We start from the raw sequence: 144,179 nt of genomic DNA on the forward strand, positions 1-144,179 counted from the left end.
ATTTTGAAAATACTTTGACTTCAAAATTTGGATCTAAGAGTATGATGCTTTGGGAAAGTTCTCCTTTTGTTTTCACAGAGGATGAGACCCTGTGGATTGCTTCTATCCCAATATGGTATGATGGACCACGCCCTCCTGAAAGGTTGCTGTGAACGCCTTCAAAAAATTACTTCACTCAACTGCTGACTGAGATGAATATAGCACACAGGTTATACCATGAAAGACCTGAATAACAGCGCCCACATTCAGCAAAAAGCAGATTGGAGAGAAATAACTGTGCCCATATTCCCAAATATTGTTTATAAATGTTCTTTTACATTTAAGGGGGGATATGATATAGATATGGATAATTTACATTGGTTTTGCTTTATTGATATAAATTTAAGATCAATCTTGTTATATGTATATGTATTTCTGATATTAAGGTATATTGATTGTGTTGTTCTTGTAAAAATGTAATGTATATAGGTTGTGAATGGATAATCATTGATAATAGTCAAGCTTGTAGTTATTTTAGTTAGATTTTCTAGATGTGCATAGATATATTTCAGATAGGCATTCTTCATATCTTTCAAAGACTACAGAATATGGCATTTAATGTTTTAATAATTTAGGGCTTTTCATAACAATGAGACACATCTGCTCCTGGCAGCATCAACCTACTTCAAGAGGAAGATGGGCACTGAAGACGCTCCTTATGGAGTTGTTTAGCCATTTGGGCAAGAAACTGCTCTTGCCTAGACTGCTGCATAAACTGGACACAAAGAACCCACAGAGAGAGGACTACTGAACTTGCCTAAGGTGAGATGATCTTTGGGGTTCCTGACTCATGAAAGAGTCTGTGAGACATTCTGCAGGACATAGCAGATAGTGACTGAACTGTCTTTGAAATTTACTGCTTTATGGAAATGTCTGCTGGATACTATGGGCCTGTAGGCTGAAGATGGATGCTCCAATGGTACAGAGGAACTTTGGGTGACTGTCCAGGCAGCGAGATGTCTCTGTCATTTCTAGAGTTTGAAAGTTGCTTTTTTCTTGTTTGCTTAGGTAATATATCTTTCTGGAGTCTTTGATGGAGTTAAAGAATATAGTTTTCCTTTGCCTTCCTATGATAAAAGATAAAATAGATATAAACATTGTAACTGTAATTCTTGCTTGATAACTGTTTTATGTAATTTTACTATGTTAAAGTGAATGCCTTGTTTAAACAGAAAAAGGGGAAATGATGTAGGAAGGTCATCTATGTTAATTTCATTGGTTAATAAAGAAACTGCTTTGGTCTTTAGATAGGCTAGCCCTTAGGTGGGTGGAGTAAACAGAACAGAATTCTGGGAGAAGGCAATGAGGCAGTTGCCATGATTCTCCGACCCAAGAGGGACGTAGGCTAGAATCTTTTCCAGTAAGCCATCATCTTGTGGTGCTACACACATTATTAGAAATGGGTTAATCAAGATATGAGAGTTAGCCAAGAAGAGGCTAGATATAATGGGCCAGGCAGTGTTTAAAAGAATAGTTTCCGTGTCATTATTTCCAGAGCTAAGGTGGCTATGCGGAGCCAGGTGGAATGAAAAGCAGGCCTGCCTGCAGCTCCTTCTACAAAGTATAACAGCTTTAACAATTATTTTTAAGGAACAGTACTTTCGGAAAGGTTTATGATTAAACTATGGACATATATGTTTATGGCTATATGTGCATGCATACAGAGGAAGAGGCTCTATCAATTGCTTGGCTGCCATGAGCAGGCCACAGGTGCTGGAGTCAAATCTGGGTCCTCTGCAAGAGCAGTGCCTTTAGCCACGGAGTCCTCTCTTCAGCCCTTACTTTGCCTTGCTGACCTGTGTTCAACCTTACCGGTTCACCTGTCACTTTATTATTCTAAAGCCTTACTTCTGCCAATGGAAACACATTACTCTTCTTACCAAGTACCTTGACCAGCTAACTACAGTTCACCAGAAACTGTTCTCCCTAAATTCCTGTTCTGTTTTGTGTATATGTGTGTGTGTGTGTGGGGGGGGGGGTGGTCCTGGAAATCACTACTTTGATAGGTTTTAACTAATCAAAAGAAATACAGAGGAACACATGTATACTTGTCAGAAGTGGACTGTCAAGATTTTTAACCAACAAAAAAATTCCAGGAATCTCAATTATCAGAAGAAAACAAAAAGCAAAAAAACCTTTCAACATAAGAATTTATTGTATAAGTTTTATTTTTCTCATTTACTATTTTTACATTTTATGCACAAATATTTTTATCTGAGTAAAAATAGAAAATAACTGCTTTATGTAAAATTACAAAAAAACCAAAGAAATACATAATTGTTATTATGATAGTATAAGTGTCTTTATTTAAAGAGTAAAAATGTATGCAAAAATTCTCCTCCCTTCTACAAAAGACAGAATATTATTTTCTTGGGAATAAGTGATGTATTGAAATATCAACATTTTTATAGCCTTTAGATTGAGGACATTAAGTCAGACACAGGTTTGTTTTGCAGTTACAAACTTTTAAAACATTTTTGTGCTATCTCAAGGATACACTAGGTTCTTTATAAAAGGCAGTAGCATAAATGGCAAATGCAGAAAACGACAGAACTTGCCAAAAATATTTGGAGGTACACTCCTTAAAAGAAATAACCACACTCAAGTATCATCTTTTATCTGGGAAAAAAATTAAATATTTTTTCCTAATTTATTTACATGGATTGACACCAAAATGAATGTAATCAGTCAATTCACCGTGTGGAGATCAAGCACACACAGCAATTCTGTCTAGCTAGCTGGACTTTTCCAATGCCAGCACAAATGTTCAGACTTCAGGCTAGCACATGTATAAAATGATCTCAATGTAAACATCAAATTGAAAATTATTTTAAAACAAAAACATTTCATTATTCTTGAACTTACAAGGTACAAAAGATGATCAAACCATCTTTAAAAAATGGTTCTTTTAGTTTGACTATCTTAAATCCTATGAAAAATGTGTAACAAAATTGAGCAAATACCACAAATTAGTATTTTCTTTCACAAGATGAGTTGTTTTTAATAAAGACTAGCAAACCGTGACCTCATAAGGACAACAAATATTCTCTGACTACATGAAGCTTGAGTAAAGGAGAGACCCTCTCATTTCCAGAGTGAAAGTGCATAGGAGAGAGGGGGAAATGAGCATCTTACGACTGAGAACTCTGCTCAAATCACCACCAAAACAAAATCTACCAAACAAGAAAATCTACAGAATGTAGCTTGTTTTTTATTGAAAAGCACTTGAAAATGCTTAATTAGATTTTAGGGACCTAGAAATACAGATGTTCCTTTACTTAAAAACATACATTTATACAAATAAAACATTAACACCTATCCTTAACATCCCGTCTCTGAAACATTTTAACTGTAAGATTCTCAAACTCTCAGTGTTCTATGGAAATAGCCTGTTTTGAAACAGTGACTTCTGGCTCCCCAGGCTTTAAAAAGATGGGAAAAGCCTTCTTTACAGCTGCTAATTTGTTATCTGAAGTAAGGATCTTGAGATAATTTTTATACTCAAGATATTCTTAAAATCATGGGGATCAAGTAGTGCTGATATTTGTCAGCTTACTGTTTATTAAAAACAAAAATAAAAAAACACAATTTGTTTTTAAGTACTTACTGTAGAATCTTAAAAGACTTAATATAAGCAAACAATACTTGCTGAAGTCTGACAGCACAGCAGTGGAAATTAAGATGTAGGAGGTAAATGATCCTTCTTTCTTGTCCCTTATACTCCAAGTCACTGCTTAGTCTCAGCAATACCATCAGGCTGCAATCACAGGTGCTTTACCTACTAGCCAACATCAAATGAGTTCTTCTAAAGTCATTTCAGGGCATGAATCGAAAGAATAAAATGAGAGGTGTATAAGGCAGCCTTTATACTGTTCTGAGGAACACCTTTCTGCTATTTGCTAGTCTCTCATATCATGATTTATGTACAGAACTTTAAAACAAAAGATTTTTCTAGCATTTTCTTCTTAGTGTTAGCAAGCAGTAAGGCATCTCATATAAGATTTATTTAAAGATTTTAGAAATAATAGTATCCCTTTTGAATATCTTTATGTCTTCATCCATGCAGAAAGTGATTAGCTGGCCATATATATAATATTTTAGAGACACATATGAAATATTCAAAAGGAAAACAAATCAAACAAGTGGGGAAGTTTATTTAAAGATCTCCTACAGCGCCAAGCCAAATCCATTTATAACTATTCACAAGTAATTTACTAACATTTTCAAAGTTAAGTACTTTTGTCTGATCTAAAGTCTTCATTTTATCAGAAACACAGAAACGAATACATAAATGGTGTTGCACAATAATCTGATACTATAGATTAGGTTAAAAAAAAAGAAGTTTAAACCAAATTTTTATTTTCTTACTGAGGTATACTTTTTAAAATCCAAAGAATGGTATTATTTTGGAATTTTTTTGCAATAGCTGGTTTATTAAAATTAAATGCCTTTCTCGAAATAATTTAAGTCCTTGGCCTGACATAATAAACTATACAGAGAACCATTAGTAAAGGCTTCAGTTAAGCCGGCTTTAAACCGGTCTCATCTAACACGCTCTTCTGCCAGTTAACTTATTCTTTACTTGTAAATATATAAATTAATAACCTGATAGTTCAGTAATTATCAATATAATTTTATTCTGTATGAACACTTAGCTCTGCTTGATTAGATGAAACAGGCACACATGCTTTAGCTGAGAACTTCCTTTTGGCAGCTCTATGTAAAGCAGCAGAGGGGAAACAGCTTCACTCTGGCAATGGTTACACCAGGCTGTTTCCTAGAGACACTTCCTTACTGTCATCTTCAGACGCTACTGGCTGTTTTTGGTAGGGCTAGACATTAATACTGACCAGTTTAGCTTTCCTGACTGTTAGCAAACTACCCCACGATGAACCTGCTCTCAGACTTCAGGCATCGTGGAGATCCTTTAACACATTTTCTAAAATATATGCTCAAAGTAAAAAGATCCAAATTCACAAGAGTATGAAATATTTATAAAAAAAATCATGCATCAGATTGTACAGTCTAGAAATAAGATTCAAATTCAGTAATAAATGTTAGAGCAAAGCTTGCTCTAAATATTTAAGAAAAGCCTTAGATTCCTAGGAGGTCCTAGATCTCAATTGTCCTTTTCTGTTTGTAGAGAGGCAGCAGCCAGGGCTACGGCTGTGACTGGTTGGGCGATTCCATGGAGCTGCATCTTTGCAAGTTTCTTCTGTTCACATTCTGTGACTAAGCGGTTCAGTTCTGCTGCACTGTATCCAATAAGAGTCTTCAAGTCACAAACAAATTTGTATACAAATCTCTTGCCTTGAACTTTACAAATCATGTCCCCATCATAATAATACCTTTAAAAGGAGAAACCACATAAGGACATTGTGAAAATGAAGTTTATAAGTCTCATATTTTAGACTTTTCTACAAATAGAAGCCTACAGAGTTCTGTGCCCACCACAACAGTTAATAACATGAAACTTTAAAACACGATTTTAATGACTGTGTTACACATTGATTTAGAAACCACCATAATTATTAAAGAGAAGACAAAAACAAACAAAAAAACAAGTTTTGGAAATGGCAAAAGAATCTAACCAAGGGCTTTTAAGCCCGAAACCATGTTGCAAAGCCTCGCACCTGGACCTGCTGCCTCTGTGACCACAGGAACATCCTATTTCCTTTAATCCTTCATTCTTCATCTATAAAATGAAGTTAAAACAGTACTTACCCTCACCACATTGCTGAGTAAAGGAATGATCTTTATAAAGTGCTTAGCACACAATGACTACCACAGCTAACTCTTAATAAAAGTTATGCTAGTAAGAATCCAGAAAACAAATTTACAGGTTGAAAAATCCACTTTTCTTTTATGGGCGTAGGAGGTCCTTCTGTCTTTGTGTTGCTTTTATTGGTTAATAAAGAAACTGCTTTGGGCCTGTTGATAGGGCAGAACTTAGGCAGGGAAAATTAAATGGAATGCTGGAAGGCAGAATCAGGGAGACGCCATGGACCCACCGCCGGAGAAAGATGTGTTAAGACTTTGCTGGTAGACCACGACCTCGTGGTGATATACAGATTAATAGAAATGGGTTAAATTGATATGTAAGAATTAGCCAGTAAGAAGTTAGAGCTAATGGGCCAAGTAGTGATTCAATTAACACAGTTTCTGTGTGGTTATTTCAGGGCTAAGCTAGCCAGGTGGCTGGGACGAATAAGCAGCCCCTCCTTGCAACAGTTTTATATAAAATCTAATATATCTAACATAATACAGATATGAACTTTCATTCATTCATACATAAAGAGTCCCCAAAGATAGTGGCACTATTAGGAGATGTGGCTTTGTTGGAGTAGGTGTGGTCTTATTGAATGAACAGTGTCACTGTGGGGGTGGGTTTTGAGATCTCATATATGCTCAAGATGCCACTCAATATTTGAGACTACTTTCTGTTGCCTACAAGATGTAGGAGTCTCAGCTCCCTCTCTAGCACCATGTCTGTCTGCACGATGCCATTTCTCACCATGATGATAATGGGCTGAATCCTGAACTCTAAGTTAGCCACCCCAATTAAATGCTTTCCTGTATAAAAATTGCCGTGGTCCTTTTGGGAACCTGTTCCTCATACTAGACTACCTCACCCAGCCTTGATGCAGAGGGAGGACCAAGATCAACTTGATGTGCCATGCTTTTGTTCAAGCCCATGCATGAGTGAAAGAGTGGATGGGGTGGGGTCGGGGTGGGAGTGGGGCAGGGTGGGTAGGGGATTGGGAATGGGGAGGGGAGAAGGAATGGGAGCGGAGAGGGGAGGGGGGACTGGGAGCGGAGAGGGAGAAGAGGGAGGGGAAATGGTCAGCATGTAAAACAAATGAAAAAAAATGTTAATTAGTTAAAATAGAATTTAAAAAATTGCCATGGTCACCATGTTCCTTCACAGTAACAGAAACCTTAACAATTGTAGAACAGGCCTGAGTCCACTCTAGTAGGCTGGTTTACTATACTTTCTATGGAGACAGAAGCACCTGAGTTTATAGCTAATTTGTACAGCAGAGTTTACATCAACAAAGAATTTGAGTCTCAGCTTATAAACTGCCAAATTGCTTGTCATGCAGTTTAAAAATACAGGTTTATGACAGATACTTGGGAAAAGGAAAAAATAAAGCGGTTCCCTCCTTCTAGAATGTAATTAGAATGGGTACAATCATCGTTTCGTGTTAAAAGAAAAAAATGGACACGTGAGCCTATATTGCATCTAATAATCTAGTGTATCATCACAAGGCACCGTATGTCAGCATGTGCTGCATCTGTTCTCTCCCTACTCATGGCTTCATAGCTATCCCCCTTACCTTCGTGAAACCAGTTTTTATATCTTAAATCTCACATGAAAGAGACAACACAGAAGTGATTAGAAAAGTATCACTCAGGTCTAATAATAGAGTCTGTCAATACCTAGAGCCTCCTCTGTTCCTTCCCAACCATCCATGTTCTAAAGATTAACCTCAAGCTTGCTCCAAGACACTAATTCCATTGCTCTGCTTTGTATTTTGTTTCTGAAAAGCAGATTCATAAATGCTGTGTTTGCTTTTCCTAGATTATCAAATTATATTAAGTGAATGCACGCACACTTGCGCGCATGCACGCACACATACATACACACACACACACACACATACATGTATATTTTCCATATGGTCCTTTGGACCCAGACCCCTTCCTGAACATCCGGGTATCACCATTTGTGGCAGCCATTCATCTTTAATACTCGAATGTATCACAACTAGCTTACTCATTCTTCTGCTGGTGGATACATGGGTGAATTCTGACTTAGAATATTAGAGTATGTGTGTGAACATTCAGACATTTCTGTTTGTCATCTACTAAGAAAAGTTACTTAGTAACTTAACAGGGCACATCTCTGGCCAAGGGTGGAAGCACTCCCATAATCTCACTAACTCAAGGTAGTTGAGGTCTTTCCATTTAGAGTATTCATAGTATTTAAGGAAAATAATTCCAATTTTCACTTTGAGATATTCAGATTTATGCAGATGTAAAAGGATAAAACTGCATATAACAGAAGATAGTATTCATATATTTGATACAATACACACTCAATTTAGTATGTAAATAGTATCTCTGTAGTACAAAGTATAAAAATATTATAGATTAATAAGCAGGTTAGTTTTGAACTATATGCTTTGAAATTACATAAAACAAATTATCTTATAATTTTTAAAAAAATCTTTATGTGCCTCAAAATTACCAGTAAACTCTTTAAAAAGTAATTTTTAACATAATGCATAAAAATTCTAGTTTTAAAAAATTGAGATAGCTCCCAGATGCTGCAGATGCAGAGATGCCTTAGAATCAAACAACTAATCCTCCCACCTGGGGACAGCTTAAGAACTTGTGTGACGAAAGAGAGGTGATACTTGGCATGATCACAAGCCTCTAAATTCTACAAGCTTATATTTCTTGCCATGCTTTCCATGGTAACAGTGCAGGTAAAAGGGATGGATCATAATTACTGGGCCTATATCCCCAATCCTCCAATTAACTTAGCAGTGAGTTGGGGAGATAATGGATATTCCTCTAGTGGTTAATGAATCTTCTTGGCAACCTGATCCTTATGACAACTGAGGTCCTGCTCAGCCAATGGAAAAGAGAAGAATGATTAACAATTATATTGTGGTAGTACAAGGAATTCTACTTGCATGGGAAACAGAATTCAATGCCTATTAAATATAATCTCTCAAGTACGGCTATTCATAGTCAATACTACCCAAAATTACTGTAACAAGTTGTATATGCTTCAAGGATCTGGTTTTATAGGACAGGATATTAATACCACTGTTCTGTGATATGTGGGTTACCAACAAGGAATCAGACTAAGTACATTGACAACAATGTCTGAGTGAGACCTCGACTGCTAATTAGTATCTTCCAAGGAGACACCTGCGACAATTCTATATTCACATGTGTATGAGTGTCAGAAGCTGGCTCTTTTCTCCTACTGTATAAATCCAGAGGGAACTTGGCTGCGCAGGCTTGTGGTGAACACCTTTATCCACAGAGCTATCCGTTAACCAACCAAGCACGCATGCACCCCCCCCCCCTTTCTTTTTGGTTTTTTAAGAAGTGTTTCTATGTGTAGTCTTGGCTGTCCTGGAACTCTGAAGACTGGGCTGGCCTTGAATTCACAGATGAACCTACTTCTGCCTTCCAAGAGCTGGGACTAAAGGCGTGCACCACCACTGCTTGGTTCAAATCCACTATCTTAAGAAAAAGGATTTTATTTTTATTACTTAACAGGTTTTATATCAAGAACAAGAAGCTCCATTTTAGGTGAGTCTGCTACTGGGGGAAAACAAATAACATAAATGCTTACCGTAACGCACGGCTGAGTTTCTCATAGTTCATTGTAGGCTTGTTTTTACGCTGTCCCCATTTTTGCGCAACCAATTCAGGTTGATTTAGCTTAAATTCGCCTTCATCACCAACCCAAGAAATACAGTCTCGAGCATCCTTGTCAGTGAGAAGTTCTAACAAAAACTGCCACAGTTGGATCTGACCATTGTTTCCTAAATCCATAAGCATAAACACAGGTCATCACGTTAGAATCTACCACAAGTTAGAGGAAGTACACAAGTCCTCCGGTTCAATCTGAGCCAAGGCAAAAACAAACTTCTCATTTTAGAACTATTAACTACATACACACTTGCCAGAGAGATAGTCCATATTTACACTTTTATATGTCTACTTTGACAAGTTTTATAATTTCAATCCATGCAAAAATACCTGTTCTATTTCCAGGTGAGCTTCTATCTTCTCCCGAAATCCTTGGGGACCTCTGCACTTTGGCTGCCTTTGCACTGCTGTTTATAACTTTGATTGTAGTTGGTGTAGCAGACTGCATTGATGCTGGGATAATTTGCACAGCTAAAAGGAAAACATATTTTCATTCTATTGTAGGAAATAAAAGTAATTGCAATCAATAAAACTAATGTCCCTCTAATTATGTCAAGAAAAGACTTCAGACATAGGCAGAAAATAAAGTCATACGGTCTCCACTGCAGGAATCTTAACTTAGGAACAACTAGTCTTCCTTGATCCAAAATAACAACTTAAAATGGCAAAATCATTCTCAAAGTCATAATACATTTGTTTATAAAAATGGTTTCAGGGCTAGAGAGATGGCTCAGAGGTTAAGAGCACTAGCTATTTTTCCAGAGGTCATGAGTTCAATTCCCAACAACCACATGGTGCCTCCCAGGTACCTATAATGAGATCTGTTGCCCTCTTCTGACATACAGAACGTTGTATACATAATAAATAAATAAATCTTTTTAAAAAATGGTTTCAAAGATGGTGTAAATGGAGACTACTGAAAATTCACATTAATCTATGAGAAGACTATAAATTAACAAGCATGTGAGAAAAGTTGGCACTCATTGGGACTGAAAAGGTAGAAATAGAAGCTGCTGATTTTTCTTAAACTTACTAATCTGGTAACATTTGTGGCATTTTAGATATGCTATTCAGCACTGAAAATGAATGAAACAAGTATCAACAAAGCAAGTATCACAATGTCAAACAGTAACTCAGCTTATCAAAGACCCACAAGCCCCAAGAATGCACAGAAGATTTAGGGTAGCATAGATGGTATAAAGGGAAACCTCTGAAAGTGTAGCTGTGAGTAATCAGTTCTCATTTAGAGAGGGAACAACAGGACCTCTAGTAAGCAAACCCAACACCCAGGTCTATTCCTGGTCTACTTGAACTCATGGCTGTAACCAAAGTCTTACATTGAAAAGTGGTGGCACACGCCTTTAATCCCAGCACTTGGGAGGCAGAGGCAGGCGGATCTCTGTGAGTTCGAGACCAGCTTGGTCTACAAGAGCTAGTTCCGGGACAGGCTCCAAAACCACAGAGAAACCTTGTCTCGAAAAAGCAAAAAAAAAAAAAAAAAAAAAAAAGCAGTATTTTAAACATGGTTAATTCGTAGCACTTGGGAACTAAGGTTTTACTGAAAATTTAACTATTATAAATTTAAGTTAGGTTTATTCAAAAGTGAATTTATAACTGAAAGGTTAGCTATGGTGCTTTATTCCTCTGTGAACCTAAAGGTTGGTCAGAAAGCTATGTTGATATCTTTACCCTGAAGTTAGCTAATAAGGAAGCATTCTTACTGATAAGTGGGGAAATTGTATGGGAATGAGTACTCACGCTGGTCAATTGTAACTATCTCGTTCATCTGTTGTTCTTGGCTTGCCAAAACATCTGAAGAACACACAAAAGAAATTCATTTTCATTTAAAACCAAAAATATAATTCCCAATCCAGTAAAACTGAGTTTAGCAAACACAATTTTTTTTAAAAAAATCCCCATAATAAAACCAAAACCAGTAAGACAAAAAATCAAGATATATATTAAACAACTGAAACTTAGCAGGATAACAAACACCAAACTCTCGAGATGTTTTAATTATAACATTCACTTTTGAATAAACCTTCCTTAAATTTATAACATTCCTGAAGTTAAATTTTCAGTAAAACCTTAGTTGTCCTAAATGCTACAAATTAACCGTGAGTTCAGTTTATCAGTTCAGTTCCTTAGAGAATTCGAACTAACAGACCTGAACATAATACTCTACAAAACCATTCACTAATCTGTCACTCTTCCAAGATCAAATGCCATTCTTACCCTGTGATATAAGCACACATCCCAGTTTCCAGCACTTTAGACAACTATGCCGATCATAATTATGCCTGTCTGTTGAAACTGAACCTGTCAGTGATCATTATGAGACTGAGTGAGTTCTAAGATTGGGTCCCCAAGAAGATTCTAAAGGATGTACGGCCCGGGTAGAATCTGAGATACAAGAGCAGAGAAGGGCTGGGAGATTAAGACAAGGTCTGGAGCCTACTCACCAGGTGGAATTTTCTTTGGGACTCATAAGTTTCAGGGATTAATTATTTAGGACTAGCTTCAGAGAGACAGGGGTTTAGATCTTAGTAATCAACACTGCTTAGGTAACATTTTGACCCCGATATTCTTCCCAGCTAAGTGAGATCTCATACAGCACACAAGGCTGTAGTTAAAGAAAGCTTTTTAAGACGCACACTACAAAGTTAACTTTTTGGAAAATTGAGTATTATATTTTTTTTCAGACCTCTAGTTCTGAACATTCTACCTCAGAACTATTTATTCTCTCTTAAAAGCTTTGTGGTAGATTTTTCCTCAGTACTTTAAAAGATTCAATGAAGAAAAGTGCTATTAAAACTGAAATTATTTCATCTGTTACTAAATGAACAGAAGTGGCTCAGCCTTAAAGGAGACATCAGAAAGGAGCCATTAGACAGCCTGGAAACTTGCTTCCAAAACCTTCCTTCTCAGACTTGAGTTTGATATTGTTTTTAAGAGACTCTCAAGACAGAAAGCAGAATACACAAAGTGACAGGTTTTTGAATGCTTAATCTAATAAAATAAAGAAGTGTGAATACAATATTTCCTCTAAAGTTCCCCAAATCTTGGCCATGCATGAAGGAAACAGAATGTTTAGAAGCAAAGTCCTGGGGGTCATAGGCGGCTTATGAGGAAACATTAGACCCTAAGGGTACAAAGCTGAAGCAGTTCCTTTCCCTTAAGACCATAGTCTTTGGCGACAAGACAGATGTTCACATCAAAAGCATGCTGAAGAATTTGTATTCTGAAACATTTTTCTATCTTCACCAAATATAACAGAATCTGAAAGAAATTTTAACTTGGGAACTGCATTCAAGAGTGGTGTGACCAAGGTACAAAAGGAGTCCTCTCTCTTTAGACAGCGTCACAAGAGATCTCTAAGGCTGACGAGGCGGCAGGCTGCTCAGCAGCAATTCTGTCCCAGGAAACAGGTACCTTTCCGAATAAACTATAGGCCTTTCTTCTTTCTGCTCAGTTGGGAAGTAATCCAAGAACATTTAAAAACTACAGATAATCTGTCAGAAACAGCCTTATAGATCATTGTGCCCATTCTGTAAATAGGCCTTAGATTCAAAAACCAAATGCCATTTCCTTACAAGAGCAGAGCAAAGATCCATGCTGGACAAGCAAGCAATTCTATGAGATATTTATTGAGGCTGTACAACTCTAGTGCAGAGCTTCTCTGAGAAAACTCATTCTACTGTATGGAAAAAGATGGATAAAAAGACTCTTGCCTCCTAACTAGGAAAAGCAAGTTGAGTAATAACTTTTCAGTTTGAGAAACAGCAGGTGAATCAAAATGTGACAAGTACAAGAATGCTATCTGGGAGAGAATATGAAAACCACAACTTCAGAAGAGACTGCTTTAAGAATTCCAACAAGAAAATGTTTGAATGAACATGAGCCTGGTGAGACTATGAAAGCGCAACCAAGACATTCAACTTACTCATGTATGAGAACTGAAGCTGGTAATAACCCCATACACTCAATGGATATACAATCTCTCTCTCTCTTTTTTTTTTTTTTTTTTTTGGTTTTTCGAGACAGGGTTTCTCTGTGGCTTTGGAGCCTGTCCTGGAACTAGCTCTGTAGACCAGGCTGGTCTCGAACTCACAGAGATCTGCCTGCCTCTGCCTCCAGAGTGCTGGGATTAAAGGCGTGCGCCACCACCGCCCGGCAGATATACAATCTCTTAATAGCACTTAAAAAGCATCTACGAGATTTCACTTAAGAGGCAACAAGCAGAGGTTCTTTCCGGAGCTCATCTCTTACTCAATATCAGAGTGACCCTTGGGTGAAAACGCTAACCATCAAACTGTGGTGTAAGACTCTCTTTCCCTACCAGTATAGCAGAACAAAGTAGGAGTCATGGCATTCCCATCCTAATGTCAACAAAAAGAACAGCATCTATCCACTTAAAAATTGAAAACTAACAGCGGTCTGACTAACATTACTGATAGAAAAAACAGTGAGGGAGGTGGGCTGCTAAGATTGTTTTAAGAGATACCGTAAAAGTCATTAACGTATGGGATGGATTAAACACAAAGTTCACATTTATTTGAACTCTTTAGTCAGCCAGGCAGTTTCCAAGTTTTCCTCATAGTCCCTTAATCATAACCTCTGTGGGACACTGCAACAAGAGGTTCCTGCATTAGGGCTAGCCTAATAATTAGGGTTAGCACACAGTAACGCCTGTCTCAAAAAGAAAAACAAAAAGAGAGACCTTGGAATAAGGTATAAGCCTGAGTTAGAGTCTTAGTTTGGACAATCCCTAGAGGTTCAACACTCTGTAGGGATCTTACAGCCTCAGTCTCACACAGAAAAACTAAAAAAAATCAGGAAAGTAATACTTTATGGCGTTACTATAGGAATTGAGATAAAGAAACTCTTCACACTACTTGCAACAATAAATGTCAATTACTATAGCACATGTTTGCTAATTAACAATTAATAAAGTAAAAACATAGTTACAAAAAAATAAAATTAAGCTTTAGTTACAATGCAAATAGATAATAAGTCTAATTTTATACATTTTCGAAGAAGCTCCAGATGACTCCAGAGAATTTCTCCCCGAGGGACCCGCTGAAAAAAATCTTCTTGGTTGAGACTACATAATTCTCTTCCCGAAATGTTGAGTGTGGTGAGGTCTATATCAGTCATGCTGAACTCCTTCATTACCCAAACTACCCAATGCAGGACTTGGTCTGTGGACCACTGTATAGGATCTAGAAAGAAAAATATTACCTTTAGCCTAGTTCCATCTTAGATAAATTTACAGTTCATTTCTCAATACACATATATACACATATGAAATCCAGACAGATGTTTTTCCCAAGTGAAGCAAACTGATTCTATGAAGAACAACTTTTATGCTGATGCTGCATTTTCTCCTTAACTTTTTCCCAAGTTCTCAATCTGTTTCCAAAGGAGTCACTTGGTTCTGTATCAGTTAGTCTGGAATTTTATCACAAAAACCAAACTATAAAATTGTTCTCTGGTGGGCCAGATGACAACTGAAGTATATTATCTTGGAGATAATGGAGGGTACTGACCAAGCTCAAAATATTATTTTGTAGCACTATATAGTTTGGTGTCTTAAAAAAAAAAATTAAATGGGATCCTAAGGAGCTGTCGTCACTCTTCAAATTGCGCCCAATGCACCCCTTCTCCATCCCTTCCAATAAAAGATTAGCTACCTTGGTGGCACTTATGATATGATATTCTAACTACCTGTTCACTCAGTTGATTTCCCATTGGCAACAAGGCTGTAACTCCAAAGACTGTGTCTGGTAAATCTGACTTCACTGTCTATACAGTGCCTTGAATAGATATTTGTTGACTTTACACTTTACACAAAGAATACCCAAATTATTTCATCTTTTCTGCTACTTTTGTATTTATAAGCTAACTGAATTTACAAACAGAAGAAAAAGATTGCCAGTACATGCAAAGACTATGTCACTATATCTCTGGCACCTAATAGAAAATGTTATCTGTGGGAACTTGATGCTGAATTGATTTTGGCACTGGCATTCATGTTTGAAGATGACTATCTACTCAAATAACAGTGATAGCCCAATAAAAGTTATTCAGTAAGAAAATATATGAAGTAATGATAAGATTTTTTTCAAGGAACAATCTATAGTAAATATAAACACAGGATTGAAAGCAAGAAGAGAAGTATAGAAAGATGGGAATAAAGTTTGATTTCTCCGAATATACAAAGAAACACAGAAAGCAACTCAGGGTAAAACCAGAAGCCTATAAATAAATCCTCACAAAAACCAAACAGCAATACCCAGGAGACAAAATATCTACCACAAAGTCCATAATAAACACGGATGAAGACAAATCCATTTTTATAAGATACTGGTGTGGTGGAACACTCTTGTAAACCCAACTGTTACAGAGACTTGAGGGCAGCTGAGCCAACAGTCAGCTCTCATCTCAGGTTAAAAAAAATGCAGAAGAATGCAGAAAAAAATCATGGAAAAGAACGCAGAGGGAAGCAAAATGGCACGACTCATTCTGAGCACAGGAAGTCTGAATTCAGACAAGAAGCAGTCACTGGAGGCACAGTAGGCCAAAAAATAAAAAACAAAAACAAAGGCTAAAGAATAGTTTTCCGAATGCAGCACCAGCTGAATGCAGGGTCCAGGGAGGGAATGAGAACAAAAGTGAGAAGCACAGGGCCAGACAACAAGGAAATGCACAGAGAAGGCCCAGGTGAAAGGAGATTAGGAAGGAAGAAATAAAAGAGAAAAAAAAAAAAAAGAAGAACAAAACAGACAATGAGCGTGGTAGTGCAGACCTATAAACCTGGTTACCTGGGAGCTTGAGGCAGGAGGATCATTCACAGTTCAAGGCCAGCGTGGGCAATTTAAGGAAGACTGAGGACACAGCTCAATGGTAGAGTGCTTGTCAAGCATCCAGGAATCGATGAGTTCAAGCTCCATTATTGTCAAAAAAGAGAAGGGAAGGGAAGGAAAGAAAAAGGGAGGGAGCTGGGATGAGGGATGATGAAGGAATGGGATATATAAGGCAACAAACGAGCTGAGAGAGCAAATGTTCAGCCCTGGAATGTCACCTCAGAACAACATAAGATGGCGGAGTTAGCCAAGTTACCTTAACCATACATCCCTTTAAAATATTTAAGAAAGCAAGCTCATTTTATGTAAAATTTTACAGGAAACTATCAAGATAAGTAAGGCAAAGTAAACAGTTTCTCTTGTTTTCCTCAAACACTATCAGGACACCCAGTTTCATCTACTGAACTGGCTGTCTATTTGTCTTTTCTCTCAACGGTAACAGTGAAGTGAGAGAGAAGCCATTTTTAAAGATGCACAAGCACAGCAACCCAGACACAGAGCCAGAGAGTGGGAGGGAGGTGAGGTCTTAGACACAGTAAGCTGGGCAATAACCAACCCAGACACAGCCAGAGAGCGGGAGGGAGGTTAGGTCTTAGACACAGTAAGCTGGGCAATAACCAAACCAGACACAGAGCCAGAGAGAGGGAGGGAGGTTAGGTCTTAGACACAGTAAGCTGGGCAATAACCAACCCAGACACAGCCAGAGAGCGGGAGGGAGGTGAGGTCTTAGACACAGTAAGCTGGGCAATAACCAACCCAGACACAGCCAGAGAGCGGGAGGGAGGTGAGGTCTTAGACACAGTAAGCTGGGCAGTAACCAACCCAGACACAGTCAGAGAGTGGGAGGGAGGTGAGGTCTTAGACACAGTAAGCTGGGCAATAACCAACCCAGACACAGTCAGAGAGCGGGAGGGAGGTGAGGTCTTAGACACAGTAAGTTGGGCAATAACCAACCCAGACACAGAGCCAGAGAGCGGAAGGGAGGTGAGGTCTTAGACACAGTAAGCTGGGCAATAACCAACCCAGACACAGAGCCAGAGAGCGGGAGGGAGGTTAGGTCTTAGACACAGTAAGCTGGGCAATAACCAACCCAGACACAGCCAGAGAGAGGGAGGGAGGTTAGGTCTTAGACACAGTAAGCTGGGCAATAACCAACCCAGACACAGCCAGAGAGTGGGAGGGAGGTGAGGTCTTAAGACACAGTAAGCTGGGCAATAACCAACCCAGACACAGAGCCAGAGAGCGGGAGGGAGGTTAGGTCTTAGACACAGTAAGCTGGGCAATAACCAACCGACTCAGTATAGAGAAACTATGACCAAACATGGCTGCGCCAGGATAAAGTGAGAATTCCTCCCTTCAAAACTTGTACTGCTCAGGTTGTGCTAACTCCAGGCAGCAAGAAAGGCAGGACAGAGGGAACTCATTTAATGTATATGGTGGGATTATTCTTTTAAGAATATACATTACAACCCGGCAGTGGTGGTACACACCTTTAATCCCAGCACTTGGGAGGCAGAGACAGGTGGATCTTTGTGAGCTCGAGGCCAGCCTGGTCTACAAGAGCTAGTTCTAGGACAGGCTCCAAAGCTACAGAGAAACCCTGTAGAAAGAAAGAAAGAAAGAAAGAAAGAAAGAAAGAAAGAAAGAAAGAAAGAGACAGAAAACACGTTACAACGAATACATACTAATGCATACCACAATGAAAAAAAAGACTCTCACCATAATCAAACCAAGATAAAGACCAGACACAAAGAGCAGATAAAAAAGATACAATAATCAAGAACTTGAATTAAGGGGCCTCTAAATGCTTTATATGGCAACAATGACGGAATGAGGTCATCAAACACAAAAGTGAAATTGTCAACATTAATGTACTATACACTACCATAAGCAGATCTGAGTAAAATAAGAATTGTTTGAAAGTGTAAAGCCAAAAATCTTCTTCTTCTTCTTCTTTTTTTTCGAGACAGGGTTTCTCTGTGGTTTTGGAGCCTGTCCTGGAACTAGCTCTAGTAGACCAGGCTGGTCTCGAACTCACAGAGATCCACCTGCCTCTGCCTCCCAAGTGCTGGGATTAAAGGTGTGCACCACCACTGCCAAAAATCTTAAGGAACCCTTTCTAGAGAATCTATAAACAGAATGAAAGATGGGAGTAAAATACGCTGACGCTACAAAAACAGGAAATGGAGGACTCTGCACTACACTGGAAAAAGGCTAAGACAACAGCTCTGAAGATATAGAGACTGCTTCCAGACAGACATGAGAACGAGAACTAATGGCTAATCAAAATAGAGAAAGACTGTCTTGATATGTACACAAGCTTACGTAACTACAGACTTAAGAGGTTGAGCAGGAAGGCCACTTCAAGGACAAGGACAAGCTGGGCTAGGTGGTGAATTCTAGGATAGCCTGGGCTAGAATGAGACTGTCTTATAAACAAACAATCAATCCTGAACTTAGGAACCCTAAAAGCTGTCTAACAAGGTTCTACAACAAATGAGCAGTCCTAAGATAACTAGACTAACTTAGCCGAAAGTTACAAAGCAGTTTGTAAAAACAGAAAGTGAAGCCAAGTGCCTGAAATTCCAGTAAATGGATAGGCTTAGGCTGGATGACCACAAGCTGAAGTGCATATAGGCGACGTAGGAAGACTTTCTCTCAAAGAACACAATAAAGCAAACCATATACACACCACACACCAGCCAATTCACCAAAATGAAAGAGAGCAAACTCTGTTGTACACAGAATCCAGATAATTCTCATTCACTACAAGGTGCATTAGTGATGAAGAAAAACAGTAAAGTACAAAGCAGGATTGCTGACAGGAAGGCTGGACAGAACTGGCTTCTGAAAAGCTTTTCTTTCTATCTATCAGACCTGTGAGAGAAGTTAAACAAAGGAGTTTACCAATGTGGAGAAGACAGAGCTATGGAACTGGACAGCCAGCCAGAAGATAGTTGCTGTCAAAATAGAAAACTGCTTTATATTAATGTGAACTTTAAGGGATTTCCCAATGTGGGTCAGTAATTCAAAGAGATTTAAAATAGCTATAAATAGTTAATTATATCCCAGTGATGATTAGAATTAATAAATTTGTCAGGGAACTGCATGTAGATAAAGAAAGAGAAGTTTGAAATGATAGTTTTCTGAGAAAATGCTACTCATTTGTAAGATTGCTATGGTATTTTGAATGTAACTGAATGTGTGTATCTTTAATACTTTTCTTGTGTGAATATTATTTATATTCAAGAATTTACATATATGTTCTTGAATGTTAGTATCGGGCAAAAACATGACTTTTTAAAAATTACTTTAAAAAAAGAATACAAACCTAGCTATCATTTCAATATCCATTATTTCATAAAGGAAAAATACATATTTGACTGAATTTGTTTTTTGTTTTAATATTTTGTATAGCCCATCTCTGACAGATTTCTAACTTGTATACAATTATTAATTTCATCTTCAGATTAGCTTAATGGGCAATTCTAAAAAATATTCACATATACAACCACCTGAATGAAGATAGTTGCTGTCAAGATAGAAAACTGCTTTATATTAATGTGAACTTTAAGGGATTTCCCAATGTGGGTCAGTAATTCAAAGAGATTTAAAATAGCTATAAATAGTTAATTATATCCCAGTGATGATTAGAATTAATAAATTTGTCAGGGAACTGCATGTAGATAAAGAAAGAGAAGTTTGAAATGATAGTTTTCTGAGAAAATGCTACTCATTTGTAAGATTGCTATGGTATTTTGAATGTAACTGAATGTGTGTGTGTCAGCGGTATCCCTGAATGGAACAGAGAAGCCAGTACGTGAAGCTGTGAAGTTGAAGCCTGGGTTGCCGTGGACTGAACCTCTGAACTGTAACCTGCCACCTCAATTAAGTGTTTTCCTTTGTAGGAGTTGCCATGGTCGGGTGTCCCTTCACAGCAAAAGAAACCCTAAGACAGTTGCCTAGTAGGTAAAAATTTCATGACGAAGAATCTCATCAAAGATGATCTCAAGTATTTTAAATGTACTTTTAAGTAAATGATATTCTTGGTAGGACTTGCGCCACAGCAAATCAATCATCATGCTACCTATGGTCATCTTCATGTATTACTTCCCATAACTAAAGATGTCTTGTGGAAAATACAGCAAATGCTGCAAAAAAAACACTATTCAGAGTTTTTATGTCCCATTCTTCCCTTCTCAGCATTTCCTCTCAGGTGATTCCTAACTCGCTAGCAAAAAGGTCAGAAAAAAAAAAAAAATCCACACTAGCTTCCACATGCCAAAAGTAAATTTCTACATGTCACAGTAAGAAACTGCCTTCACTCCTCAGGGATACCAAATTCCCCAGACTCTAAGACCCCTACAAAAGAGTGCAGCATTTACTTATAAAGGATGTATACGAACACAGGTAACTTCAATCATGTCTAAATAAAATACCTAATGGAATGTGAATACTGTTAAGTTGTTCTATTGTTGAGGGAACAGTGGTAAGGGCACACTACCAACTCTCCAATTGTACTAACTGTATAATTTGCCTCCCCAATGTTTTTCTTCTATATTGCCTCAAAATAATTCTAATGAATGTTCTCTATTTCTCAGTTGTTGCCTATCTAACTTAAACCCATCTGAACAATAATTCTATGATTATCAAACTGATGCTACTCCATATTTTTGATTTTCTCAAAAGAATCTCAAGGGTCTTAACACCTAATAACTCTCCCTAAATAGCAGTGATATCATATAGTTATTTCCCTGTCTTCAGCTGTACATTGATAAGGGTTTATTTTGGAGACAGGATCTTGCTAGGCAGGCCTGGCTGGCCCAGAATTCAAAGAGATCTGCCTGCCTCTGCCACTGGAGTGCTAAGATTAAAGATGTGTGCCGTTGTACCTGGCATCATTAATGTTTTCTTGTTTCCCTTCTCCTTCCCCTGCACTACAGGTTGTCTTGAACCAATAATAATGTGTTCTTGTCCATACTGTTCCAAAGACTTTCATTTTTATGTTTTTAAAAACAAACCGATCCCGAGAGTTTGTGCTCTTAAAACTGTTAAGGCTACACTAAACTGATTACATACTTTATTTCAAAATCAAGTGCTATCAACACCCCCCACCCAAGACATCATTGTATCAGACATCTCTACTTCCTCCAAAAGACTTTCAAGGTATGCCTAGCTGTTAGGAATCTAGTTTAAATGTCAAGTGCTTGCCTAGCTAGAATAAGGCACTGAGGCTAGTCCTATACAGGGTTCGGGGTGTCAAAGGCATGCTCTGTTCTTGCATATCATCATTAGCCCAGAATTTACCACAGTGCCTGGTAAACATTATCATTCCATTGTAATGAAGATGTAACCAATTTGTATAAAAACTATCGCCCTAGTCATTCAAGCTCTCAAAGTTAGGTCAGTGCTTGAATATCCTCTCTCCATTTTTACACTCTGCCAACCTTATCATTGTTTTCACCCATCTCTTCCTTTTTACTACGAAAGAAACCACATAGTCTATGCTAATCTGAACCACATTACCACTGTACAAATGACAAAAATATGTTCTTGTTTTCTCTCAGTCACAATGTGCCTTATGGGACATCTAGGCAATATTTGTTTTTTTAGTTTTCCCTTTCACTGACCAAAACCAGTTCTACGATGTCAGAAATAACTCTCGATATGATATGGCCTAAGTACCCTTAGTTCATCCAAGTCTAAGCTTTGATTTGAATGTATCCTGTTTGTATAGTTTCTCAGAATACGCTCCCTCCCATTTTCTTCAGAGCACTCTGATCCCTGTGACATTCTTGTTTGCATTCTGAGAAAGGGCATGCTACGTAAGCCTAAGCTCGCCCTGAATCCGTGAACTGCTTCAACTCCACTTGTCATTCCTCCAAACGGCCAGGTTATCCCTTTGAGGCTCTAAACACACGTTGTGTTTCTATTAGTCACTGACAGGTTAAACTTCCTATGGCAGTCACCTTTTTAATTTATCTTCTTTCTCTTCACTACACTGTGAACATGCTATAGGCAGAATTTCTTCTAATAATTCTTTGTATTCCAAGCAATCAGCATACCATTTGTCTACCATGTGTTCAGTATGTTACAGTTCAAAACTAAATAGATACATAAAAATCAATAATCTTTCTAAAATATCTACATTACAGAATATTCTATCTTACCCAAGTGGCATTTTCTACATCTAACTGAACTGTTACCGCACCCAACCAACAGTTGTCTCATTACCATAGGGGATCCCGAGGCGTTCCTGCTCTTTTCTGTAGCCTTCCAGTGCAGCAGCCCATCTTGTCACTTGCTCCGAGGTTTCATCAGAAATAGTTGTGATATGCTTGGTGCCATCTAGAGTTATCACTTGAGCTTCTTCAACGAGATGTGCCTCTGCTTCTGCATGGTGGGCATCTGGATCAATGACCACTTCAACCGTTTCCGCAGTTTTAACAATTTCAAGAATGTTTAGCTTTGGCTCAATTCCTAACAGTGGATAGAAAAAAAATACAAATTTAAATAAAACCACAAGACACAAAGAGATAAAAGTAAAGTTTACTTTTCCAAATTAGAATAAAAATGATGTTCCTAAAATAATAAGAAACTGAAAAGATCCTTATTTCTAAATACAACTCAACAGAAACAGTACCATTTTAGTAATTATAATGTGATTACACAGAAGAATGCTTGAGCACTGTTTTACTGCCATGTTGGCGATCAAACACAGGGTCTCACACATAAGAGGGAAGTACTCTGACACTGAATTGTATCCCCAGTCTAGGATCAGAAGCTGATAATATATTTAGAGATCGAAAATAATCATGTCCAAAATTTATCCTGAAATGTTGAAAAATAAAAAAGTGTGCTTGAAGAAAAAAAAAAAGAGCACATGTAATAAAATTTAACATCTAGTGTTCTAAGGCTTAGCAATAATTCACACCTAAGCACACACACTTGTAAATGTTACCAACATACACCACATGGTGCCTCTTCTTACAAGAGTAATAAAGAAAAAAGACGAAGGTACTGACAAGAATTTTAAAAAAATAGAAACTAGAGAGTGCTAAGGAGGAGCTACATATTCTTCAAGATTTTACAAACTTTCTAAGAGAGTTAAAAATCAGAGACTCTGTCCTCTTTCTCTTAAACAAACAGGACCTCATGAAGCCCAGCCTAGCAACAAATTCACTACAAAGTTTAGGAGAAGTTCAAATTCCTATCCCCTGCTTCTGCCTTCCAAGTGTCTGGACGACAAATTGACTGTGCTTGGTCATCTGCCTTCTTTTGACTTTATTGCTCGTAGGGTTGTGTGTGTACAGGTGTGTAAGTACAGGTATGCGTATGCACATGAAAGGCAGCGTTGATGTGGGGCGTCTTCTATCTTTCTCCACCTTATTTTTTGAGTCAGGATATTTCAGTGAGCCTGATCCTCACCAATTCATTTTGACTGGAAAGTTAGCCAGCCGCAAAGGTTTTCTTTTTTCTGTTCCCCAACACTGCCATCACAGGTAAGAACTACTGTGTCCACTTTTACACAATGCTGGGATCTTGACTCAGTTCTTCATGCTCACTCACAAGCACTTTACAGACTGAGCCATCTCCTCAGCCCTTGTCTTTCATCCTAAACATCCTGCCGACTTTGTTCAATTAACTTCACATCAATTAACCCAAATCCTAAAGATATTCAAACCCTGTTATTATTAAGAACTGTAGTTCCTTTGGAAAGGACAGAAACAAAGTTGAAGTGATTATCACTATGGAGACTCCTCCAGTGGAGATTTACTCAGGCAAAAACTTAAAGCTATTTCAGAAATCAGAATTATGTTTAGAAATTATACCCTAAGAACAATGGTATACAACTAACTGTACGTGAGATAAATAGTATTTATTAAAAATAAAATGAAATGTTAAGGGCAGGAGTGGGGTGAATATGATAAAAATAAAATGAAATTCTCAAAGAGTAAAAATGTTAGTAGTCAGGAGGTGATGGCGCACGCCTTTAAGCCCAGCACTGGGGAGGCAGACAGATCTTTTATTAAGCCATCAGAGAAACATGAGCTCAATTTGTAAATACCTGCCAATAAAGTAACTCACCTTGGTAAGAAATTACCTGTACACTAAGCTGTACAGTTCCATCTGTTTTGACACCTTGGTCGAATAAACTTCGCTCTGGATCCAGCTAAACACGGATAAGAGAGTAAGCAAGATTATTTTAGCTTAATCATTAGATAAGTTACTATCTATGGTTTAGTATAAAGCAGTGTACCAAACAGAATAATTCCTGAGCATACTAATCCAATTATAAGAATGCATTTAATTATCAAAGATGCATACCATTTATTTGCTAAAACTAAAAATATTTTCACCTCTGAACAAGTGGAAGCCAGCAAAAACCCACCAAGTTAATTTTTCTATTCTGGTGGGGCTGAGGACTAACTAGTCAGGGAGGGCCTCATGTGCCAAGCAGACATTCTGCAGCCATTCCCTACTGCTGCAAAATTACTTTAAGTGGACGTTTTCTATGGGAGCTGCAATCTCAGCTGGGATCTTAAATAACACGACAGGCAATTCTTCATTCTGCAAATGCATTTAAAGTACAAGATAAGGCAATGTTTATCAGAAAAGGAAGGATGTTAATTAGTGGCTGACAATTATCTAAGTTTACTAACATATTCATGCCGTATCTACCTTGTAACCCATGCCACATATTAAAACTTAGGATTCACTCTGAAGTCTCTGACCACAAAGTTAATAAAATTAAAGGATTCACGACCGAATACTGGATCTACTTTGGTCATAATTCCTTATCCTTGGAACACTGGCACTCTTTTCCCTTCATATCGCCTTCTAATGAATGCATTTCCTTCCATGGCTTATTAAGAAAATAAAAATAATCTTGACCTCTGATATTGTATCACTATCTTGGAACAGACCTCCATTGTTAAGTACCTTATGTGTTTAGATGTGTCTGCACATACGTTGCTGAACACATCTAAGAGTAAAATTGTCCTTTTACTCTTAATATCAAGAATTCAGTCATGTTACAATCACAATTTCAATTATTTACAATATCTTATACATAAAACCTATAGTATTAAGTGGACTTTATATCCAATTTTAACAGGAACAACAAACATATAACACATTGGATTGGCTACATATGGCAGTTTCTACTCCTTAATGTAAATCTTTGCTAGACACTGAAGTCTTGTCTGGACATCAAGATTTTCCTCCAAGTCTAGAGGACACTAGCATTATCCCCTAGAAGCTATAGTCTATGTATCTTGAAGTTAGCTCTCAGGTCCAGAATATGGCAGCACACTAAGATAAGGACAAACAGGGACACAGCTCCAGTATGGTTGTTTGTGCAACATATTCTTCAAAGAAGTACGTCTCAGTGATTGCTCCTGTAACTTTTAAGTTGGCATTTATCTGACGACGCCAAGGCTTTCCCAGGAGTAGCATGTTTGCACTGAAGGGGAACAGAAGCTGCCAGGCTCACATTCTTTGTTCAGCTGAAGAAATGTGTTAGTAGGCTGTGAAAAGCTTATAGACCCAAGCAGCTCAAGTTAATGATATGATTCACACATCCATTTATCCAGAAAATGCTTATTGGGAAACTATGATAAAATAGGTACTTTGTAGGCCATATTTCATTATGAGGCCAAGTATTCTATCACTGCAGATATAACTAATAAAATGGTGATTTTTTAATGATAGTTGGGATCATTTGGAAGTGTTTTACAAGTGTTTAACTCAATGTGTTCTATCCTTATAGCTCTTGCTCAGACTTTTAGTGACTACTTTGAATTCTGAATTTATGTATTGAAAACTCTATTTTAAACATTTACTTTTATGATACTTATAAACACGCACTCATGCAGGTGAGCGTTATGTAGGAACAATTCCTTGAAATAGAACTGTTGGGCATTTCATACTTCTAATAAGATACTAAATGTCAATTGCTTTCAAAATACCATATTCATTTATCTTCTCATTACTAAGAAGAAAATTTAACATGTTCTTTTAAGTGCATACAACCATTGTCGCTAATTTTAGAAGAGCAATATCTAATTACCATTAACATTTACTATACACATATTAAAAGAAAAAGGTTAAAATATCGTTAATAGCAACTAGTGCATAAATTCTATTAACACATTTCAATTTACTTTATAACAGAATCTTGTTTAAAAGTAATTGCAGAGGACCTGAATTTTTAAAATATCAAGTCAAAGTTCTGAGATATATGGAAAAATGGTATTACAAGACAGGCATGATGATCACAAACAGTAAAGATTAAAGTGAAGCAAGCAATTCCAAAGAATGACAAAATATACATTTATGTTAATGTGAGAAAAGTGTACAGATGCTAGGAGTGAGTTTAAGAAAAGTCTTGAAAAACTATTTCCATAATCTTACTCAGGTTACTACTTCTTATACATTAAAGTAGTATCACCTGGGAAAAGGTGAAACAATCTGTGAGGATGATTGAAACATAATATAATTCTACAAGGGAAACATTTCAAACTTAGTACCAGAGCCAATGCAAACGCAGTTGATGTGGGATTCCCCTCTGTATGCTGTGAATACCATTGGTTAATAAAGGAACTGGCTTGGCCTGTTGATAGGGTAGAACAGAGCTAGGTGGGGAAACTAAACTGAATGGTGGGAAAAAGAAAGCAGAGTCAAGAGAAACCATGGAGTCCTGCTCGAGATAGATGCTGGAACTTTATCCCGTAAACCACAGCCTCATAAAAATACACAGATTAATGGAGAAAGGTTAATTTAAGATATGAGCTCGTCAGAGACACGCTTAAGTTACTGGCCAAACAGTATTGCAAATAATATGGTTTCTGTGTGATTATTTTGGGCTGAGCAGTCGGGAAACAAACAAGCGGCCTTCCTACTATAGGCAATACAAACAGTTTAGTCAATGGACCTCCTCCTATACAAGTCAAGTAAGCCAGCACAGACTGCAGTGCTTCCCATTACTCCATTTTTATATTGATTTTATTTCAGACTTAGGAAAGTAAAAAGGAACAAATGACTTATTATTCAATTTTATTACTCAATTCTTTAAATTTCAGATACAGGAAATTTTATGAAAGAAATTTTCATTTCTAAATGCTCAAAAATATAAAATCATAGATTTAGTCTACTTATCAATATCCATAGAGATGAACCTTACCTGAATATCTTGCAGGCAAATTTCATGAGCATCCAAAGAACACTGCAGTCTCGGTTCTAGTAGTTTCTTTAAATTGCCTATTGGTTCATTGATGTCTATGGCCTGGCTGATACATTCAGCTGGTGTGTAGGTTTGTTCCACAATGCTAAATATTAATGGAGATGAAGGTTAATAATTACATTATCCTGATGTAAAGGTAACACTATGCTCAAAACAAAATTAATACCAAAACACACACAGTCTTTGAAATTCTTGTCTATGTTCTGTACTAGTTTCTTCTTTGATGCTGTTAGACTAATGTTGTTGATGTGAACACTCATCTCATAGCTAATGAAACTTAAAGCACTCCTGAAGACATGCTTAGTCATGCATACAAATATGTGCCAGCACATAAGTATTAGGTGTATACTATCTATACGGAAGTGTGCACCTTTATATTACATCTCAAGTTATTTTCAAGATTTAAGGCCTAAAAACATGGTAATACACTATGCCCTTAAAATCTGTGAAGCTTATTGGGAAGGTGGCACTAGCCTGTAATCATAGCACTTAGGACAGTAGAGGCAAGAGAATCAGTTCACGGCCATTCTCCAGCCTTAGTTCTACAGAGAAATATAAACCAGCCTGGGCTATATGAGACCCTATGTCAAAAACCAAAACAAAATGAAACAACAATAAAATCAAAACTTTGTACATCATTTCTACTAATCAATTTCCTTCCTGATATAATCTAGTAAATATAAATTGTTAAGGTGTGACAATATAAATACTTCCAATTTGATTTGAATACCAGCTATTGGGTTTTTGAGACAGTTTCTCTTCATAGCCCTAGCGGTCCTGAACTCACTATATAGACCAAGCTGGCCTAGAATTCATGGAGACCTACCTGTCTCTCTGCCTCCTGAGTGCTTAGATTAAAGGCTTGCAATGCCACTGCCCAGATAGTCTTAGGAAATTATTGCTCCTTAAGCCTTACTTAGCTCTTTTGCCCTGTTATTTCACAATTCAAATAGGTTTAAAGCCTTGACAAGCAGTTGCACACCTCTTATAAATGCTTAGAGGGAAAAGAGAAGACTGAGAAAGTAGTATTTACTGAATTAAACTTCACAACATATTTGCTTTAAATATAATTTAAATAAAAATCTCTTTACAGTTATTAAAATATGTATCAAAAGTAAGTATGAAGCAGCAGCTGGACATGAGTTGGTTCTGAGCACCCACTTCAGGTAGCTCTCACCTCAATGTTGGCTAGCTGCATGGTCAGCTGATGCTTTTGCCTCTGCTGGTACCTGAATTCACCTACATATACTCACTAAGACACATAACTAAAACATACCTAATTAAAAATAAAAATAAAGCCAGGTGGTGTTGGCATACACCGTAAATCCGAGCACTCAGGAGGCAGAGACAGGTCTATCTCTATGAGTTCAAGGCCAGCCTGGTCTACAGAGTGAGTTCCAGGACAGGCTCTAAAGCCACATAGAAATCCTGTCTCGAAAAATCAAAAAATAAATAAAAAGGTAAAAATTTTTATTAAAATACAGGTGAATGACTAGGGATGACTCAATAGGCTAGCACTTGCTGTATAGGTCAAGGATCAGCGTTTGCATCCTCTGAACTCATGTAAAGCCAGACATGGTAGCCCACATCTCAGCAGTGCTCCTACAATAAGATGGGAGACAAGGCAGGAAAATCTTAGGCTCACAGGCCAGTTGGGTGAGACTAGGCAGCAGCAAACACAAGAGCTCTGTTTAAACACGCTGGATACTGAGGACCCACACCTGAGGCTGACCTCTGACTTCCACATGCATGCTGTGGCATGCAGGCATCCACATTCAAAACACAAACATGCATCAATGTGTGAGTGTACACACATACATACACAATTTATTATTTTATTTTTACTAATATTAGGATATACATACAAAGTAAATATATACATTTGTTCTTAAAATATTTAAAATTTACAAAACAGAACCATTCATGATTAAAAACAATATTATTTCAAAGTAACAGTATATTATTACTATTGGTCAATGTAATGAATGTTCTGTTGATTAAGAGAACACTTTGGGCATATTTTTTAGCTACTAAGCACAGAAACCTGTCCTTTTTAGTAACAATGATTTTTAAAAGATCCAAATGTTACTTTAAAACATTATAAAATTTCACTTTTATGAATACTGAGTATTAAGTTCTCCAAAGTTTCCTGTTGTAAAGTTACAAACCTTGGGAATCTAAAAATCTTAATATGTAGTTTCTTTTGAAGGAATGTGGTTGATCATACATTACTGTTTCTCAATTCCAGCAATGGCCTCCATGTTAGTTAGCCACATGGTAACAGCTAGTCTCCCACCCAGACACATGCAAAGGGCCTGTGATAAATACTACAGGCTCTATGAAGCATTTGGAGGTGTCTGAGTGCATAGAAAAAGACATGCTAGACTCCAATTTTGTAGCTCCGTCCACCTGAACAAGGGTTGAGCTGAGTGAGCAAACGCTACAAGGTTTCTTAGGCTGACTTATGGAAAAGGCACCATGGCTTCTACCTTGTCCCCTCAGTCTAGCTGAAAAGCCATAGAGAAAGCCTCACTGGACACACGGACATTTCCTTCCCACAATAGCAAGAGTGATCTTTGGCATATACTATAGCTTCAGATCACTCTCAGGTGACTGCAGACCACACTGACAAACGTAACTACTTGAGTCAAAGCCACCCAGCTAGGCTGATCCCCAGCTCCTGACTCTCTGAAACACTCATCAGTAATAAAATAAGAGAATCACTTATTCTGCTGCAGAAAGGACAAATAAATGGAATGCTCTTTTCAGCACTGATGTTTAAATGTTAGCTATCTTCCCAGCTCAGCACCCTCTAGATCTAAGTCATCACACCGGCCTTTTGCTACTCTCCAGAAGTCCACTAGGGCCTTTCAGTTCCACTGTCTTGTCTCCAGCTTTAGAGTAAAAGAGCACCTCAGCTACCACCTCCCACAACCTTCTTACGGACTCCAGTCTGTCTCTATCAGTCTCTCCCTTGACTCTCAATTCATCACAACCTCCTCTGTCATTCCAAGAAGCAGCATGTTTACTGTGCTGGACCAGTATGTCTCCTCAAATATTATGAGACTTTCATAAGGTCATTTCAATATGTCTTATTTTACTTATTTTATTCCTGACAGTTACCAATATACAGCAGTTATTCATAAATAACTATTATTAAATTCAGGTTGAATTAAACTGTCTTTGAAATAAAAGTGACCAGCGCTTAGTGAAAGAATTAAAGGAAAAAAAATCAAGGAAATGCCTTTTAGATGGGGGTGGGGCTGGTTTTTATAAATGTGTGATCATTAATTATCAACTAAGTTTATTATTGCTTCTATTTCAGAAATGCCTTTCTCCCTGAGCTACAAACCTATTAAGTCAGAGGAAAAACAAAAATAAACATATTGGCCTGCTCTTGAGGGTAACCATATACCAGTAGTAGTAACCTAATCAGTTCAGAAATGCCAACCTTTCTTCTGTGCACTCAGGTTTCTCAGTTCCATCAATCTCAATTTCTATCAGTTCTTCTGCTTCTCTCTTAGTCATGGCTGAAATATTTCAAATGTTCAGTCCTGGAAGAGTTAAAGTTTAAGAGATTTTTAAACATCTTGGCATAAACAAAAACGTTTTGCAAGAAAAAGACCAAATCTGAATGAAAGAGGAAGAAAACAGAAGTGCTCTTTATATATGTGAAAGCTCGCACACAGCATTTATAAACTGGCTTTTGTTTAAATTGCCGTTTATTAGCCTGCTTTGGTGATTTCATTATTTATTGGAACTTGTTGGCCCAGTCTAAGTCAGTAAATTAATTCAAGACACTACAAAAGCAAATGAAAATTATAGCAACTATATTAAAGCAACTTGGTTTTCAACCTGAAGCTTAACATGGAGATGGATTACAAATGTCTAGCTAAAAATCTGATTGTATAAGATTAAAAATGTTCAATGAGCAAGTTGCAGAACAGAAAAGATACCTACAACACATGAAAATAGCTATTACATGGAAGAGACCAAACCTTCAGTTAATTAATAACCAAAAAGAGAAAAAGTTGGGACAAACTACAAACACTGGCAAAGCAGAGCACAGAAACAGGAAATGCACAAAAAAGCAAACTAAACTCGGGGTGTGAAGAAATGCACAAGTACAGATCATCCCAAAATGAAATTTACATTATATCGTGCTTTTCCTAGAAAACGCAGGCAGCATTAGGAAAAAGTACAGCATGGACATCTGTGATGTGTGTGGAAAGAGCAAAAATCAATTCTGGCCGGGCGGTGGTGGCACACACCTTTAATCCCAGCAGTCGGGAGGCAGAGACAGGTGGATCTCTGTGAGTTCGAGGCCAGCCTGGTCTACAAGAGCTAGTTCCAAGACAGGCTCCAAAGCCACAGAGAAACCCTGTCTCGAAAAAACAAAAAACCAAAAAAAAAAAAAAAAAATCAAATCTGATTAGAAGTTAAAAACTGAAGATCTCCCTTCTGGTGAAGAGCACATGCATTTTCAAAACCACCCTTTTTCTTTCCAGTCCTATAGATTCAATGTTTTTTAGTTGCCAGAAGTATCTGGTGATCATGCTAATTCAGTACTTGGCTTCTGTCTGCTCTCCTGACTTTTTCAACTTAACATCTCAGGACTTAATTCACTACTTCACCCAAGATCCACTTCTGTACTTGTAGTACAGGTACAATGGACTTAGGCCCACCTGCGTACGCACGCAAAGAAGAAAAAAAAAGGTGCTAAAGAGGTGGCCAGTATCTTGTGGAGTTAAAGACTGTGTGGTACCTAAAAACAGAACGACGGTGAATCTGTTCAAATCCTTTGCTCTTGCCAGCACTCAGGCCTCTCGTTAGTCCAGACTCCCTATAGGTTTTTAAAACCTGCATTTACTTACTGCCAGGCGTGATGGTGCACTCCTTTAATGCGGGTGCTCAGAAAGCAGAGAGGCACACAGACCTCCGCATTCTAGGCCGGCCTAGACTAAATAGCAAGTCTCTGGTCAGCCAGGGCTAGACAGTGAGTTATGCTCGTGTGTCTGCCTGTGCGCACGTGTGGAGGTCAGAGGGCTGCTTGTGGCTGTCAGGTCTCTCCTGGCACTTCGGTTTCAGCGGCTGAGCACAGGCAGCAGTTGGATCTCACTGGCCTACCTATGGATTTTCAAATGACTACTCGTCCTCATGAAGCGAGGTATTGGCACCATTCTCTGTGCTGTTAACCCTAGGGTGGAATCCCTAGACTCCATCGTGTTCGCTGCACTACAGCAACGGTGGAAACGGTAGCTGGCAAGCTACTTAATTAACACTGACTGATCTCTTCGAAAACAGAAAGCATAAAGATCAGTGCGGTGGCACTGTTGCGACTTTGAGACAGTTCTAGAAGGAAAACTAGGGGTGGAATGCGGGAATCGCTGAGTCGGGTGACAGAGACCCGGGAGGGCCGCGACTACGTGGAGAGTCAGGGCGCCGGGCCCGGATCGCGCAGGGTGACGAGCGCGTCCTCAGCGTCCCGCCGCGCGGCCCCGGACCTGGCCGCTCCCCGCGCCCCTCCCCTCGGCTCCCCGCACAGCCTCTCCCGCCCCTCCCCACCCGACTCCCTCAAGTCTCCACGAACGGAAATGGGAGTCACAACGCCGGGGACCAGCGGAAACAAAACACAGAGGCGGCCGCGGGGGGGCCGCGGCGGGGGGGAAGAGCCCCGGAACCCGGCCGGCCGCGCGGGCCCGCGCTCCTCCGCCAGCCCGCGGCCGCACTCACCAGCTCCGGAATCCGCCCCGTGGCCCTCGGCCGCGCTCCAGAGCCGGCAGGGAACGGCGGCGGCGCGGGCTCCACGTGCAGCGCCTCTCCGGGTAAGCCGCACCGCGCCCGCGACTCGCAGAGTGAGGCCCCGGGGCCCTTCCCGCGGAATCGGCGCTAAGGAACCTCAGCCCCTCTCCCGCCTCCCAGGCACCCCTGGGCCTGGAACTACAACTCCCAGCAGGGTGCGCGACACGAACGCCCGCGGCAACGGAGGCTCACGAGGCACAAACGCCCCAGGCCGCTTGGTTTGACGCGCCCGCTTTACCCCCACACTGCATCTGCCTCCCCAACCCCAAGGAACAAGACGTTGACTCCGAAGGGAGCTTGAACTAGGAGAGAGAACAAAGTACGCATGCGTACAGGGCACTGTTTCCAAGAGGGAAAGAGAGGTGAAGTTAAGTGAAGGGAAGATGGCGGAGGCTTTGCTAGGGGACCCGGAAGCACTTACCCTCCACTTCCTCCTCCTGTTTGCCTTTTGTCTCACCTAGAGGCGTCCGGTCGCGGACTGTCTCCGAGGCGCTTCCTGTCCGGTGAGCGTCGAACGACTGAAGCGGTGGCCCATAATGCATTGCGATGGCGGGTAGGCGTGTGTAGGCGGAGCCAGGGCCGGAAGTAGAACGGTGGCGGCGGCGGTGACTCTGGCAGCTCGGGACTGAGTGCAAGGTGACTGGGAGGGTAAACTAGGCTAGTGCGGCCTCTGGGGACAGCGATTCTGGGTTTCTTCACAAGTCCAGGGATGCCCATCACCTCTGCTCTAGTAGGAGAGCGTAGCCCTGTGCCCTTGGCACCTTCACGGCCTGGCCTGAGGTCACAGGGTGACCTCGGCCCTGCTGGGTATTCAAGTTTGCCTTAGAAACAATAAGTACAACCATTAATACCCTTTTGGGAGCAGAACGGGCCAGCACGAAAGGCAGAAAGGCGGGGTGGTGGGTCTGCAGCCCGCCTGGGGCCACCCAAGGTCAGAAGAAGCTAGTGAATTAGACCCGAGCAGGTCGTGTCCCTTAAGGCGAGAAAGGGCACCAGTCATATCCCAGAAGTTTGCCTCTGGTCTAGAAACGTTGCTGCTAAAACAGCTTTGTGGATTGACTTCATGAGTAGATACTAACAGGCAGGAAACGGACTAGCCTTTGTCGGGCTGGTCGGTCATCGCTATAAATAGAAGAGCCATGCTCCTTCCCAACGCTACGCCTCTGGGTTTGAACTTCTTTTGATTTTTCCCCCCATTCCTTCCCCAGTATTTTAATATTAGAGCCCTAACAGCAGCTAGCTCCTGATAGTATATCAGTATAGAATTTGTCACAGATGATGCTTTACACTTACGGTGGCATTTGCCTTCTGTGGAATAGTGAACGGTCCATAGACACTGTTGAATCTGAAACAGTGGAAGGCAATAAAAAAGCAGCACCGAGTAGCTTTGGTAAGAGAGTATGTGCTCATGTTGTGGATGATTGTGTAGGATTTAGGAGGTGAATATATACATAAATCCTTGGTTGGGACTCAGGAAGCAGGTATATTAGAAGTGTGAGTTGAGAAACAGTACTTTGATGATGCATTATTGAGAAGGGAAGCTGTATTTTGCCTATTTTGTAGAAGAAGTGACAGTCTTTGTAGTCAGCTTGGGAGCAGGTTGGCTGTAGGATGTTTGGTAAACAGTAACCTTCTGTAGACATAATTTTTATCATCTGTAAGCAAGACTAGGAACACCTTGCCCTAATAACTCTTTAAAGGGTGTTTTCCTTCACTGAGCAATAGTTTCCAAATTTCCTAGGGCTAAACAAGTATTGTTGCCTTACTGATGTATGTTGTGTCTTCCTAAATTTCCAAAAAAAAAAAGAACAGACATTGAGTTGGGCGATATTTTCTTATTTTAAGGTCTTTTTGATTATTTATTGGCTTGTAGTCCTTTCACCTGTATAATTTTCTGGTAGATTATGAGTGACACAGTAATCAAGACTTTAATTCCTTCAAATGTTTTTATCCAGGCCTATGAATGATATTTCTCTTATCTGCTTATTTGATTTCTTTAAGGAGTACTAAATGTTATTCCAGGCATTCTTGAAGTTGGTATTATTGACACTTTGGACTGGATAACTCTTTGAAGTGAGGAGCGTGGGGAGGGTTATTTTTCATGTTGTAGGGAGCATAGACTTATGCCTGATCTCTACCCACTAGAGGCCACTTGCATCCACCCTATTCAGGACAACTAAAATTGTCTTCACACAACAAATACGCCCTGGGAGAAAAAAAATGCTGCTTTCACCTATGCTTAGTAACCACTGTGCCAGGCTGCTGGTTTACAGTTAATGTTTCTCAAATTTTCAGCGATAAAGGGGTACTTCAACCCCTCCATGCAGGTCTGTCTGTCTGTCTGTGTGCCTGTCTATGCATCTGTGTGTGTTTATTTAGGTGTATGTGGGCACATCTGCACGTGTTTCTCTACCAGCCAGAGGCCAACCTCAGCTGTTACTCTTCAGATACTATGCGTCGTGTTTTTTGAGACAGGGTCAGTCTAAGATCTAGCCGAGAAGACTGGGTTATCAACTGAGCCCCAAATATCTGCCTGTCTCTGCCTCCCCAGTGCTGGCAGTATAAGCTTACTGCCAATCCTGACTTTAAAAACAAACAAAACAAAGCAAAACTCACAGGTTCTGGGTATCTAATGCTGTCTCTCTACCACCACTTTTGGAATTGTTGTCATTACTAAATTCAAGAGTCAAATTAGTCAAATTGCTGTAAAGATTTTTAAATCCTTGATCTAGCTGCTCCATTAACATAAGCCAGTAGCAGTATGCCCACTGCTAGTGGTCCTCTCACAATTCAGTACGAGTCACGTTTCATCAGGCAGGTTCAGAAAAAATAAATCTAGGGGAGAGCAGGAGAAGCATGTTGGCATAGCAGGTTTTCCTCGGGGGTTTGAAGGGCCCTTTATCACTGACAGCTCGAGCGGCATTGACTGCGTGACAGCAGACTACGGCAAGATGTGAAGTGGCAGAGGGCTGGTTTTATTTCCCAGGGCACATTTATTGTAAAGAAATGTTAGGAAGATGTCCATTGAAGTGTGGATACTTTCTATTGCCATTTCATTATTGTTTGTTATAAGCTAAGTCTAGATCAGGAGAAATTTTTCTTCTACTAAGTTTCAGCCTCTCTGTCTTTTCCTTTTGGGCTTACTGCTTGAGTGTATTTGTTGTCATTTGGAATATTTTTACATTTGATCTTTAGATTGCTAAATCAGGTCTTAGGAATTATCCTGTCCTTTAATGTATCTAGCAACATTTTTACCTAGAAAATTAATTTGTTTTAGCTTTAGCAGGTCTAAGGACTTGAAAGGTTTTAAGCTCTGATTTTTAAACTTTTGACTTTGACCTCCTGCAAACTCTCTGATGAGTTTGTATCATCTAATCTCTGTTACCACAGGGCTTACTTGGTGTGGATGCTGTTTTTCTTTGCTGTTTCTTTTGGAAGTTGATTTGGTTGTTACAGTGTTAAGTGGCTAGGATCCTGCTGTTGTTAGCAGACAAAACTGTTTCCTTCCTGTGGTCCTGTGAAGTGGAAATTTTCAGCCTCTCATCCTGGCTAAGACAACTGTCTTTGCTCTCTTTGTCCAGCTCCCTCTTTGCCCTTTGCGGGGCCATGGAAACAGGCACATTATAAGCACATCGTCCTTTCTTCCTGGAGGCAAGCAGTGTTCTTGAACAGCCTCACCTCACTGTTTCCTCAGGTCCAAGATTAAGTTCATGGGTGACAAAGCACCACCCCGGATTTTGTGTTTTCTTTCTGCTTTAACCCTAGTAGACCTCTCAACTGTTCCTATGTCCTTGAGCTTTTCAGTAAAAAGCAGAAGGGTCATTCCATATAACTGTGACTGGCCAGTCACAGCCTGGGTCCAGTATACAGTAGTTCTATAACTTAATCCATAGAATTAGGTCTTGCCATGTGATGTAGTTCAGGTGATTTATGCAAAGTACATAATCTTCTGATGCTTGTCTAGTACCAGAGACTCACCATGATTCTTCAGAGGATCTTCAGGCTGTCCTCTCTCCTTCGGTCGGCAGTCTCTGTGAACTTGAGGAGGAACATTGGTGTTACAGCGGTGGCGTTTAATAAGGAACTTGATCCGGTACAGAAACTCTTCGTGGACAAGATAAGAGAGTACAAATCAAAGCGACAGTAAGTGGGCAGATTATGAAGCACATTCAAAGTATGTAAATATCAGGATGTAAGTCCTAACTGTATTGCCTTTATAAAGTCTCCAAGGACAGTTCTAGTAAGTCTGTTACCATTAGAAGTGTAGGCACAATAATGTCATTACAGTAAAATAAGTCAGGTCATAGAAGTCCACAGCATCCTGAAGTCATTTGTTAGCTATTTAAGAAAATTGGGTCCTGTAGACACTGATTACCTTAGCATCATAAAACTAAGAATGATTGGGCAAGACATACAATCAGAGCATTCCAACTGTCATGTTTGGCCTTTTCTATGATGTGATTTGGGGATGTACGTAAACAACATTTTCTCATTAAGGATGTTATATTGTTGATGTATCTCTGGAAATATCAACTGACAAAAGACTCAAAATGACATGAAGTAAGACCTGGAAAAATAGTATTTCAAACCCACATATGAGATGAATATCCAACTTATTCATCATTTGGTTCAACCTAAATCGTAGGAAAATGGTAAACAGGCGTGTATTTTTTTGGTCATCTATCATTTACAAAGAACATGAGGGCTAACTGATATGGGCTGTGTTGTTTTTACAAAATGCAGATTCTTTTTTTTAAATATCTATTTATTTATTTATTATGTACACAATATTCTGTCTGTGTGTATGCCTGCAGGCCAGAAGAGGGCACCAGACCTCATTACAGATGGTTGTGAGCCACCATGTGGTTGCTGGGAATTGAACTCAGGACCTTTGGAAGAGCAGGCAATGCTCTTACCTCTGAGCCATCTCTCCATCCCCAAAATGCAGATTCTTAAAACCTGATGGAAGTAGAAAGCTTATAAACAAGTAAATAGAATCAAATGGTTAGTTGCTAGCTGACATCTAATATTTGGAGATTAGAAAGGAAAAACCACTCTTCCTAACTGGAAGCATTTAGAAAGGCATCTTTGAGAAGTTCATGTTTGCCTTTGAAGGCAGTGCTTGGGGCCCTTTTACCCTTTTGATGTCTGTCTCCTGGGCAGCGGTAATCATCTTCCCATTGCAAAAAGGGAAAAAAGAAAGAATTTCCTCATGATTTTGCTTAGAGCTTGTTCTCAATCAACTAGAAGAAATACCTTTACTATACCAGGTTAAGAATAATAATTTTAAAGACTAGATAGGTAGGCCAGGCTGTGATGGAGCACACCTTTAATCCCAGCACTCGGGAGGCAGAGGCAGGCAAATCCTTGTGAGTTCAAGGCCAGCCTGGTCTACAAGAGTAGTTCCAGGACAGCTAGGACTGTTACACAGGGAAACCCTGTCTCAAAAAAAAGAGAGAAAGAAAGAAAGAAAGACAACAAAAAAAGACTAGATAGGTAATTGGGAATAGGAAGATTATATCTTTTAAGATGGAGAAATGATGTCAGATTAATGTGTGGAAACTAGAAAGTGTGAAGTTTGTTTGGAGAGTTATACACTTTTGATCCCAGAGGTATAGGGCATAGGAGTGTGCACAGTTTCAAGCTTCAGCTTTGTAAATGATTGTCGAGTTAGTGTACTGGTTGGTTTTATGTCACCTTAACATAAGCTAGAGTCATCAGAGAGGAGATTGAGAAAATGTCTCCCTGAGATAGGACCATTGGCAAGCTTATAGCACATTTTCTTAATTGGCGACTACACCACTGTGGGTGCAGCCAGCATGGGCTGGAAGTCCTGTGTTCTGTAAGAAAGCAGTCTGAGCAAGCCATGGGGAGTAAGCCAGTAAGCAGCTCTCCTTCATGCATAGCCTCTGTACCAGCTCCTTTCTCTTGGTTCCTGCCTACTTGAGTCCCTGTTCTCACTTTCTTGGAAGATGACCGTGATATGGAAGCATAAGTCACATAAACCTTACCTTGCCAAGGTGTTTTGGTTATGGTGTTTCATTATAACAGTAGTAAGCCTGACTAAGGCAATTAATTGTCAATGGTTGGACCCAATAAAAGTCTTGAGGACTGGGACGATGGTTCAGTTGGTAAAGTTCTAGCATAATAAAGAGGGACCAGAGTTTGCATCCCCAGCACCAGTAGTCACAGCACATTTGCCTTTAATCTGAGCATTAGTAGATAGAGGCAGGACATCCTTGGGGTCTTGCTGACCAGCCAGTTTAGCCAGTTTGGGAACTCAAGTTCAGTGGGACACCCTGTCTTCAAAAGGGAGATAGAGGAAGTCACTGGATGTCATCATTGACCTCTGGCTTCCATTCATGCATACAACATGCGGACCTTGGATATTTGAATGACTGTAATAACTACTCTTTTGTTGAGGTTGTTATTTTTTATTAGTGTGTATGAGTGTTTTGCATGTATTTATATGTGCACCACATATGAGCCTAGTACCATGTAGGTCAGAAGGGAGTGTTAATGGTGAACTGGCTAACTGGTGAACTACTGTTTAGGTGCTGGGAACTGAATCCGAGTCCTCTGCAAGTGTTCTAAGCTCTCAGCCATCTCTCCGGCTCCTTTATCATTTTATTATTCAGCAGCTGCCAGGCTTAACATTTCAGACCTCCAGTGTCTAGGTTTTGCTGGGGATTTGTTTTGTTTTGTTTTATTGGTTTGTGTTTCTTCTTTTTTTATCTGGATTACATCATATTCCATATACTGCAACTCAGATCCTAAGAGAGTCTGATTAGTAAGTATCTTTGAAGCTAACAGACCTTGAGTGTTAGAGATTTGTTTGAAGTTACCGTATCTCTGAAACCGATTCTAAAACAAATTTGAATTAAAATTCAGATACTAAAAAGGTTTTCTTTCCCTACCATATGTGTACCTTTAAAAATCTCTTTAAGGGCTGGAGAGATGGCTCAGAGGTTAAGAGCACTGGCTGCTCTTCCAGAGTTTCTGAGTTCAATTCCCAGCAACCACATGATGGCTCACAACCATCTGTAATGAGATCTGGTGCCCTCTTCTGGCATGAAGGTGTACATGCAGGAGGCACATTGTATACGTAATAAATAAATCAAAAAAAATAAATAAATAAATAAAAATCTCTTTAAGCGTGATGGTAAAGGGTAATTTCTGTTTTTTGTTTTTTTTTTTTTAAATTAGTGCATAAAATCAGTTTTCTTTGTTCACTGTACAATAGGACATCTGGAGGACCTGTTGATGCTGGCCCAGAGTATCAGCAAGATCTGGACAAAGAGCTTTTTAAGCTTAAACAAATGTTTGGTAAAGGAGATATGAATACGTTTCCTACCTTCAAATTTGAAGGTAAGTCTGATCCCAAATTAAGTATGGGGGATTATTGTAGATGGAGAATATTCATGTACATTTTTGGGGGGGGCGTTCATGCGAGGGTCCGGCCTAGGACCTTGCCTCTGTTATGCAAATGCTGGCACTGATGTATACTTCATTCTTGAGAGGTTTTTGGATTGTTTGGAAGTTAAATAACATTTACGTGGGAATTTCATACAGTCATGATGTGTTCACAAGGAAGCATTCACGCCACTGTTTTACTTCGATACAGGGCGGCACATGTGTAGGTGGAAGTTTCTGTCCCACCTGTTCCAGCGGCCATTCAGTCCCAAAAAAGCACACAGAGGCTTACATTAATTATAAACTGTTTTGCCTATTAGCTCAGGCTTATTTTTAACTACCTCTTACAACTTAAATTAACCCATAATTCTAGTCTATGTTTAGCCACATGGCTTGGTATCTTTTCTCACCTTGCTTCCTCTGAGTCTGGCTGGTTCCTTTCCTCTTCCCAGAATTCTCTTACTATTCTCTTACTCTGGTTGCCCCACCTATAATTCCTACCTGGCTACTGGCCAATTGGTGTTTTATTAAATCAGTACAAGTGACAAATCTCTACAGTATACAAGAGCATTATTCCACAGCACACATGAACTATGATACCTTTCTCATCTGATTGGTCTAGATACACAACACTGTTTTATTAATACACTAATAGCGAGCCCTGCCCTCAGAAGCTGTTGAAAGTTTGGTGGTTGTTATATTTCTCCATACATGTTTAAAAGCAGATGTTTTCTTAAAACTGGTAAACTTCAAGCACTGTAGCTAATCTTGTTATTGTAGTGTGTCTAAGCCTGAAACTTTTCCCTCTTTTTAGATCCCAAATTTGAAGTCTTCGACAAACCCCAGTCCTGAAGAATACTATAAAATCCATCTGGTAATTTAGTTGTACAACTAATTAAAAAAATTCAAATAAACTTTCATTTCACAGTTATCAAATGTCCTTTAAATTCTTTGACGATATGGAGGATGTGCCTGGCATTGATTTGTCTCTGCGTTGTTTCATTTTGTTAGAGTGAAGCAGATGGAGATTTTGGATAAATCGGGTAAAATTGCCTTGTCCCTATTAGACTCTTCCCATTGTCGGTGCTGTCCTCTTTAAAAGTGGAGACCATCCCCTAAGGGAATGTTTGCACTGGAGGGAAGGATGTTATAGTTACCTGTAGTATGATTAATAAAAACCCAGAGACAGAAATGGGGTTCAACCTGAAGACCCAAAAAACAAAGCAGACAGCCACTAGCTCTTACCTCTGCCTCAGGTTGAAATGACTGTCCTGCCTCCAGGAATCTCAGAATGAGACTGTGTGTGAGAGCTGTGTCCTCCTGTTTAATATTCCTCTTTAGTGCTGGGATTAAAGGCGTGCACCACTACCACTCTGTTTCTATAGCAGCTAGTGTGACTATTGGAATTAAAGGTGTGTGTCACCACTGCCTGGTTTGTAAGGCTGATCAGTGCAGCTCTTTTACTCTCTGAACTTCAGGTAAGCTTTATTTATTAAAATATAAATGAGATACCACTACATTTACCTTTGTGTGTATGGGAGAGGATTTCTGTATATACTTAGCTGCCCTGGGTCTCACTCTGTAAACCAGGCTGGCCTCAAACTCAAAATAAATTCACTTGCCTCTGCCTCCCAAATACTGAGATTAAAGGCATGTGCCACCACCACTCAGTTTATATGTACATTTTTGAAGGAGTGGTCCTATATCCTTTGTCATGGCTTTCTTAGGAAACTCTGTGTAACTTCCTATGTACAGAAATGTCTGTTGTGTCTTAACCACTATCTGCTCAAACTGATGTCCTCATTTTTGCCTGCAGGTTATAGTATGTAATGATTCAGGAGGGGACGGTAGCATCCAGCAAAAGGCTCTTCAAGATGTAATTGTATGTAATGTTCATTGGCCCAGCCATAAAAGAGCAAGCAGTTATTTCCTGGGGATGTTGCAGGTCAGGAACTTTATTTCCATCAAAGTTTCAGAAACTGTAGGTGGACCTAAAGGAAGTTAGCCTTTTAAAGGGAAATAGCCTTGTCATCTTACATTGACGGTATCTCTGACATGCCATTATATGGGTTCATTAAACCCTTAGCTACCTTGGGGGCAATTGGAGAATAAGATTGCTCTTAACTTTGATGGATACTGACCAAGTCATTCTCTGTCAGTTTTCTATGCCTATCTATCCTCATTCATTCTCCTCACTAATACATCCATACACAATTAGGCATACATAGACTATCTCAAGATGGCATTGTCTTCAAGTCAGTGCAATCATTTCCTGTAGGAAGTGCAACACTTGAGTCTGAGCAGCAGAGGAGCTCTGTTAGCACTGTTATATAAGTATGTCTTTATGAGAAAACCTTTATTCTCTCTGCATCTTCAGTTACTTCAGGGAATTCAATGGTAGTGGAATACTTTTTGGAAGGAAAAATCAGTTTACAAGTTAATAAAATTGGTATAATAAGGCCAGGTAGTGGTGGCACAGGTCTTTAATCCCAGCACTCGGGAGACAGAAACAAGTGGATCTCTGTGAGTTCGAGGCTAGCCTGGTCTACAAGAGCTAGGTTCAGCACAGCCAGGGCTGTTACACAGAGAAACCCTGTCTCCAAAAGCAAAAACAAAACCAAAAAAATGGGGATAAATACAATAATTGAGAAATGAAGACAGATTTGGAGTTCAAGGCCAGCCTGGCTTTACATACTGAGACCCTGTCTCAAAACAAAGAAATTGAGAGCAGTAGTTACTTTAAAAATCCATCTATGGATCATAGAAACATGCTCAATTTTGTGTATCTTTTAGAATGTTAATTAGAGGTAACATATTAAAAGCAGAAAATCGATCATAAAATGGATATCAGAAAGTATTTTAATCTTAAATGAGTCCTTTGTTGACAAACTGTTCATTATTTTGAGAGCATTTTCTTCATAGAAAGTAAAAAGACATAGTGAATCCTTGTATTTGAATTTGGTAAAGTAAAAATACAACACATTAAAAATTGGCACATAGGGGCTGGAGAGATGGCTCAGAGGTTAAGAGCATTGGCTGCTCTTCCAAAGGTCCTGAGTTCAACTCCCAGCAACCACATGGTGGCTCACAACCATCTATAATGAGGTCTGGTGCCCTCTTCTGGCCTGCAGGCATACACACAGACAGAATATTGTATACATAATAAATAAATAAATAAATAAATATTAAAAAAAATTGGCACATATTGGTACCAGCAAATCAAACATGATAGTTCACTTAGATTTTTTACTAGTTATTACTGCTAAAATATTCTGAATCTTACTGAATAAGAAACAAGAGGTGAAAAAGATTTAAGAATTGTGTATATAGGGCTGGAGGGATGCCTCCGTGGTTAAGATAGTTTTCTGCTTTTCCAGGGGACATGAGTTTTGATTTCCAGCACTCACATGGCAGCTTACAACCATCTCTAACTCCAGTTCTGGGTGCTCTGATTCCTTCTTCTGATGCCCAATGCCACTTGTGGTGCACAGACATACATGTAGGCAACTACTCACCTACATAAAAAGAGAATTGTGGAAACGCACCTAATTGCTTAAAAGGGAAACCTATTTTTTGTCCATCTGTAATTCATGTAGTAACAATTCATAGAAGACAAATTGAGTTGTATCAGAATATAATGTTTTATTAATACTCTAAGTAGATGCTTACATTTAATCATTCTTTGTGCTTCACATGTATTCAGCAGTTTGAGGAATTGTTTTCATGTTAGATACTATTAAATACCTTGGGTTTATGAAGACCTGGGTGTCAGACATGTCCATACCTACCTGTGCTATAACAGAGAAACAAATGAATATCACAAAAGAATCAAACACCTTGGGAATTCAGAGAAGAAACTTGCTAGAGTAGTTGAATTTGACTTGTCTGTTAGGAAGACATAGTATTTTCCATAGCTTGTGGAGGGCTAGCATTCCAGAAGAAGTATTGTAAATGACTGTATTTACAAGGGCAGAATAAATTGTAAAGACAAACAGTCCAGTTGATTGGTGAATAATGGTGCAGCCACTGAAGACAGGGATGTGGCTGATCAGGTGGGTTATATGAGCAAATGTGTAAGAGGACAGGAGGAGCCTTTTTCATCACCAGCTGTGGAATGTAGACTTGACTGACTAAAGAAAGAATGAAAGGTGTTCAGCCAGGGGAACAGAAGTGAGTTGTTATTGTTGACAGTACATAAGAAGGCTTTCAGAGGGGGTGAGGAGGGGATGCCTTAGAGCAGGAGCAGTTAGGTGACTGGAAGAGGTTCCTGAGAGCAGCCCCAGAAAGAAAAGGTGAAGTTACTGCAAGCCTGGGATTCCAGTTTTAATGGCACCATGGGTGGTTAAAGATGGAGAAAGCTAGGGATGGGTTGGTTGTGTAGCTAGAATTTACATGTAGCATTGTTTATAACTAACTTTAGCATTTAAAAACAAAAAGTTACAAGTTTTATTCATCCATGAAGTCAAATGAAATTGCCAGAAAATGGATGGCACTGGAAAGGATTGGACTCAAACACAATGTCATAGTTCTTGAGTGGGTTCTAGCTTCTTGCTGCTGAGTATGTTTATCTAGGTGGGAGGTAGGAGGAAGACAATAATACGCAGGGCCATAAGGGCCCTACATTAGGAAAGGGGGAAAGGAAATGGGGGTTGATAGTCAACCAAAATGAAATATGCTTGGAAATGTTACTTTATAAGAGACATTTAAAAATACCAGGTCGGAGATGTGGAAGCCAGAGTGGATAAACATGCCCACGATGACAGAATGGATAGAAAACAGATAGGTTTGAGGGCCACGGAGGGTTGGACAAGCCAGAGGTTACTGAGGATGAAGACAAAGTATAGGGAACTGGAGAATTTGAAATGAAGAAAAAGTGAGCTGTGAATCAGGTGGACATGTGTTCACAAAGAACCCAGCTCCAACAACAGCACTGAAACCCGAAATCACCAACTCTAAAACGACAGACTCCTCTTGATTCCTCTTAGAAGAGGAGTGAGACTTTGCACTTCCTTATCCCTGACCTTTGACATACATAAAGCATCCAGTAAGTTTTCCCTTTTTATTTTCTGACTTTAGGAGTTGGCAGGTGTCTAGCCTGAGCACTGAGATCATCTTTACTCTGCAGTGCTGCCTCACAGCTGCAGGTGGTAAGAGGGAGGGGTTTCCTGGGCTTTACTGAACAATAGGTGAGTGACTTCCCCTGCTAAAGTTTAGCTGCCTGTAGCTATTTTTGTAATGTGGACTTTAATCAAAAAGTGAGCCTTAGAATAAAGGAAGTTCTTTGTAAAGTTGTATTGAAAAATAAATACTCGGACTTAGTTAAGCTAACTCCCACCCTAACTAAAAATAAATTGGCTCTAGTTACAACAGCAACAATACTAAAATAAAAGTTGTTACTATGGTCTCTAGAGCCCCATTACAGGTTCACTGTAGAAAAACGAAATCAAAACACTCTATAAACTACAATTCAACTTTGATACACTGAGTCTCAGAAAAGAGCAAATGGACATGGCAGTTAGTGTTCGCAGTTACAGCCTTCGTGAAGATGACAGCTCTACAGTATTTTAGTTAATGCTGTGTAATAGATACTTGGCACAGACTTTATTAGGTTTTTTCATTGCATAAAAAGAATCTTCAGGCTTCAGTGTCTAAGTGAAGTTAAGGCACTACATAATTGTCCTCTCACACTGGATTTGTCATTGAAGTGAAGCAGTTGATCTTGTGATGGTGGTATATGGCCTAAGGGCATCCTTGAGAGTTCTATGTCTACTTGGCACTGCAGAGGACAGGATGCTTTCTACCAAAGCAAGTCTCTTAGTCAGGGCATAGGCAGCATTTACCCTGATTTCTTATACACCACACATTTTTGGTGTTTGCCATTTGCTACCAGGAATGAGATTGTACCTGTGGGCAAATCAAACCTATGGCACTGATTTTTTCAATTATGTTTTCTTGGAACAGCCACACGTACTTGTTCTCTACATCACGTGACAGAGCTGAGTGACCACAACAGGAACCACGGGGGTTAAAATGTCTACTGTCTTGTTCTTTGTAGAGTTTGCTGGCTCAACTAAGTGTGAATCTGACCTTGAGAGCAGAGCCACATTATAGAAGCTAGACCTTTAGGAAGGAGTCTACTGAGAAGGACTGAAGGCCACAAAGTTAAAGGCGAGCAGCACAACACTGGACAACTCCCCAGTGACCTGACCACTTTTAAGTACTCAGTGACCACCTACTCCATTGGTCAGTGAATCCTGAGAACCTGCTTTGCCTTTCAGGCAGAAAGAACAAATTCTTTGGAAGCCAACTTGACCATGTTCAAAGCTGACACAAGGAATAAAGAACCTTTTCACACTATTAACCAGAACTAGATATCTCTATTTACAGTTTGCTTTCAGCATGGACTGGTTTTACTATTGAGCCCTGGGAATTTTATATTTGGACATCAGCTGCTGGCCTTTGTGGTTAAACATCTCAGAAAGCATGAGACCCATGTCTCTTTTCAGCCATGGTTTCTCATGTGCCCTTGCTGTATCAAGCAAGCTGGGAGTCAAAATGAGCTCATTTGTTTACATTTTACAGGTACTCAAACACTTTTCTTCCCCATGTCCCTTTTTCATTATAAGCAGATTGACAACCCCTTATCTTCAGCAGTGGGGGACCTGCCCAGCTCTGAATTGCTCTTAGAGATAGGTATAAGATCACCTCGGGCAGCGCAAGGTGTCTGCGAAGTTGTGTAGGTTCTAATAGTGTGCTCTGATGTCCAGGTCACTGAGCCTCTCCAAAGGAGGTTCAGGAAATGGAAATAGCAGCAAGCAGCTCCATTCGTGTTGACTTTGGTTCTGAGAAGTGAAAGTAAGCACGCAGTGCAAATCCTTGGGCGTAGGCCCGAGCCCTGGGCTTCCCTTACGGATATCTTAGTGCAAAGGACCACAGGAATAAGGGGTATTTTGTGGTAAGAAGGTTCTGGTGGGAATTTTGAGATCAGAGTTTCCATTCTTTAGAGTATTTCCTGAACACACAAGCCACTCTTGCACAGAGAGCACATGCATTGTATACTTGCCTCTTAGGTTAGCTTCACAGTCCATGACATATTAAATTTTCTAAAACTTTGAAAATTCATTTGCATTTCACAAAACTCCGAATATTACCAGGTATTTCACTTCTCTTTAGTTCAGACACAGGATGCCAGTCTGTATTTTAAGTGGTGACAAGAACTATTTGCTTAAAATAACAATTTCAGGTAAACCAGAGGTCATAAAAATTATGTTGTCATTTCCTCATTCATCTCTTTGCAAATGTGAGACAAAGCAGGTTTTTATAATATTTTAATAACTTGTGTGACAACTTGTTTTGGCGCATCTTGAAAGTGGAATTCTTTTAAATTATAAAGGATTTTGTGTGCTTGAAATCCTAGGAAAGAAAGAAAAAAAATCCTAAATATAATGTACTACTTCATATATAAATGCATTCATATAAATCTTAAGAATATCACACTATAAGATTTTTAGAGTTACAGTCAGTATATATGTAACTAAATCTAATTTTATGGACAATTAAGCAAAAGCTAGAAGCGAAAAAGCTTGAACTTTGCTGAGAATAAAGAACTTGGGCAGGAGTTAGCACAAGAGGACCGCGGCTTGTTAGACATGTGACCAGGCACTGTTGCTGCTCATCCAATAGTGCACAAGGCAACACGGCAATGTGACCCAACACTGTGAGGTGGCAAACCCTGCTGCAGGCAAAACTCAACCGGAGACTTGTGGAGCTGATGAGGGTAACTGAGAGGAAGACCAGAGAGAGAAAGAGAGATCCTTTCCCTTTAATTTGGAGACGAAGTGCTTTTTATTGTTTGAAAGGATGAAAAAGGCTTTCACTGTAAATCATAGATGATGATAATAGGACATGGTATTTGTTCCCTAATTAAAGATTAGTGCAATAAACTACAAAATGTCACTTTTGTCGTAGCTCCTAAAGAAAGTAGATTTTAAAGAATTTTACAGGGAAAAAAAAAACTTTACAGAGCAATAAATGGGTGTTGTATACATCTTCTACAAGAACCTAAATGGTTAAGTTACTGATGCCTGAATTCTGCTGGAAGAAGTCTAGAATCCCTTCCCTAGAGTTCTGAAGGGTTCTGGGAATCCTCTTTTCTCAGGAAAGGGTTTAAGCTTCTGAGAATGTTGGGTTTCCCTCTCTTGTTAAATTACCAAGTAGTCTAGCAGGTTCCAATGATGTTCTCTAAGTGAATTCAGCTAGATGATTATTTCCTTTTACTGCAGTAGCAGATGCTGTTTTATATCCCTAACATTTCTAAATGCATGCAATAACCAAGTTCTAGAACTGTAGCATGGTAATAGCTGGGTAGACTTCAAAGACAGGGTACCTGGACTCCACCTCCACCAGTGTTAGCCTGTGAGAACTTGTACTCAGTTTCCTCATCTATCAAAACTGGCTGAAAATGCCAGACTCAGTCACATTAAGAAGGTAGACTGAGAGCTGAATGCCCCCAACAGAAATATGATGAAAATCACTTCCTGTAATTGCTCTGTAAGTGTCAAACATCTTTATCATGCCGACCCAGATGGAAAGGAAGTGAACATTTACTTAGATCCTTTAGTGTAGCAGTGGTAGACACAAACCTAAAGTATTAAGAATGTCATCACAATATCCATACATCTGCTTCATTTCCTTGCCATAGTCCCTAAATGCCTATTCTATAAACGTGCTTTATTAGTACTTACGTTTTCACTCATTGCCATGGCTTTAGATGCAGGACTGCCCTTCCTGTTTGTAGAACACAAAGACAGTATTTACTTTATTATTACTTCCAATCCTGGAACCCATCCTTATTCAGCAGAACTATCTTAGCCAGGCAGGAAGAAAAACCAGCAGCCCAGACTGGTTCCTGACATTTATAGACAGTACCCAGAGAAGCCATGTAATAAAGTACAGGTTTGTGTGAAATCACGAACAACAAAATGTAGCCTAAGTCTAACATGTTAAATTGTTTTTGTGGAATACACAAACAAGGGACTTACTTTCAACCTGATATAATACCATAAATATTTTAAAAGTTTGATTATTATAATCTGAAATTTTATTTGCCCGTGGAAAGTTTTACGTGTTGATTAGGGTTCTAGTAGAAGCTCGATGTGAAGACTACAGGTTTCATGAGTAGACATAAGGTGTAAGGAAATAAAATGTTCCTTCCTGGATTATGAAGATTCCTGCTTGATTTGACAGGGGCTCAAAGAAGGAAAGTATAACCCCGCCTTCTTTATTTAAGATTGCTTTTCACTCTGTTCAAAAAATGCTCCAATCATTTTGCATCATTAAATAAAAAATTTAAGTGCTCACAGTTGCCTGGGGCGGGGTTGGTGACTATATATCCAGGTTGTTCTGTTCTTCTGAATTTCCCCTTTGCTAATCCTGATATGTAGACTTTGACCTGACCTTTGACTTATTATATTGGAATGTCATGAGATTGAGACACCAGGGTTGTCTTCTGAATTTCCCCTTTGCTAATCCTGATATGTAGACTTTGACCTGACCTTTGACTTATTATATTGGAATGTCATGAGATTGAGACACCAGGGTTGATGCAGGCATGACAGGTGAGTCCTCAAAGGATTTAAGAGAAGCCATGCCAGCTGGGAAGAGGGACGAATGTACAGGGGATTTGCAATGCCCATATATAAAGAGAAGCCATGCCAGCTGGGAAGAGGGAAGAGTGTATAGGGATCTGCAATGCCCATATATAAAGAGAAGCCATGCCAGCTGGAAAGAGGGAAGAGGGTATAGGGATCTGCAATGCCTGTCTATAAAGGGTGGGCAGTTGCAGAGCAAGTGCCATGAAACTGGGACTTTGATGATCTTATCCATGTCTTAGGCGTTACTCCATTTTTTTCTCCCAGGGGTGGGAGAGATGTTTTGGTGGTTAAGAACACTTGCTAAAGCCAGGTGGTTGGTGGTGCATGCTTTTAACCCCAGCACTTGGGAGGCAGAGGTAGGTGGATCTCTGTGAGTTCGAGGCCAGCCTGGTCTACAAGTGCTAGTTCCAGGACAGGCCCGAAAACTACAGAGAAATCCTGTCTCAAAAGGGCAAAAACAAACAAACCAACAAAAAAGAACACTTGCTAATCTTGCAGAGAACTGGGCTCCCAGCACCTACATAGTGGCTCACAACCATCTGCAATTCCAACCCCTGGAGATCTGACACCCTCTTCTAGCCTCCATGGATACTGTATGCACTTGGTCATACAGTATACATTCAGGCAATACATACAGTCATACATTCAGGCAAAACACTCACACACATAAAAATAAACTAAAAAAGAAGATTTTCCCCCCAAACTCCACATTCATATATGTTCTGTTACTGATTATTTTTACTTAAGAGTTTAGTAAGCTTATAGAGTACTGAAAGTTCAAGCACTCTGGACCTTTCTCCCAAGGCCACACCCCCTGCAGTCTTCCAGGTTCAGTAAGTAGAGGATGTGTCCTTGTAACCCTGAAGCCACCTCCCACTTTCTGTTTTTCCTAACAGCCTGAATCGAGATCAGGTAATTTGTCAGAATATATCCACTATGCTATAAACCCTCCAGGACTCCAACACCCCCATGGATACTGTATGCACTTGGTACACAGTCATACATTCAGGCAAAACACTCAGACACATAAAAACAAACTACCATAAACTATGTTGTCTTGGTTAATATTTGTTTCTAATTGATCTACCTGCTTTCACCATTTCTTCCTTAAAGTTTATTCTTAACAGAGAAACCAAAATGAACATCAAAAAATTAAAATTTTTAAAGCTGCTTACAGCCCTTCGTGGACTTCCTATTTTACTTAGAACCAAAGCCAAATGTCTCAAAATCCTCAAACTTGCTTAGCAATCTCCAATACTCTCATGTGCTCGCTGCCTCTCTTCTCATACTGCTGGAAGCACAATGCTCATCTTCATATCTTCTGATACGAGCATCCTGACCTTGAGTACTTTTGGGTTATTTTTCCTCCCCCTTCTGCAAGAACACCAGTTGTGGATATCTGCTTGACTTGCTTTCATCCTCAGTCTTCACCAAACATCACCTATGTCCCTCCCTGCTAGGCCCTCTGTTTGAATGACAGTCTCCACTTCCACTCTCTGTAGCCTCTGCTTTCTTACTTGTTTTATTTTCCTCCATAGCTCTTGTCACACTCTGAAATGCTGGAGAGTGTACAGGTTTACTTATTTTCTGCTACTGGGATGTGAGCTCCATAATGATATTTATTTTGACACATGATTTCCAGTAGTGATTTTGTGGGTGTTTTGGCCTTTAAAAAACTGATAATGGGGGCTGGAGAGATGGCTCAGTGGTTAAGAGCAGTCAGTGCTCTTCCAGAGGTCCTGAGTTCAATTCCCAGCAACCACGTGGTGGCTCACAGCCATCTATAATGAGATCTGGTGCCCTCTTCTGGCATGTAAGCATACATGGAAGAAATGTTGTATACATAATAAATAAATAAATCTTAAAAAAAAAAACTGATAATGGCAGTGCCTGGAACAGTGTGGGGCACAAATCTGATTAAATTTCAACTAAGTGTAAAGATTACTAAGTGAAAGCTTATTTTAAAATGTTTAGTGAAACATAGAAACGTGTTTTTAAAGTTGTACTATGGAAATGTCTACAAAATTAGAGACCATGTTCTTCTCTTGCTGATTATAAGCAGGTGCAGAGGTAGTATGTATTTCTTGATGAAGGAAATTAACTTCTAACAGGATTAGTCTATACAAATAAACCACTTTTGACATTAAACAGATGATTGAAGAATAAAAGATATGAAGAAAAACGTGTTACCAAAGGATACTTACTGGAAGGAAGATTCTTCTGCAAAAGAACAAGTATAGATCATTAGTGCAAGAATTAATATGCAGATCTATCTATAGTGACTCTGGCTTGACTCCCTTTAAGTCTTAGCTGTAACATCTAAACCTTCTAAATGAAAATTTCTTATAAAATGATATGTACAACAGATGTTTGGGCTTTGAAGGCTCAGGGGTAAATTCAAGAATACTTTGGAATTATATAATCAAGAAGAAAATAAAGTTTCAAAAATGTTATTAAAATTTAAAGAAATAATAATTGTCACAATCGCTTATTAATTAAAGTAATAGGATTCTTTTGGGATAAGGCTAATATTTCTTTGAAATTGGTCCCAAGGTAGTGTTACTATTATTAAATAATTTGAAATTTGCATCTGTAAAATTTAGTTTACAGGCCCTAGAAAATGAGACAGGGAGCTGGGCCTGGTGGTGCAAACCTGTAATCACAGATACTTGGGAAACTAAGGCAGCAATAATAAATTCAAGGTCAGCAGGGCAGTTTAGTGTGGCCTGTGTCAAAGAAGCAAAAGGAAAGCTGGCCATGTAGCTCAGTAGTAGATCGGTTGTTTAGTGTGTACAAAGTCTTGGGTTCATTTTCCGGTTCCAGAAGACAAAAAGAAAGAAAAGAAAAACAGATATAAACTGGGCTTGGCCAGAGGTTAAAGTTTGCGGATGCGGATCCCAAAACACAAGTTTAAAAATACAGTTGCAGGCCAGGTGGTGGTGGTGCATGCCTTTAATCCCAGCACTTGGGAGGCAGAGGCAGGCGGATCTTTGTGAGTTCGAGGTCAGCCTAGTCTACAAGAGCTAGTTCCAGGACAGGCTCCAAAGCTACAGAGAAACCCTAGCTCAAAAAACCAAAAAACATGGTTCCCTTGGACAGGTTTTCTGCCATAGCAAAATGGAAGTAATAATTTTAGCTAATGAACTCTTAAGTCCCATGACAGTTCTCAGTATTTTAAGAAAAGTATCTTTACTGATTCCTCATTTAAAAGTCATCAGGGTTTTTTTTCTAAGTAGGTAGGAACTTTGTTTTTTTTTTTTAATTTATTTATTTATTAAAGATTTCTGTCTCTTCCCCGCCACCGCCTCCCATTTCCCTCCCCCTCCTCCAATCAAGTCCCCCTCCCTCGACAGCCCAAAGAGCAATCAGGGTTCCCTGCCCTGGGGAAGTCCAAGGACCACCCACCTCCATCCAGGTCTAGTAAGATGAGCCTCCAAACTGCCTAGGCTCCCACAAAGCCAGTACGTGCAGTAGGATCAAAAACCCATTGCCGTTGTTCTTGAGTTCTCAGTAGTCCTCATTGTCGGCTATGTTCAGCGAGTCCAGTTTTATCCCAGGCTTTTTCAGACCCAGGCCAGCTGGCCTTGGTGAGTTCCCGATAGAACATCCCCATGTTCTCAGTGTGTGGGTGCACCCCTCGCGGTCCTGAGTTCCTTGCTTTGAATGATATTTTTGTTCATACTTTCACTGTTGCCAAGCAGGGGGACACAGCTATATTCTATTCATAAAATAGGCTAGGCTAGGCTCAACTCTGATTCACATAACAGTTCACACTCTTTTTTTCTTGACACAGGGTCTTACTTTGTAGACCAAGTTGGCCTTGAACTTAAGATCTTACTGCCTCAACCCTAGGAGTGTTGTAATTACATGTGTGAACTCTGTGCCCAGCAGTAGCTAAGCATAAGGAATTACCTTGAATCAGCTTCCATGGAAATATGTCTGATGCATAACGTTTATTTATGTTATCAGGAACTCCTTTTGATTTTGTTTTATTTTGATATGAATAATTTTCAACCTAAGTTCTAAAACTAATAACCATTATTAAGAAATGGGTCTAAAATTCATGCATGTTTGAACTTATTATTTTAGTTAAAAATTCAACTTCATACGCTTTTGTCAATGCAGCAAGTAAAAGCTCTGTCACTTTCATAAATTTAAATACAAGAAGAAAGTAAATACATTAAGAGAATTAGATGTGTTTAAATCTCAAAAATGTATAGAAAACTAATTGCATAGTCAAATGTATTTTGAAGCTACAAGAGTTTAACCAGGAGGAACTAAAAACCTTGTCTGGAAGCATCTCTAATTCAGTAGGGTCTATGTGTGCTCATTGGTTTTGTTTGTAGCTTATTTGAAACAGGATCTCACTGTATAGTCCAGGCTGGTCTCAAACTGACTCTTCTCATGACACCACCCTGCTCTCCTGATCTGGGATCCCAGACATATATCACCATGCCCAACTAGGTGTCTAGTTTTGGTTAACAATTTTCTTTATAGTTGTACGAAATTAGACATTTGACATTCTACTGAAACATTTCACTGGTGGTTGTAAAATTAAAAATCAGTGTCTATCCTGAAAGAGATAATTCCAACTTAAAATATAATATGTTAATACACCATAAACATTCGTCTATGTTGAATGTCTGTGTTGTTATAGCCTCCAAGGTTAATTCTCACAGTCCATAGAATTGCCTAGAAGTTTTCAAAAGAGAAGCATTCTCCACTTCACCCCACCCCCACTCTGGTTGCCAAGGTGCATCACCACCCTTATACATGTAATTGTGGACATTATCTCTAGCACAGTGGCAGTAAAACTGCTCTCCAGAGTGGGTAGAACTTCATAGGAGAAACGGTGTACCTTAAAAAGAAATCGCTCTGCTCGCAGGAAATGACATATCTGAGAGAGGAATTCCACTTACTTGAAAAGTAGCCTTTTCTCTGAGCATAGCACACACTAAGGCCACATACAGAAATCACGAAGGCCACAACTACTACAGCTGCTATGATGCCACTTATGTTGAGAACATCTGGAATGTGAAATAATGCGTGCATGAATTCATGGACACATACCATCATTAAATCCAACAGTCATAAAAGCTCCCCTTGGTAGCAATGTTAAGGATACATTTAACTAAGTCAATTTAACTAAGTTAATTTCAAGACATGGCTCAAAGCTGATTGAAAATATTCAGAGAACCAAGTTTTCCCCAAATCTTAAATGTTAGGATTGGCAAGACGGCACAGTGTGTAACGGCACTTGCTGTCTGTCGAGAACACAATCCCTGAGACCCTTCTCTGACGTCTACTCATGTCCTGGGTTTGATCCCTATGGGTGGGGGCGGGGGTGGCGGTTATGCTCTATGAAACTCATATTTCCTAGGAAAGATTTGTAAAGCTGTCATTCTCTTGGATTCTAAATGTCACTTTGTGAAATATAATATATTGTAGCTACGGTTTGGATAATCTAGATCCATTACTATTTCGTGTGTCTCTTGGAAAACCTACTTTGAAATTAGCATAAGCTTAGTGTTTCAGGGCATTGACACAACCATCGCCAGTGCCTTAATAACAATAACCCGTATGGCTAACGTAGATACAGCACGTAAGCACTGCTGTATTATTTTCATGGAACCCTATGAAGAAAGACGTTGTGACATTGAGCACAACGCCTGCCCAATGTTGTGACTGCAGGGACTGGAATGCGCAGCAAGCTGGTAGCGGACGTTTATGCGGGCTCCCAGGAACATACTGTAGCACACTTGGCCGTGGTTTTTTAACACAGATTTTCTAGAAGCACATTTTAAAACATTGATTTGAAAAATTAAAAACATGGTTATGTATAAGCCAAATTGTCTTGTCTCGATTAGAAGAGAGACTGAAAACAATACTGCTTTTTTATATTAAGCTCATTTTACATTTTTTCCAATTTTCCTTCAAATCACTCAGCCCCTTCCACCCCCTGGGTCCTTCCGTCATCACTATTCCACACTCCACTCCCGCACCAGTGCTTCTCAATAGCCCGTGCTTACCTACTTGCATTCGCTTCCCGGGGCACCTGCGGTGTCCCACAGAATTACGGGCTTCACAGTAGTACTCTCCACTGTCCATCTTGGATATCATGTTAAATTGCTATTTGTACAGAGAAAAGTATTTGTTTAACCTTTAAACTGTAAATCTGTGAGTAGACTCCTAAAAAACTAATGAATTTTGTCATCAACTGGGTCAGAACTTGATATTTATTTATTTATTTATTTATTTTGTGAACTGAGTATGTATCTATCAGAATCTGCCAGGACTTTGAGAAGTAAATAGCTAGGCCTATTTAATTTGTCAGAAAAAGACAACACTCTCTGAGGAAATCTGTCTCTCTTCCTCCATTCCCCGCTACCTTCAACAGTATGCCACTATGTTGCCCAGGCTGGCTTCAAACTCTTCATCCTTCCTCTGTAGCCTTCAAGCAGCTGGCATTACAGCTACATGCCTCCTCCATACCTCTAGTTTCAGGGAGTGCCATTCACTGGTACAATTTCTCAGTCCCTGAGGGATCCCTGCAGGAGCAATCACCAGCACTTTCTCCAAAGAGTCAAAATTATGGCCAGGAAGTGGCTTTGGACCCAGGAAACCTCAACGGATGTTTATAGGATTGTAAATTATAGCAATTCCAGAGTATTTGGAAATTCTGGAAAGATGAAAGTTCAACCCTTACTACTTCTCCCTGCCAAGTCACAAGAGGTAAGAATTTGGTATAAAAGGCTTTCTAGTTTGTAGTAGTAATTTGATCGCCTTGGAGAGTTCTGGAAGGGTGGGATCTGGGGGGAAGATCGAAGAGCCCACTCCAGTGTAAGCTGCCTATGAGCATGAGATTGCCTTCCAGATGCCCCGAGGGCTGAGGTTCCCTGCGGAGAGTGGATCCTAGCATTTCAGACTTGCCTCGGGGCTTTTATCACCCACTCAGAAAAAAATAAATCCAGGAGTAAATATAGCAGAGTGTGACTGCAGGTGTTGTGCCAATGTCACAGTGTAAAATCGCTCGGACCTGCTGACTGCTCCCGAGGACAGGAAAAGGCTAGGGCATGGCCTTATTCTATGCGCAGCCGCCCCCCCCCCCCCCCCCCCCCCCCCCCCCCGCTCTTCATTTAGCTACAGAACTAGTGTGCTTTCCTAGGCATCAGAAGATCTGGTTTCTATGTGGCACTGCACTAGGAGAGAGAATAAAAGGAAAGACTGTATCTTTGTTTCAGAATTCCTAAGACAAATTTTAATGTTACCTATAAGAGTGTTTTTCATAATAGTTGTGGTAGTGATTTTTGAGTTGCTGGAAACAAAACATTTAAAATCCAATGTGATATTATCTGGATTGGAAACAAATGGCTTCAAATTAAATGACCTGATTTTTTTTTCGGCTCACCTCTACTCTGAAAAGTCACAGGTGAAAAAGCAAACATGGTTTATAAAAATGTCACTATGCTTGAACCGCATATTTATGGAGCCTTCTCAGTTCCCTCTAGGAAAGGAGTAGACAATCAAATCAATCCAAGTGAAGGTACTAGATAAGTAAGCCACAGAGTGTGTAGTGAAAGAAAGATCTGGAGCCTTGGGAAAGTTTAATGACCCCAACATCCTAACGTGGTTTTCCTGTGGTCACTGTTTCCATGTTAGCGCTGAGGTCTGTGTATCCCCAGCTGAGTTTTTTGTGCATTTCCTCAGCGGCGTAAGTTGAGGCTGAGGTCAGTGACTTTCCAGGCCCGAGAGGTAGCTAGAGAGTAGTACTGCCTGATGCATCATGAACAAGGTTTGGCCTGCCCCCTACCTGGTCACACCTTAGCTCCCTGGTTACCTGTACCATTTCCCACTTCCCATGATGTCTGTCCCATCACTTACTGCTAATACATGCGCTATCCTCTCTCCTGCTCCCACCTCCTCTTCCCACTTAGTAAGTAATGATATTGATCTGTCATCCTATATTATTTTAGGTTCTAATAACCATTTATTTCATCACAATGATGGTTAGTGTTTAATACCTGAAATGGCCTTACCAGAATTCCAGATTTTGTATTCATTGTGTATGAGCTGTTGTGTTTGCCAAGCTTTTGGTTCCCTAGTAAACTGGTGCCGTCTTTAAACCATGTGTATTCAGGAGCAGGGTTTCCTTCTTTATCTTGACACCGCAGCTCTACAACACTCCCACTCATGACAGAAGTGGGCACTTCACAGGAAGGAACTGCAGGGGCCACTAGACAATGGAAGCCAGAGGACAGGCTGTTCATTGGCTGAACATGAGTTATAATAGTCTGTATTGAGGGGACACCGAGCTACCGATGGAACACTAGTCACTAGATGTATTTCCTTTTTTCCTGGGCATACAATATACTATACTTTTTACCCTTCTTGCTGCTAGGGGAGTTACATGCATTAGTTTGGGCCAAAGGAATGTAAGTAAAAGTGATACAGCCATTTCTACATCTAACCTATTAAAACTTGATGTATGCTTCATTTGCTCACCTTATCCTTACCTATTACCAAGTAGTTGTCATTACACTTGCGCTTAGAAAGTCATGTATTGAAGATGCCAGACCAATATTTTTCTGAGTCTCATAAGTTCATAAAGTAGGGTGTTGGGGTTTGGATATGAACTCTCCTCCCCATGGGCTGGTTCATAGGTTTGAACACTGGGCCCACTGCTGCTGGTATTGGGAAGGTTGCGAATGACTTGTGAGCAAGTGTGTTGCTGAGGACTGGCCTTGAGGTTCACACCCTAGTTCTGCTCCTGGGCCCTCTGCTCTCTGATCTGCCAGGATGTGAACAAGCAGCCTAATGTTCCCAAGGCCACAGCTGAGCTGGTCCCATCCCCATGACTTCTCTACCATGCTGGACTTACATACAATCAAAACATGAGCATTCTTTAAGTTGCTCCCTGTCATGTAGGTGGTCACAGAAATGTGAAAAGTTGATAATAGCAAAAATTGGCGTCAAGAAGAGCAAACATTGCTGGAACTCTCTTTTCACACATTTCATAAGCCTTAGGAACTAATTCGCAGAACTGTAATAGAGTTTGGACCTATAGGCTGGAGAGGCCCTATACTGCTATTCACAGAAGCTAATGGTTTATTCTGGTGGGTGTGGGGAAGATAAGAACGCCAGTATACGGGTAAACAATAAAGACTGTGCTTGCTTACAAGGCTTTCGAGGGGATGAAGGACTTGCCTTGTATCAGAATTTGGATCAGAGGCCAATTACTATGACATTCAGACAAAGAATCTGGCTTCGTTCTGCTGGTGTCCTGAGAACTGGGGTGAGGCTAAATCTAAAGGCAGTGGGCTGGGCTGTGTGGCTGAGAAAATCTCAAGGCAGCATAGTGTGCAGGCTGTGCATGGTACCTCGTCACTGCTTTCTGTCAGATTTACAAGGAGGAAGTGAAAAGATATACAAGTGAAGTTTGTAACCAGCAGAGGTGCACAGAAGTGTTTGAATTGCAGGCTGAGGGCAAGGTGAGTCCAGACAAAGCAGCTGTAACTGTTAAACACACTGGCACCGTGAAGGAAGAAAGGGTGCCACGAGCGAAAAACCCCTCATCAAGAAGAGCTCCATGGTGTGACAACTCAAATTCCTGTAGAGGGAGCCTTCCTGAAAACACAGCCTTGTAGGCGTCTTTCTGTAAAGCAGACGTCAAAGGAAGATTTCTGGCCCAGTTCAGTAGCAAAGGAGCATAGTGGCTATTAGAGCTGAGGTCCAAGAGGGTCAGGACCCATCTTAGCCAGTTACAGTACTTGACATTAGCTCGGTGCTGCTAGTCTGTCTGTCTGTTTTCAGGCATTCTGGTTCAAGAGGAAGACAAGTTATACCAAGAGCCCAGAAAGATGTTCCAACAGCTGTGTAACAGTTTCAGATTCTTTGCCTGGAGCTCTTGTGTGGCCTAGACGTGAAACTGTGAGGGTAAAGCCCAAGTTGAGTGAGAGCCCAGGGTATTAGGATTGTCAGGACCTTCACTGAGAAATCATTTAGGCACCAAATGGAGCTATCTAAAATGAGAAGCCACCTGTGCCTCAGGTAACTGAACAGTGGGGCTACCCAAGGTCATTGAGCCCAGGTGACACCACCAAGGGCCCAGATAGTATACATGGAGCTGTGGAGTTTGGTACTTTTCATTCTGTCTTGGGCTAACTTTGGCCCAGCCTTTCCTTTCCGTGACCCCATTATTCCCTTTTGGAATGTGAATGTTTATTGTGAAACACTGTATATTTTATTTTTTAAGTGTTCATGGCTAAGCGATTGCTTTGAATGATTTAAGATTTCAGCCTTTAGAAGAGTGTTTGGGCCATGAGCCTAGTGGTTTCTGAAGTTAGACCGGATGTACTTCCCCTTAGAAAATACCCACAAGTGTCTGGGACTCATGGGCAGAATGATAAGATCTGAAATGCCATGACCCTCATGGACTCCTGTGTTTGAACACTTAGTCTCCAGCTGGTGGTACTTTTGGAGAGGTTGTGGACACTTTAAGAAGTGGTCTTTTATCTTATTATATTTTATTTTATTATAAAATAATTTTAAACTTAAAAAGAGAAGTGGGGTCTGATTGGAAAAAGTGGATTTTAGGGATTTGAAGTAAAAGAATTTAGTAGGTAAATATTAATAATCTGGAAAACTCGGGACTGGCGATGGTGGACCGAATTCGAAGACAGTCCCAAAATATCTCCATCTTCAGTATGTACACATTGTCTCTCAGATATTCAAAATACAAAAGTACTGTGAAGAAATCCAGCAAATATAATTAAGGTTTGAAATCACCAGGGGGTCGTGGTGGTGCACACCTTTAACTCCAGCACTTGAGAGGCAGAGGCAGGAAAGTTTGAGGCCAACCTCATCTACAAAGTAAGATCCACGACAACCAGAGCTACACAAAGAAACCCTGGTTTTTTTTTTTTTAAAAAAAAGACAAGATTCCAAATCTATTGTCTGTAATAGTAAACAGGAGGATTTGGTCACACAACATGGACCTTTCAAAGATTTACTTATTTATATTTAATGCATACGAATATATGTACGTATATGCACCAAGTGCATGCAATGCCCATAGAGGCCAGAAGAGGGCAGAAGATCATCAGGACCTGGTGGAGTAACAGATTTGCCATTTTCCCATGGGAAATGAACCTGGGCCAGCTAGGATTATCTAGAGGAGCAACAAGTCCTCTTAACCACTCGTGGCCCATTTCTCCAGTCCCTAGCAGGGGCCTTTTAGTTGTAGGGTAAACTCTTCTGAAGGAAATGGTGGCAATTCAAAGTATAAGAAGGACCAAGCATGCCTTTGTTGTACTGAAGATGAAAAGGGTGAGGTCACGGGACCATGGGCAGCCTCGAAGAAATGAGTGTGACTCTGGATGATAGGTAGCTTGATGTGAGATCTCAGTCCTACAATCCTAAGGAAATAAAGCTCTGCCAACTCCTAGAATGAGCTTGGAAACAGATTTTCCCCGGAGCCCGGAGAAAGGAATTCAGTCCATGTAAAGCTTTCATTTCAGCCTCGTGGAACACTGAGTAGAACCCAGCCTTGCTACTGGACTTTCCATCCATAGAACAAGAAGTTCATAAGGACTGTTCTCTTAAGAAACCGTGTGATCATTTACTGTGCAGCAATAGAAAATGATTATACCAACTAAATCGGCTGCAAGGTTCCTGAATTACATTTTTTCTTTTTTTTTTATTTTGACATATTTTAGCCTTTATGTATCATTTTCTGTTCCCATTCCTTTCTCTTTAGCCATTGCCACCAAGTAATTGACCACACAGACATCCCTCACTCACAAGCATGTAAATATACTTTATACTTGGCCTTAGTCAAGAAGCTGAGAGACAATACTACATAATAAAGATTCCTAATGACATTTTTTTAAAGAGAAAAGGTTATTTTTCTTGGTTTTTTATGTTAACATCATAGAAAATATGGTCCTATCTACTGCTGTATATGAACTCTTGCGTCTACCAGTCATTCTTATGCTGATTAATCATATTAGCCTTGGAGTTAACCTTATCTGGATGTGGATGACATCTGGATAACATGCTTGGGACTTGTTCTAATTGTGTGGCACTAGGCAAATAGTTTAACTTCTGTTTTCTCATTTGTCAAATTTAGTTTTGTAGTGAAGATTAAGTAAAACACTATGTGAAAGTACTTAATGTCTGCTAGCTAACAAATAAATGCTAACTGTTTTGAACCAAATACTTTCTGATTTTTCTGCTAGTCTACAATTGCTGTTTCTTTTGTTGGTTTTCCATCAACTTATGGAATACCATGAAGAATACTGAAAAACAAACAACAACAACAAAAACCCAGAATCTTGGGCAAATGTTCATGATCCAGAGCGGAACTATTAGGAGCTACTTCAGTCTTAAACGGAGAGATTTGGAAATGAATTAGTGATTTCAGCAGCCAGTGAGCTGAGGGGAATCGCCTGGTCTTGCTGAGAAGGCACCTATAGAGTGTGGCGGTCCTGTTGGGGCTGGGTTAGTGTCTCACCCCCAGGGCTGGAGGTGATGGGGGGGGCGGCTGACAGGAGTTACACATGTGTGTGCGCATTACCCAAGACTTCTAGGGTGACTGTATCTTCCTGCAGGTTTTGGCCTTGATCTGATGGAGCACTGACTTCACAGCGATACTTTCCGGCATCATTTCTTGTAACATTTTTGATTCGAATATTGAAATCTATCATCTCAGCACGATCTTTAAAGTCGCCTTTTGAGGGGAGAAAAAGATAATAATGTTAGAAACAATACAAGCAACTTTCCATGTAACGTCTTCCTAAAGTTACTTCATTCAAAATTAAAGCATTTATTTTCCTGGTAAAACCTTCAATTTAAACTTTGAATTTACACGTGCATATTATGTATTTTGGAAGACATTTTAGACTATTAAAGACTACTTAGTTTCGCCACCCTCCCAGAGTCTCTCTCTGTAGCCTTGACTGGCCTGAAACTCTCTAAGTAGACTAGGTTGGTCTTGAACTCACAGAGACCTACCCACCTCTGCTTCCTGAGTGCAGGGATTTAAGGTGTGTACCACTACATCTGGCACCATGTTTGATTTTAAAGAACTCAACTGAATGCCTGCCTTGCCACCTGTCTAGTATCTGTTTCTGCTTTCAAAACTAAACAGTTTAATAGGTCAGAACAGAATTTTATATGTGGCTATTCAAGTAGGGAAGATTATGTAGGTGGAAAGGACCTTAAAGATATTACCTTGATTAGATTTTGATAATTGCAAGTAGTGAATTAAAGTGGGCTTTTTTTTTTGAGCTAGTGAGATGGCCTAGTGGGTAAAGGTGCTTGCTGCAGAGTTCAATAATTTGTTTCATCCCAGATTTCTACATGGTGGAAGGAGAGGAAACTCCTGCTAATTGTTCTCTGACTTCCACATGGCATGCGTTCTCCCCTCCCCCAAATAAGTATATGTAATAAAATGAAAAATAAATAAAATAAAATGGGGTTGTATAATATGCAAGTGCCTAAATTGGCAACTGTAGTAAGTAAATGTAAAAATACCTGTTCTATTAGCCATTTGAAACTTGAGTCTTATCTTATTGGAGTAGAATCAGATGGAATATTTTATTAATTTGATTTTTTTATATAGGGTTTTACCACATAGCTTTGAGTGGCCCACGACTCGTTATATAGATTAGACTGGCCTTAAACCCACAGAGCTCCATCTGCCTCTACCTCCTGAGTGCCTGGAATTAAAGACATGTGCCCTTCAGTCAGTGTGGTGGTTTAATGAGAAATGTCTCTCATGGGCTCATGACTTTGAACCTTTGCCCTCCCCCCCCCAAACACACTTGGTGGCCCTGTTTTGGGAGGTTATCAAGCATTTAGGAGGTGAGCATTGCTGGAGGAGATACATCCCTGGACTTCCTTTACACGTCTTTACTTTCTGTGTATGGATGAAAACGTGATCAGCAAGCTTCCTGACCCAGCTGCCATGCCTTTCCTGCTGTGATAGACTCTCTCCCTCTGGAGCGATAAGCCAAAATAAACCCTTCCTTCCTTAAGTTGCCTTTGTTATAGTATTTTCTCACAGCAACAGATAAGTTACCAACATACAAACTAATGCCATGGTTCAACCATCATCACATTTTTATTAGTAATAAATTATAGCATCCGGAGGGAGAGTCGAGAGTGAAAGGTGTACCACAGATGAAAAGTACTTGCTAGCTGTTATTGTAACCAACGGTCTGTGTGTTCCGATTCTCCAGGCTCTGTTTGTATCTGTCAGTCCACATATCTGTGTAGCTCGAAGACTAAAAACCCAGAGACAAAAACTGGGGTCCAACCCAAAAACCAGAAAAGCAAAGCAGCCTAGCGCACTAGAGGAATCTTACCTCTGCCAAGGCTGGGCGACTGCCAATCAAGCAGCCTAAGCATCTCTCTCTTCTCATTTTATATTCCCTGTAGTGCTGGGATTAAAGGTGAGGCACCACCACCTGGATTTGTTTCTGCATTGATCTTGTGTAGTCCAGGGTGGCCTTGACCTCACAGAGATCCATCTGCCTCTGTCTCCCAAATCCTGGGATTAAAGGTGTGTGTCACCATTACCTGACCTCTAGTGGCTTTAGCTTTGCCTCTGGTCTTCAGGCAAGATTTATTTATGTATTAAAATACAGATAATATAGCACTTTACATCCCAACTTTCCAGGCTTCTCAGTGGTAAGCTTGTTTTCTAGAGGGAAACAGGGAAGATGGTAAGGCTGCTATTACTGGGCAGCAACCCTAATCCCAATCTCATTCTGTTTGTTTTGTTTGAGATAGGGTCTCTCTTGTAGTCCAGACTGTCCTGCTATGTAAATCATACTGGCTTTAAACACACAAAGATCTGCTTGCCTCTGCCTCTAGAGTGCCAAGATTAAAGGAATGCAGCACCATATAGGTCCAAAGTCAGATCAGTGTTTTTCTCCTTACTAACAGTTTAGTTTACCAGGCCAGCAAAATAGTTGTGTTTCATGTTAAGCAACCAAGGATCCCAGGACTCGGTGGAATTCACCTACTTTTGCTCTGTCTGGTTTTTGTAACTGTTGTATTTTAGGTCTCAGACACTATTCATTCCATCTCACACTTACAGAAACACATTTTCCGTAATCAGTCATGTCCTGTTCCCACTTGTAAATGAAGGAATAGGGGCTGCACTTGATGTCCTCTCACCCTGGCCTCTTCCAGTCTACGGTGTCTTACCTTGCAGAGCCTGTTGGTAGTGGGCTGCACCTGATGTCCACTCACCCTGGCCTCTTCCAGTCTACGGTGTCTTACCTTGCAGAGCCTGTTGGTAGTGGGCTGCACCTGATGTCCACTCACCCTGACCTCTTCCAGTCTACGGTGTCTTACCTTGCAGAGCCTGTTGGTAGTGGGCTGCACTTGATGTCCTCTCACCCTGGCCTCTTCCAGTCTACGGTGTCTTACCTTGCAGAGCCTGTTGGTAGTACACCAAGGAGACACCCTGTCCCAGTTTCTTCCACTCTAATCTGGAGGAGGTCGTCTTCTTTGGGCTTTTACAAGCTAAAATAGCCTCTAGAAACAATAGGGGAAAATATGTCTTTTAATTGATCCTATGATCTTACATGTTACTTAATTTAAAAAGCTTTAAAAAAATCTTTAAATGACTTTTTATAATTTTCTTTGCGTTTCCATCCATCCATTCATCTCCATCCAGTCATACGCAGAGACATAAATACATCACATCAATAGGTGCCATGTTTGGCTTCACCCAAAGATGAATTTGGAACATGACAATTGTTCTCTGTAATAATTATGTGACAGAATCCAAGTTCTGGAATCTGAGTTTCTATCGATGAATGGGATAGTGACTCACACAATTGTGAGTCTTCAAAAGCAGCAATTTATGTGAAACATGCAAGCCTAAAAATTGTTAGTACTTAATAAACAGCCACTGTGGCTAATTATTTACTCTTAGTCTAAGTCTTGGCATCTGAGGAGTCTAAAGTTCGATGGCAGATGCAGGCAAGACAATGTCATTTCAGGCAAAGATGATGGGCATCAAGAAGGAGGCCAAGGGGAGTACTTAACATTTTCACCTAAGAAAGACCCTTAGTCCATCTCAGGCATGCTGGGAAAAGGCACAGAAGTTCCTCACAGGCTACATTTCCCCACTCTACATACACCTAATATAGCCTTATACTAATTGTAGGCTCCTACTGCAAAAGGACTGCCTGTAACTGTGCCTGAATCTGCAGAAATTATTCAAAGACAAGTCTCTGCACCGATCTTATTTCAGTGTCACAAAGATGATCAGTTTTGTAACAGCAATTTGACCACAGTTGGATCATTAAGGAATTTCTGGAGCCTGTGAGGGAGTCACCTCTTTTGACTGTCCAAACAAAACAACTAGGGAGAGTCACTCAACACTGGTCTCAGTAGTTGTCCAAGCTGCCAAGCAGAAGCTCCAGCTAGAAGTAATTTAAAAGTATGTTTTGCTGTGTGGCGATTGAACATGCCTTTAATCCCAGCATTCAGGAGGCAGAGGCAGGCGGATCTCTGTGAGTTCAAGGCCAGCCTGGTCTATAAGAGCTAGTTCTAGGGCAGGCTCCAAAGCCACAGAGAAACTCGGTCTTGAAAAAACAAAAAACAAAAACCAAAACAAAAAAACCACCAACAACAACAACAAAATCTGTTTCAATTAGGCTTCTTTATATTTTGGAAATACTTCATATTTCTGAGTATTTTTAATCATAAGGCATGTGGTTTGACCTAAAAAAAAATCACAGGAACTTTCACTGAATAAAAATTTAAAATCCTTTCCATATGTCTGATTTTGATGTTTAAGAACATTTAATGTCATTTTTAAAGAGCCCCATATCTCATCTGCATAATCACGGACAAAAAGTCTATAGGCATATGTTTGAATGCTTAAAGCTTTAAGCTTTCACGCCACATGGAGTGATCGTTTTCAGAGGTGTTTACAGCTCTGCTCCAAAGACAAATGTGTGCTAAGGGACCTGTCTGAGGAAGCAGTCTGTGCTGTTGATTAAGGAGAAAGGGTGGTAACTTCCGGAGTCTTGAGTTTTAGATAGGCTTCCTTCCCGTATTTTGTTGAGTTTTCCAACAGTTATGCACACACCCACACTCCTTTTCACTGTTTCTCTGTCTTACTCCTACATCTTGAGAGATAATTTGATACCACACCACACTATTTCATATATTTAACTAAACATGTACACTGTTCTGAGGAAAAAACCTGAGGAAATTCAATTAGAAAATGTAACCAGTGACTTTCCCTACACTAGTGACTTCACTTTCATCTCCTTCTTACTAGACATATGTAATGTGAAAAAGTGATCTATCCAATTGTCCAAAATATGTCCAATAATACCGTGGAGCCAGCATTGTTCTTGTACTGGGGCAGAGCAAGGATCCTTTGGCTTTGGGGATCTGCAATCTAGCAAGAAAAGTCAGGCCAACAAGCAACCCAGAAGGTCAGAGATGGGGAAGAAAGAAGCAGCAGAGGCGATGGAGGATTGCTGGGACAAGGGCACAATATACATAGCATAGTTGATCTCTTTCAGAAGGTAACATCTGATCAAAGATTTAGAAGCTAGGAATCTTGGTTCTAAGAGTCTTTGAGAAAGTGTCCTGCACAGGGAAGTCAAGGCCAAGAAACTCAACACAGTGGTTCTCAACCTTCCTCATGCTGTGACCCCTAATACAGTTCCTCAACCATAAAGTTATTTTTGTTGCTACTTCACAAAAAAATATATTTTGTTGCTACTTTTGTTTGATACTGTTATGAATCCTAATGTAAATATCTGTGTTTACTGATGGTCTAGGTGACCCCTGTTAGAGTGTTGTTCCACCCCGCCAGAGGGCACTGGTTGACAACCACTGTTCTAAGACATCAATACCTTGATCTTGAGCTACCATCCTCTAGAACTGTCAGAGAACAAGGCTGTTGCTTCAGAGTCTGTAGTGTTTTGTTAAGACAGTCCTAGGATATTAATACAGATAGTGAAAGTGCCAGAATTATAAGGCTAACATTTCAGGATAAAGAACCTGGATGTTAAGTCTCCCTTTTCTCCAGCCAAACTTCAAAACTCCCAGATGGCATAATTTTCCATATCTGGCTTGTGGGTTATGGTGACATGGTAGTTACAGCACAGGCATCGGGTTAGACCTTGATCACATATTAGGCGTGAGATAATAGGGGCATCATACTCATATCAGTGGAATGATAAGATAATAATTCTTGTCAAAATTGAGTATATAAAAATATGTGTGTGCATGTGTTTGATATACGTAATCCTTGAATGTAACATGTATTCCATAAGTGGCCTGCTTTTTTCTTCCATGGGGAAAAACAGTGAGGTCACCTCCACATGATATCACAAGTCTATGTTTACATTGCCCAAATCTGAACTAAAATGTTACCTCTGCTTTGAATAGTAAAACAAGTAGTATTGATATAAATCATATGTCTTCACACAAGACACATTAATACTCAAAAGGTACCAACCTTTTCTGTTAAGGTGGATTATGTTGTCAAAACATCTGTTTAATCTTGATTGGAAAAAAAAAAGACCATTGTTCAGGAAAATGGTCGCTGTAAGCTCTGATTAATAACTTTTAGGTTTGGACACTGCAGAGAGCTGCTCATGTAATGTACAAGCTGGCAGAGCTGCCCTGATTTCAGGCTTAATCTGCTTTTGGCAGCACCATGGGAAGTGGGGCAGACCAGCAGCCCTGGGAACCAGGGATTAATTCATAACTTTTGACATCAGAGAAATACGAGGGAAAAAAAACCTGAATGAAACGTGTTTCATGTAAACAAATCACAGAATGTCACAGACTTAAAGTTATTGCAAAAACAAAAAAAAAAAAAAACAAAAAACAAAAAAACAAAAAGAAGACACCACCACCAAAACAAAACTGTGGGAGAAACTACGAAATGATTTGTGCTTAACGGAGGGCCACATTAGAAGCGGATCAAAAAGAACTAAGGTGAAGGACGATTTTAAAAAAGGGAATAAAGAAAATGGTAAATATTTACTCTAGAGTCAGATTCTCTCTCTCTCTCCCTTCCTCCCTCCCTCCTTCCCTCCTTCCCTCCCTCCCTCCCTCCCTCCCTCCACCCCCTCTTTCCCCCCTCTGTGTGTGTGTGTGTTCACACGTGTTCTCCCTGCATTAACCCAGCACCTTGTACACAGGTAAGCACTGGCCTTGCCATGAAGCACTTTCCCACTGAGCACAGTAACTTCATCCCTGAGATTAACATTTGATTGCGATAAATTATAGAAAGATTTTCCATGTTAAAAATAAAGCATGTCTTTAAAAAGAAAAGCCGAGTGGGGACAGGATTTCACTTTGGGGTAGAGAAAATGTTCTGGGTCTAGGGAAGGTTGTGGTTTAAGAACACCTTGGATATACTCAGTACCACTGAAGTGTTTACATTATAAGACGTCAGATTTTAAACTCATGTGAATTTTGCCGCAATGTTTTAAAAGTAATGTAAAACTAAAGCACGCAATGATGGCATTTAACAGTGATATTAGAGCTGAGGTATGCACACCCACCGCATCTGCCTGGACCTAGGTAAACGCCTCTGAGGATGTGAGCAGAAGGCTGAATTTCATTGACTCTCGAGGTCAGGTCACCCTCTCCTGCTGTGCACACTCTGAACCTTCCCAGCCTCCCTTCTTGCACGTTGCCGGCTCTGTTTGGCCTCCTGTAAGTACTCCAGAGTCCAACTCACTTTCAGGCAATGATATCCTCTTGGCCATCGTCCCTCATTTAAAATTGTCCCGCAATACAGTGTGCCTTATTAGCGTCATCACGCAGTATATTACAACTTCAAGGCCTTAACGGAATTATCTGAGTGCCTTTTGTTATACAGCCCTAATTGTGTACTGCCTAGGTGACCTAATGGAGTTTCTGCCCCACCCTTATCTTGCTCATCTCTGAAGATAGGGTGCCTGAAGGCCAAAAGTTCCTCTTCAGGTGAACAGATCAACACCTGGCTGGCTAAAAGATGGCTACCAGAGTGGCCACCACAGAAGCTCCAAGTACGTGATCAGTAGCATCCACTACCAGCATCATGACTGATAATAAATGCCATCACGAGAACCAAACAGACCATAGAAGCAGAAAATAAGATGTGAGCAGGCAGCAAGTTAAATGGCTCAGCTGTTATAGAGCTGACCAGAGTTTCATCCCTGGAATCCACATAAGGTAGAAGGAGAAAACTGACTCCACAAAGTTGTCCTCCTACCGTGGATGCTCTCTCCCAACACACACACACACACACACACACACACACACACACACACACACACACACACCACTGGGGGGAACAGTATGTAAACAAACTAATCCAATCAAACCTTTAAAATACCATACCTTGGTACTCTATTACTGTAACTTCTTGGTGGTCTTTTGATGCAGAAAGTCCATTTGCCTTATGATCTAAAACAGTAAAACAGATGGGTAGTTACTATGGTAGTATGGTATGTTTGAGTGGGATACAGCATTCAATAAGCCAGCATAATCTGAGTAACAATTGTTGCATAATTCAGAACATATATAACATAAATTATCAAAATAGGGAAACCATACCACACATATCACTTTCATTTTCTGTATGGTGATTTGGGCTTTTATCATTTCCCAAGTGGAATCTATAGCTGGAAGTACACTCTCCTCAACACCCCTGAAAACGAGCACGGCCTTAATTTACCTTATTATGTAATGTAATGTCTGTCCACCCAACCATCCAACCAACCATCCATCCATCCAACCATCCACATATTCGTCCATCTGTCCACCTGCCCCCTACATATCTATCTACTTATCCACCCAACCACATATTCATCCACCTATTCACCCCATCTATCCACCTACCTACACACCCACCCACAAATCCATTCATTCAGAGATAGCTTCTCAGAGTAGACTCAACTATCTTCTTTTTATGTAGTCTTTTACTCTCTCATTGACTCAATTACCATTCTTTTTCAAAACAAAAACCAAAACCAAACAAAAAACCTTCACAAATACTTATTAATAGCTCTGATATCTCTTTTGAGATGAAACTTGCAAGCCTCCCTTTCTACTAGACACCTGTATCTCCTTTCTCTACTTCCACCACACACTCATGGGCAAAAGCAACAACCAGCTTGGTTGCAAACTTTCTTTTATTTCTACAAATTTCATCTCAGTGAAATACATCACAATACACAGGGTTACTCATACCAAAATCTCACACTTTGCCCAGGATACACCCATACAGGCTGAGAATTCTACCACCCACTCAAGTGCTTTGAGTATTTGTCCATTTTGCTTTTATATTCATCCATGTTCCTTGTCTCAAGAAGGTATGGAAATACCCAGAATGAAGCAAGAGAAAAATAGGACACACCTTGTCTCATCACCTTAAAATAAACACTGGTCAGGACAGATGTGAAAAAATAGATAGCTTAGGGGCTGGAGAGATGGGTCAGTGGTTAAGAGCATTGCCTGCTCTTCCAAAGGTCCTGAGTCCAATTCCCAGCAACCACATGGTGGCTCACAACCATCTGTAATGAGGCCTGGTGCCAGAAGGCTGAAGACATACACACAGACAGAACATTGTATACATAATAAATAAATAAATAAATAAAATTTTTAAAAAAGATAGATAGCTTAGGCAAGCATTTGAGAGAAGCTACCGTTACTAAAATACACCTGCTTCCCAGATTTGTAAAAGAGGAAGTGAGTTGGCCAACATGGATCTTGGTATAGAAAGCACCAATAATAATATGCTCAATGATGTGGGATTTCCCTCTGTATGCTCTATTCCCCTCTGTATGCTAAGCTAAACCACCATATATATTTTAAAGGTATCGTGATTTCATAATTTGGGTCTAAGGATAAATTACTTTGGAAAAAAGGTTCTTCTTTTGTTTCCACCGAGGATGAGAACCTGTAAAAATCCTTCCAGACTAATGTGGTTTGATGGACAAAGATCCCCCAAAGGTCACTGTAAACACCCCCCAAAATTACTTTGCCCAACAAACAGCAGGATGCAATTTGGAGAAAACTATGCCCAAATTCCCTAAATGTTTGTTTATAAATGTTTGTTTACATGTAAAGGGAATGTGCTATTGAGATTTGCATTGGTATGGATTTTGGTTTATACAAATTTAAGGTAAATTTTGTTATACTGTGTATATGTATTTCTGTTCTTGATTAAGGTATTGTGTTTGTGCAGCTCATTTAAAAATGTAATGTATAATTAAAAATACAGGTTAATAGATAATCATCTATAATAGTCAAGCTTGTAGTCATGTTAGTTAGATTTTCTAGGTGTATAGAGATATATTTCAGTTAGTTAGATATTCTTCAAATCTTTCAAAGAGCTACGGAATATGGCATTTAAAATGTTTTAAAAATTTAGGACTTTTCATGACAGTGAGACACATCTGCTCCTGTCAGCACTAATCTACTTCAAGAGGAAGATGGGCATTGAAGAGGCTCCTTATGGAGTTGGTTAGTCATTTGGGTAAGAAACTGTTCTTGTCTGGACTGCTTGATTACTGTGTGAACTGGACATGTGAACTGGACATGCAGGACCCACAGAAAAATGACTATTGAACTTGCCTAAAGGTGAGACAGTCCTTTGGGGTTCCTGCTTAATGAAAGAATAGAAAGAGTCTGCTAGACATTCTGCAGAACACAAAAGAAAGTGACTGACATACTGCCAATATAGGCGGAACTGACTGAAAGTTCCTGCTTCATGGAAAAGTCTACTGGATACTACGATCCTGTAGGCTGAAGATTGATGCCCCAATGGTATAGTAAAACTTTGGGTGACTGTCCAGGCAGTGAGATGTCTCTGTCAATTCTAGAGTTTTCAAAGTTGCTTAAAATGCACTTCCTGTTTACTTAGGTGGAGTTAAAAATTTATAGTTATAGTTATAGTCTTTCTTAGTTATAATAAAAGATAAAGTAGATATAAATGTTGTAACTGTAATTCTTGCTTGATATCTGTTTTGTTGTATGTAATTTTTCTATGTTAAAATTAAAACCTTCCTTTTATTTAAACAGAAAAGGGGAGGTTATGTGGTATCCCCCCCCCACCCCTGTATGCTGTGAATACCACTGGTTAATAAAGAAGCTATTTTGGGCCTGTGATAGGGTAGAGCAGAACTAAGCGGAGAAAACTAAACTGAATGTTGGGAGGAAGGAGGCAGAATCAGGGAGAAGCCATGGAGCTTCCTCCGCCAGACAGACACGCTGAAACTTTGACTTCGTGGTATGTGCAGATTAATGGAGATGGGTTAAATTAAGATATAAAAGTTAGCCAATAAAAGGCTAGATCTAAGCCAGGCAGTGATGCCACACGCCTTTAATCCCAGCACTTGGGAGGCAGAGGCAGGTGGATCTCTGTGAGTTTGAGACCAGCCTGGTCTAGAAGAGCTAGTTCCAGGACAGGCTCCAAAGCCACAGAGAAACCCTGTCTTGAAAAAAACAAAAAACAACAACCACAACAAAAAGCTAGATCTAATGGACCAAGCGGTGATTTTATTAATACAGTTTCTATGTGGTTATTTCGGGTCTGAGCTGCTGGGCGGTTGGGAAACAAGTGGCCTCCTACTACAGCTCAACATGTACTAAGTTCTTAGAGGTCAGACAGCATTGCCAGTGCTTCTAAAGTATGTACTCATTTAACCCTTGTAAGAATTATCTGTGGTTATGGCTTGAATATGAAATGTTCCTCCAGCTCTTGGTTTTATTTTGGGACATTTGGAAACTTTACAAGGTGTGGTCTTGCTGCAGGAAATAAGTCACTGTGGGGTGGGTGGGGTATTGGAGCTAACTTGACCTTGACCCTTTCCTGTCTCCTGCTTTCTGCTTCCTTTCCACCACAGGGTGAAGAAGGTCATTCACCCCATTATAATACTGCCATGAGGTTCTTCCCAGGCTCTTTAGGTCAACCAACCATGAAACAGGAGCCAAACTAAAATGTTCCCAGGCATCTTAGTTAAGGTATGCATACATAACTAATATAGTACCCACATGGTTGCTTACACTCTACTATCTGATATTCTAGTCTGTATTATACTGTGCTATGTCAGGCACAGCGCCACATTTCCCTTCAGTTGAACTATGAACAAGGACTGACAGTTAATACAGATGTCACGTGGAAAGGTCCTAGGTCTATTCTAAGGCAGGACTGGGGAGATGAGAAATTGGTATTGATGAAGACAAAGGTCTGGTTCTGAGCACAACGGGAAGGTAGAAGTGAAGAGACCAGTGATAAGGGACACCATGGGAATCTCAGAAGGCTCTTGACCAGGCTTTCTCAATGCTGATATTATGAACTTTGGGGATCAGGTACTTTCTTGTAGGAGGCTGTCCTGTACACAATCGTGTAGTTACACCATCTCTGGCTTCTATCTACTAGATGCCGGTAGTATCTTGTCCATATCCTGACGTCTAAAACTGTAGAGATGGACACATAAATGTGCCTTGAGAGTGTGCTGTGGAAAAAATAGAAAGTGTGGTGTGGAAATCACTTGTGGTTGAAAACCCTGCTCCACTCAGACTAGCTAAAGAGACGGGTATAAAAATACAGCAGTAGGCTTAAGGAGAACAGATAACGGGGAGCTCCAGGATTTTAAAGTTCTTGGGAAACAGACATTTTATAATGATGAAAGAGAATTTATCATGTTTTTGGAAGGGGAAAAAATCTTTCATGTGAGCTGGCATCTTCTCTTTGGCTTATTTATCTGTAGCCATTAAGGCAAAGTTTTTATTTCCCTTTTCACCTCTTGAAGCATGGTAGCATGCCGCACTGTAAGTTAAAACTCCTCAGGCTCTCCAAGACTTAAGCATCTGGCTCCTCAATCCGGGTTTCGGATCTAAATTGCAACCTAGTGTGGGTGAAGACCCTGGTCCCTAAGAATCAGAAATGCAAATGGCTGTCCAAGGCATGAGGCCACTGGGCTCAGTGATAGAGAGGAGTTAGGGCCACCAAAGAGTCACTTCAAAACACTTTTGGCTTCTGTGTTTCAAGAACCATGAAAACGGTCCAGGGAGTCTCTTCAAATCTCCTTTCTGCTTTTCCCATAGACTTCCTTCACCTGCCAGCTGTTTCTCTCCCTCCCACATTCCTCTGAAACCACTCACCTCTCCCTTCTCCAAAGCTACTCCTACCGTCGTCTTCTCTCCTTCCCCATTTTACTCTCTAGTGTTTGAAAACAGAACCTGTACCTTCAGCGAACAGAAGAGGGGTCAAGAATACAGCTAAACGAGATTCTCACAGGTGGCCTTAGGAAAATGTCGGCCTTCTTTTCTCATCCTACATCAAATGATAAAATCTCTGGATTATGGTCCAAACATGAAAGGTTTTAACCTTTCCAAGGACACTTTGAAACCTCTGCCTTAGTATCCACGGCAGCTCTTGGTTATGACCAACAAGTCCTGTGATTTTTTTTTTTTTTTTGAAGTACTTTAGCGGACTTTTCAGACAAAACAATGAGGACTAACATTCTCTGGAAACCAGCTAAGGGGAAACCTGAGCAAAAGAGGAAGAGATAATCTTTGCTCCCTTCACGTTGCCCTGGCTTTGAACTCTTCAAACACCACACGCCCACCAAGTGTTTATTTTCTTCATCTGGCTCCAAGGCTCCCAATAATCCCGGAACTCAGCAATACAGTCTGAGACGGGACGGTGAATTTTTTTCCCTTTTTGTCAATTTCAATTTTCTACTTACTAAAACTTCTTTTGAAAAAAAAATACATATTTTTAAATTTCAAAGACCACTAAAAGTTCTACGGAAAACAACAACTTCTTCATGAGTTGTACTCACTCGTCCAGAAATTTCACATGCATGTATTTCAAAGTTTAAAACGTTTATTTATTTATTAACACTTTCATTTTTAATTATGACTTTTATTTACTCTTAAGAATTGCATGCATTAAAAAGGATTGCATACAAATATAAAATGAAATATGATCATCCATCTTTATTTCGTCTTCATTCACCACCCTCTAACTCTCCCTGTATCCCCAAAACACATCCCTCCCCTCCCAACTTCATGGTCTGTGTATGTATGTATGTATGTATGTATGTATGTATGTATGTATATACTGGTGACCTGGGTTTGACCCTTGAAATCACAAAGTAGAAGGAAAGAACACACACACGCATGCACACACATACACTCACACACACACACATTACAAAAGCTTTATTTTGGTCTATACTTGACTTGTGTTTTATATTCAGTACTCATCCCACTGATCTGGACTTCCTTATAATTTTGATGAGGTAATAATGAATAAAATAGACAAGTAATAACAATGGTGACAGTGGAAACCTACTCAGTTCTCTGTCCTAATAGACATAAAATGAGTTCATGGCCTCATCATGAAGTAGAGTGCTGAGGCCAGCATCTTCCGGATTCTAAACTGTCGCTTCAATTCTATCACAGGTCCAGTCATGCGCATCTTAAACAGCCATCTCACCTGAACTATGACAAGTAGACTTTCACAGTCCACATTTGGCCAAAAAACCTTAGTTACTGTCTTTTAATATTTGATTTGAGTGAATTTCAAAAATTGGACCTCTTCTAGTTGCACACTCTCTCCTGATGGCCTGTGACTGTTTCAGGACAAAGCTCCATGGGCCCCAGAGATTCAAATGTGAACAGAAATTCATCCAGCCATTTTTAAAATGTGGGGTGGCTGACTCAAACTACTGTGTGTTTGTGTGAGCTCACAGCTAGGGGTGCAGGGACAGCTTTGGAGTAAGAGTAAGTTAGAGAACCACTTTTACCAAAAGAAAAAGGAAATTATAATCCTCGGATTTACAGGAAATGAGCGTAGCTAAATGTAAGTAATCTTCGCCTGTCAGTCACAAACATGACAGTCAGACAACACTGCCAGGCTTTGTTTCCATGTTCTGCACTTTCAAATAAATGGTTCTTATTCTTTTGGCTTCCTGAACACTAATCAAAGGAAACCTGAAGCAACAATAAGCAGGGAGGTTTCCCTTGGCTTTCAGAGTCCTTCTGTTAGCGTTTATGTCAGTAGAATATAATTGGTAACGCGTGTGTGAAATGGAAAGGCTCAGATGCTATGAGTCATCATTTCACCAGAGACTTGGAAAATAATATCCATAAAACCCTCTATTTTAAGGATTGGGGTTTGACAGAGTACACGAATGTGTCCATAAAGCCATTGTTCCTGTGAGATCCCCAGTGTTTCAAAGGTGGAATTAGCAGACCACAGTCCTTGGAGACCACTTCCTGTATCCAAGTGCTACAGGAGTCAAACTGAGGGCTAAATGAATTCATGAACAAGAACCCCATCCTTGTATGCTGTGAAAGACAGTATAAGAAAGTGTCCTTCAGCTGGACGGTGGTGGTGCACACCTTTGATCCCAGCACTCGGAAGGCAGAGGCAGGTGGATCTTTGTGAGTTCAAGGCCTTAAAAGCCGTACAGAGAAACCCTATCTCAAAAAAACATAAATAAATAAATAGTCCTTTTAAAGCTAGAGATGTAGGTTAGTGAGAGAGTACCTGCCTAGCATATATAAGGCCCTTGGTTCAATTCTTAGTACTATTGAAAACAAAAAAGAAAAAACCTGCTAGTCTTGAAAATTTTACAAAAATATGCTTTTTGACAGGTTCTCCCTACCCAATGTCCAGGGCCTTGGGTGATACCCAGGCCAAGGCTGGCCAAAATGGGTTTTGCTTAATAAGTCCATTTATTCTACCTTATAAGTCTTCTGCTTCAGAAAAACATTTAAAACATTAGCAAAGTTAATGCAAGATATATGCTCACTCAAAGATTATAGATCTGACAGTGTGGTGACATTAGAGAATTCTTTTGATATGTATTTATGCTACACAGTTGGTATTCTTAACTGCTTTAAACAAATTGAAAATATTGGAACATTGAGCTGTTCTTAGTGACCTGAAATTGCTTTAAAAAAAAGCACAGAAGTAGAACTCAAAGGTCGCAGAAAGTTTAAAACAATACTAAGCATGGGTGTGGGCAGAGAGAGTTCGGTAGGAGGTACAAGCTCTAGCTTGCATCTGATGCGTAAGTGATTGTTCGTTTAGGAATTTTTTTTGTATGAGTGTTTTGCCTGTATGTAAGTACGTGTACTGTGTATGCACCTGGTCCAGTGGAGGTCAGAAGACATCAGATTCCTCAGAACTGGACAACCAGATGATTATGTCCTGGGAACTGAACCCTGGTCCTCAGCCAGAGCAGCGATTGCTCTTACTGCTAACCCTTCTTCCTAGCTCCTGCTTAAGTGATTTTATAAATATTAAAAAAAATCATGGACTAACCATTTCTCTGTCTCCTGACCAAAACAATCGCTGAACAATTTTTGAAACTGTGTGTTTAAGACATTTCATGCTGGTTTTCAGATTTTCAGAGACAGTATTGGTGACTCAGAACCGAAGTTCTGATCTTGGACTCAAGCTCAAGAACTAGGCTTTAGGCATTTGCCCAGAGCTAGTCAAACTGGAGAAGTCATGTGCAATAGTCGACTCAGACACGATTGGTTTGGTAATTCTGTTTCCTTGGTTGTTTTATTTGAGTTTTTTTCATATAATATATTTTCTTATACTATATATTCTTTCTTTTCCTCCTGACAATTCTATTGTTAAGTTCATTTCTATGGAGACAATAACTACCAAATTTTGACATGGTTTTTGGATTTTTGGACTTTAAAAGCTATGTCAATGTATAGTAATTAGATAATTAAAATTGCAGTCAAAGCCAGATGGACCATTTCTCCTGTTGAGGTACACTGCAGAACACCGGTCATCACTGAAGAGGACACTCAGGCTTGTGATCCTTGATATCTGATATTTAAATAATTCCAGTGTTTGCTATTGGTTTCATCTCAGGAGGAGTTGAGCAGAACATAGACATCAGAATGTCAGCCCTCAGCAATTACAAAATCAAGTGCATGCTTTCTTTTTTAAAATTGTTTTTATTGAGCTATATATTTTTTCTGCTCCCCTCCCTTCCTCGTTTCTCCCCTTCTACCATCTCCCACGATCCCCACGTTCCCAATTTACTCAGGAGATCTTGCCTTTTTCTACTTCCCATGTAGATTAGACAAGTGCATGTTTTCTGTCTTCTCACATTTTAATGTGGCTTCTCGCTCTCACAAAGAAAAATATCAGTCTTCTCTGAAGCAAGGGTCAGAATGGAAAAGCCTGAGAGTATAAGAACTTCTGGACAGATGTTCCTTCGCGCTCTCTCTCCCCGCTCCTCCTCTCTCTGTGTGCCTCTCTTTCTGTCTTTCTCTCTCTCCTTCCTTCTCCTTCATGTCTTTTTTTCTTAAAAAGATTTATTTATTATGTATACAGCATTCTGCCTGCATGTATCCTTGCAGGCCAAAAGAGAGCACCAGATCTCATTACAGATGGTTCGGAGTGACTATGTGGTTGCTGGGAATTGAACTCAGGACCTCTAGAAGAGCAATCAGTGCTCTTAACCACTGAGCCACCTGGCCCTCCAGGCCCCTCTCTTCTCTTTTCTATCCTTCTTTCTACTTCTAGTATGGGTGAGTGAGAGAAATGACCCATGTTGTCTGCTGCTTTCTAGCCATATAAAGTGTGTTCATAATAAATTCTACAGTTTCACATTCCTCTTGATAATTCTGTGCAATTTGTCCTGTCAGTTAGTGTAATCATTATCAGTTATTCTAAAAATACATAATGATTTAAATATTTATTTTAAAACATAGATAATTTATGCCCAATTTAATAATTTGGTAAGTTTATGCAAGATATTACCTTACTTTACTTTTCAAATAAAAACCCTTACCATACTTCATATTTTGAATCATGTTTTCAGTGAAGTCCGTAATTTAGCTAATATCTTATAGAAGTTGGAAAACGATTATAGTATAAAGTAAATATTTATTCTTAGCCCCAGAGGATTATCTTAAATGAGTAACAGAAAACACGAGAACTTTGATTTTTTAGTTAGCAGGGTGAGGGGTGGAGAGAAAGAAGGGTTTCATTAGGGAGGAAGGACTTCAGCAGGAGATGCTTGCCATCATGGACATAATCATCTCTGCCTCATTTTGTGAACTTCTGCCAGCAGTTTTGGAGTACATCCACAAGAATTAAAGATGTTTGTAGCTAGCTTTAAAATAGCCATTGACCTCAACCACAGAGTCATTTATTTTCCTACTTACTTAATTCTGAAACAGTAAAGAAAAACTTGGTCCAGTAAAGAAGTCAAAAGAGACTGCTCCTGACATCTGTTAGTGGAATGCTGAGGTGAATCCAACATTTTGTCTTGGTATTAAGAGTTATTAGGCACAAGTTCTAAAACGCGAAGTCTGGGGAGAAGAAGTAAGGCAGATGTATTAGGGTATTTAAACATTTACAGTAATTTATAAGTTTTCAGATTGGATTAAGAACTTGCTGTTTGGGGCTGGAGAGATGGCTCAGTGGTTAGGAGCATTGCCTGCTCTTCCAGAGGTCCTGAGTTCAATTTCCAGCAACCACATGGTGGCTCAGAACCATCTGTAATGAGGTCTGGTGCCCTCTTCTGGCCTCCAGGCATACACACAGACAATGTTGCATACATAATAAATAAACAAATATTTAAATATTTTTAAAAAAGAACTTTTTGTTTAAACAAGTTCAGTCTCTGTGACCATGATTTTAATTTTTTTTATTTCATTTGCAAGCAATGTTTTAAGTAAATGGAATTAAGAGACGTTCAGTACCTAAAGATGATCCTTAAAACCAAAGAGATAAATATTTAGCTATCAAGAGCAACTACCTGTATGTTAACATATTCAGACTGATCCACAGTACTGGATACTTATCCAACAGAACTGAAACAGCCATGTCAAAGAGACACCCACTGTCCATTGCAGTACCGTTCACAATGGACAAGAAATGAAAAGAACCTAGCTGTCTTAGGAAATGGAGGCAGAGGGATCAGATGTTAGTCAGTCTTAGCTACACAGCCACTTCAAGGCCATCCTCAGCTGCATAGAACCCTGTCGTGTGTGTGTGTGTGCGTGTGAAAGGTTTGTTTTATCACAGAAGTTTGAGACCAGCCTGAGTAAAATAGTGAGAACACATTTCAAAAGTGAATGACTCCACACCCACGCACATAATGGAAGCACAAATTAGGTTTGGTGTGATTTTTACTTGCTGAGCCATCTAAATGAAATCCTTAAACAAAACTCGTTTACTAGTTTTTGAAGTTTCCTGGACTCTGAATCCTGCTGCTTCGGCCTCTTGAACTAGGGCTAGAAGTATGCTATTGGCTTATTAGAACCATCTTTGGTCTTCAAGAGAAGAAACAAGATCAAGTGTGAATCATGTCACTTTATGTAAGATACAATGTTGGTTCCCTTACAGGTAAAATGAAGCTAATGTCTTCCTTCACTAGTTGTGAAGATTCAATTCGAGACCATAATTGCTTAGCCTAGTTATTGGAACACAACAAATTCTCTATAAAATGCTTCTTCTTCCCTTCTCATTGCTTGATGCTTCTTGTACAAAGTGGTCATACAAACTTAGTGTTCCAAAGTAACTCAACAATATCACACACTAGGATGGACTATCAAAGCATCAAATCATTAGGCTTATGATTTTTCTTCTAAGAATGATCAGAACAACTTCCTTCCAGTGGCTACTCAGAGTTGGGGAGGGCTGTGTCTAAATTCTACATCTTCTTTCATTCTTATTATGACATGGCTCCTTGGACTGTTCCTGCATCTGCGAAACACAATTTGTGACAAAGACAGCTTCCACACTACCATTATTGAGCCAGCTTGTTACACTTCTCTTAGCACACTTTCTGCTCTTAGCACCCAGGACAACCCTTTCCTGGTCTTCCTTCCCTCTGATCATGTGGCTCCCTCTACCCATGTTTCTTTTCACGATGTTGTGATCCAGACTCCTGGCATTAAGCACCAATAAATGCCAACAACTCGTAAATATTTATCTCTGGTCTAGACATCTTTGCTGAACTCTGGGCTTAGATACAAATGTCTGTTCAGTCTTGCCACTTGAAGATTTAAGAGACATTCCAAACCCTGTAACTAAATATTATCATTTTAAGACTACTCTACCTTTCTCATCCCAACTGCTGCAGTTGCTCTAACAGTCCACTTTCACGATGCATCTAAACTCTGAATGCTTCCTACTGCCCCTGCCCCTACCACGAAGATCTGGGCACAGAGACCCCGCAGAGACCATTGCAGGGCCTGGGCCTGGCATTCTGCTCCACCTCTCATCTCAGCACCCTGGATAGAGTGGCCCTTTCTGATGCTAAGTCACACCACGGAAGGCTTTGCTGGTAAAAGTCCTTCTACTGACCCATTTTAAGAGTGTATGTATCCAGATACTGCACAGCATGTTCCACAGGCATTATTTCAGAGCACCTCTCTCACTGAGTTTGTTTCCCACATCAACTAAGAACGAAACTTGGAAAGAGAGTTTTTGTAAAATACAGTATTCAATAAACCTCCTGTCTTCGATCACCACAAACCTAAAGCAATGATGCAGTGATGCAATACATATAATTTGCATATATTTATTTTAATTCATTGGATCTTAACTCTATCAGAACTTTGGGTGTTAAGGGAGGGTGTACTGGTATGTGCACATGTGTGAACATGACTGTAGAGGCCAGAGGTTAACCTCAGGTGCTGTTCCTGGAGAGCTGAGAGCTGTCGACCTTGTTTTTAGAAAAAGGGCCTCTCCCTGGAACCTGGAGCTCACCGATTTAGCTACAATGACCAACAGTGAGTCCAAGAGCTCTTCCTTTCTCTGCTTTACCAGGACTAAGATTACAGTGTATATCACCCACCCTGACTTATGTGGCTACTGGGAATCGAACTCAAGTCCTCACGCTTGCATGTAGCTGAGCCATCTCCTCAGCGCAGAACCTCTATAAAAAATGTTGACTGCCTCCTTCCAAATGAAGTATTTTAATAACTATAACTATATATATTCAGAAAACTAAATGTGAACTTTCTTAATGTTAAGTAGAAATAGAAAGAAAACAAAACGGTACATATTTTAATAAATAATGTGCATGAGTGATCACTTATGAGTACATTGGAACACACTTAGAAAGCTGTACCGAGATTTGATCAAGAGGATAAAACCTTTCCAAATAAAATAGAGAAAAAGAAGAACCTCATTATTGCAGATATTAGAATAGAAATTTGTATATTTATATAGATGAGACTGCACAAAATTGTTTATAGATTAAATAGTGTAAATATATGCTTAGATAATTGCACACTTTCCACTTATATGGCAAGTGGTAGGATTTTGGTAAATCAGGAAGACTGAAGGGCATGTGTGGAGAAGTCTTCATTTTGATAGATTGATCCAGTAAATGCTAATTAACGACCCCGGCCCCTGGCCAGTAAATTCACAGCATCTACTTATCATGGTGACAATCAAATAGTTCTCCTAAGAAGCACAACACCCTCTTTTTTAAAAAATTTTTTAAGATTGTTGAATATTCTAATGTCATATTTATTTTCATTTTATGGGTATGAGTTTGCCTACGTACATGTAAGTGCATGAAGTTCTGCCTATTGTCCAAGGACACTGGATGCCCTGGAACTGGAGTTACACTTGGCTGTAAGCCCCATATGGATGCTAGGAACTAAACCGCCATCCTCCACAAGGACAGAGCAGTTAACTGCTGAGCCATATCTCTAGCCCCTAAATTTATTTTATTTGAGAACCTCATACATGAGAACTGAATGTAAACCACTCCTGTCTCCCCATCCCCATCCAGATGCTCCTATACCTCCCTCAAATTAATGATCTCCTCTTCAGCTATCATCCTTAGATGTATACACATATTTATATGCACATGTGTATGCTATACCAAAATGTGTGCGTATGCGTGCACACACACATATACAACCTATTGAGTCCTTTTAATGTTGCCTGTACATCCTATGACCAGGGGCAACCCCTTGGGATTGGACAATCTGTATGGGATCTTGTCCCTGGAGAAGCCTGGCTCTCCCTCTTCTGCAGTTGCTGAGCATCTATATAGCTCCTCATCTAGGAATGAGACGATGTGGGATTTCCCTGTCAACATTGGCATCTCTCTCGTTGATAGCTCCTGATTTACTTTCTGAATACACTTTCACCTAGAACATCTGGAAAGTTGTGTTTTGTGAACATTTTTTTTCGCTTATGTGGTATTATAACATGACTTTAAAGTTATGTTTTAAAAATATTTATTTATCCCAGGCTTTTCCAGACCCAGGCCAGCTGGCCTTGGTGAGTTCCCAATAGAACATCCCCATTGTCTCAGTGTGTGGGTGCACCCCTCGCGGTCCTGAGTTCCTTGCTCGTGCTCTCTCTCCTTCTGCTCCTGATTTGGACCTTGAGATTTCAGTCCTGTGCTCCAATGTGGGTCTCTGTCTCTGTCTCCTTTCATCGCTTGCTGAAGGTTAATATTCAGGAGGATGCCTATATGTTTTTCTTTGGGTTCTCCTTATTTAGCTTCTCTAGGATAACTAATTATAGGCTCAATGTCCTTGGTTTATGGCTAGAAACCAAATACCGGACTCTCTGAACATAGCGGACAATGAGGACTAATGAGAACTCAAGAACAATGGCAATGTGTTTCTGATCCTACTGCACGCACTGGCTTTGTGGGAGCCTAGGCAGTTTGGATGCTCAACTTACTAGACCTGGATGGAGGTGGGAGTTCCTTGGACTTCCCACAGGACAGGGAACCCTGATTGCTTTTCGGGCTGAGGGTGGGGGGGGACTCAATTGGGGGAGGGGGAGGGAAATGGGAGGCTGTGGCAGGGAAGAGACAGAAATCTTTAATAAATAAATAAATTTAAAAAAAATGGAAACAAAAAGAAAAAAAATATTTATTTTGTATACAATAGTCTGCCTGCATGTATGCCTGCTTGTCACAAGAGGGCGCCAGATCTCATTATAGATGGTTGTGAGTCACCATGTGATTGACTGGGAATTGAACTCAGGACCTCTGGAAGAATCGTCAGTGCTCTTAACCTCTCAGCCATCTCTCCAGCCCTAAAATGATTTTTTTCCCACTATGCTCCATGGACTCTACTTGTTTTCACAACTATAAAAGATGTACTGTAGAGGAAACATGATTTATTCATGGTCACTTTTTGTACAGTTTGGGGCCTTTGACACTTATTTTTATCTGACCTTTCTAGACTCTTAGTTACTCACTGCTCCAAATCTAAGTTCAATAGAATTTTTCCTGCTAACAACGTGTGATAAGGGTTCATACTTTTATTTAAGAAAAGAAAATGTTAAAGCCAGATGGTGGTGGTGCACGCCTTTAATCCCAGTACTCTGGAGGCAGAGGCAGGTGGATCTCTGTGAGTTCGAGGCCAGCCTGGTGGTCTACAAGAGCTAGTTCCAGGACAGGAACCAAAAGCTACAGAGAAACCCTGTCTCGAAAATCCAAAACAAAAGAAAGAAAGACGAAAAAAGAAAATGTTCATCTATTTATTTAGGATAATTACTGTACCTTTCAATATTTAATTTTCAAGTTATACTATCACATTTCAAAATTACCTTAAGGCTCCTTGATACAAATCTTTAAGGAAATATTTGAAAATGTAAACATATTATAAAATCATAGCCTGAGTTCCTTTACTTTAAAAAATGCTAACAGAGACTCATGCTAATTAAACTACAATTGTCTGGATCCAAGTTACAAATCCTAGACACAACACTTTAAAATAGTTCCAAATACTTTCTGGTTTGCCTTGTTGCCATAGAAACTAAACTTGGGAAGTGGTAAAAGACAAAAGCCATTGTGAAATAGGACCGAGGGGATTAGTGAAAAGAGTTCTCCTTTGTTTCACGATACAGCTTGTGTCCGTCTGCACAGCACGTCGCTACTGTACAAATTTGCACATGTATAGACTTAAGCACACGTTGGAGGGCTCTTGGGGAGGGGCACTTGCTGCACCTGAGTTTAGTTCTAAGAACCCACACAGTGCAAGAAGAGCAGTGAAGAATGAAAGCCATGTACGTTCGTTCACACACACGCACACACAAACACACACACATGTACACACGCATGCACACACACACGTGCACAAACACACACATGGAAAAAGAAAATCCAGGAAATCTATATCATAAAAAACATTTAATTTTGCTTAAGAAAATATTAACATTTTTAACTTTATAAACTAAGATAGCTTTATCTTCAGAAAAGAACATAATGGGATCTTTTTCTACTTCCTTGTTAAAATAATCTGTGACCCTGTTAGATTGCATAATTGAATAATAAATCTCTCAGAATATTGGATGGGCTTATATCTGGATATCCCATTTAGTTTAGTATTTTCTATAATAAAATATTTATTGTAGGCTTATGGCTTATGCTTGATTTTAATATTGCTTTGAGATTGGTTTGAGATGTGAATGGGGAAGGCATTTATATAGGTTAAGAGATAGCTATAGTCCAAATAGTGTTGAAAAGTATTTTAAGGATGCATTCGGATATTTAAGCTGTTCTCTACATGACTAAGCAGAGTCCTCTATTACCAGGACAGACAAGAGTCCTGCTCACAGTGCCCCTGCGGGATACTCATGCTGACTCCTCTGTCTGCGCAGAAAGACAATCACTCCTGAGCCTTGCCCACCGCTTTAGCACTAAGAAAGGAATGGAACACCGGAGATGAACACTTTCACTTCCTCTGCAATCACCTCAGCTTCCTCCCTTTCCTTAGCTTTCCAGAACATTCTTCATATCTGGTTTAAAGGAGAGTGTGCGGTTTCTTAGTCGTGAAGCAGTGACAGAAATAGTTCCATGTGCCCAACAACATGCTGATGTGAGGACGGAGGATGAAGACCCGGGAAGAGTGTTCTGAACAGAAGGACAGATGCTAAGTTTGTTCTCTGGGTGCCCCTCACTTCCTTCAACCTTTTCCTTCACTCTTCCTGGCCTGCAGACAGATGACTTCACAGAATTCCTTCCTGCGGACCAGGACACTGCTGGTATCTTATTTCTCTGTGCCTTTTCCCACCTGCCTAACACATCCCCCAGCGCTCCCGATTTGTCCCTGCTAATCATCCATGCCCCACCCAGCACTGTTTGTACATTTCAGGGTTAAATGGTGCGCATGGATAACCACTCCGTCCTCTTGCGTCCCAGGCAGTGGGGCTAGAGACCCAGAGACACTATTCCATACTGGTATTTGCAGCAGCTTGAGGAATTCGTTTTAGAGCTCTCAGGTAGAGTTAAGAGTTCTGGGCTTCACTGTGGAAAAGAATGTCCGGGCAAACCAATACTAGGAAGAGTTGGCGTTTATGAGGAGATTTTGACCTAGATTTAAGCTCAAGGTTCCTGTAAGAGAGGTGCCCAAGTACAAAATAGACATAACCACAGATAGGTGTGGTCTTCTCGAAAACCATGCTGCTTAAAAGTGTCTCAGCCATACCTATACATACTATTTTGGTGTTTTTCCTGTTACATCTTGAAGGATTGCTAAGACACCCCCCCCCCCCCACACACACACACACACTCTCCCTTTGCCACAAATGAGACCCAGAGGTAGGCTGGCTAGGATTGCAGCCTGATAAGGTAAAACCCCGAGTCCCAAGAATTTCACAAGGGCTCTGACGTGTCCCTTACTGGAGATGTTTCTCGTGAGATTTCTGGAAAATCACAGGTTTACATCTGGGAAGGGAGAAAGGGGTTGTATACAGTTAGGCCTTCAGCGTTCATTGCTGCTCTGACATTATATTGGAAATATCTCCGTAAAAGAGAAATCCTGTGGCTGTCGTCAACCTTTGCAGCAAACGTTCTGCTGGCCTCCCGACTTTCAGCTTCTAAGGCTTCAGACCCCTGGGGCCAGGAGCGCCTTTCCTTCCCCATGCCTTCTTCATTTTCTCTCTTTCTATCCTGTCTCATTTCCAATGACTCACCAGTTCCTGAAACAGAAAAGTGCTCATTCCTCGTCTATTCAATGCTCGCCATGTTTTCTCTGGTTCTACGCTTTCATTACTAGCTTTATTTTATCAGTGTCCCTCTATTGCAGCTGACCAATCACTAAACTGCGTTTCTATTTTCAATAGCTTTTGGAATTTATTACTATTGATATTGATATGGGAACCTCACCACACAGCTCTAGGCTGACATCGAAGTTGTGACTCTTCCAACGGCAGGGACTACAATCATGTAGTACAATACCTGGCCATTTTAACTTGTGCTAAACCGATTTGGATAGTTGTCACTTTAATCCTGGATCCCAATTACCTAATACTTCATTGAGCTTTGGTACTAATTTCCTTCTCCCTAAAGTGGAAAAGATATTTACCCTAAAGGCTACGTATCACACATTGCTTCATTCTTCTGAACACCCAGCAACTTCCTGTTGCCTATTGTACCAAAGACTTTACAGCATACTGTGCACCCAACTCCACAAAAAAACAAATAAGTTTTAGTGATCCTCTCCCGACTTTTTTTGCTTCCTTCCAAAAGCCTGTGTTCTAATCCATAAGAATTCTGAAGGAGACAGTTTAGAATTTAAAAATAAAATGTGTTCTCAACTATACATGAAATAAACTTACCACAGATGAATTATGGTTCGTTTCCCTACTCAGAAATGCTAAATTAAATGTTAGAAGCCATTAATCACCATTAAATCAACCTCTCTTATTGAACAAATAAGGAAAACAAAACTGAAGTGAAATAGGGTAACTTTTCTAAGACCATATATGGAATCACTAGGAGCAGAGCTAATTCAATTTTAGAATGCTAGTTCCATTTTATTGATGCTATGCTTTTTGTTTCTTTTTGAACAAATTCCACATTTATGATTAAGTTATAAAGAGGTCCTTTGGATATTCCACAAACCATTTAGGTTTTTATTAATTTAGCAAGATATAAATGGGCATATATATATTACAAATATAAGTCATGAAATTAATGAGCTTAAAAAGGGAAGGTGATGCTGCCTGCCACCTATGACTCTCAGAGAGAATGTCAGAGATGGTAGGACCAGTGTTCTCCCTAGTAACCAGGCTCATAGCCTTCTGCAGAGACAAGTGGATGTCAACATATCCGTGAAATGGCTTTGTTCTTTATAGGCACTGTTTCTCTGTACACTTCCAAAATTGTTGTTGGGTTTCTAATATTTAGAATGCTTTCTCAGTCATGCAGGTCCATAGAATAAAAAGTCTGCTCACAAGTGCTCTCATTGTTACTTAGAAGATTTTTAGCATCTAACCAAAGATGAGTACTTGAGCAAGAAATGGTGAATGTAACTGGGTGGTGGTGGTGCATGCCTTCAATCCTAGCACCTGGAAGGCAGAGGCAGGAGGGTCTCTGTGAGTTCGTGATCAGTCTGGTCTACAGAGTGAGTTCCAAGACAGCCAGGGCTATACAGGGTGGCCCTGTCTCAACCCCCACCCCACCAAAAAGAAAGAGGAAGAAGAAAGAGAAGAAGAAACACTAAAAGCAAGAGAAATAAGACTGTTTATTCAAATCACAAAGACTCTAAATCTATGAAAATGTTGGTGCAATCTTCGTTTTTTTGACTCTAAAAATGAGAGGTAATGGAGGAGACAGTGGAGTGAAACACCCTCCTCTGTTCACATCCCTTGCTCATGAATTCACAATGTATTTGAGGAAAGTGGTCCCTAGCGTGGAATCCATAGCTTGTGACATAAATTACTGGGGAATGTGTACGTGTTGCTGACACGGGGTCTAGGCTGCTTTTCATTTGGCAGCGAAATGCCTCTACTTCTTCCACCCTCCCACCGCCCTGCCTGCCCCAAGAGCTTTCCTAGGAGCTTGTGTGTCTTCAAGGTTAAAGGAAGTGTTCACGTTATATAAAGAGCCCACAAGGAGCTCGCACAGGGCGGGGGTGTGTGTATGTGGTTCTCATTCTCAGTTCAGTGTTTACTGTGAAAGCATGAGGACTTGAGGTCATTCCCCAGTCCTGTGTGAAAAACCAGGCACTGTGGTATACGTGTAATGTCAAGACTGAGGATGTGGGGACAGGAGGATGCTAGGGGCTTGTAGTCAGTAGCCAGACTGTCCTACTAGGTGAGCTCAGTAAAATCCTTCCTCGGAAATGAGGGTGAAAGCTCTTGGGGACCAATGCTTGAAGCTGATCTCAGGCTTCCACATGTACTCTGTGTGCATTGGTAGGAACACACACACACACACACAGAGAGAGAGAGAGAGAGAGAGAGAGAGAGAGAGAGAGAGAGACAGAGAGAGAGAGAGAGAGAGAGACAGACAGAGAGCAAAGAAAGTGTCCATATGGAACTCAACATTAAGGCTTTGAGTATTAATGAATTTGAATGTTAAATGGATTATTTTAGGAAGTATTAGGAATTTTGAAAGGTGCTTGAGTTTATGTCAAATATTGGGTGTATTCTGGCTCTGTAGACCACTATGAGTGTTTTCTTTTGTTGATCAGACCAACTAGAGGCTTTGTCTCCCTTTTGCCAATTGAGGGAACATTTTTAGCTTTAGATTTTTTTTTTTTTAGGAATAAATCTGCTCCCTAATATTCAACTTTGTTTACCATCAGCCTGTGCCTGCCATGCGCACAGTCTGATGCATCTTTTTCTGTTCTGAAGATAAGATGTGTTGGCTCCTTTGGAAAGCGATGCGGTGGAAAGCCTGATGACATCATCATCAACAAAAAGCTGATCTGCACTGAGCACTAATGGTCTTTGTTCTAAACTCGGGATCTTTAAGTTCTCACTGATGGCAGTATTAATCTGGGTATTTTTAATGAGTTCTCTTTTCCTGCTAGTCTGAAATAGACAGAATACTAAAAAGATAATTCATGTGTGGTTTTTGTTTGCTTGTTGGCTTGCTTGCTTTGCTTTGTTTTAATGGAGACCACCCTGGTGAAGCTAGAATCTAAGAGTACAGATATTTCATATATTTCCAGCAGGCTCAATGTTAGTTCGTTCCTGCTGGTATGATAAATAACCTTAGGCTGGGTAGTTTATATACAATAGAAATTTATTGCTCAGTCTGGAAGCTGGGACGCCCAAGACAGAGGACAGCAGAGTTGGCTGAGAGGGCCAGCTCCTTATAGACGGGCTTAGAGAGCACATCTCTAAATTGTCATTCAACAGAAAGAGGAAGAGGGAACGACTTCTCCAGTGCCCTTTTCTTTTCTTCCTTCACCTTCTTTCTCTTTTTGTTCTTTCTCCCCTCCCCCTCCTCTCCTGTTCTCCCCAGGCCTTTTACATGAGGGCACTAATCTCCTTCCCAAAGGCTGTGCCCTCACACACAACCTAATTATGTCCCAAAGGCCCGCCTCTCTTAACACTGTGGCTCTGGGATTAACAATCAATTTAAGTATGGGGGAGGGGCATGGGAAGGTGGATGGGGCCTTAGACCACAGCGCTCACTCTGGCAGTTTCTTTTGCCTTTTAAACCAGTCAACACAGAAGTAGACTGTGTAAGATAGGAGAGATGGAGGTAGACAAGAAGTGTTAAAATTATGTGCGTGCATCTCTCTCCCTCTTTCTCTCTCTTTCACACACACACACACACACTCACTCATACAACAAATCTCATTTGTTCTGGAACTAAACCATGATATGGGTCCAACTGCAATAATCTCCCAGTTTGGATACATTTATCCAATATGATTTTATTATTATTTTTTTTTGTGATATAAAGGGCTGCAGGTTTAGGTTTACTGAAAAAAAAATAGACATTTGAGTCATGGTTCATTCCATTAAGTCATTTCGGCTGCCACTCAGATCCCATCCCTATTTTTAAATACCTCTAGAGCCGCTTCGAAAACATAAACACCACTCTCCCTTTCGAAATTAGCACTTTCCCAGCGGCTCCCCATGTTCCCTTTTTATCTGTGGTCATTACTTCTTCTCTGGCCTCTTTAAATAGCAGCCATTTGCCCTTGTCTGTGAATCTTAGCTGTAGCTGGTGTTCTCTGTGGGTCTGGCACACACCTTCTCTGGACTTTCTAATTAGATCTAGGTTGGCATTTTTCCCTCCTTAGCCTTGGTCAGTAGTTTGGAAGTCTATTTTCCTCAATTTTGTTAATTACTCTGTTCCATTATTTGCTTTTGTTAGGAGATTGCTTCTTGGTTTGTTAGGAGATTGTTGCATTTTGGCATACAATCTCTCAAGGCTTCTCTATGTTGTTATCCTGGGTCGCAAGTGTAAGACCTGACTGTATAGAGGGACGTCTTTACTAGTAAATGAACTTTCAGTAGAGAGAGCGCTACATGCATTCTAGCACACTACACTTGTTGGAGGATGCAAAGCAGCAAACTTTGATTTCTAACTTTTTGTTTTGAGAGATGGTCTCAATAGAGAGCCCAGTTGGCACAGAACGCCTTATGTGACCCAAAATGACCTAGAACTGATGGCAATCTGTCTCAGTGTGTGGCACAATGCTTGTCTCCCTCATTTGTAAAGAAACTACACAGATATAGTCATATTTCACCGGAATGGTTGTTTTCTATTTTCTGGAACTGTATGCCGCTAAGCACGCACGAGCAATTACCGGTGGGTCACACAACAGGAGTCAAGGGCTGCAAAGGGGGCCTGGCTTCCTTCTGTACCCTTTCCACACTATGTGGCTCTACCACGTGTCTATCATTTCACATATTGATTATCTAATTCTTTGAGTCTTACTTTTTTATGTTTGGTTCTGTCTGTGGTAAAATATTCCACAGGTCCTCGTGATGTGAAAAGGTTCTGAGAACAGAGAAAACACTTTCGCAGACTTGAGAGCGAGTGCACTGGACACGCCAAGCCAGAAGGGCACGAGAAGTGGTGTCTTTCCTCTCTACAGGCCGAATACAGCTTTGTCTGGATGGCTTGGCACCATCACTGTTTTGGATTATGTACAGACATAATACGATATTCTAGGGAAAGGGTCCAAGTCTCAATATAAAATCTGTTTCTATATGGCTCTTGTAACCTGAAGGTAATTTATACAATATTTTCCTTGTACTGGTGGCCACAAAAGAATCTTCTACTTCTGGGATTATGTCAGTACTCAGAAAGTTTCTGAGTTTTGAGCAGTGAAAGTTTTCATATAAAGGAGTTCAGTTTCTAAAAGATAAGTTGTCCCTCTGGAGAAGGGAAAAGTTGACAACCAAAGCAGAACAAAACCTTACACAACTAATTCAAAACTGGGTGCTAGTGATGGAAGAATGAGGAGAGGGAGAGGGAGGTGGGGCAGAGATTCCAATAAAGAGCCAGATTTCCTGTCAGTTGAGGTCACAAGGATTCTTGCTCAGGACTTTGGAGCCAAGACAGTGAACAGCGAAGAGTGTACTCTTGAACAGTTCACAGGACTGGGTCAGGGCCATCCTTTGTTTAGCTTCTCATAAACTGTAGGACAATTCAGAGCAGAAAACACTTCTAACCCACTCACTGACCCATCCAAAGGCTGGAGTATAGTAGGCTTGCCAGCTGAGCAGAGGAGACATGTATTTATGTCTTTAAATGTGTGGACATTCATATTCTCTCTCCCTCTCTCTCTCTCTCTCTCTCTCTCTCTCTCTCTGTCTCACTCTCCTATGTGTATGGGGGGAGGAGGGAGAGGAGAGACAAAGAAAGACAAAGGCAGACTATTCAATGTATAATATAAACTAAAATAACCTTCCTGAGGGTGGCAACTCAGGGAAATTCAGAAACAAACAAATGCTGAAGAAAGATAAACCCAGGGGTGAGAAAAGGAACAAAACTGAAGGAAGGTAAATAGTAACCAAAGAGTGAATGCTGTGTATCTGAACAAGAAGTTGAATATGTCGACTGCAGACAGTTTCTTTCTAAATTACTTAGGGTTTTGAGAAATAGCTCAGTGGTGGAGTGAAAGTTTAGCTTGCACCAGGTGCTGGGTTTAATTTCAAAACAGGAAGAGGGAAGGAGAGGAAGAGAGATAGAGATGGAGGGGGGAGAATCATAGAAATCCAAGTATAATTTATCAAGTCCCTCATTAAATTTAACTGCTTTTCAAATATAAGACAATTCTCTGTGGGACTATAACTTTGTGTAATCAACTGTGTATATTTTTAAAAGCCATTAAGAAATGATTATAGAAGCAATTGCCAACATGACAGTCCCCCTCACTTGTGCATTCTCCACACACCACCCAGTAGGTCCTCTTCCAAATGTAACCTTAACTGATCACACGTGTATAATAGAATAGGGCTGGCTGCCAGCTCACTTAATTCTGCACCAACACACTTAATTCTCCCTCAACTGCTATAAGGTCAGCATCATTACAGGGATTATCACTGCCACAGATGAGTAAACTGAGACAGAAATTAAATAATTGCTACCACGTCGCCCAGCTGGGGAGTAAGCACGGGAGTTTGGCGTCACAGAACATTTTGTGGCGTATTTTTAAACACTGATTTCTTATTGTGCAGGGTGCACATGCATGTGGCGGTCAGAAGCCACCTTTGGGGGCTAGTTTTCTCTATAACTTTAAGTCCTAGAGATCAAACCCAAGCGATCAGACTTGTCCAAGTTATCACACTGGCCCACAGTACATGTTCTTTTTTTTTTTTTTTTTTAAGAAACTGCTGTCAGTGGGGAATGAACTCTGCCACTATTTTTTTTTAATATTTATTTATTTATTATGTATACAAATGTTCTGTCTGTGTGTATGCCTGCAGGCCAGAAGAGGGCACCTTCTTCTCATTACAGATGCTTGTGAGCCACCATGTGGTTGCCGGGAATTGAACTCAGGACCTTTGGAAGAGCAGGCAATGCTCTTAACCACTGAGCCATCTCTCCAGCCCCCACAGTACATGTTCTTTACTACTAAACCATACAGCCAAAGGCAAAGCAAGAATATAGCTTTATATAACCACGAACGACAGCCTATATGCTTCCTTTGTAAGATGTTCTTGACCGTGACACTGACCACACCCCAGAAGGCCACAGATGTCCGTATCCTACTCTCCCAACCTACATATTCATTACTTTATACTATCAATAGGAATCAAGGCTATTCATATTGCTGATTAATTGACCTATTGGTTACATTAGCTTGTATCACTCAGATGAAACAGGCAGAAGAGCAAGAGTCACGGAGACAGAAGCAGCTTGGTATTGCTGGCTTTGAAGGTAGAGGGATGGGTCCTGTCCTGCGTTACAAGCTGGACAAGGCTGAAAAACAGGTTCTCTACTGGGACCCCCAGAAGGATTCTTGCTGGTTGATACCTTGGTTTTATCCCAGTGCGGTCTATTTCAGACTTCCAGAGCACTAACATAATGAATTGGTGTTGCATTGGTATGGCCATTTGTTTGCACAGCAATAGACTACGCATCATTTGGGTTACTCTTCTGAGTCCTTTACTTGAACACAGCAAGGCCTTCTGAGAAAGCAGTGCTCAGTTTTAAGACTTCCTTTCCTAGCTTTCCAGAGGAAACACTTGACCCAGCCATAATTCCTCTTCTCTAAATTCACCCTCACCTTCCTCTACAAGTTCTAGAGAATGGGCTCAGAAATTTACCACTGACACCATGTGATGAGACAGACAGACAGATAAACAGACAGACATACACACAAACACATGTATCTGATACGACAACCTCAACAGAACCCTGGTGGTCTTTGATTTTGGGGGGGGGGAAAGATGTCAGTTCTTACCTATTGCCCACTGACAAGTCCCTAGGGGGAAATCCAGCGCAAAGGAAGTCGTGGGTGGTCCACACCCACACTCTCCCGTGGGCTCCATTCCTTATGCACAGATAAAAGGATAAATAGCATTCTTGGCCAAGGAAAACTCAATGTTCTCTGTAAGGCTGAAGCTTTTGTTTGAGACTTTTTGAAATGCATTATCTGACAGAGTTTTTAAATGGTAGTCAGGTCCACCAGCAAATTCCCATTTTGGCTTTTATGTTCTTTAGGTAATTGAAACTGTACCAGTTTCAAACCATTATCTTCACCCAGTCCATCATGACGTTTCGTTCTTGACAATGTCTACAGTTGGCAGAAGTTTCCCGTCACTGGTCCCCTGGAGTCTATGACATATCCAGACCTCTCTTTCTTACCATAGCCCTGATCACTTAAGGACAGACTGCAGTCTCAGGCTGTGGCTGGCTAGGGTTCCAGTGCACAGCTGAAGACTCAGCTGCAATCAGCCTGTTAAGAGGCAGGAAGTGCTCTCCAAGAGATCCCAATACCCACGAGAGCCCCATTCCCAATGCCAAAAACCCATTCCATTTCTCCTGTGTTTAGAAATAACAGCTATCACTTTACAGAAACACTTGACACTCTCTCTGCTCACTCAACACGAAGTTGGTGCTTCATGATTACAGTATAATCATTAATTTACTCTATACACTTTGTGTGTATATATATATATATGTATACACACACACACACACACACACACACAAATTATGTCTATCTCCCAAACCTCATCTCCATCCCAATCTATGGTCTTAATGCTGGTGTCTACCAGAATCATTTGTGGAAACCTGATTACCAACATAACAGATGACATTAGGACACGGAACTGTTGGAAGGGGATTAGGCCATAGAGGGAGCCTTTGCAAAGGAGATTATAAAACAGGTCCCCAGAGAGCTTCCCTGTCCTTTCTACCTCTTGAGGATGCCATGAGGAATACATATATACCAAACACTGGGCCCTCATCAGAAATACTGGAAATACTCTTGCCTTATTTGTAGACTTCCCAGCTTCTGTAGTTGTGTGAGAGAGAAAATACTTGTTTATAGGCAACCCAGTATATGGTATTTTGTCATAGCAGTCTGAATGGACCAAGGTATCATCTGATCAACAGATACATGCTCACATGAACAATGAACCAGATACTTTGTTCAGTAATGGGCATAAGAATGGCAGTCAAAGATCAAAGACATTCTGTCCCACTGGAGAAGGAAAGTAGTCTAACTGTTTAGAGTTTGGACACATATTCTCTAAAGACTTGGTCTTGCCCTGTGGCAGTATTGGGAAGTGGTAAACCTTCAGGAGATGAGGCCTCCTGGATGTTCTATCATGGGTGGTGTGGCCTTGGGAAACAGGAACCTTCCTCTTTCCTCTCCTTTGGTTCTTTCTTGGGCAGAACTCTGTTTCTCTTGTTCCCCACGTGTTATGTCAACACTGCAGCGAAGGCAGAGGCCAGGCATAGATTGAAACCACTGAAACTGGGAGGCAAAACAAACCTTTGATCTTTCTAATATGATTATCCTAGGTGCTTTGTTACAGTAGCTGATCAACTAAATACAAAAGTGAATATCCATACATTAATAAATGATGTTGAATTCATGCTTTAAAAAGTCATAACAAAAGTTCTTTAGATTACTGTGAAGTATAGTAGCAATTGACTGATAGTAGAAAGAATTGATAAGCATGATATTGTAATTATACATGGTTGAATTGGGACAAAGGAGCAGTACAGCTAAATTTGAGAGGAATATTTAAAAATTACAGATAAGAGATGTTCTAGTTATTTAATAAAAATGCTATTATATTATCAACTAAATCTATATTATTTACATACTTGTTAATAAGCTCACGGTGATATTAAAATAAGTGATTAAGTAAATGTGTAAAGAAATTCAAGAAGACATATCTGTGATGGATACAAATCCCAAGTAATGTGTGAGGAAATATCACCCTGAAGGAGTGAAATCCACGCTCCTTCCTGTGTGTGTACTTGTGCGTGCACGGATATGTTCATATGTGTGTATATGTTCATGTTCTACAAGTACTTATTTCCAACCCCTTTTTCTACCTCTGAGCTCCACCCCCACCTTATTTCTGGATTGTTTTTGGAGATAGTCACGCCATAATCACAGGCTGGCCTTGAATCTTGTATGGCCTTGAATGAGCCTCCTGCCTCCCGCCTGGGTGTCTGGGTGCTGAAATTATAGTCCAGTATCACCACCTTAGCCTCCTTTCTTGAGTGTGAGTTGCAAATATTGGCCTCCTCTAAAGAATGGGAATGAGGACAACAGGTGGAGAACACACACTGCCTCCACCAGGCAATGAAGGTTAATCTCAACAGTGGCAGACCCTGTCAACATGCTCCCTGGGCTATGATTGGAAGGAATATACACTTGCTCTGTGCTCTTCCTCTAAAAGTCCCATAACCTCATCTAACCACAAAGGAAGCGTCTGAGATATACCTGTTGAAGACAATCTAACAGAATACTTGACCAGCACAAACAAGAGGTGCCTAAAATACTGCCTCAGCCAAGAGGAGGGTAAAGAGACATGGCTATTAAGCACAATGTTTCCGGAATACCAGAACAGAAAAGAACATTCCGCGGAAATGAAAAAAACCTGAGCAGAGTGTTCCAGACAACATTATAATAGGACAGCAATGGTGGCAACTGGGTATGGGATAGATGGGAACTTTCTATACTAATGTAGTTTTTTTTTTGTTTAAAATTTGAATTTTTAAATGTTGAAAACCCATTAAAAGGAAAGAAACACCCATGAAATGCCAGACTTTCTGTATGGAAATAGTGTGGAAAAGGTTCCCAAGCATTCCTTACAAGTATTCAGATTAGTGGAGCCCACAAAAAGCTAAGAAGTGAAAGAGAACATTCTGCCCATTGAGTAAGCCTTTGCTTGCTTCTGAGTTCTTGACAATTTCAAACAGCGCCTATTGTTTCTTCTTTGATGACTGAACGGGAATAACAGAGGAAAAACTATTTCTGTTTTTTTTAATGAGCAATTTTACACCACAGTTCACACTCCTGTTAAAGTGAGATTTAAGAGCTCAGAGGAACACACAACTTTGCCAGCAGGGTTTTGTTAACTTCCTCCAGATCCCAGCTTTCTTGCTCATTTTCATTGTGAGTATGTTACCTCTCAACCCCCGTGTGTTCCGTTTGATACCAGCTGATATTTCAAAATGCATAAAGGTTTCACTGTGAATCTTCAGCTTCCTGGTTTGCCATGTCTTCCCTGAGACAGCAGGCACTCTGATTGACACACCGCTTTGTGAGCTCCCACCACTTTGGGCTGGGGTTAAGGGAGTTTGAGCAAAAGCCTTAGTGTGGCAGCGTTAAGACATTCATCAGGCAAAATAATTTATTGTGAGTATTGTGATTAGAACTTGAAGGTCAACAAAAACACGTCTCCCCTCCTCAAAGGAAACAAAACCAAACAAAAGGAAACATGTGGGGTATTAAAAAACAAAACTAACAAAAAGTTAAAAAAAAAAAAAGAATAACACCAAGACCATGTCACTTAAAATGTATCCTTATTTTCTCCATTTTCCTAAAAAGTTAACGCGAAGAAAACAAAATCAAATTTCAAATCACATGAGTCCGCTATTCGTGCAAATCCATTTTAAAAGCATCCAGAGAAACTGGCTTTGGGACATCTCCCTGCTACACCAGCTGCCAGCTCACTCATTCATCTCCTGAGCCTTTCGAACAATCGTCCCGCTGGCCGGATGTCCCCTGAGGACACGGCAGCTGGCTAGAGTGGCCAGACAAGACTTCTCTAACTAGATTTTGCAGGCGGAGAGGCTAAAAGCTACCTCTGGGGCTCAGCAGCCTCGAACTTTTGCTCACCCTGGCCCCTAAAGTGTTTCACAAACACCTTCCCTGCACAGTCGGGACTCCACCACTGACCACTTGGCCGCTGGTACTTAAGAGTGCCCTGCGCCAATCCCGGATGCCATCTTTCTTGGGCTTTTTGCATCTTGAATACTTTATGAGTTTTGCATTCTGATCACGTCCTTGTGTCTGTGAAAACTTACCCCAACTTTACAAGATGAGAATCTTCTAGTAGGGACCCTTAATTTTCTTCAACTTAAACTGGCAAAACCTGACACTAACTTTTTACAAGACACTCAAGACTTCAGTCTCCCCGCCCAGAGCCTTTCTGTATCCGGATTACCCTTCGTGCTCCCAGAGTGTAAAACCTGGTGCCCCGTGGCAGAGCCCCAGCCCTGAGCGTCCCCGCTTGCCGGCAAGTGCCCAGAAGGCTGGTATAGCGGGACTCGAGGGTGAGTAAGAGGGTGGCGGGGTTGAGGTACCCCAGAGACTTACAGTCCAGGGCGACCATTAAGTAGTGCAGCAGCAGCAGCATCAGGAGGCCTTGGGGGCTCCTCGCCATCTACGCGGGCGCCAGCTGACTGCGTAGCCGAGGGTCCCCCTGCTGGAGCGTGACAGCCGCGCCGGCCCCCAGCACTTGGCGGGGCGGCGGAGCAGCAGAGGTCCGGGAGAGGTGGAGGCAGAGGGGCGGGTCCTGTCGCGATGTCAGTCTCTGTGGTCGGGTTGTCTCCACTGGCTTCCCTGTGGCAGGTCTTCTGGCCCTGGGACGCCGGGTCAGGGACTTTTCCTCTTTTTAAGGATGGGGGGGGGGGGGGGCTTGAGGAGAGGGCGTGGACGCGGGGCGTGGTGTCCGCAGGGTCCTAAGGGAGGGGTGGCTGAAGGCTGGTGCTGGAAGGAGAGTCCGGCAGGTCGGTCGGCCCCCTCCCCCAGGCTGATCCGCTTTGTGTCTGGTCCCGCGCTGGGTTGCCAGCTGTCCCCAGGGCGAGGAGATGGGGGCGGGAGAGCGCAGCCGGGTGGGATGGGCACCGTTGTGTGTGTGTGTTGTTGGGGGTGTGGTTGGCTCGATCTGTCTCGCCACGTTTCTTTTCTTCTCTTGTGTAGAAAACTTCGTTTTCGGTGTTTTGTCTAGGGTGGGAGATTTTTGGAAATTTTCTACCTAGCAGACAAAACCGTTGGGAAAGCGCTCCTAAATATTGGTTCGTGAGTTCTGCCTTGGACTCTAGATAGGAGGAGAAAAGCCAGCTTTCATTTGTGCTGCAAGTCAGGTCCCAGATTTTATCAGGGGCCCCTCCCGCCCCTCCCGCCCCCCCCCACTAAAGAGTTAAGGTGTGTTCTGAGTTCTTGACTTTTCCCGTCGTCATTTGGAAGTTCATCTGGCCGTGTGAAATATTTATCTTGTTTCTTTCCCGTTATGTAAGTGCCGCCTGTGGAGTTTTCCACATGTTAAAACTCTACAGCTGCCCTTTTGTCAGGTTTATTTTTGGTCTCCTGTGCTTTTAAAAGGGAAATCCATTATGAATGCTGTAGTGCGTGCTGTAAAATTGACCCGCACTTCGGAAGCGCGCACTTGCAAAGGAGATGTCCACATTTGCTCTCCAGAACTGATGTCTGGGGCATTCAAGAAAATTGACCCGTCAGTGTAAAGGCCATTTCCAGGCGAAGACATTTATATATATATATATATATATATATATATATATATATATATATATATATATATATGTGTGTGTGTGTGTGTGTGTGTGTGTGTGTGTGTGTGTGTGTGTGTGTGAGAGAGAGAGAGTGTGTGTGTGTGTGTGGATAGGTTTAAATAAGGTAAAATATTGAATAAAGTTTTGTGTAGACGGTAGTTGATTTAGTGGAAGACCCCTTACAAAGAACTGAGCCAGCTCAGTGGACAAAGGCTAAGATATACTTATGCAGAGCTCTAAAGAATGAGGCATCTCCTCTGTTGCCTTGGTAACAGTGATGGAAGCTTTGTCCCCTTAGGGAAGGGGAGGGGACATAGGACCCCTGGGGCAAGAAAAGAAAAGTTAAAAAAAAAAAAAACAGTGGCAAAAATGTTGGCGCTGGTAGTCCAAGCTCACAAACAGCAGGAGGGTCATCTCGCTTAAGGGTCATGACCTGTGCTCAGAGGCAGGTTAGGTCACTCATCCTCAACAAGCCAACTAAAAAAAGTCAAATTAGCAGTGGAAGAGTGTGTGTGTGTGTGTGTGTGAGAGAGAGAGAGAGAGAGAGAGAGAGAGAGAGAGGGAGAGGGAGAGGGAGAGGGAGAGGGAGAGGGAGAGGGAGAGGGAAAGGGAGAGGGAGAGAGAGAATGAATAGAGGACCGCTGAACCCCCTAATCTGTCTTTAGGTCCAGAGCCAAAGATATGAAAAACTAAGCACTCCACCTCGAACTCATTGTCTGGGCTTCATTGTCTCATCTTATAGTATGCTATAGTATAGTATGGTATGACACATTGTTACAACTGTATGAAGTCTCTTTCCCGGAGACAAATGGCCCTTCTGGAAGGTGTCTTTTCCTTTTCCCAGCATGGGATTCCTGGGGAAATTCCTATTCCTTTGGCATTTAAAGGATGCAGAAGTCAAAAAGCTGCTTAGGCTGCTTAATCTTTCTGGAAAGTGCCAGTTTTTTTTTTTTTTGTTGTTGTTGTTGTTGTATTATGAGTCAGGGATCACTCAGAGATTCACCTTGACTATGAATAAATTTTAATATGAAGAGGCTTTTTATTTAGGTACTGGCACCCAGTGTGGGGCCAGGACTGTACCTGAGAGTTCTCTCAAGAGGCAGCCCCTAGTCATATCAGCCCAAGGCTTATAATGAAGGCAAAACCCACAAGATTATATGAGTTCTGTCTGTGCTTAGGCAGGGACTAGTTTTAGCATGGATGTCTTGTCATTCTCTTAGTCATCTTTTTGAGCAGAGTTAGCAAGTTTAATTACAAAATCAGAAATAGCAGTTAGTCTTGTGACCCACTATTGTGTTCTGAAAACAGTGAATTTTGCATCATTAGTGTTTCTTTTGGGGGGGGGTTGTTTTTTGAGACAAGGTTTCACTGTAGCTTTGGAGCCTGTCCTGGAACTAGCTCTTGTAGACCAGGCTGGCCTCGAACTCACAGAGATCCATCTGCCTCTGCCTCCCGAGTGCTGGGATTAAGGGCATGCGCCACCACCACCTGGCTGCATCATCAGTCATTTTAAGGATGGTCTTCAACATCTGGGAAAAAAATGGAAGTGGGCTGGCAGGGTCCATTCTGTACAAGTTAGGGGTTACATGTTAGAGGCATGTTTCACTTTTTGCAAAGTAAGACTAAGATGTAAATGTAATGTTTCCCTTATTTGTTTGTTTATGGTTTCTTTGAGATGGGTTTTTTCTGTATAACAGCCCTGGCTGGCATGGAACTCGATTTATAAACCAAGCTGGCCTTGAACTCACAGAGATTTGCCTGCCTCTGCCTCGCGTGCTGGGATTTAAGGTGTGTGCCACCATTACTAACCATCACAATTGTTGGTTTTTCAGACAGGGGCTCTCTACATAGCCCTGGCTGTCCTAGAACTTACTATGCTGACCAGGCTGCCCTACCATGCACCACCACACCTGGCCCAAAATTTTATTACATTTTTACAAGACAAAGCTGTTAGAGGGCAGGGGTGATGCAAGGCTTTAGTCCCAGCACTCTGGTGGCAGAGGCAGGTGGATCTCTGTAAGAAGCCAGCTTGGTCCACAGAGCTAGTTCTAGGACAGCCAAGGCTACACAAAGAAACCTTATCTCAAAAAAAAAAAAAAGCATACTCAGAACTTATTCTATTTAGTTATTGACTCATTTGTTAGAGGCATCTGTCCAGTGGCTACATTGTATCTCCAGGAAGAGCACTGTATAAGACCAATCCTTGCTGTTAAGAAATTCAGTCTCTAGGAGAGAGACAGTTCCGTTTGGACACATTTCTAACATCCCATTGATAACTTTTGGGGTGGGGACAACAGCAGCTGGTTTTATCTCATCTTTCTCAGTGGTAGAGTCTAAAAGTTACAATACTTAATCCTCCCCCAAAGAGAAAATGTTGTTGCTCCCATTTTATAGATGAGGAAAACTAGGTTGAGAGATGCCACAAGGCTCACCTAAGATCAAGGAGAAGGCGATGGTTTCCCAGATGGGGATGAGGTTAGCACTTTGTTATTAGGCCTTGAAATATGGAACATTTGAAAGGAAAGAAACAAAAGATGGGCATTTTCATCAGAGCAGAGAACAGGGTTGATAACTGGAAGATCTAAAACTGGGTTTTGCTTAGGAGAAGCAGGCATTGCGCATTGGCCTATAATTGTAGCTGGACAGAGGACATTAGTGGTGGAGAACAAAAGATTGGGTTACAAATGCCATTCAACACCATATCACTGGCTCTGGACATTACGATACAAAAAATGAGTGCTTTGAAAGCAATGTGGTAAGGGAGGAAACGATTTGCATTAACTAATTAAAGCAATGTCTTGCATATAGTTCACGCTAATTCCTTTTTACAGTTTAGGGTTATTTTTCTGTGTGCTTTCTCTGCATTTTCATCCTGCTTCTTTGTTGCTGTTTTTTGAGACAAGCAAGGTTTTTTTTCTGTGTAGCTCTGGCTGTCCTGGAACCCACTCTGTAGACCAGACTGGCCTCGAGATCAGAGATTCAGAGATATGCCTGCCTCTACCTCCAAGTGCTGGAGTTAAAGAGGTGGGCTGCCACCACACCTGGCTCTCCTCTCCCTTTCACTGTAGCTCTTCACGCTACTTTCCCCCTCCGACTGACAACAGTTACTCTCATGGCTTCTCTTGCCTTCCAGAACCAACTTCTGCCTCAGACTTTCCATCCTGTACCTCTGTTACTGTAATCAGCTTAAGATCCATATTTTAGAACTGCATTGTCCAGTGTAGTGGCCTCTATACTCAAATGATTGCACAGGTTTGAATTTAATTCTATTTAATATTCAGTTCCTCAGTGCCACTTGCCATAGCTGTAGTTCTCAATAGGTGCCCCGAGGAAGGAGCTGCAATATAGAATAACATAATTTCTGTCGTCACAGAATGCAGAGGGTGAGTCGGAGACAAGAGAAACGGAAGTGTTAGCTAAGACTAAAGCCATTATTATGGTCTGTGAAAGGGACGAGGGTGCGGAGTGGTCAGAGCACAGTAAGTGAGAAGTTTGAAAACTCAGTAGGCATTTCACAAACCTGATGAGCAGGACTAGCAGTAGGTAAGTAAGGGTGAGAGGGGCAAGAAGGCAGGGGAGTGGGAACAGAGCTGCAGTGCTCCTGGATAAGAAACACTGCTCTATTCTAATCTCCACATGCACCCCACCTGCCAGACTCACTTTCGCTTAGCGATAAGAACAGGGTTTTTCAAGTAACCACACACGGAGATTTGGTATTTTGGGACTCGTCACCATTTTTTTTTTTTTTATTTTTCCCACCCACTCTAATTCTGAATTCAAATAACGATGAGGAGGTGTGGAGGCACATTTCCTAAAAGCAGCAATGAAGAAAAGGGCTGGGTTTAAACTGAGTGACTTCTCACAGTGTCTCAGATATGGTGTTCCTGTGTTGCATGGGTTATTTTTCCTCTGGGTGTGGAGAAGGTGCTGGGAAGTGTGCCCACGCTGTAATTTAGAGACAAGAGCACAAAACAAGTCTCCATTTCCAGTACCACGTGAATTCTCAGTTATCTCACAGATAAAATTTAACTTTGTATGGAAAAAAAAAAGTCAAGGTCTTCGATTAGTTCCCCCATTGCACGTCGTCTCTTCAGACCATTTTCTGAAGTTTCGACATTCCACCCTGCGGTGCCCACAGGTCCACACTCCTGCTCCCGTTGCCCTTCTATGGCCTGGTGTTTCCCCCACAGGTCCTCATCTAAATGTTTGGTCCTGCAAGGGGTGGGGTGGGGTGATCCTGGAAGGTGCTGTGGAAGTTTAGGAGGTGGAGTGCAGTAAAAGGTAATGTGGCTTTGTTAGAGTAGGTGTGTCTTTGTTGTTGGAAGTGTCACTTGGGGTAGGCTTTGAGGTTTCTCTCTCTCTCTCTCTCTCTCTCTCTCTCTCTCTCTCTCTCTCTCTCTCTTCCTGCTCCTGGGGATCCAGATGTAGAACTCAGCTTCTTCCCCAGCACCATGTCTGCCTGTGTGCCGCCCTGCTACTCACCATGACTGTAATGGACTAAACTTATGAAGCTGTAAACCAGCTCCAGTTAAATGTTTTCCTTTATATAAGGGCAGTGGTGGCCATGGTGTCTCTTTGGAGCAGTAGAACTTTGACTAAGACAAGGTTTATCCTCAGAGGGTTTGGCAGCCCCCAGCCAGACTTGATATTATTCTCTCCTCCCCCTCTCTTACTCCTGATTCAATATGTAACCATTAGCTTACTCCATGTATACCCCCCATGCTCCTGTCCTCTGAAACATGATTCAGCCAATCAGGGGCCACCAAAACAGCGCCATACTGTATGGACTTTTAGCCTCCAAAACTGTAAGCCAAAAGAACCTTTTTCTCTTTATGGTTCATCTGCCTTCATATTTTATTATAGTAACATGAAACTAATTCATGCACACATCCAGGCAAATACGCTTCTTTAGAGGACCGTATGGTATCTGAGGCCTCAGTTATTCTCCTAGCATGATGCCTTTCCCCAGTTTCTTGTAACAACATGCTGCTCAAAACTTAGTCCCAAGAGGCGAGTGGGAACTATTTAATTGCATTGCTTGGTTTTAATTACTGCAATCAGGAATGTTCCTTCCTCTGCATGTTTTATTCCTAAATTAGCGATTATCACTCAGTGAGTTCTGCCTTCCAATTTAAATGAAGTTCGTTAGCAATTTATCTATAAAGATACTACATTTTTTCTTTCTTAAAAAGCATATTTATTATCATCTGAGTAGTTGGAGTCTTCATTAGTAACATGGTGGAGGAGCAGCTGAGAACCTTAGCATGTTTGTGGGTGCATCGCCAGGGGAGGGTCTGGCCAGTGTTGGCTAGGAGTTCTCTGTAGGTAAGCATCTCTGGCTGTAAACATCCTGGAGGAGGAAGCTGCAGTTGCTAGTTTTTGTGTGCCCTGATAAATCATCAAAAACACTCACCTCTTAGGGAAGCTTTGCTATGCCCCTTGAACTTCACCTGGGCAGGACTTTGTCACTCCGGTGGGATGGTGGCATCAGAGTCCTCAACATTGCTGTATGCTTGTCAACAACACACATTCACTCAGGACTTCATTCAGGGATTTCCCCACTCCCTATAAAGTACAAACATTGAGCTGAGAAAATTGGCTCAGTCTGTAAAAGCCCTAGCCATGCAAGCCCAAAGACCTGAGTTCAGCCCCTGAAACCCATCTAAAAGGCTAGATGTGGCAGCATGAATTTGTAATTCCTACACTCCTGCTGGGATATGGGAAGCAAAGACAGAAGAGCACGGGCCAGACAACTTGGAGTACGCACTGAAGTAACAGAAATGAAAGTTACTCTGCTTCAAAAAGTAGGTGAAAGGTGAGAAGGGACTTCAGAAATCCTGCCCTTTGATCTTTACATGGATACCATGGCTCACGTGAAGGCCTCCTCCCAATAGATAAACAAACCACAATCTAAATAGTGGGAAAGGTGAGCAGGATACAGCAGTGCACACCCGTGATTGTGATCCCAGCACTCAGTACACATCTGTGATTGTAATTTCAGCACACTGAAGTAGAAGGATCATGACTTCCAGGATAGCGTGGGCCTTCTAGTGGAACTATCTCAGTGGACAGGAGGCAGAGGGCTGCTCGGAGAGGCCGGGGGGGGGGGGGGGGGGGAGGCCTCTTTGTGTCGACGACAGGCAGAAAGAAAATACACAGACGTGATACATACCGGAGAAGGAAAGGGGTCCACTGAGGCTGCAGCATTACGTCAAGAGGAGGATGGAACCTACAAGACACTGCCTCTTGAAACCCTCAGGAGCTGCCCGCGGCTTTTAGAACAAAAGCAGAAAGGAAACCAAACTCTCATCCTTTTTCATTTTCATCAAGTTTCACAGCACCTTTGCACATGCTGTTCCTCCTCTTGATTCTTTCCTCTTACTTAAAATTATTAATTTTTTGGCAGCTATTAAACATATGTTATGGGAGATATGATGTTCAAGTCTTGTCATGTTCTTGAACTTTATCTTCATAACAACCATATTAAATCAGTGAAAATAACTTGATTTTTGTTTTATAGGTGAGCTGTGTGGAACAGAAAGGTTGAACAACATGCCAGAGTCATCGTGGCTTCTGAGTGCTTCTGGATGGATGCTTGCACCTCCCCCAAATTCGTCTGTGGAAGTCCTGACGGCCAAAGCGATGGTGTTAGAAGCTGTAGTCTTTGGACTGTAGTTTCACAGTGATAATAGAGCCCAGATAGACAGGATTAGCTCCTTTAGAGTGGGACACAAAGGGTCTTGGAAAATGTCACTCAGCAAGCCAGGAAATGAACCCTTACTAAACAGCCCTGAGCTTCTCAGTTCCCAAACCTGTGAGAGATGAGGTCTTGTTGCTTATGCCCCCATCTGTGGTATTCTGCTAGAGGCCTGATTGGACTGAAGCCACACAAAGGGAGGTTTGAACCACGTTTGACTGGATCTCTGTGTTTAACCTCTCAGAGGAATCGCTTCAAGAGCCTGCACCTTTGTGATTGCTGGGATCTGGAGTCAGCCAAGAGATATTCCTCTTCGTGGGTCTGTGAGGACATCTGGGAAGGATGTCAGACTCTCCTACAGCAAGTGGCTTCTTCCAGGGTTGGCCCAAATATAAAGATACCTGGGGAAATGTTGGGCTGTGTGCTTCCCTGACTACACTTCTTGTGGGTCAGTGCTACTCCATTACAGCTGCCGTTATCCTTTGTTGGCGACAGACTTCAGGCTCCCCGGTCTTCTCACATGAACTAGGAATCTTTCCGGCCTTCACTGGCAGGTTGTGATTACTAAGGCACCAAGCTTTTTGGACTGGGCAGTTATTGGCTTCTCGGCCTAAGAGAATACAGAGAGCCATTGTTGGACTTCTCAGCCCCTACTGTGTGAGCTGATCTAATAAGTATCCCTTTAAAAACACATAGTTCCTCTGCCAGTTCTTTTTCTCTAGGGACCCCTCATATAGCATTTTGTCTGATCAGTGCCTACTTATCCTCCTCCTGCCTCTGCTCAATAGCTATTTTCTTAGGAGAAACCCTCCCCTCCCTGTGGAATCAAATGTTGGTATTCAAAATTCTTGTTCCACTGCCTCCCTTATATTAGAGCTGGGCTTTTACATTTAACTCATCGTGGTTTTTCAAAAGCTAATAGACTGGTTCCATGAAGGCAGTCTACGTAGTTTTGGACCATTTTTATATTCTAATTTCCTAATAATTTGCTTATCAGTTAATGAACATGCAGTGAACATTTGGCTACTGAATGACTATATAGATGTAACAAGAAAGTAGTATTTTTAACATATCAAGGTCATTTTAGGTCAACAAAAATTTGAGCTTTAATATCTTTCTTCAGCCCCCTTTCTGTTGCTTAAACTGACTACTGCAGGCAACTTATAAAGGAGTTTTTGATTATGGTTCTATGGCTGGTGATATAAGTCTGGGATCACTCTGAGATGCACCATGACCATAAATAAAATTTAATAAGAAGAGGCTTTATTAAATACTGGAGCTGGATCCTCAGAGCACCAGGACTGCAAACAACATGTAGAATCTGGCCATATCAGCCCAAGGTTTATAAAGTAAAAAATTGTAAGATTATATGCTTTCAGTCTATGTGCAAGCAGGATCTAAATCTAACATATATGTCTTGCAGTTGCCCTAGCCATTGGGTAGAGTCTATGTGCAAGCAGGATCTAAATTTAACATATATGTCTTGCAGTTGCCCTAGCCATTGGGTAGAGTAAGCAAGCTCGATGACAAAAGCAGAAATGGCAATTAGTCTTATGACCTACTATCTTGCTAGAATAGAAAAATTTACAAAATCAGTCAATTTAAGAATAGTTTTAGCTGGGCAGTGGTGCATGCCTTTAATCCTAGCACTCAGGAAGCAGAAGCAGGCAATTCTCTGCTACCTTAATCTACAGAATGATCTCTAGAATAGCCAGGATGACACAGAGAATCCCTGTCTTGAAAAAGCTCTTGTGAGGACCTTCTTGCTGGGGCTCTGATGGGTCCTGAGGTACAGCATCATGGCACATGTATAGAGGGGTACAAATAAGAGAGAGTCAAATTAGCCCCCCTATTTATAGTATTGGGAATCAAACCCAGAATTTTGCACACTCTAGGCATGTTACCTACCACAAAGCTGCATCTCCAGCATAAGTTCCAGTCTGGAGATAATCCATTGTTGTGCTTGGGTCCTGAGACTCCCAGGAAGACCACCATGGAGCCACAATGCAAATTCCAAATGCAAAAGCAAGGTTTCATGTTATTAAGTACTGGCTAGTGTTATGGTTTTGGTCCCTTTAAGAGACAAGCCACACTGTCTCGAAAAACCAAAAAAAAAAAAAAAAGAGACAAGCCACACCCATTCCCCTCCCCATCTGCTGAGGCAGGCTGATCTTCAGCTTCAGGCCTGAGTTCACTCTCTTTTCCATCTTCCTCTCAGAGAGGCAGCTTCGCTTCTGCCTCTCTCCCCACTTCTCTGCTTCCCCCCTTCTCTGTCTCTTTCTCCTCTTTCTCCTCCTCTCTCTCTCTCTCTCTCTCTCTCTCTCTCTCTCTCTGTTCCCCCCTTCACCCTTCCTCCTCCATAACCCCCTGAATAAACATTCAGCCTCACCCTGCATGTCATGTCTATCCATGTTTCTGTCTTCTGCCCACCCGCCATGTGTCTCCCTGCCTGGGACCAGCCATTGCTTGGGGACCAGCAGCCGTCTCTGCCTGGGGCCCACTGCCTGCTGCCACATGGCCCGCCACCACCACTGCTCGGGCCACCGCTCTGGGACCAGCAGCCATTTCTGCCTGGGACTGGCTGCTCCCAGAGCCCGCTGCCTGCCACCACATGGCCCGCTACCACCATTTGGGACCTACAGCATTTCTGCTGCCTACTACTGCCGGGGGATCTTGGAGCATTTTTTAAAAAAGAACAACAGCTTGCACAGGTCCTTTGCCTCACAGTCTGACACAGCAGATGGAGGGAGAATGACCCTGCCTATTATTGTAAGGGGTTTATAAAGAGAAAAGCCACAAAGCAGTCACAGGACTACAGTCTCAAGATACAGAATTACTTATCCTGTATCACAATTGGCTAAAGGTTATGTAAAGCTCAGCTGTTATTATCTGATAGGCTGTCTTTGTCTAGGGGGACATTTGTTCACCCATAGCAACTGGTCCCTGGTCACATCCTCCAGAGATCCTGCTGACCCTTTGCTAACCACAGGGGCTGCTTGGAAACTTAATCTGATTGTTTTCTCGTTACTCAACTGGTAAGGGAAGTTAGGTAGGTGGTCAGCATCTTGTCAGCAGTTTTGTGTAGCTTGATTTTTCTCCGTTAGCTAATACTTCTAAAAGGGGCTAGTGACCCCCGGCTTCCCTCAGGGGTAGAGGTGAAGTTCGAAGTCCCACAAAGTCCCAGCACAAAAATGGAATCTTTTCTGGCCTCATACTATCAATCAACAAATAGAAATAGATTGATCTGTTACTAGGGCAGATTCTCCATGGCCCAATCACTTCCTATAGGTCCTATCTGTTATTGCTTCACAATAAAGATCCCATTTCAGCCTGTGTGTGTGTGTGTGTGTGTACACATATGTATGTGTGTGCGCGTGCATGTGTGTGTTTGTGTGCATGTGTGAATGTGCACACACAGCTGCAAGCATAGACCAAGCATCAATGCCAGTATCTTCACTCATTCTCTGCTTTATTTTTGCAATTCAGCTAGACTGGGTCTCTGTATGCGGAATGATCTTTAGAGCTGTACTTCTGAGTTTGGAATGTGTGAGTTTATTAAGTACATAGCAACCAAAAGTTAAAGGAAACAAATAGGAAGTAGCAGAGAGAAACAATATATAGATAGCAAAATATCATCATATCAGATGCTTCCAGCATCCAGTGAAAACTACTGGGGAGGCCCTTCTGACATGGCCGTGCTGCAGTTCTTTCTTTTTTTTTTTTAATTTTTCATTTTATTTTATATGGATAATGTTTGGACTGCATGTATGTCTGCATATATGTGTGTTTGGCATGCAGTGCCAACAGAGGCCAGAAGAGAAACTGGACTTAGAGAGAGATGAGAGTTTATCTCTCATGTGGATGTTGGAAATGTAAGTGGGTTCTCTGTGAGGTCCACCAGTGCTCTTAACCACTGAACCACTTCTCCCGTTCCAATACTGAAGTTATCAACAGTGATTTCCAGGCAGAGCAGAGCCATCTCTCCACAGAGGACCTTCCACCTTCTTGTTCCCACTAAGTTTTTCTCCCATTCCACGGACAATAGTAATCTCTGTTGGAAAAGATTTCTCCTCTAGCTGTTCTAAAGGACACAATGGTTTCTTTGTTTCTTTTTTCTCAAATGATTTACTCTCTTTCTGTTTTCAAGGGCACCTTGTGTTAACTCCTGGGATGTTTTGCCGTTTTCTGTTCTCTCTGTTGCAGGGGCAGGTGACTAGCCTATCCCATGAAGGAATGTTTGTGAGGATATTCGCATTAAACATGCCTGAGGTCTCAGACAAGGTAGCCTGTCTTGTCCTTGGGGTCAGTTCTTGACAGTCACAAATAGCACATGACAATTTATGAGTGTAATTTATATTAAAAGCGATTGGCCAGCAAGCCCAAGGGGTCTTATCTCGGGCTCCCCTTTCCTGGCATTAGAGGTACACTCCATAGCATGTCAGGCTTTTCATATGAATCCTGGAGATCAGGTCTCCATGCTAGTATAGCAAGTGTTCTACCAACCAAGACAATCCCCCAGCTCCCAACCTGAATTTTGGGAAGAACATTTATTTCTACTTAAACCACAGCAAGAAGTTGAAAAGCTAGTCAGTTTTAAAAAGGTTTTGTTGTTGTTGTTGTTGTTTTGAGGCATGTGGCTAAACTAGCAACATAAATACCTGGATTTTAGCAATGGATTCTATTATCTTGCCTATTTGCTGAGAGGATATTTCTGCCACTATAACCCCCCAAAAAAACTGTAAAAGAAAAATGAAAAGAAATGATAGATTCCTTTGGATTCCTTTCCTTGTGTAACTTCTTTTCTTTTTTTTTTCAACTCTTTGCATAATTTTATGTCTACTTCCCAAGTAAAGCATAATCATTTCCTTTATGGCAAATTGATGAATTAAATTTCTCTAGCTATTAACTCTGGTTTCTTTTCTGTTTACAATTCTTATGGAGATGTATAACATCATTACAGGATGATCCATTGAACATAAGGAACTCTTTCTTTCTCTCTAGCTTTGCAAAGTAATGGTATCTATAGACCTTGGCCCACATCTAAGTTACAACCCAATACTCCCTTATATGCATAGGTCAATATGGATTTGTGCACACGTGGTACCTCAGTGACCTGGCCCCTTGCTTCTGCTCCAGTGGCTCTAATTAGCCCACGAACATCCCCTTTTCTTTAGTACAGTGACAGGAGACACGAAGCTAGTTTCTAGAGAACAGCTGTGCAGAATCATCACTAGCTGGAGGCGTTACATAGCCTTTGAAAAGTAGGTGTGTAACTTCTTTTCAAGGCACTCTTTTGGAGGGTTGAATTTAATTTGTTCACCTTAAATAAGTAGATAAATAAGGGTAAATGCAGCAAATATAGGTGGTTTATGGTTCATTTGTGTCTCTAATTTATCTCCACAAAGGAATACACATACATGTGAAACAACGTTGCTTACCAGTGTCCCAGATTCACTTTTTCACCTTAAAAGAGTGATCATCTCGAGGGCAACAGAGAGCATGAACAAATAGGACCCATGTGTGAACTTAGTGTTATAGACATGAAGCAGACTAATGATGTCTTCTCCTTCCCAAAGACTCGGGAATTCTGTGTTCTTGGATCTGTCCACTCTAACAGGTGGATTATTTTAATCTTTCTGGAATGCTCTTTTTGGCTGATGAAAACATTTTAGACTAGAATAGCAGCAGAAGATTAACACTTAGTTTCATGATGGATAACAGTGTGACAATGTTCTCCTTTCCGTGGACCAAAATGTTTTCTCCTTAGGGAATTAGGGAATTAAAGGGAGGGTTGTATTAAAAGTTATTTGAATACTGTTGAGCAAAGTAATAGGGATGTGTTCTCCCTTAGGGCCCATGACCTATCTAGCTACAGGGTCTTGGCCCCCTTTAATAACACTGTCATGTATAGATTCCATTTCATAGAGTAGGCCCTTGATCCAATCTGGAAGTGGTCAGATACTTTCTTAGCATTTGTAGTGTGCCTATCTTGTTGGGCCACTCTCTGTTGTAACTTCCAGGGTTCACAGCTGGATGCGATTGAGATTTATTTTTCTCCTTCTGGCACCTTCCAGTATGATGGATGCTAGCCAGAAGGTAAGTATCCGCTTGATGTTTTCATGTTCTGTGGTTCAAGTATGTGGTGTCTTCAGCAATAAGGTCTAACTGACAAGTTCTGGAGGGTGACCAGTATTGGCAGTAACCTGCAATGTTTGGGGATCTCTGTGACACCATTGGCCAACAACTCAGCAAGAAGTAAACTCATTCCCAGGATGTGACCTCTGGCAAGCTGACCACACACCAGAGCAGGTCATAATCCCAAGACTAGATGGGAAACACAAACTGGACTTGATAGGGAGAGAAGAAAAGAAAAGAACTGATCCCAAAGATGAATGGGAAGGGAGCAGAAGCTTGAGAAGGGTGGGAAGGGCAGAGAACATGCTCAAAATACGTGGTGCAAAATTCTCAAAGAATAAAAAGTATTTTCATAGAGGGGAGATGTTTACTCATGGAGCACTTTCTTATTCACGTCTTTGATTTGAAAGGTTGCCTTGAACTTTCCAGATGTGAATGCTCGGAATTAGGACAGTCTTCTGCCGTGCTCTTTTTCCTGGCGTGATACCATGAAGAAAGCCTGTCTGTTGGTTCTTAAGGTGCTAAGATCAGAGACAGAAATTCAAACTTTTGTCTGCACACAAGAAGACTGAAGCTATACTATGGGGTACATGACACAGGGTTAGAGTCTGGGCAGAAGTTGTGGTCCCTGCCTCCCCTTTGTAGAATAGGTACTAACCATTCTAGAGTACTGAAAATCAAGGATTTTCAAGATCCACAGGCCACTCCAGAATCAATAATAATTTTTTCTTGAACCCCTATAAATTGACATCTGTTTTTCTTTTTCTTTTTTTTTTTTGGTTTTTCGAGACAGGTTTCTCTGTGGCTTTGGAGCCTGTCCTGGAACTAGCTCTGTGTAGACCAGGCTGAAGTTGACACCTTAAACACTCATATGTTTGCAAAACTTTTAATGGAAACAGGAGATGGAATTTTAAAGACATTTTCAAGAATAAAACGACACTGCCATTATATTAGAGTCTTTGAATTTAGAATTAAATTCTCATAACAAAACTGCCTTTTTATTAATTGATTTGTTCTTTGACATGTACATTTCATAAAACTGTATAATGCATCCTAATTGCTCTCACCACACCTTTTTTTTTTTTTAAATCTCCATTCCACTCTTGCTAACTCCTTACAATCCCTTTCTCTCAATCACATCGTTTGCTTTGATTTTGTGGTGCTCTGAGTTTAATCACAGCTGTCTGTGTGGCTATGAGCTTGGAACTAGCCATTGGAGCTTGGTGGGCTCACCAGTGGGAACAAAGCTGAAGGCAATGACTCTTCTCCCCAGAATATTTCAGTAGTCAACAGTTCAATGAGCAGGAGTAGGACTCCAGGAGTTCCTGGGGTTGACAGGTACAGAGCAGGGCAGCTGCTGTTAATTCGTAATTGCAATGACTGTGTCACGCCCAGAAGAGCACATTTCAGGCCCTGCTCCCCATCTTTTGGCTCTTACATATTCTTTCCATCCTCTCTTTCTCTGAGTTCCCTGAACCTTAGAGGGGGGTGAAATAAGTGACTTGTTAATGGCTAAGTAATCAACTGTCACTCATTCTCAGCACCCCGAGAAGATGTCAATCTCTGTGCTTGCCATCATTCAAAGAAAATAGGATTTTTTTTTTTTCTGGTTAAGGCTGAGAAGAGCATTTGTCTCTGTGCATAAACATAAATATTTAGAAGGTGTTTTAACTCTGTATCAATTTAACTAATAAATCAGCGAGTTCTCTCCTAGAAGCTATGACTTTGCCAGCTGTATTTTTTGACCAGACTTACAGTACCAGGAAGTGGGCTAGAGAGATGTCTCCGTGGTTAAGAGCACTTGTTGCTCTTGCAGAAATCCCCGGTTTGATTTCCTGAACCCACAATGTGGCTCACAGCCATCCCTAAGTCCATTTCCAGGTGATCTGATGCCCTCTTCTGACCTTGAAGGAATCACGCAAGCAAGACACTTATACACATAAAATAAAAGCAAGGGAAATCTTAACTTTTTAATGTCCAAAGAGGAAGGGGATACAAGCAGAGAGAATAAAGGAAGGTTTGACGGTAGTATATTACTTGGGTTTATAGGATCATCTCCCCTACCCTGCTTCTCTCTTCAAATATTTCTTTTGTATTTTTCTATGTTCTCTCCTTTCTGCCTTCACAATTTCAATATATTGACTGAGATTCTCTCTGTGTGTGCACACGCACATGTGTGTGGTTATAAGCACATATGACCATTGCACACGTGCAAGCCAGAGGTGTATGTCAGCGTCTTCAACAGCTCTCCACCCTTTGATGCAGGGTTTCTCACTAAACCTGGAGCTCATGGATTTGATTAGATCACTAGGCGGTACGCCTCACAGACGCTTTCTTGCCTGTTTTCCTATCTGAGATGCTAGCCCCCAGCTGTTTATATGTATATCTATATAGAAATCTTGTTTTTAAACTAGTTCACAAGTAGGTTCCCTTAAAGCATTTTTGTACACATCTAATTTTGATCCCTTCCTTCGTCTCTGTCTCTCCCTCATCTCAATGATCCCCATCACTACTTAGATCTTCGCACTTTCAATCCCCCTGACTTTTTTCTTGCAGGAGTACTGAGTATTAAACTCAGGTCCTTGCAGGCAGTGGTGGCGCATGCCCTCCAGCACATGGGAGGCAGAGGCAGGTGGATCACTGAGTTTAAGGCCTGCCAGGTCTACAGAGTGAGTTCCAGCACACTCTGGGCTACACAGAGAGACCTTGTCTCTAAAAACCAACAAACAAAACCAAAGTAAACTCTTGCTTGGGTGGAAAGCACTTCATTGACTGGCCCATTTTCCTAGCCCCCTTGACTAAATTCTTAAGCAAAAACATCAAGTATTTAGTGAAATCTTTGTGTAGCACTTTCCAATGAGAGGAGCTTTAGCTTTTGACCTAACTTGACCACAGTCATCACCAATAGTTCAAGATGAAAAAGAACTTGGCTTCCTCCTGTCAAGGCCATTCTGTAAACACCAAAATAGAAAGTCTCAGCTGTTACTTGGACCTATTTTAACAAGTCCAAGTATTTTTTCTTTTCCTTTGCTAGTAGAAGATACAGTGATGAGAATAATAATGAATGCTTTTTAATACCAGAAATGCCTTCTTTTAATCTTAAAGATTTCAGAAGTAAAATTCACTTTTATATAAGAAAATAGTATGTTTATAAAAGATATACACTGAAGAAAAATTATATACTACCTATGTATTATGATAAAATACTTCATAAGAATAAAGCGGCAGCAATGTGACTGATCATTAACCCAGGCACCTTACTTTGTTGAGACTGCTGCAGCAAAATGCTGTAAGCTAGAGAGCTTGTAAACCACAGAGCTGTGTTGCTTGCAGTTGTAGAGGCAGGGACCTTCACGGTCTAGGCAAGGGCAGCTTCAGTATCTATTAAGGCTCCACACTCTGAGGTATAGATGAATCTCTTTCATTGCATCTTTGGATTGTGGGAGGGGAAAGGCAGCTGCTCAAGACATCTTTTATAAAGGCATTAGTTCCATTCTTGAGGATGCTACCCAATGACCTAATCGCTTCCCACTGGTCCTGTCCCTGATGCTATCACATTTGGGATCAGGCTCAGTATGGTGATTATGAGGACTCAGCATCCAGACAGTAGCACTGCATGTAGCTACATGGCAATGGTTATGCTATTTGTTCCTTGTTTCCTGTAGGTCTCAAATATTTAACACACATAAAAATCATTAACCCCACCTTCACCAAAAAGAAACCTTAGTATACTGGATTACCCTGTGCCCATTTCTTCCTTAAGTTAATTTGCTGCCTTGCCAAGTTTAAGAAGCTGCAGTTCTCTGACTAAGTCACAACTATGCTAAAGATCCTGCAGGATGACCTTGGCCTGGAACACTGTGATTGCGGAGGGGTGGATATAATAGAACGATCGCAGGGCCTTTAATAGTATTCACATTAACTTTCATGTCTTAGCTTACTTTATGAGTTTATAGGCAAACTCATATCTTCTAAGCATAGCGGATCTCTATCCTTAAAGCTGCAATAAAAATGCTATGGCAACTAAAGCCCATAGAAGAGACTTCCAAGTCTGCTATGTCCTAGTTACCTAATGCCCCATCACTATATTGTTTACATGTGCTGATGGATGACCTCTCTCTTTGGCTATGAAATTCCTGCAATGTTTCCCCACACTGGACCACGTCAATCTAGGTAATTTAAATCTTTTCCCTGGGTCAGGGTTACTCATATTCATACTTGGTTCTGAATAGATTGTTTTCTATTTTCACTAGTAAAATAGGCAAACTCCCTTTCCCATCTCTGGCTCTACTCAGTTACTTGATCCAAGGCAAATAATCACTGCCAAAGCAACTTTATTTATTGTGGAGTCTTTGAAAGTCAAATTAACTATGGAGAAAAACAGACACTCCAGTTCCTCTTCATTTTATCTTGCTTTCTACAATGATGTAAAACCCTTTCCCAGAACCACATAAGAAATTCAGGTGTGGTGGCCATTGCTGTGACCTCTGCACTGAGCTAGGGGTTCACTGACCAGTCTAGCCTTCTTGAAGTACTCCACAACAGTGAAAGATCTTGTCTCCAAGAACGTGGCAACATGAGGATAATACCTGAAGTTGTCCTCTCGGTTTTACACACACACACACACACACACACACACACACACACACGTACTCTTAAACATATGCAACAGCAGACATCTACACAAAAAGGGCAACTTTGGAGAGCGGTAAAGTGAGAAAAAGTTTGAGAGAGACTGCTTCAAATTATCATTAAATCTTATAAAACTTGGAGAAATAAAAAGTCAGTCTACAAGGCTGCTTAAATATTAAATAACCAATTACTAATACTTGGGACACTAGCTATATATCACCATGTAGATTCTCAAAATCTCATTGACAAACACAATAAGAATTTATTATTAATGTAAGAAGAAATGATTAAATTTTGCACCCGAATATTGTAGATTGTAAAGAAAAGAGAGAAAAATAAAATATATCATGACCACCAAGATGATTTATGTCAAGTAGGGAATTGCAGTGCATATAAATGATCAAGTTACAACTAAGTGCAAAGTTAAAAAGTTATAATTTCAATGTTTATACATTTACTGCCCTCTGAATGCCATGGATATCTCCACCTAAGAAGATTAGCTGGTATGAGAGGTCCTTCTGTATATGTGTTGCTTTTATTGGTTAATGAGTAAAGAAATTGTTTCAGCCAGTGGCCTAGTAGAATAGAGCTAGGCAGGGAAAACTAAACTGAATGCTGAGAGAAAGAAGGTGGAGTCAGAGAGGGAAGCCATATAGCCCCGCATGAGACAGACACCGGAACTTTACTTGGTAAGCCACAGACTTGTGGAGCTACACAGATTAATGGAGATGGGTTAATTTAAGATATGAGTTAGCCAGAAATACACTTAAACTATTGGGCAAACAATATTCCAAGTAGTATGGTTTCTGTGCGATAATTTCAGGGCTGAGCAGCTGAGAATGAACAAGTGGCCTCTTAACTACAATTAGCCCTGCAGTGCCTGTGGGGATTGCAATAGCCTCTGAGACAGTTGACTGTCTGACAATGCTGACTCTCCTCGAAGCCACCATCCCCATTATTTTTGCTTCTAGTCTTATAACTGCACTTAACTCCCAGCAGATTCCTAGAAGGTTGGGTTCAAAATATGGCCCATATGTACTGCACTTCAGAAAAATATTTCTAATTGACACAGACAGAAATGTGGGGAGCATATGCAGGGGTGGACATTGAGGCCATGGAATAGTGTGAGAAGAACAGGAAGCTAGATCCAGCCAAATCTATTGACATGAGCTCTCTAGAACAAGGTTCTATCACTGTTACAGCTCTGTCTGTCCAAAGGGAATCTAACACATAAAATAGTCAGCACTTACATCAAACTGCTCCACATATATCACCAGTCCTCATCAAGATGCAAATCATCTACAATGCAGCATTTACCCAAATTAGAATCTCTGGTGCCAATCAAATGGAGAAATAAATAGCAAATGCTGGTCAGAATGCAAAGAAGGAGGAGGTCTTGTACATTGTGATGAAAATATAAATCAATGGAGTAAGAAAAGCATGTATGATCTGAAAAATGTTAAAGGTAGAGCTTTACTGTATGATCCAACAATCCTATTGCTGAATATACAGCTGGAGGATTTGAAACAGGTGTGCCAAAAGGCATCTGCCTTCCCAGGTTTAATGCGGCACTATTCACAGCAGCCAAGACACACATTCCACCTAAATGTCCATCAGCAGATGACTAGATAGACAAAATGTGCGTGTACAAAATGCTAGAATACCGAGGATGAAATCCTGCCATTTACAATAGCATGGATAGTCCCGGCAGCCATAAAGAGTCAGGCACAGATAGGCAAACACTGCTTGATTCGCTCATATTAAGTCTAAGGAAGCTGAGTGCATAGGAGCTGAAAGTAGAAGCGTGGACCCTGGGGGTTGGGTAGGTGTGGGATGAGGGAGAGATTAGTTAACAGTACAGAATCCCAGCCAGAGAGGAGAAATGTGTTCTGGTATGTTACTACCCAGAAGGGTGATCGCAGGTAACAATGGTATGCCACACAACTCATGTAACCATAAGAGAGGATCTTCAGTGTTCTCATACAAAGAAACAATGTGGTTGAAGTAAGCGAACAAATCTAAACATCCTATGTTGACCACTGCAAATCTATTAAAACACATTCTATTCTATAGAAAGTATAGTTATTGCCTGACAATTAGGGAATAAATAAAAAACATTTTACACAGAAAGCAAATGAATGAACATATGAATAAGTAGGGCTCTAGCAGCTTGGTTGTCTGCCAGAAACATGGACCACAGGTGTTCCACTGTGGGTGAGTAGCAGACAATCAAACTCCCCCAGTTTAGTGCCGAGTGAGGAATGCCAAGGCCTAGGAAGACTGGACTGTTAGAATGAATCATTCAGTTCAGATCTACTGCCCTATGCTGAGAGGGTCAGGATGACACATTTCTTTCTTTCTTTTTTCACTTAGGATAATATTCTTTTTTAAAAAATTTAAACAGAAATTAAACAAACTTTTTTTAAAAAAGAAAACAAACTATCTTTTTTTTTTCATTTTACATACCAATCCCAGTTCCCACTCCTTCCCCGCCTCCCATTCCCTTTACTTTCCCCTTTTCATCCATTCCTCAGAGAAGGTAAGGCACATTGCTCTGAGGAAGGACCAAGAAGGCTCTCGCACTATATCCAGGCTGAGCAAGGTATCCACCCAAAAAGAATGCATTCCAAAAAGCCAGTACATGCAGCAGGCACAAATTCTGGTCCCATTGCCAGTGGCTCCACAGTCTGCCCCAGCCATATAACTGTCAACCATGTTCATTGGGTCCTATGCTGGTTCTTTCCCTGAATGGCCAGAGTCGGTGAGTTCCCATTAGCTCAGGTAAGCTGTTTCAGTGGGTGTCCGTCATGGTCTTGACCTCTTTGTTCATATTTCTCACTCCTTCCACTCTTCAACTGGACTTTGGGAGCTCAGCCCAGTGCTTCACTGTGGGTCTCTGGCCCTGTCTCCAATAGTTGCTGGATGAAGGTTCTATGGTGAGATTTAAGATATTCATAAATCTGACTACAAGGCAAGGCCAGTTCAGGCACCCTCTCCATTATAGCTCAGGTCATTCTTGTGGACTCCTGGAACATTCTCTAGGGCCAGGTTTCTTGCTATCCCCATAATGGCTCCCTCAATCAAAATATCTTTTTCCTTGCTCTCTGCCTCTGTCATTCCCCCATCTAGACTATTCTGTACCCTCAAGTTCTCCTCCCCTCTCCCCATCTCCTCTTCTCCTTTCCTTCAGCCTTCCCTTCTCTCGTCACTCCCATTCTTCCAATTTTGTCAGGAGATCTTGTCTATTTTCCCTTTCCAGGGGGATCTATATATGTTTCTCTTAACAGTTTGTGAAGCAAACAGTTTAAACAGTTCAAGACTTGAAGACTGAAATGATGCAATAAAGAAAACCAAGGGAATTCTGGAAATGGAAAACCTGGGTAAATGAATGGGAACTACAGAAGCAAGCATAACTAACAGAATACAAGAAATGGAAGAGAGCATCTCAGGTGTTGAAGATACTATGGAGGAAATAGATTCATCTGTCAAAGATAACATTAAATCCAACAAATTCTTAACATAAACCATCCAGGAAATATGGGACACCATGAAAGTACCAAACCTAAGAATAATAGGGATAGAAGAAAGAGAAGAAATCCAGCTCAAAGACACAGAAAATATATTCAACAAAATCATAGAAGGATATCCCTATGAATGTAAAAGAAGCTTACAGAACACCAACTAGACCGGACCAGGAGAAAAAGTCTCCTTGCCATATAATAATCTGTAGACCGCCCTGGCGGGTCTGTTAGTCTAGGGGTTGTAACCCGCCTGGCAGGTCAGTTATTCCAGGGTCCTGGAGAGGCACTATCTGAAAAGACATGGACGGGAGAGAGGAAGAAGGCCAAGCAAGGTGTTGTCAAAGCCTCCGCTTATTAGCGTCATGGTTGCGGCTTATATAGCCCTTGGATGAGGAATTTGGCTTGGGATGGGGCAGTGGACAGGGGCACGGGATCTTGCCGGGGCACACCTAGTTCTCTACGCAAGCAGAATCATTCCTTTTGTGATTCCAACCACAAACAATTCTCTAGATAGTTGGAATGTGGGGCGGGTTCCGCTAACAGATAGATCTCAAGATAGTTGGGTGTGGGGTAGGCTCTGCCAATAAAACAGTTCTTTTTTTTTTTAAACAGTTCTTAATACCATTGGGGTGTGGGGCTCTCTGCAAACTCCCCAGGACAGTGGTCCCTGCAATACTTTTGGGGGGAAATGGCTCCTGACAATAATCAAAATGCAAAACATGCAGAATAAAGAAAGAATATTAAGAGCTGCAAAGGAACAAGGTCAAGTAACATATAGAGGCAGACTTATCAGAATTACACCCAACTTCTCAAAGATGACACATTTCACAGTGATGGTGAGGGGAGCCCTGGAAACTTTGTACAGCTCATGGCCTCTGTATAATAAGGATAAAAAGAGGATGCTCTTGATCACCACAGGTAGTGGTTGCGGTGAAGTGATGGGCAGTAGGGTCACAGCAGCAATCCGAATGAGCTGCCTTGTTCAAACCTCCAGTGTTGCCGGTTGATCACGGTGTTTGCGGAAATGAAGCAGATAATCTGTATACCTTCTTTCTTAGTCTAATGTAAATCCTAAAACAGTCATAACATGGTCTGGATAGATTGTGAAATGTCCTCCATAGGCTCATGTAGTTTGAACACTTTGTTCCCAGTGGGAGCCTGAGCCCTAACTGGTGACAGTGGGTCACCAGGATGGGACTTGAAGGTTTTACCCACTGCTGATTCTTGTCTGTGTTCTCTGCTTTCAGATCCAAGAAGTGAAGAGAGACCAGTTCATATTTCCTCCTATATGGACCACTGTGCTTGCCGTCATGCCTTCTCCATCAGGATGGACTGAAACCTCTGAACCTGTGAGCCAAGATAAATCTTTCCTCTCCTCAGTCAAGTGTTTTTTTTTTTTTACAGCAGGAGAAAAACAATCAATACACAGCTTCCATACACTTTCAGATTTGAGCTAATCAATAGGTCCATACCCTTTCAGTGAGCAGGAGGGACATTTGATAAAGGACTCTAACACTGAAACTTTATGCTGTTAATCTTTCCATTAGTTTTCCCACAATTTTTTTAATTGATGATTTTTTTTTACTAGGGAATTTAGCATTAGAAAAGAATAAGGCATCAGACATTTGAGTAACTAATGGGTGTTGTAATACGGAGCGGCGGGCTGTGTCCCGCCACCCAGCTAGCTTTACCCGAAATAATTACACGGAAACTGTATTCTTTTAAACACTGCCTGACCCATTAGTTTCAGTTTCATATTGGCTAGCTTTTACATATTGATCTAACCCATTTCTATTAATCTGTGTAGCCCACGAGCTGGCTTACCAGGAATGATCTTAACCTGCGTCTGTCTGGAGTGGGAGAATCATGGCGACTCCCTGACTCAGCTTCTTTCTCCCAGCATTCCGTTCTGTTTACTCCGCCTACCTAAGGGTTGGCCTATCAAATGGGTCTAGGCAGTTTCTTTATTAATAAGAAATTACTCCCACATCATTTCCCCTTTTTCTGTTTAAACAAAAAAGAAAGGCTTTAACTTTAACATAGTAAAATTACATATAGCAAAACAGTTATCAAGCAAGAATTACAGTTACAATATTTATATCTATTTTATCTTTTATCATAACTAAGGAAAACTATAACTATCTATTTATTCTTCAACTCCATCAAAGACTCCAGAAGGATATAATACTACCTAAGTAAACAAGAAATAAGAAAACTCTAGAAATGACAGAGACATCTTGCTGCCTGGACAGTCACCCAAAGTTCTTTTGTGTGGTTGGGGCATCCATCTTCAGCCTTCAGGCCCATAGTATCCAGCAGACATTTCCATGAAGCAGGAAGTTCCAAAGACAGTTTAGTCACTATCTGCTGTGTCCTGCAGAATGTCTCGCAGACTCCTTCATGAGTCATGAACCCCAAAAGACCATCTCACCTTTAGGCAAGTTCAGCAGTCCTCTCTCTGCGGGTTCTCTGTGTCCATTTTATGCAACAGTCCAGGCAAGAGCAGTTTCTTGCCCAAATGGCTATCAAACTCCATAAGGATCCTCTTCGATGCCCATCTTCCTCTCGAAGTAGATTGGTGCCACCAGGAGCAGATATGTCTCATTGTCATGAAAAGTCCTAAGTTATTAAAACATTAAATGCCATATCCTGCAGTCTTTGAAAGATATGAAGAATGTCTCTCTAACTGAAATGTATCTCTATATATTTAGAAAATCTAACTAACATGACTACAAGCTTGACTATTATTGATGATTAACCATTAACCTATAGTTCTTAATTATACATTACATTTTTAAATGAACTACACAATCACAATACCTTAATCAAGATCAGAAATACATATACATATAACAAAATTGACTGTAAAATCCACACCAATGCAAATTACTCATACCTATATCATTTCCCCCTTTAAATGTAAAAGAACATTTACAAACAATATTTTGGGAACATGGGCGCAGTTTTTTCTCTCCAAACTGCTTCCTGCTGAATGGGGGCGTCGTTAATGAGGTCTTTCATGGTATAACCTGTGTGCTAGTTTCATCTCAGTTGGCAGTTGAGCGAAGTAATTTTTTGAGGGTGTTACAGCAACCTTTCAGGAGGGCGTGGTCTATCATACCATATCAGGATAGATGCAATCCATAGGGTCTGGTCCTCTGTGAAAACAAAAGAAGACCCTTTCCAAAGCATCATATCCTTAGACCCAAATTTTGAAATTGTAATACCCTTATATCCATTTTGGTTTAGCTTGGCAGCCCATGTAATGAAATGTCTGTCTGTACTTAGCTCCTTTACAGTCAAAAATTTTAAAGAAAACACAATGTACATAATCCAGACTCTCTGTGAATTTTCCATTTTTACGTGGCTTATTTTTCTTTATTTCTTTTAATCTCTTAACTATCTGTACTCTGTCTCTTTAAAGACTTTACCCTTTTTTTAAGACATTTGCTTTATTCTCTATATTCTTATTCTTCTCTCTCTCAAGCCTATGTACATTCATCCAACTCTGTGATCCACTGAGGTCTGTTATGTCTGAATCTGTTTTATTGTGAATCTGTAATATTTTTATTATCCAGGAGCATTTCTTAAAATGTTAAGTACTTCTTAAAAACTTAAGTTGCACCATGTACAGGTAATAGGTACCACCTGTGTCCTGCCCAGTCTAAACCTTAACTGTGCTGTTATTATGGTAATTACGGTAGTTCCTGCCAACCAGCACAGTTCAGCAAGGAGCAGCAGCTCCTGCCTCAGATCCATTTGGTGCCCCTGAGCTGTGCACAGTTCCAGGCACACAGCAAGTCCTCATTGGAGCTGCACTCAGTAGTTTAATTTTGAGACTGAGCATGCAGCACAGAAACTCTTTTTATCCAAGTTACAACCAAATCTGACACGCAGAGCACTGCGCAGTCTGAAAACACGTCTCTTTCACCATGTTATTCCGCCTGCCTAAGCCTGATTCTGCCATCTGCCCAGGTGCAGGCGGGGAGCGCTGAGAGCAATCTCCTTCCGATCCCAAGCGGGAACACAAACATCCAGTCCCATAAAATCCATTGAAATGCTTTAAAGCCAGAGTTTGCACTGGCGGCACAGTCCCAAGAAGCCGCACTTTAAAATGATGCAGCTTTTTTTTTTTTTTTTTTGCTGCTGTTGCCGAATCAGGAAATCTCTCTACAGCACGCCACCAACAAACAGCAAAAATCTGTGTTAAAGTCTCTCTCCCTTATTTTTAAGCCTTCTCAGGTTTTTAAGTGGATTTAGTCCATCACGTCGGGCGCCACTCTGTTGTAATACGGAGCGGCGGGCTGTGTCCCGCCACCCAGCTAGCTTTACCCGAAATAATTACACGGAAACTGTATTCTTTTAAACACTGCCTGACCCATTAGTTTCAGTTTCATATTGGCTAGCTTTTACATATTGATCTAACCCATTTCTATTAATCTGTGTAGCCCACGAGCTGGCTTACCAGGAATGATCTTAACCTGCGTCTGTCTGGAGTGGGAGAATCATGGCGACTCCCTGACTCAGCTTCTTTCTCCCAGCATTCCGTTCTGTTTACTCCGCCTACCTAAGGGTTGGCCTATCAAATGGGTCTAGGCAGTTTCTTTATTAATAAGAAATTACTCCCACATCACCAGCTTTGGTCACCAGCTCCACATGGACTCTTGGCCTCCTGTGGTTAGAACAGGAGCTTATGGTGTCAGGAGATCAATAGAATTTTAGCTCGAGTGCATTTTGCAGTAGCCTTCTGGGTTCCCTAATCTATCCTGTGGCTATTTCCCCAGTTTCGGAATGTTTTATTGGAATGGATCTACTTGATTGCATGCAGACACCCTACATTGATTTTATGACCTTTGCAGTGAGGGCATGGGAAAGTCTAAATTGAATTCACTAGAATTGACTTTTCCTTGGAAACAAGCTCAAAGCATACCACATTTCTGGAGAAACTGCAGAAATGAGTGCCAATAATAAAGATTTTCAAGGGTCAAAATTCTCACCACATATCCATTCAATTTGCCTGTTCTTACAATGCAGGCAGTCATGTCTATAAACATTCAGGAAGGAACAGGTACTATTTTAGCCTGGAGAGTTAATAATGTGATAGAAACCTATGAAGACTGAATTAGGGGCCAGTAAGATGGTTCAGTGGGTAAGGACACGTGCCACCAAGCCTGAGTTTGGTCCACAGGACCGATTTGGTGGAAGGAGAAAAGTATCTCCCGTCAGTTGTCTGACATGCACGTGCATACCACGGCATGCAACCCGCTTACTAACTGCATACATGTAAAAAAGAGATTGAATTGGGGATGGTGAGATGGCTTTGGAGGTAAGAGCATGTGTTTTGAAAGTAAGAGGACTAGGGTTCAGATTTCAGCACTCAGGTAAGTATCTGGGCATGCCATACGTGTCTGTAACTCTAGTGTTTTTGGGGTAGACAGGTGAGTTCTTGGGAACACAGCGACCAGAAAACGTAGCTTAAGTGGCAAGCTTCAGGTTCAGCGAAAGACCCTGCCATAAGGCTGAGAGAGACAGGCACCAGACCCTCCCATTTACTTACTCCTGCTGGCACTCAGACACACCCCTGTGTGCACACACCTCTTCCCAGTCACATAAAAACGGTGTTATGTAAGATTCCACTTCGATTCCTGACTCGCTTCAGATTCTACAGCTGAACACCAAAATGCACATGTTAAATATAGAAAGTCCCTGCATGGCTTTAGCTTTAGCAGTTCCAATTATTCAAAGGGTTCATGGAATTATTAATTTGGAAGGATGAGTTACTTGGTGGAAATTGTGTAAAGCATTCTGGAACCTGTCACGTGTAGCAATTCTGCAGCATGAGAAATTGCTACTGGCATTTGCAAACACGGCAGAAATTTAAGAAACTGTCGCCAAACCATTTGCTTGTTTGAATGCCAACGTTTCCGGCCCTACATCACATGCCTTGCCCTGCTGCCAACACTTATCAAAACACTCCCCCAGTTGTCACAGAGTGAACTGTTCTGGGGGTTACTGATTCTTTATTCTCGATGTCCTCACAAACTCCTTGTCTTGCCACTTCCTGGAGATTTATTTGAATAATATAAATAATGGATGGTGCAGTGGTTAGATTCTAAAACTTGGATTGAGGGTCACCTACAGCCATAGAATGAAGACCGGAAAGTATAGGTTTCATGCTTTCTGTCTATGTGTGCTGTGTTCTTAATGTTTGCATTTTTATAGGGCAGCTGTTGTGCTAAGTGAAACAACGAGAAAACCTTTCAAAAGCTTTAGAGAGAAAGATTATAGAGAAAGAATCACACAAGTCGGGCTGGACGTATTTATTCTAGTCAAAGTGTGTAATTGTGTGGTGCAAAAATGTAACAGAAGATTCAGAGATAGTCCATAGTCCTTAGAAACAGACTGAGCCTGAGTTTGCAGGTTCTGTGATGACCCCAGTGGGTCGGTACCAACCTGGGTTTGAAAACTATTGCGTAAGAAGCAGAAAAGGTGGAAGACTGGGGAAGTATGGTCCTGGACCACAGCCACAAACTCAAAGATGCAGCAAGCGTAGTGCTTCTTCACAAGGATAATCATTCACAATTATCTGAAATATAGCTGTGAACACATATATCTACTTTGTTTTGTATGTTAGTGGCTTTAGTGGTCTCCTTAGCAGTTCTATCAAAATGGTAAGTTCATATACTCTTGGGCAAGGACTTCCATATACCTTTCCAGAAAAAAAAAAAAACAGACAGATGCTTACTGAAGCAAAATTCTCAATCTCAAATATACTACAGGAGCAGAGAGAGAAACAGACACAAAGATTATATTTACACCATACAAACAAAAGACTGCTGAGTCCTTTGAGCATTGCTTGTATGTATATGTTTTCAAGGCTTTGTACTGGATAACCAACTGGGGACTCATCTCAAGGGAAGACTATTTCTCCTTCTAGAGAGACAGTTCTTTTCTTTTTTTTCTAGCAATTCCAAGGTTAAAGGTGGAATGGAGAACTGGGAAAGGTTAGAAGTTCAAAGGCCCTGACCCAGGAGTGATTGACACAGTGTCCAGCTTCTGCATTTGGAGAATGTGGGCTTTTCTTACACATTCTCTATCACTTATATGTTTCCATTCTTCCTGCAACTGCCTTCTTTTGTAGATAGATGTCTCTTTCTCTACCCTCATCTTCATAAAGTTCAGGGTAGGGAGACAGTGAAAAGCAGGAAAGTGGCAGTCAAGGGATTAGAAACAAGGAAAGGTGGGCCAAGAATTTGAAACAAGAAAATGAAGGTGTAATTATTCATAATTAAGAAAAAAGTGTTCTTAGGGAGTACAATTCAATTTACTTACACAGAAACAGGCTTCCTAAATAGGATCCAGAAGGATTAAGAACAATTGACAAGAGGTAACTCGGGAAACTAAGATAGAGGGATACAGAAGACACACACACACACACACACACACACACGCATGTGCATTTGTAGCACGAATAATAAAAACTCAGAGACAGATATTGGGGTTCAACCCGAAAACCAGAAAAGCAAAAGAGCCAAGCCACTAGAGAAGTCTCACTTCTACCAAGGCGGATAACTGTAGACTAAGCAGAGTGAGCCTTTCTCTTCTCCCATTTTATATTCCCTCTAGTGCTGGGACTAAAGGTGTATGACTCCCTAGTGCTGGGATTAAAGGTGTGAGGCACTGTTTCTGCATTGATCTTGTGTAGCCCAGAGTGGCCTTGAACTCACAAAGATCCGTCTGCGCCGTCTCCCAAATCCTGGGATTAAAGGTGTGCACTATCAATGCCGGACCTCTAATGGCTTAGCTTTGCGCTTCTGATCTTTAAGCAAGCATTATTTATTAAAACATAAATAAAATATTACTATACTCACACATGAAAAAGAAAAGAAACAGAAACTCTAACCAATTTTTACTCTATTCTCCAGGATCCATGCATTTCAATTCTAAAACTTTATGTGAGTTTGTATTCTAATTGGTCTGATAGGTGCTCTCAATTTAAAGAAGGGTGTTGGTTCCCAGCTAAACGGAATATACTTGCCTCTTTCATTCAAAGAAAATTCCTATGAACATATGTTTGTCACTTTGAAATCTTAAACAAATGGGTATGGGAATTCTTGTGATGTTCCCTCCAAACTATGAAGCGAGGGATTTTTTACGTGGCTGTCCCACGCTGGGATAAATCTGAATGGTTTAAGAACCACATGCTGCATGCTTCGGGAGTCTTGGCATTTTTGGCATACTCTAGTGTTTCCAAGAAACCCAGGCGCCAAGCTAGCATTCCAGATGACCTTGAGCCAAATACCAATCTCTTTATGATGCACTTTCTCTGGCTACTAACTGAGGGGGAGGAGTGCAATAAATAATCTGTACTATCTTTTCAACTTGTGATTTTATTTGGAATTTTCAGCACTTACTGAATCGTCATTTTAAGTGAACATTATTTATGTTTATGAGTGAAGGTAAAAATATTTAACATATATACATGTATATACATTATTACCTGTATTTTTGTAAAATGAAACAGAAAAGTATTATCTGCAAAAAATGCTATAGCTTCATGGTCTATATCCTTGATTCCCTCTTTAAGAACTGATAAGATTTTATTATAGCTTAAGGACAGACAGGGGTGGAGTAAACAGGAATGATAATTGAAGGGGTCAATTGTATTGTACATCAAAATCTTTTTGCAGTGCCAGGATCAAACCCAGGGCTATGTGCGTGTTAGACAAACATTCTACTACACAGCCATATCCCTGGCTTTTACAATCAACAGCCTTTTATCTTCCAGGCACATCTGACACACACAGACAGGTTCACAGCCAAGTCAGTTCACAAAGGAGTTGATAAAGCTAGTAGAAGAACCCTACCATTTAACTTCATGGGGTCATGCGTCAACAGAGAGGAAAAAAAATTTAATTTGCTTTTATCTTGGGTTATTCTGCAGCACCATGCATCACTGAAATCAGGTGGAACTAGATTCTTGATGCAAAAAGAAAAAGATAGAAGTGCGTGTGTGTCCAAATGAATAAAGCTACCAGCTGCTGGGCCGTGCTTTGAATAGTAAAACTGGCTTTCTGTGAGCTTGCTCATTGTTAAGTGCCACAATTCTCCCTGTCAAAGGCATTCATTCCTTTTTGATGCTATGGGACTTGAAGGAGAGAGTGGTTATCGCACAGATCACATTTTTCTTCTAAATATTTATCTCCCTCTTCTACTACACTCTGCTCTGATGCTAAGTTTTGCCCTGTTTCAGCTTTGTATTGAATTAAACCTCTTGCCAGGTATGGGGTTCATGCCTTTAATCCAAGCACTCAGGAGGAAGAGGCAGATAGATATCTGAGTCTGAGGCCAAACTCGTCTATAGAGTGAGTTCCAGGACAGTCAATGCTACACAGAGAAACCCCATCTTGAAAAAAACAAAAAACAAAACACAAATCCTCATATAGTATAAAGACCATTCAACAATTATTTCATGGGAATAAGCTGTTAAAAAAAATCTTGGTTAAATGATATACATTAAATGTGATTTATCAAGTTGAATCAATGAAATAATAAAGTATATTTCCATTAAAAAAGAAGTGTGTGTGTGTGCGTGCGCACGCGTGCACGCATTTGTGTTACCCAGTGCATGTAAAATGTGTATCAACTGCTTCCTAAATTACTAGATTTTGAAATGTAACTTATTTCAAGCGCTTCAGAGACCTCCAGCTACAGGTACCATGGCTGATCCTCCACCCCCTAATGAATTGTAAAGCTCAAATTCTCGTGTGTACTCTGAGGCTACTGTCCCCACTTCTCAGGAACTGCTCCCACTAAAACACTGAACGTGGAAATGATGCTGAGGCAAGTTCCTGGGACACCAAAGTTCTTGGTGAACTTGGACTCAAGGTTTCTAGTTAATTTTCCTTCCTTTGGAACTTATGTGTGGTCAGCCTTACCAGGCTGCTTGTTCTTTTCCTTCACAGGCTATACTGGTTAGTTTTTTGCATACTTGACACAAACTAGGGTTTCCTAGCAGAGGGATTCTCAATTGAGGAAATGCCTCCATAAGCTGGCTTTCAAGCAAGCCTATGGGGGCATTTTCTTGATTAATGATGGATGTGGGAAAGCCCATTTCCAGTAGTGCTTCCCCTGGACAAGTGGTCCAGAGGGTATAAGAAAGCGAACTGAGCAATTCAGGGCAAACAAGCCGGTATTCATCACTTCTCCATGGCTTCTGCTTCAGTACCTGCCTCCAGATTCCCACCGTGACTTCCTTTAGTGATGGAGGGAATGAACCCTTTCCTCTCCAAGTTACTTCTGGTCATCTTTTATCACAGTAATAGAAACCCTGAGACACAGGCATTGCCCCTGCTAAAATCTTTGCATACTGAACTCTGAAGCTAACTTCTGGCCTCCACAGGCATGTCCCCACACAGGCATAAAAGTTATAGGAATGACGCCAAGCAAACTTGGCCTATTTAATTTTACTGTTTCTGAGGTAGGGCCTCACTAGATAACTGGCAGGCCTGGGACTTGCTATGCAGACCAGGTCTCACAGAGATCCTCCTGCCCCTTTATCCTGAATGCTGGGATTAAAGGCATGAGCTAAAATGCTTGCCAACATCTCTCGCTTTAGTGTTCCATGACTATTTCCTTCACCTGAACCAGTTATGAGACCCACAGCTGCAGAATGTTGATTTCTTCCCTTTCATTATCCAGCACTTTTTCTTGGTAAAGAAATCTCTTCCTTCATTTCCTAATGTCATTTAATTCTGAATGTTACTATGGATTTGGTGATTTTTAGTATGTATATCTTAATTCCTTATTCTTTTTGTTACTAAAATACCTGCATACAGAATTCTGCCTACTGAACTCTGCCTTTGTGTCTGCTCTTCAGAGGACTCCACTAACACACAGATTGGAAACCCAGTGTTAACAGTGGGCTGTCTGAGGGAAGGGATCAGCAAGTCTGGCACAGGAGGGGCAGGGGAACAATTGGAAATGTTTAATGACATGAAATTTCTGTAACAAACCCAATATGTTGTATACTAAATTAAAAAATAATGAAAGTGGGTGTCTTAGGGTTTCTACTGCTGTGAAGGGACACTATGTCACGACAAGTGATATATAGAAAAATATTTAATTGGGTGGCTTACAGTTCAGCGGTTCAATCCATTATCATCATGGTATATAGGCAGACATGGTACTGGAAAAGGAGCTGAGAATTTTACTTCTTGAGCAGGCAACAGGAAGTGAACTAAGATACTGGGCGTAATTTGGGCATATATGCGACCTCAAAACCCAAAGGCACACTGACACACTTCCTCCAACAAGGCCACACCTCCTAATAGTGCTATTCTCTAAGAGCCTAAGGGGGGGGGGGGATTACATTCAAACTACCACAGCCGGGAGAAGCAGTTCTTAAATTTGGGCAACAAGAGCCTCTGTAATGGATGTGGTGGGACATGCCTTTAGTCCCAGCACTCAGGAGGCTGAGACAAGTGGACCTCTGAGTTCAAACCATAGCATTTCTAGGTGGGGTTAAATGAACACAGTCTCTAAAAGGCCGGTGAAATTGAAAGCTTTCAGGAACAATAGTACATTTAAAGAAGTAACACGCACGCACGCACGCATATACTTTTCCAGGTTTGAATTAGAATTTTGGTCGTTGATCAGAAAAGGTCTGTTAAAGCTCTAGTTCCTCCAGCTCTGGTCCTCCCTCCTAAGACTCTTTGAGGAAGGACGGCCTAGGTGCATCACCCTTCCCGTTCGAATCAGCGTATTTCCTGAGATAGAGAGCAGTAAAATGGTTGAACCCAAACTTACATTTCTTACCTTAAGGTTGAGGACAGGTCTTAACACTTTTCCTATGTAAATATGTATTATTTGGACCAGGGAGCCAGCACATTTGTGGTGGCGTAAGACAGAGTATTTGTGTCCCAGCTGACACCTGGTAGCGGTGTACTCCACCGCAAGTTAAAAGAAGAGGTCATGTGGAAGTCCCAGGCTAAATTTATTGAACTATATTGGTCCAGCTTTGCATAAGTATAGAACTGTATGCTGCTTCAACTGTAACACTGCACCACAAAGGCCTTAGACTCAGCAGAACTTTTACACGAACAGTCATAACAAAGATTTGTTGAGTGCCAACCGTGCAGAACGGTTGCTCTTTTGGGATCCATCCACGGATGAGACTCACATTCCAGTTTACTGTGCTCTGGTTAAAGGCTCCATACAAACTTTCCTAGACCATTCACAAAGAGTTCTAGGATGTTCTCTTCAAAATCAACATGATGTTTTTCCAAGACCACAGAAAAGTGGCACAGACCCACTGCAGCCGACCTAAACATTCACCCTTGCAAAACTCTTTTTTTTGTTTTATTTTTTAATTTATTTATTTATTAAAGATTTCTGTCTCTTCCCTGCCACCGCCTCCCATTTCCCTCCCCTCCCCCAATCAAGTCCCCCTCCCTCGTCAGCCCAAAGAGCAATCAGGGTTCCCTGCCCTGTGGGAAGTCCAAGGACCACCCACCTCCATCCAGGTCTAGTAAGGTGAGCCTCCAAACTGCCTAGGCTCCCCCAAAGCCAGTACGTGCAGTAGGATCAGAAACCCATTGCCATTGATCTTGAGTTCTCAGTAGTCCTCATCGTCTGCTATGTTCAGCGAGTCAGGTTTTATCCCATGCTTTTTCAGACCCAGGCCAGCTGGCCTTGGTGGGTTCCCGATAGAACATCCCCATTGTCTCAGTGTGTGGATGCACCCCTTCGTGGTCCTGAGTTCCTTGCTCGTGCTCTCTCTCCTTCTGCTTCTGATTTGGACCTTGAGATTTCAGTCCGGTGCTCCAATGTGGGTCTCTGTCTCCTTTCATCGCTTGCTGAAGGTTAATATTCAGGCGGATGCCTATATGTTTTTCTTTGGGTTCTCCTTATTTAGCTTCTCTAGGATCACTAATTATAGGCTCAATGTCCTTTGTTTATGGCTAGAAACCAAATATGAATGAGTACAACCCATGTTCCTCTTTTTGGGTTTGGCTTACCTCACTCAGGATAGTGTTTTCTATTTCCATCCATTTGCATGCAAAATTCAAGAAGTCCTTGTTTTTTTACTGCTGAGTAGTACTCTAATGTGTATATATTCCATACTTTCTTCATCCATTCTTCCATTGAAGGGCATCTAGGTCCTTGCAAAACTCTTTATTCCACCACCTAGAGTTGTATCCCTGGTGGCTGGCCAGGCTGTCAAAAAAGCAAAAGCGTAACTTTTCTGCCCGGAAACTGGAAGCCTTGGAAGACAAAGGCGCGTGTGTGACTCGCGCGTGTCCCCTGTACAATTAAATCTCTGCTACTCGACCAAGCAGCCTCACACCGGGTCGTCCCTGCACCTTGGAGAAGATTCCCTGTTCTGCAACCAAGGATTGATCAGATCAATCCTCAGAGAAGGGCGATCGCGCCCCCTTGTGGCGCCACGCAGCTCCAGCGCCGGGTCCGGAACTGAGCGGTCCTACGGAACCTCGGCCGTGCGGTTCTGGTTTCCGGGGGAAGAGGGACGAGAAGGACCCTGGCGAAGAGGCTCCCTTGGCTTCCTTGGCGGTCATGGCTACTACGCTCGGAAGGCTGCTGCTTTGCCGGCCCAGCCCGGGCGGCGGGGCCCGCTGGAGTGAGTTTTCGCGTTCCCAGCCTGGGAAGACAATCTGTTGTGCAGAATCGGGGAAAGAGAGGGACGCGCACACGGGGGGCGCTTGCGGGGCTTTTAGGAAGCAGCCCCAGCCTCCTGCAAACGTCCTCATACTTGTGCTTGCCTGGCCAAGTCTCTTGCTTTGGGGTTTGGAAGAAAAGTCCAGCGTTTCTTGTGCTAGATATTGATAGTTTGGGCATGGGCTTTCCGCTCTCATGGAACTTTCTTGTCCCCTCCCAGACACTTTCCAACTCCAACATTGCTTCCTTTCCACCGAGCCTGGTTTCCTCCCACTTGCTTTTGGGACGCCACTGAGAAGATCGGTGGATGTGAGAGAAAACCAGAGGTGCGGGCGTAGGCTAAGCTAAATTATTAATGCTATAAAGTGGTATAAGTATGCCCCGGTCGAATTTTTGACCTATGTTATGCAAAAATTCTGTTGCTTTCTCTTGTTACAGGCCTCTAGTAAGCTATTCATTTATTCAGTCTTTCATTTCTTCATAGGATTTATAGCGACATCGCCAGCTGCTCAGCTGTCACCCACCGAACTGACAGAAATGAGGAACGAACTTTTTAATAAAGAGAAAAGTAGGCAGTTATCATTAACTCCCCGAACAGAAAAGATTGAAGTTAAGCATGTTGGGAAAACTGATCCTGGCGTCGTCTTCTTGATGAACAAAAACATTTCCACTCCCTACAGTTGTGCCATGCGTAAGTAGCAGAATCAGTGTACGGCCCTGACCATTCGACGCGAACACTGCGGAGGGCAAAGTGCTGTAATTGTTTTGCGAGGCTAAGGAATTTCTTTATTTGACACTTGGTAGCCCTTCACGGTCCCTTTTACTTTGTGGGTACTGCGGATATTGCAGCATTTCTGTGGCATGCAGGTTGTCTCCAAGTTTGCTTGAACGTAACTAAGCCTAGGGTGCTTGGTGCTCTTGAGACTGTCTCTTTTCATGTACTGGGAGCCTTTATCCTGCAGGTCTCATTAAAGTATTTTGAGTTTTTGTTTTTTCCTACCTTTTCCTTTTTAGCTTTTTTTCCTAACTGAATATAACTCTCATCTGCTTGCTACCTGCCCCTTGTGTTGTGATTTTGTTCAGTATAGGTACTCAATGTATGAATGTACTTGTTAAGTATAGTGAGGGTTAAAAGTTAATTGTTCTGTTTATATTGTTTTTTTTTTTTTTAAAATTTATTTATTTATTATGTATACAGTGTTTCACCTGCGTGCCAGAAGGGGGCACCAGATCTCATTAGAGATGGTTGTGAGCCACCATGTGGTTGCTGGGAATTGAACTCAGGGCCTCTGGAAGAGCAACCAGTGCTCTTAACCTCTGAGCCATCTCTCCAGCCCCTCTGTTTATATTGTTTGAGAGAGCCTTGGGCTTATATATGATTTGGTGTGGAAATTAAGGCGTTAAAGACATTTGGATAGGGCTTTGATACACATGATATTTAAATTGCATATCTCCAAATAGTAGATAGGAACAATTGGCTGTATTGTTTAAACTTAAGAGACTCAGTAATACCATTTCAGTAGGTGACAGGGTTAGTTGCCAGCTGAAACTGGTTTAAGGCATGCATTCTCAGCCTTCCTCTACTCTTGACAGTTAAACAAGCACTGGTGGTAATTGCTCATTTGATATTCATGTATTTCTTCACCTTGCTGTGTGGTACAGGCGAGGAGAATAAGACACACCGAAGGCCCTAATGGAGCTCTCTATACATACCGTCTGCAGAGATGAAGTTTCTGAGCCATCCTCATCTTGACCTTTAAGACCTTTGTTATGGAACTTAATACTAGTTTATATGTTAGACTCTGTAGTTTGACCATTTTTGTGAATATGTGTTGAATGTGTATTTAGGGTTAGAATCTTAGGGTGGGATAATAGAACAGATTAGAGGTGATTGGTTTACATGTGAATTCACATTTATAATTTTACAGTTGTAACTACATTATTTTATTTGAAATGTCTGTAATGTAATAATGTAAGAAAGAGGTGGTTTGGGAGCAAGACTCAAGGATAATTTAAACAAATTTATGTGAATATATAGATATATTTTCCTTTTCTTCTGACTTGTGTGTATGTGTGAATGAATCCATATATCTATGTTGTTTCCCTTTGACTATTTAATTATAACTCTTTGAATATTATTTTATTAGTTGGCAAATTAATTTAAGACTACACTTAGCTGTAATAGATTTTGTTAAAGGTTTTGGTAGTTTGTTGGCAATGCTTTCATGTGTTGTTTTCTTTTTAAATTCATCATATATAAAATATATAATATTTCTGCAAAAATAGTTGGTAGAATTTTGCTCTTCATTATTTTGTTTCGGAACATATCAGTTAAACATGTAACTTTTCACGTTGGATTTTTGTTAGATTTAGATCATCAATTCAGTTTGCATTCACAGATTTAAGTGAGTGGTACTGCAGGAAGTCCATTCTGGCGCTTGTGGACGGACAGCCGTGGGACATGTATAAGCCTTTGACCAAGTCCTGTGAGATTAAATTTCTTACTTTCAAAGACCCTGACCCAAGAGAAGTGAATAAGGTATTTTCTTGGCTTCTCCAGCTTTCTTCTTCTTTTTACAAATCACACCTATGTTCTATGAAGTAGAAAATCTATAAATAAGGCCAGACTCCTCTGTGGTATTCTACTAGTGTTTTACGTCAGCTTAAGTATTTTTGTAGCTCAAAATACTAGTGGTATCAACTTGTTTGTATTTCTGATTGATAAGTCTATAGGGCATGTCATTTATGCTCATAGCCTTTGGTAACCCTCTATGTATTTGGGAGTTCCACTTCTATTGATATAACTTGAATTTGGTCTGAAATCAAACCATTGTCTGTGGATGATTTTAGTAACTTTCTGACTCTTTTCCATCCCAACTACCTCTTAGAACATCATCCTTTGCAGTTCTGTTACATTTTATAAGTGACTTTTTGGGGGTCTTGTCATTGATCCCTAAAGAACTTGCATGCATAGTAAAGTGGACATAGCTTTCTGGGGGTCTTGTCACTTGTTCCCGAAGAACTTGCCTGCATGGTAAAGTGGACGTAGCTTTCTGGGTTTGCATGATGTGTCTCCAGCCTGCTGTTTTAGTCTTACCGTCCACTAGATCTCCACACCCCGCCCCTTTCTTGCTCTGGCCACACAAGAGTACTTGGTGGCGAACGATTTATACGGTATTATCCTCCCTGCTTTTGCTGTGCTCTTCCTTCAGTGCAGATCACTGTCGTTCCCCTTTAGCGCTCTGTTTATGTGTTATGGTTCAGTTAAAATGCCATCTGCGCTGTGGAATCTACTAGGTTTCATCTTGTCAAAATTCTGTAGGCTCTAGCAACACTTGGCTAGAGTCTCTAAATACAGTATTTTCATCTTATTACTGGGTGCATTAGACTCCTTCTGTGAATACAGAGATAGTTTCTGTTTCAGATCTAGTCTTTCACTTCAGGAAATGTTCAATAAACATCTGTTGAAATAACATACTTAAGCAAGAAGATGTTAAGAGCCTTTAGTAATAGTAACACTGAGGTACTGGTTTAAGTAATTGACAGATGTTCATTTGATCTCATATAAACTCTAGAGAGTAGGTGGTTTTCTTCCTATTTTCCATGAATAAATGATTAAGAGAACTTTCACACCTTGACTAAGGTTACGAGTTACAAAGTAGTAAGGTCTGGATATGAACCTGGTTATTTTGGCAAAAGCGTAATAGATTTTTGATTGTATTAATGTTATAATTGCCCTGGATGAGTGGGCAGGTATTGGAAAAATATGTGCTAAGCCAAGAGTTGATTTAAGTTTTAATATTGTAGAAACTTTAGTGAATCTTAGTATGTTACATTTATGTGTGTATTTCTTTCTTTAGGCCTACTGGCGTTCTTGTGCCATGATCATGGGCTGTGTAGTAGAAAGGGCCTTCAAAGACGAGTATACAGTCAGCTTGGTGAGAGCACCAGAAGTTCCTGGTAATATATACATCAATAATTTATACTTTTAAGATCTATGAATGCTTTGGTATTGATTTTTGATTTTATCTAGTATAAGACTATGCATGTGGTTCATGTATTGTAGGTAATACAGTTACTGTGTTAGGATGAAATGTGAAGTAATCAGATGTCAGTAATTAACAAAATGAAATTAGTTACTCTTACATACAATGTTATGGAATTACACTGTTGATGGGGGAGACTCTTCTGTTTTGTGTTAATTTCATTGGTTAATAAAGAAACTGCCTTGGCCCATTTGATAGGCCAGCCCTTAGGTGGGTGGAGTAGACAGAACAGAATGCTGGGAGAAAGAAGCCGAGTCAGGCAGTCGCCATGATTCTCCCACTCCAGACAGATGCAGGTTAAGATCTTTCCTGGTAAGCCACCTTGTGGTGTTACACAGATTATTAGAAATGGGTTAGGTCAATATGTAAGAGCTAGCCAATAAGAGGCTGGCACTAATGGGCCAGGCAGTGTTTAAAAGAATAGTTTCCGTGTAATTATTTTGGGGCATAAACTAGCCATGAGGGTGCCCGGGTGCAGGAACGCGGCCCGCACCTACTACAACACAGTGTTATAGTGTTCTTTTCCATATTAAGACTATTTCTAAACTGAATTTGTGGGAGGGTGCAAGAATGGGCAGATGCGTAGGCTGCTGAGAAGAGCTGTGCTTTAGGGGGGTTCCGTTCTTCAGAAGCAGACCAGAGGGGCAGCTTGGTGATGAGGTGCAAGGGTAAGAGTCTATAGCTTTGTTTACCCCAGAAGTTCTCGTCAGTAGGTATAGCAGCAATGTATGAAATTAATGTGTGTGTGTGTGTGTGTGTGTGTGTGTGTGTGTGAGATAGAGAGAGAGAGAGAGAGAGAGAGAGAGAGAGAGACAAAATGAATGAAGGAAGCTCAGATGATTCTAAGTACAAAAAATTAAAAAATGAAGTTTTCTAAGAGATAAGAATTTGGGCATTTCCTGTAGAGTTATATTTGTATCCATTTGTAGAGTTAGGAGTGATTGCTAACTTTTCATTCTGTGATCTAACTAATTGATTGTTGCAGATTAGAAACTTCTTGCTCTAACAGATTTGGCTTGCTTTTTCTTTTTTCTTGCTGTTGGATTCACAGTAATCGCTGGGGCCTTCTGCTATGATATAGTTTTGGATAAGAGGCTGGATGAATGGATGCCAACAAAAGTAAGTCTACTCTTTAGAGCATTGTTTTCGGAGTCTGTTGTTCTCTGCTAAAATATTGCTGTCAGTACTGCTGAGTGGTTCTGCACATTGAGGACAGTTAGAGAATCTCTCTCCAAGAGTAATATCTCCCTTATCTGTGTGCCTGTCAGTCACTAATCTCTCATCCACCCATTCATCTTTTTTCTATCACTCTATATTGTAAACACATCTGTTGGTGATTTTTTTTTAGCTTATTTGTATATTTATTTGGATTTGTATATTCTATGCCTTGCTTGACCTTCTCTTTTTTGTTTGTCTATTTATTCTTTTTTTTGTTTTTGCATGAGACGAGAGCCTTACAGTATAGCTCTGGCTGCGGTGGAAATAACTTACAAAGTTAGTTGACCTCAGACTCACAGAGGTCTGCCTTCCTTTGCCTCCTTAGTGCTGGGGTTAGTAGTTTGAAGACATCCAGAATATAAGATACAGAAGCTGGACTGGAGAGTTGGCTCAGTAAGAAGCTTGCTGTGTGCGGTCTAGCTTTTTGTTAACTTGACAGATGCTAGAGTCCTAGGGGAAGAATGACTTCAGCTGAGAAGTGTTCCTCTCAGATTGGCCTGTGGACAACTTTGTATGGAGTTTTCTTAGTGATTAATGTAGGAGGGCCCAGTCCATTGTGGGTAGTGCTATCCCTGGGCTGGTGCTCTTGGATGCTATAAGAAGGCAGGCTGAGCAAGCAATGGGAGCACACTATTAAGTAGCACTACTCCATGGCCTCTGCGTCAGCTCCTGCTTTTGGTTCCTGCCCTGCCTTCCTTTGATGATGAGTTGTGATGTGGAAGTGTGAGTGAAGTAAACTCTCCTCCATGACTGTGCTTGTGGTCATGGTGTTTTACAGTAGTAAGAATCCTCAGATGCTGTGACTGCATGTGGTTCTCAGTGCAGATCTCCAGTATCCCTGCAAAAAGCTGAGTGGGATACCTGCTTCCTGCTTGTCACCCCTTGTACTGGGTGCTGGAGCAGGGATGGGGGGTTCACGGGAGTTTGCTAAGCATCAGCCTGGCGTCAGGTCCTGTGACCGACACTGATGGGAATATGGTAAAGAGTGACAGAGCAGGACACCTGATACCTGATGTTCTCTTAGGGCCTCAGCATGTATCCTTCACCCCAGCAGGTTCATATATACCCAATATACAGACACGCACGCATGCACACACACCGAATACATATATATCATACACATAACACACACACCATATACATATGCATGTATATGCATGAGCTTACCTTGTTGGTTAATGCTGTGTTAGGGGACCTGGAGCCATACTTACTTGGGTCCGCAGAGCAGAGTGTGAAAACTGTCACCTTACACTGTTTTAGCATTGTGCATACAGTGAGCGTTCTGTATATGCAGGAGTCATAGCAAGAGCCAGATGAGGCTGCAGAGATGACTTGGCAATGAAAAGAGCACTTGCTGTCCTGACAGGCCCTGGGTTCTGTTCCTGCCACTACATCAGGCAGCTCACAACTGTCTGTAACTCCAGTTCCAGTCGATTGGACATGCTCTTCTGGCTTCTGTGGGCACTTGAACACACACACACAGACATACGAATAAAATAAATAAACTTTTTTTTTATTTTAAAAGGAGTAAGTTTAACTATGAAAAAGTGTCCTAAATAGCAATGACATTTGTAAAACCTTAACTAATTGTGTATTTTCTGCCTCATTAAAAAATGTCGGTCTTGATTGATCTGGGATATGCTAACATTACATGACCAGCGAAACAGGGATAAAAACAATGATACTTTTCTCCTGCATTTATTTATTTATTTGTTATTTATTTTATTGAGCTATACATTTTTCTCTGTCTCCTCCCTTCCTCTTTGTTCCCCTCCCCTCCCCTTCAATCCTCTCCCATGTTTCTAATTTACTCAGGGGATCTTGTCTTTTTCTACTTCCCATGTGTGACGTGTGTCTCTCTTAGGGTCCCCATTGTTGTCTAGGGTCTCTGGGATTATGAATTGTGGGCTTGCTTTATTTATTTTTTTGCTAAACATTTTATTTATTTATTTATTTTGTCTAAAAGCCACTTATGAATGAGTACATGTGATATTTGTCTTTTTGAGTCTGGGTTACCTCACTCAATATGATGTTTTCTAGATCCATCCGTGTGTCTGCAAAATTCAAGATGTCATTATTTATTTATTTATTTTTTGCTGTGTAGTACTCCATTGTGTAAATGTACCACATTTTCCTTATCCATTCTTCGGTCAAGGGGCATTTAGGTTGTTTCCAGGTTTTGACTGTGACAAACAATGCAGCTATGAATATAGTTGAGCACATGTCCTTGTGGTGCAATTGAACATCCTTTGGATATATACCCAAAAGTGGTATTGCTGGGTCTTGAGGAGGTTGTTTCCTAATTTTCTGAGAAATCGCCATGCTGATATCCAAAGGGGCTGTACCAGCTTGCATTCCCACCAGCAATGCAGAAGTGTTCCCTTTTCCCCACATCCTCTCCAGCATAAGTTGTCATCAGTGTTTTTGGTCTTGGCCATTCTTATAGGTGTAAGATGCAATCTCAGCGTCGTTTCTTGCATTTATTGAACATAGTTTTAGTCATGTGTACACAGTATGCAGTCTTTTATGCTTCGCTGCTTATTAATGTTTCTACTGGTGTTATA

The 144,179-nt window shown here is 40.9% G+C and overlaps 5 protein-coding genes across 10 annotated transcripts in view; 3 read left to right on the top strand and 2 right to left on the bottom strand.

Annotated features, from left to right (window-relative positions):
* Positions 1 to 4,173: 4,173 nt before the first annotated feature.
* On the bottom strand, positions 4,174 to 33,909 carry Gabpa (GA binding protein transcription factor subunit alpha). 4 transcript variants are annotated; one of them, XM_041678546.1, is made up of 10 exons: positions 33,830 to 33,909; positions 31,058 to 31,160; positions 27,547 to 27,691; positions 24,450 to 24,534; positions 22,596 to 22,841; positions 14,523 to 14,717; positions 11,254 to 11,307; positions 9,826 to 9,966; positions 9,416 to 9,608; positions 4,174 to 5,387 (listed from the first exon to the last, which is right to left on the bottom strand). In XM_041678546.1, exons 2-10 carry the CDS (start codon positions 31,132 to 31,134, stop codon positions 5,159 to 5,161), a joined length of 1,365 nt encoding a protein of 454 aa, XP_041534480.1. In that variant the 5' UTR covers positions 31,135 to 31,160; positions 33,830 to 33,909; the 3' UTR covers positions 4,174 to 5,158. The 4 variants fall into 4 exon arrangements, with proteins under 4 accessions (XP_041534480.1, XP_041534478.1, XP_041534479.1 ...); XM_041678544.1 differs by lacking the exon at positions 33,830 to 33,909 and adding an exon at positions 33,340 to 33,724; XM_041678545.1 differs by lacking the exon at positions 33,830 to 33,909 and adding an exon at positions 31,759 to 31,787.
* Positions 32,982 to 33,632, top strand: LOC121465312 (translation initiation factor IF-2-like). The gene has a single exon (XM_041678536.1). It carries the CDS (start codon positions 32,982 to 32,984, stop codon positions 33,630 to 33,632), a length of 651 nt encoding a protein of 216 aa, XP_041534470.1.
* On the top strand, positions 33,274 to 41,752 carry Atp5pf (ATP synthase peripheral stalk subunit F6). Its single transcript, XM_041678548.1, has 5 exons — positions 33,274 to 33,431; positions 33,870 to 34,044; positions 37,373 to 37,551; positions 40,652 to 40,776; positions 41,636 to 41,752. Exons 3-5 carry the CDS (start codon positions 37,388 to 37,390, stop codon positions 41,671 to 41,673), a joined length of 327 nt encoding a protein of 108 aa, XP_041534482.1. The 5' UTR covers positions 33,274 to 33,431; positions 33,870 to 34,044; positions 37,373 to 37,387; the 3' UTR covers positions 41,674 to 41,752.
* Positions 41,753 to 44,444: 2,692 nt separating this feature from the next.
* Positions 44,445 to 100,807, bottom strand: Jam2 (junctional adhesion molecule 2). 2 transcript variants are annotated; one of them, XM_041678653.1, is made up of 10 exons: positions 100,494 to 100,804; positions 70,857 to 70,922; positions 65,913 to 66,020; positions 63,049 to 63,201; positions 58,511 to 58,707; positions 56,504 to 56,603; positions 55,394 to 55,501; positions 52,679 to 52,694; positions 49,566 to 49,608; positions 44,445 to 48,234 (listed from the first exon to the last, which is right to left on the bottom strand). In XM_041678653.1, the coding sequence occupies exons 1-10, from the start codon at positions 100,558 to 100,560 to the stop codon at positions 48,202 to 48,204; spliced, it is 891 nt and encodes a 296-aa protein (XP_041534587.1). In that variant the 5' UTR covers positions 100,561 to 100,804; the 3' UTR covers positions 44,445 to 48,201. The 2 variants fall into 2 exon arrangements, with proteins under 2 accessions (XP_041534587.1, XP_041534588.1); XM_041678654.1 differs by lacking the exon at positions 49,566 to 49,608 and having other exon boundaries at positions 100,494 to 100,807.
* Positions 100,808 to 136,199: 35,392 nt separating this feature from the next.
* The window catches only part of Mrpl39 (mitochondrial ribosomal protein L39), a 20,515-nt gene continuing 12,535 nt past the window's right edge, over positions 136,200 to 144,179 (top strand). The window contains exons 1-5 of one of the 2 annotated variants that reach the window (XM_041678584.1): positions 136,200 to 136,313; positions 136,836 to 137,042; positions 138,751 to 138,890; positions 140,212 to 140,311; positions 141,449 to 141,516. In XM_041678584.1, the coding sequence (XP_041534518.1) occupies positions 136,250 to 136,313; positions 136,836 to 137,042; positions 138,751 to 138,890; positions 140,212 to 140,311; positions 141,449 to 141,516 (579 nt within the window). In that variant the 5' untranslated portion in view covers positions 136,200 to 136,249. Of the gene's footprint in view, positions 136,314 to 136,556; positions 136,678 to 136,835; positions 137,043 to 138,750; positions 138,891 to 140,211; positions 140,312 to 141,448; positions 141,517 to 144,179 lie in introns of those variants that run through there. The other variant, XM_041678585.1, reaches the window with a different exon arrangement.

Source organism: Microtus oregoni, unplaced genomic scaffold, assembly GCF_018167655.1.
Source record: "Microtus oregoni isolate MIOR12 unplaced genomic scaffold, Mior012 000030F_ref0000283, whole genome shotgun sequence".
NCBI classification, from domain to species: Eukaryota; Metazoa; Chordata; class Mammalia; order Rodentia; family Cricetidae; genus Microtus; species Microtus oregoni.

Excerpts from the sequence above, each read along its gene's own strand:
- Atp5pf (XM_041678548.1), top strand. The coding sequence starts at position 37,388 with ATGATTCTTCAGAGGATCTTCAGGCTGTCCTCTCTCCTTCGGTCGGCA. Across the intron at positions 37,552-40,651 it reads GAGTACAAATCAAAGCGACA|GACATCTGGAGGACCTGTTG; the intron begins GTAAGTGGGCAG and ends ACTGTACAATAG. Across the intron at positions 40,777-41,635 it reads TCCTACCTTCAAATTTGAAG|ATCCCAAATTTGAAGTCTTC; the intron begins GTAAGTCTGATC and ends CCCTCTTTTTAG.
- Jam2 (XM_041678653.1), bottom strand. The coding sequence starts at position 100,560 with ATGGCGAGGAGCCCCCAAGGCCTCCTGATGCTGCTGCTGCTGCACTAC. Across the intron at positions 55,502-56,503 it reads CGGGAAGCGAATGCAAGTAG|ATGTTCTCAACATAAGTGGC; the intron begins GTAAGCACGGGC and ends TTCACATTCCAG. Across the intron at positions 48,235-49,565 it reads CCATGGCAATGAGTGAAAAC|GATTTCAAGCACACAAAATC; the intron begins GTAAGTACTAAT and ends TTTCTTTCCTAG.
- Gabpa (XM_041678546.1), bottom strand. The coding sequence starts at position 31,134 with ATGACTAAGAGAGAAGCAGAAGAACTGATAGAAATTGAGATTGATGGA. Across the intron at positions 14,718-22,595 it reads ACGCCTCGGGATCCCCTATG|ATCCTATACAGTGGTCCACA; the intron begins GTAATGAGACAA and ends TTTTCTTTCTAG. Across the intron at positions 9,609-9,825 it reads CTCACCTGGAAATAGAACAG|GAAACAATGGTCAGATCCAA; the intron begins GTATTTTTGCAT and ends TTATGGATTTAG.
- LOC121465312 (XM_041678536.1), top strand. The coding sequence starts at position 32,982 with ATGCGGGAATCGCTGAGTCGGGTGACAGAGACCCGGGAGGGCCGCGAC.